Source organism: Schistocerca americana, chromosome 5 (genome assembly GCF_021461395.2).
Source record: "Schistocerca americana isolate TAMUIC-IGC-003095 chromosome 5, iqSchAmer2.1, whole genome shotgun sequence".
Lineage (NCBI taxonomy): Eukaryota > Metazoa > Arthropoda > Insecta > Orthoptera > Acrididae > Schistocerca > Schistocerca americana.
Genome location: NC_060123.1, coordinates 563,042,511 through 563,163,252, shown reverse-complemented (window position 1 = coordinate 563,163,252; position 120,742 = coordinate 563,042,511). Strand labels below are relative to the sequence as shown.

The 120,742-nt window shown below is 38.0% G+C and overlaps 1 protein-coding gene across 1 annotated transcript; it reads left to right on the top strand.

Moving 5' to 3' along the window:
• Nucleotides 1-67,252: 67,252 nt before the first annotated feature.
• On the top strand, nucleotides 67,253-98,254 carry LOC124615996. Its single transcript, XM_047144205.1, has 2 exons — nucleotides 67,253-67,793; nucleotides 97,889-98,254. The coding sequence occupies exons 1-2, from the start codon at nucleotides 67,513-67,515 to the stop codon at nucleotides 98,121-98,123; spliced, it is 516 nt and encodes a 171-aa protein (XP_047000161.1). The 5' UTR covers nucleotides 67,253-67,512; the 3' UTR covers nucleotides 98,124-98,254.
• The last annotated feature ends 22,488 nt before the right edge of the window (nucleotides 98,255-120,742 follow it).

Below are 120,742 nucleotides of genomic sequence, written 5' to 3'. Positions count from 1 at the left end.
GAATCAGATGTTCTGGATTGGAATTAATGCATTCCTTCAAAGGAAACTTTGATACGAGCAACGCGAAGACCCTACTGACAAAAAATATATGGTTGCATGTTCATGTCCTGTTCTCTCAGAGGAAATACAGTACCATATCAAAACTTAGAACCATATTGAGTAATGTATACTGTTTAGATAATAAGACTTAGTGTCACATAGTTTTTCTACTAATACACAAATCTTGCACATGTGCACTCCTATACTATTCACTATCTGCCATTGCCTATGACATGTTTCGAACCAATCGCTCTATTGCTCTTGAGCAATATCATCTCATACTTGGTTGGTTGGTTGTTTTGGTAGAAGAGACCAAACAGGTCTCACTGGATTAGGGAATGATGGGGAAGGAAGTCAGCCGTGCCCTATCAAAGGAACCATCCTGGCATTTTCCTGATGCGATTTAGGGAAATCACGGAAAACCTAAATCAGGATGGCCAGATGCGGGATTGAATCATCGTCCTCCCAAATGTGTCCACTGTCATCCCATAGTTGTTGCCCGATTTGCACACAATGTAATCTACACAAAGCTTCAGCAACTGAACCTGCTTCAATGATGAGCAATGTCCTAAACCGTAAGACCTGACTTTTCCATCATCTAACTTTACACAGCTAAACATGATACTACTTACACTTTCATCTACACTTACACGTATGTCTATATTACTGATCGCCCTGTTCCATTATAAAGTTCATAAGCTTTTTTGGGAGATCGTCCAAGAGATTCTTCTGACATTATGCTACTTTAGACTCCATTACTTTTTACTGTTATCTATGAGTCTGACAGTACCATTATTTGATCCTGTGCTTGGCTACAGCTACACCACCATTTCTAACTCTATTGCAAGATATCCAATTTATGTTAGGATTTGGGCCATCAGTGCCCACCCGGTCCACTTTGCTGACAGAGCACTTTTCTCATAAGACAAAAAAACTTCAGGTGTCACATTACACCTGCATCCACATATGTGCTGACTCATATGATTCGTAAGCATTCAAGGCAACACAATGCCTCCTACTTACTCTACCCCACTCTTGTACTGACTCAGTTTTCTGCCGCCATTTTACAAAAGTAGTTCAACTTGAAATATTCAGTTACTAATCGAATGCTTCACATACCACTCCAGCGTAGTGCAAACATCACCATTCCCACTGGCAACAGCCGGCCGGAGTGGTCGAGCGGTTCTAGGCGCTACATTCTGGAACCGCGCGACCGCTATGGTCCCAGGTTCGAATCCTGCCTCGGGCATGGGTGTGTGTGATGTCCTAAGGTTAGTTAGGTTTAAGTAGTTCTAAGTTCTAGGGGACTGATGACCTCAGAAGTTAAGTCTCATAGTGCCCAGAGCCATTTTTGAACCACTATCCACATAATAACACACAGGTAAATACACTACTGGCCATTAAAATTGCTACACCACGAAGATGACGCGCTATAGACGCGAAATTTAACCGACATGAAGAAGATGCTATGATATGCAAATGATTAGCTTTTCAGAGCATTCTCACGAGGTTGGCGCCGTTGGCAACACCTACAAAGTGCTGACATGAGGAAAGTTTCCAACCGATTTCTCACACACAAACAGCAGGTGACCAGCGTTGCCTGGTGAAATGTTGTTGTAATGCCTCGTGTAAGGAGGAGAAATAGATACCATCACGTTTCCGACTTTGATAAAGGTCGTATTGTAGCCTATCACGATTGCGGTTTATCGTATCGCGACATTGCTGCTCGCGTTGGTCGAGATCCAATGACTGTTAGCAGAGTATGGAATTGGTGGGTTCAGGAGGGTAATACGGAACGCCGTGTTGGATCCCAATGGCCTCGTGTCAATAGCAGTCGAGATGACATACATGTTATCTGCATGGCTGTAACGGATCGTGCAGCCACGTCTTAATCCCTGAGTCAACAGATGGGGATGTGTGCAAGACAACAACCATCTGCACGATCGGTTCGACGACTATTGCAGCAGCATGGACTATCAGCTCGGAGACCATGGCTGCAGTTACCCTTTACGCTGCATTACAGACAGGAGTGCCTGCGATGGTGTACTCAACGACGAACCTGGGTGCACGAATGGCAAAACTCCATTTTTTCGGATGAATCCAGGTTCTGTTTACAGCATCATGATGGTCGCGTCAGTGTTTAGCGACATCGCGGTGAACGCACATTGGAAGCGTGTATTCGTCATCGCATGTTGCAGGTCCTGTACGGGCCTTTCTGGGTACAGAAAATGTTTGACTACTGTCCTAGCCGGCACATAAAACCTGCTTCGTCCATGTCACTAACAGTCGACTATATTTTGTACCACAACCCACTGTAGAGACTCTACTCTGCTATAATCATGCAATTATGTCTGAGACCTATTAGGTCACTTTGGCTAATAGTGGACACTGCCAGACCATCTGCCTATCTAGCATATGCACATAATATTAGTATCAAGTCCTTTGAATTTTAACCACTTGAAACACTCCTTGTGTTGCCACATACAGACAGCCTCCCTGTCTTGCAAAATAACACCATGATTCCTTCGTTGCAGTCTATCAGTGATTTGTTAGTTCAGGAATAAGGGCAAATTACTCTTGACCATGCAAATGCCCATATTGATGACTGGAACACTAAGGATTACCTACACAGAGTAATTACTCCTGGTGTAACGTTTGTTCCTCTAATGCTGATCATTATCTGTTTGTTATACGGGTTATACATCTGTAATGTCACTGTAGATGTTGTGAATCACAACCATAAGCAATACCTGAGCAGCAGTCATCCAGTGAATATCATGGTTAAAACACTTAGTAACATGAATCATTCATGTGACTTGGAATGTTAAAATCTCCACGCTTTCCCAATTGCATGTACAGTTGCTCAGAAACATCAAATATATTTTAATTGTTAGTGAAGATCGCCTGACGCAGTAACTGGTACCTTTCAGGCATGCTTCTCCTTTCTAGTTTTAAGATTTAGAAATTAATTGTTCACTGCAGTTAGTCATTTTTCTTTTAAATGAAATATTTCAATTTATATGTATTCTATGCTGGATAATTGATTTAACTACATACAGGGTGTTACAAAAAGGTATGGCCAAACTTTCAGGAAACATTCCTCACACACAAATAAAGAAAAGATGTTCTACATCTACATCTACATTTATACTCTGCAAGCCACCCAACGGTGTGTGGCGGAGGGCACTTTACGTGCCACTGTCATTACCTCCCTTTCCTGTTCCAGTCGTGTATGGTTCGCAGGAAGAACGACTGTCTGAAAGCCTCCGTGCGCGCTCTAATCTCTCTAATTTTACATTCGTGATCTCCTCAGGAGGTATAAGTAGGGGGAAGCAATATATTCGATACCTCATCCAGAAACGCACCCTCTCGAAACCTGGCGAGCAATCTACACCGCGATGCAGAGCGCCTCTCTTGCAGAGTCTGCCACTTGAGTTTATTAAACATCTCCGTAACGCTATCACGGTTACCAAATAACCCTGTGACGAAACGCGCCATTCTTCTTTGGATCTTCTCTATCTCCTCCGTCAAACCGATCTGGTACGGATCCCACGCTGATGAGCAATACTCAAGTATAGGTCGAACGAGTGTTTTGTAAGCCACCTCCTTTGTTGATGGACTACATTTTCTAAGCACTCTCCCAATGAATCTCAACCTGGTACCTGCCTTACCAACAATTAATTTTATATGATCATTCCACTTCAAATCGTTCCGCACACATACTCCCAGATATTTTACAGAAGTAACTGCTACCAGTGTTTGTTCCGCTATCATATAATCATACAATAAAGGATCCTTCTTTCTATGTATTCGCAATACATTACATTTGTCTATGTTGAGGGACAGTTGCCACTCCCTGCACCAAGTGCCTATCCGCTGCAGATCTTCCTGCATTTCGCTACAATTTTCTAATGCTGCAACTTCTCTGTATACTACAGCATCATCCGCGAAAAGCCGCATGGAACTTCCGACACTATCTACTAGGTCATTTATATATATTGTGAAAAGCAATGGTCCCATAACACTCCCCTGTGGCACGCCAGAGGTTAATTTAACGTTTGTAGACGTCTCTCCATTGATAACAACATGCTGTGTTCTGTTTGCTAAAAACTCTTCAATCCAGCCACACAGCTGGTCTGATATTCCGTAGGCTCTTACTTTGTTTATCAGGCGACAGTGCGGAACTGTATCAAACGCCTTCCGGAAGTCAAGAAAAATAGCATCTACCTGGGAGCCTGTATCTAATATTTTCTGGGTCTCATGAACAAATAAAGCGAGTTGGGTCTCACACGATCGCTGTTTCTGGAATCCATGTTGATTCCTACATAGTAGATTCTGGGTTTCCAAAAACGACATGATACTCGAGCAAAAAACATGTTCTAAAATTCTACAACAGATCGACGTCAGAGATATAGGTCTATAGTTTTGCGCATCTGCTCGACGACCCTTCTTGAAGACTGGGACTACCTGTGCTCTTTTCCAATCATTTGGAACCCTCCGTTCCTCTAGAGACTTGCGGTACACGGCTGTTAGAAGGGGGGCAAGTTCTTTCGCGTACTCTGTGTAGAATCGAATTGGTATCCCGTGAGGTCCAGTGGACTTTCCTCTATTGAGTGATTCCAGTTGCTTTTCTATTCCTTGGACACTTATTTCGATGTCAGCCATTTTTTCGTTTGTGCGAGGATTTAGAGAAGGAACTGCAGTGCGGTCTTCCTCTGTGAAACAGCTTTGGAAAAAGGTGTTTAGTATTTCAGCTTTACGCGTGTCATCCTCTGTTTCAATGCCATCATCATCCCGGAGTGTCTAGATATGCTGTTTCGAGCCACTTACTGATTTAACGTAAGACCAGAACTTCCTAGGATTTTCTGTCAAGTCGGTACATAGAATTTTACTTTCGAATTCACTGAACGCTTCACGCATAGCCCTCCTTACGCTAACTTTGACATCGTTTAGCTTCTGTTTGTCTGAGAGGTTTTGGCTGCGTTTAAACTTGGAGTGAAGCTCTCTTTGCTTTCGCAGTAGTTTCCTAACTTTGTTGTTGTACCACGGTGGGTTTTTCCCGTCCCTCACAGTTTTACTCGGCATGTACCTGTCTAAAACGCATTTTACGATTGCCTTGAACTTTTTCCATAAACACTCAACATGTTATGTGGACATGTGTCCGGAAACGCTTAATTTCCATGTTAGAGCTCATTTTAGTTTCGTCAGTATGTACTGTACTTCCTCGATTCACCATCAGTTGGCCCAATTGAAGGAAGGTAATGTTGTCTTCGGTGCTTGTGTTGACATGTGACTCATTGCTCTACAGTACTAGCATCAAGCACATCAGTACGTAGCATCAACAACTTAGTGTTCATCACGAACGTGGTTTTGCAGTCAGTGCAATGTTTACAAATGCGGAGTTGGCAGATGCCCATTTGATGTATGGATTAGCACGGGGCAATAGGCGTGGCGCGGTACGTTTGTATCGAGACAGATTTCCAGAACGAAGGTATCCCGACAGGAAGACGTTCGAAGCAATTGATCGGCGTCTTAGGGAGCACGGAACATTCCAGCCTATGACTCGCGACTGGGGAAGACCTAGAACGACGAGGACACCTGCAATGGACGAGGCAATTCTTCGTGCAGTTGACGATAACGCTAATGTCAGCGTCAGAGAAGTTGCTGCTGTTCAAGGTAACGTTGACCATGTCACTATGTGGAGAGTGCTACGGGAGAACCAGTTGTTTCCATACCATGTACAGCATGTACAGGCACTAACAGCAGCTGATTGGCCTCCACGGGTACACTTCTGTGAATGGTTCATCCAACAATGTGTCAATCCTCATTTCAGTGCAAATGTTCTCTTTACGGATGAGGCTTCATTCCAACGTGATCAAATTGTAAATTTTCACAATCACCATGTGTGGGCTGACGAGAATCCGCACGCAATTGTACAATCAAGTCATCAACACAGATTTTCTGTGAACGTTTGGGCAGGCATTGTTGGTGATGTCTTCATTGGGCCCCATGTTCTTCCACCTACGCTCAATGGAGCACGTTATCATGATTTCATACGGGATACTCTACCTGTGCTGCTGGAACATGTGCCTTTACAAGTACGACACAACATGTGGTTCATGCACGATGGAGCTCCTGTACTTTTCAGTCGAAGTGTTCGTACGCTTCTCAACAACAGATTCGGTGACTGATGGATTGGTAGAGGCGGACCAATTCCATGGCCTCCACGCTCTCCTGACCTCAACCCTCTTGACTTTCATTTACGGGGGCATTTGAAAGCTCTTGTCTACGCAACCCCGGTACCAAATGTAGAGACTCTTCGTGCTCGTATTGTGGATGGCTGTGATAAAATACACCATTCTCCAGGGCTGCATCAGCGCATCAGGGATTCCATGCAACAGAGGGTGGATGCATGTATCCTCGCTAACGGAGGACATTTTGAACATTTCCTGTAACAAAGTGTTTGAAGTCACGCTGGTACGTTCTGTTGCTGTGTGTTTCCATTCCATGATTAATGTGATTTGAAGAGAAGTAATAAAATGAGCTCTAACATGGAAAGTAAGCGTTTCCGGATACATGTCCACATAACATATTTTCTTTCTTTGTGTGTAAGGAACGTTTCCTGAAAGTTTGGCCGTACCTTTTTGTAACACCCTGTATAATGGGGATGTAATAATATGGGAGTATGCCTCTACACTTGATCAACTCCGAACAGTGTGATGTCCCATATTAGGAGTAGGATTCCATAGGCAACTCTTAATGTTGTATACGATTTAAACGTAGAAGAAAAACGAAGGTTAGTAACCAACTCAGATTTATAAACATTTGTCGTTAAGACGTTGAGAGAAAACTACAAACTACTACCGTAAACAATTTGTGCCACAATTATCTGTAAACCTCTCTATACAGACACCTCACTGCTGGTACAGAGTAGATTATCTAAAGGATATCAAAACTTTTATTCCATTCTATTCTATGATTCTGCTAGTGTGTCTTGCTGGGCATGGGCTGGTGCAGTACCAGATGTTACTAGATTCACACCTACCCATGCTCAGTTCACATAGGTAGCATTCCCACAGCATGTTCTGCTGAGCAGGGGACACTAAAATAAATATAATAAAGGCATTGCTGACAGAGGGAAGCCTTCAGTCTGGCTGTGGCAAAATCATGATGCTGCAGAATACGTGACTTGTACCACTTAACACTAAGATTCTGAGGCGATAAATTCCAGTTGTGACAGCTAGTCATCTGGTTATGGCCTTCATTTTAAGCAGATAGCCATATCCTGCCTCCATCCTGATTCAGCCATGCCTGGATATTCCCTGGATTAAAAATCCAGTGAAAATCAGCTCAGCTTGCTGGTTTTACATATTACGAAAAATGAAATCTCTGAATTATTTTCTCTAGATCTGCCTTCCACAACAAACTAAAGTTTATGAAATATTAAGTGGTTCTGAGAGTGTATAAAATAACGCAGGAATGTCTTAACTGTCTGCAATGCACAAATTAAAGTTTTGATTATCACTGAGCTGAAAGCTGCCAGCACTAAGCAGATTTATATACAGCAATCCCTCCCAAAAGTTTATCAAAGCAATAGAGTGTATACCATGACTGCCTAGTTTTCACAAACATTTTGTACCATACATGTTTATATACCATATTGAAACAAATGAACCATGAACCTCGCCATTGGTAAGGAGGCTTGTGTGCCTCAGCGATACAGATAGACATACCTTAGGTGCTACCACAATAGCTACCAATCTGTTGAGAGGCCAGACAAACGTGTAGTTTCTGAAGAGGGGCAGCAGCCTTTTCAGTAGTTGTAGAGGCAACAGTCTGGAAAATTGACTGATCTGGCCTTGCATTACTAACCAAAACAGCCTTTCTGTGCTGGTGTTGCGAATGGCTGAAAGCAAGGGGAAACTACAGCTATAACTTGTCTCGAGGGCATGCAGCTTTACTGTACGGTTAAATGATGATGGCGTCCTCGTGGATAAAATATTCTGAACATAAAATAGTCCCCTTTCGGATCTCAGGGTGTGGACTACTCATTATCAGGAGAAGGAAAACTGGCGTTCTACGGATCGGAGCATGGGATGTCAGATCCCTTAATTGGGCAGCTCGATTAGAACATTTAAAAAGGGAAATAGATAGGTTAAAGTTAGATATAGTGGGAATTAGTGAAGTTCGGTGGCAGGAGGAACAAGACTTCTGGTCAGTTGAATACAGGGTTATAAATGCAAAATCAAATAGGCGTAATGCAGGAGTAGGTTTAATAATGAATAAAAAAATAGGAGTGCAGGTAATCTACTACAAACAGCATAGTGAACGTATTATAGTGGCCAAGATAGACACAAAGCCCACGCCTACTACAGTGGTACAAGTTTCTATGCCAACTAGCTCTGCAGATGACGAAGAAATTGAAGAAATGTATGATGAGATAAAAGAAATTATTCAGGTAGTGAAGTGAGACGAAAATTTAATAGTCGTGGGTGACTGGAATTCGAGAGTGGGAAAAGGGAGAGAAGGAAACATAGTAGGTGAATATGGATTGGGGGGAAGAAATGAAAGAGGAAGCCGCCTGGTAGAGTTTTGCACAGAGCATAACTTAATCATAGCTAACAATTGGTTCAAGAATCGTAAACGAAGGCTGTATACATGGAAGAATCGTGGAGATGCTGAAAGGTATCAGATAGATTATATAATGGTAAGACAGAGATTTAGGAACCAGGTTTTAAATTGTAAGACATTTCCAGGGGCAGATGTGGACTCTGACCACAATCTATTGGTTATGGACTGTAGATTAAAACTGAAGAAATTGCAAAAAGGTGGAAATTTAAGGAGATGGGACCTGGATAAACTGACCAAACCAGAGGTTGTACAGAGTTTCAGGGAGAGCATAAGAGAGCAATTGACAGGAATGGGGGAAATAAATACAGTAGAAGAAGAATGGGTAGCTCTGAGGCATGAAGTAGTGAAGGCAGCAGAGGACTAAGTAGGTAAAAAGACGAGGGCTAGTAGAAATCCTTGGGTAACAGAAGAAATATTGAATTTAATTGATCAAAGGAGAAAATATAAAAATGCAGTAACTGAAGCAGGTAAAAAGGAATACAAATGTCTCAAAAATAAGATCGACAGGAAGTGCAAAATGGCTAAGCAGGGATGACTAGAGGACAAATGTAAGGATGTAGAGGCGTGTCTCACTAGGGGTAAGATAGATACTGCGTACAGGAAAATTAAAGAGACTTTTACAGAAAAGAGAACCACTTGTATGTGTTGGAATTATATAATACATTTATATCGGATATGAGAAAGTTCCAGAACATCGTTCTAGAATAAGTTATATCGAGTATGTTCGAGAAGTATCGATTGTGGTGACAGCTATGTTTGTGTATATATGCGTGAGTGATGAGGCGCAATAGATAGTCTTCGTGTGTCTTTTGTAAAGTGAACATATGTATATTTTAATAAAGTATTTTATAAGTAAAAGTGTGAACGTGATTCAAAACATGGTAGCAGAGCGTGGTTGTTGAAAAGAAAAGTAGAAGTTAAATATTATATTGTGGCCGTCGCGTGTTATTCAGAAAGTTCGACATGGCTGATATAACTATTCCTGTATTTGATGGCGAGGACTATGGGAACTGGAAGCAGCGGATAATCATGTACCTAAAAATGAAGAAATGCCATACAGTGACTACGATGGCAAAAGTGAGTTCAGACAACGAAACGTGGGATGAAGAGGACTTGAAGGCTATCAACTATATTTATGGTGCAATCACAAATAAGCAACTAGAATTCGTGAGTAACAGAGAAAGTGCTTTCGAGATCATGAAGAAATTTGATGAATTATATTCGAAAGAGTCTACAGCCCTTCAAATATTATGCAGAAACAAGTTGGACAAATTGAGGTTAAGTGATTACAGTGATACGGGGACATTTTTCAGTGCATTTGAAAAAACTGTAAATGAGCTGAAATCTGCAGGCGCTAAAGTAACGGAAAAGGAGAAGTTAAATTATATGCTGCGAAAGTTACCAGAGTCAATGAGCTATATTGGGGACTTAGTGGACGTCTTGAAGGAAGAGGACCAGACAGTTGAATACGTTAAAAGTAAGATTCAATTATTGAATGCAAAAACTGGAAATGAAGAGGTAAAATCAAATGCATTTCACACAGAAAGAAAATTGAATTCTAGAAATCAGGAGCAAGTATGTTATCGATGCAGCAAAACAGATCACCTCAAACGTGATTGTAACCAGGGAAGAACAAGTAACAGAGGCACATGGCATCGCGGAGTACATTTTCAAAGTAGCGACAGAGGTAATGGAAATATGCAGCGTGGAGGCTATAGCAATGTACAGCGTGGAAATTACGGCAACATGCAGCGTGGAGGTTATGGCAGCAGGCAACGTGGTCGAGGAGAGCAGCATGGTTTTAGCAGCGGTCGGCATCACAGCAAGCGAGGTTACCATCAGAGTGATCATGGTATGAGTAGTTTTATAACAGAAGTTAATTCTATGATAGGTCAAAATAGAACAGTAGAGTCAAGTAACAACAATCAAATTCAAATCAATTGGTTATTAGACAGTGGCTGTACTGATCATGTTGTTAATAATGAGGAATATTTTTCTAGGAGTATAACTTTAAAACAACCTATAAATGTAAAAATTGCTGATGGAAAAATTTTGCAAGCTACTAAAGTTGGTAATGAAATTAGTAATTTTCCTGTCTATGATCAAATAGTTCCAATTAATATGCGAGATGTTTTCTTTGTAAAAGACACAAGACAAAAACTTGATCAGTTATGCCAAAATTACAGATAATCACACAATTGTATCGGTAGGGAATAATGCTAAAATTTTTGATAAAGCTAATGGATTGATTGCGATTGCATGGAAAGAGAGTCGGTTGTATAAAATGAATAGTACTATTAATAAAGGAGAAGTTAATGTTAATGTTATGAGTAAAGACAATACTATGACATCAAAGGAAAAATGGCACCGCATTTTGGGACATGTTAATTTCAATTATCTAAATACTTTATGTAAACATCAATTGTTAGATGGGGTTCCTTCAGAACTAGAATCAGAATTTATGAAATGTAAAATCTGTATCGAAAACAAAACGCATAATGTTCCTTTTAAAAATAATAGAACCAAAGCAAAAGAAATCTTAGAAATTGTTCACACAGATCTAAATGGGCCTCACTCAACTACTGGAATGCATGGGGAAAGATATTTTCTTTCTTTCATTGATGATTACAGTAAGGCAGCTCGTGTTTACACCATAAAATCTAAAGATCAAGTATACAATTGTTTTGTAGAGTATATTAATGAAGTTGAGAATCTCACTGGGAAAACTGTTATAAAGATAAGATGTGACAATGGGAAGGAATATTTAAATGAAAATGTCTATGAATTTGTGAGACAAAAAGGAATTGTATTGAATGCTTGTCCACCTTATGTGCATGAGCTTAATGGTACTGCTGAAAGGTATAACAGATCCATCATGGACATGTCTCGGTGTCTGCTAGCCGAAGCGCGAGTAGACACGAGATTTTGGCCTGAAGTGGTTTGTGCAGCAGTGTACCTCAAAAACAGAACTTTAGCTAACACCATTGAAAAGAAAACTCCTTATGAGATATTACTGGGGAAAAGACCTAATGTTAACCATTTGAAGTTGTATGGGAGTAGAGTTTTTGTAAGAGTACCTGAGCAACTGAGGAAGTCGAAATGGGATAGGAAAGCCGATTTGGGGGTTTTAATGGGTTATTGTGAAGTAGGCTACAGAGTGCTAATAAATAATAAGATAGTGTGGACATTGTTGAAAGTGGTGTTAAATGTATTGGGTTTAAAGATTATGATTCAGTAAGTGAATATTCTAGTGATTCTGAACACGAAAGTATAGAAAATGAAACTGAACTAACAGAAAAACAGAAGGAAATTGAGAAAAATGAAAAGCTTTCTGATAATCATGAACCAGAGAAAGTACTTGAGTTGAGGAGATCATCTAGAGAAAGAAAACCAAAAATATTAAATGATTATGCTTACAGCAATTTTATTTATGTAAACTTTTGCAGTGCAAATAGTTCGGAAAGCTTTGAGGAGGCGATTAACAGCGCCGAATCAATTATTGGGAAAAAGCGATGAATAAGGAAATTGATTGTTTGAACAAAAACAAAACGTGGGAATTAATAGATAAACCAGTTGATAAAGAAGCCATTGATGTAAAGTGGGTTTCCACAAAGAAATCAGAAAGTGTTTACAAAGCAAGATTAGTTGTCAGGGGGTTTCAACAAAAAGAAGTCGTTGAGGATATTTATTCTCCAGTAACCAATATGCAAACATTAAAGATTTTGTTGTCATACTGTTGTCAAGAAGGTTTGGTTATAGAACAAATGGACGTGGAGACTGCGTTTCTAAATTGTAAAGTTTTATCTGAAGTTTATGTAAAGCAGCCAAGAGGATATGATGATGGTACGGATAGAGTCTGTAAATTGTATAAAGCATTGTATGGTTTGCGAGAAAGCTCACGAGCTTGGTACAATTGTCTTCACGAGTTTTTAAGAAGTTTAGGTTTTAAAAGGAGTAAATATGATTATTGTCTTTATGTATTGCGAGATGGAAATGTCTTGATTTATTTGATTATTTTTGTCAACGATTTGCTCATTTGCTGTGTGAGAAAAGAAAAAATTGTTAAGATTAAGAACTTATTGTCAAAACGATTTAATATGAAAGATTTAGGTGAGGTAAAAAGATATCTTGGCATTGATATTAATTATGATTGTGAAACAAGAGTTATGAGTTTGAGTCAAGAAAAATATATTGATTCGTTAGCTGCGAAATATAAAATTGAAGATTCGAACTTGTACAAAACTCCAATGGAAGTAAATTTAAAGTTAGAACCAGCGTATGAAGATTGTAATGACGTTAGATATAGAAACATGATAGGTGCACTCTTGTACATAAGTTCGGGTACTAGACAAGATATTAGCTATAGTGTGAATTACTTGAGCAGATTCCAAAGTTGTTACAGTAGTACTCATTTTAAATATGCTTTGAGAATTTTGAAATATTTATATTTAACTAAAGATTTGAAACTAAACTATTGTAGGAATGAAAGTGCTGAGATATTAGATTGTTTTGTGGATTCAGATTGGGCAGGTGATAGTGTGGATAAAAAAGTCAACTTCTGGTTATGTAATTACATTATTTGGTAATGTTGTATTTTGGAAGTCAAGAAAACAAGCGAGTCTTACAAAGGCTTCAACTTTCGCAGAATATGTAGCATTGTCTGAAGCTGTAAGCGAGGTGAAACTTGTACATGATATTTTAGACATGTTTAATGTTAAATTTGAAAAACCTATTGTCATATATGAAGATAATTCAGGAGCATTAAATATAGCGAAGTTTGGTAATTTTACAAAGAATTCAAAATACATAGAAGTGCATTACCATTTTGTGAATGAGTATTAATTACAGGGACTCATTGATATTGTTAAAGTAGATTCAAATGAAAATGTTGCAGATATATTCACAAAGTCATTATGTAAAGAAAAATAATTAAAACTAGGAATATGTTAAACATTGCGATATAAATGTAAGGAGGTGTGTTGGAATTATATAATACATTTATATCGGATATGAGAAAGTTCCAGAACATCGTTCTAGAATAAGTTATATCGAGTATGTTCGAGAAGTATCGATTGTGGTGACAGCTATGTTAGTGTATATATGCGTGAGTGATGAGGCGCAATAGACAGTCTTCGTGTGTCTTTTGTAAAGTGAACATATGTATATTTTAATAAAGTATTTTATAAGTAAAAGTGTGAACGTGATTCAAAGCAGTATGAAAATCAAGATCTCAGATGGAAACCCAGTTCTAAGCAAAGAAGAGAAAGCAGAAAGGTGGTAGGAGTATATAAAGGGTCTATACAAGGGCGACGTACTTGAGGACAATATTATGGAAATGGAAGAGGATGTAGATGAAGACGAAATGGGAGATATGATACTATGTGAAGAGTTTGACAGAGCACTGAAAGACCTAAGCCGAAACAAGGCCCCGGGAGTAGATAACATTCCATTAGAACCACTGATGGCCTCGGGAGAGCCAGACCTGACAAAACTCTACCGTCTGGTGAGCAAGATGTATGAGACAGGCGAAATACCCTCAGACTTCAAGAAGAATATAATAATTCCAATCCCAAAGAAAGCAGGTGTTCACAGATGTGAAAATTACCGAACAATCAATTTAATAAGTCACAGCTGCAAAATATTAACGCGAATTATTTACAGACGAATGGAAAAACTGGTAGAAGCTGACCTCAGGGAAGATCAGTTTGGATTCCGTAGAAATGTTGGAACACGTGAGGCAATACTGACCCTACCACTCATTTTAGAAAACAGATTAAGGAAAGGAAAACCTACGTTTCTAGCATTTGTAAACTTAGAGTAAGTTTTTGACGATGTTGACTGGAATACTCTCTTTAAAATTCTGAAGGTGGCAGGGGTATAATGAAGGGAGCGAAAGGCTATTTACAATTTGTGCAGATACCAGATGACAGTTATAAGGGTCGAGGGGCATGAAAGGGAAGCAGTGATTGGGAAGGGAGTGAGACAGGGTTGTAGCCTCTCCCTGATGTTATTCAATCTGTATATTAATCAAGCAGTAAGGGGAACAAAAGAAAAATTTGGAGTAGGTATTAAAATCCATGGAGAAGAAATAAAAACTTTGAGGTTTGCCGATGACATTGTAATTCTCTCAGAGACAGCAAAGAACTTGGAAGAGGAGTTGAACGGAATGGATAGCATCTTGAAAGGAGGATATAAGATGAACATCAACATAAGCAAAACGAGAATAATGGAATGTAGTCTAATTAAATCATGTGATGCTGCAGGAATTAGATTAGGAAATGAGACGCTTAAAGTAGTAAATGAGCTTTGCTGTTTGGGGAGCAAAATAACTGATGATGGTCGAAGTAGAGAGGATATAAAATGTAGACTGCCAATGGCAAGGACGGCGTTTCTGAAGAAGAGAAATTTATTAACATCGAGTATAGATTTAAGTATCAGGAAGTCGTATCTGAAAGTATTTGTATGGAGTGTAGCCATGTATGGAAGTGAAACATGGACGAAAAATAGTTTAGACAAGAAGAGAATAGAAGTATTTCGAAATGTGGTGCTACAGAAGAATGCTGAAGATTAGATGGGTAGATCACATAACTAATGAGGGGGTATTGAATAGAATTGGGGAGAAGAGGAGTTTGTGGCACACCTTGACTAGAAGAAGAGATCGGTTGGTAGGACATGCTCTGAGGCATCAAGGGATCACCAATTTAGTACTGGAGGGCAGGGTGGAGCGTAAAAATCGTAGTGGGAGACCATAGATGAATACACTAAGCAGACTCAGAAGGATGTAGGTTGCAGTAGGTACTGGGAGATGAAGGAGCTTGCACCGGATAGAGTAGCGTGGAGAGCTGTATCAAACCAGTTTCAGGACTGAAGACCAGAACAACAACAACAACAACATAGTGGGAATTAGTGAAGTTCGGTGGCAGGAGGAAGATGACTTCTGGTCAGATGAATACAGGGTTATAAATAAAAATTCAAATAGGGGTAATGCAGGAGTAGGTTTAATAATGAATAAAAAGTAGGTGTGTGTGTAAACTACTACAAACAGCATAGTGAACGCATTATTGTGGTCAAGATAGACACGAAACCTATGCCTACCACAGTAGTACAAGTTTATATGCCAACTAGCTCCGCAGATGACGAAGAAATTGATGAAATGTATGATGAGAGAAAAGAAATTATTCAGATAGTAAAGGGAGACAAAAATTTAATAACCATGGGAGACTGGAAGTCAGTAGTAGGAAAAGGGAGAGAAGGAAACATAGTAGGCGAATATGGATTGGGGCTAAGAAATGAAAGAGGAAGCTGCCTGGTAGAGTTTTTCACAGAGCATAACTTAATCATAGATAACACTTGGTTCAAGAATCGTAAACGAAGGTTGTATACATGGAAGAAGCCTGGAGATACTGGAAGGCCTCAGATAGATTATATAATGGTTAGACAGAGATTCAGGAACCAGGTTTTAAATTGTAAGACATTTCCAGGGGCAGATGTGGACTCTGACCACAATCTATTGGTTATGAACTGTAGATTAAAACTGAAGAAACTGCAAAAAGGTGGGAATTTAAGGAGATGGGACCTGGATAAACTGAAAGAACCAGAGGTTGTACAAAGTTTCAGGGAGAGCATAAGGGAACTATTGACAGGAATGGGGGAAAAAATACAGTAGAAGACGAATGGGTAGCTTCGAAGAATGAAATAATGAAGGCAGCAGAGGATCAAGTAGGTAAAAAGACGAGGGCTAGTAGAAATCCTTGGGTAACAGAAGAGATACTCAATTTAATTGATGTAAGGAGAAAATACAAAATTGCAGTAAGTGTAGCAGGCAAAAAGGAATACAGACGTCTCAAAAATGAGATCGACGGGAAGTGCAAAATGGCTAAGCAGGGATGGCTAGAGGACAAATGTAAGGATGTGGAGGCTTATCTCACGAGGGGGAAGGTAGATACTGCCTACAGGAAAATTAAAGAGACATTTGGAGAAAAGAGAACCACTTGCATGAATATCAAGAGCTCAGAAGGAAATCCAGTTCTAAGCAAGGAAGGGAAAGCATAAGATGGAAGGAGTATATAGAGGGTCTATACAGGGGCGTTTTTCTTGAGGACAATATTATGGAAATGGAAGAGGAGGTAGATGAAGATGAAATGGGCGATATGATACTACGTGAAGAGTTTGACGGAGCACTGAAAGACCTAAGTCGAAACAAGGCCCCGGGAGTACACAACATTCCATTGGAACTACTGACGGCCTTGGGAGATCCAGTCCTGGCAAAACTCTACCATCTGGTAAGATGTATGAGACAGGCGAAATACCCTCAGACTTCAAGAAGAATATAATAATTCCAATCCCAAAGAAAGCAGGTGTTCACAGATGTGAAAATTACCGAACTATCAGTTTAATAAGCCACAGCTGCAAAGTACTAACACGAATTCTTTACAGACAAATGCAAAATCTGGTAGAAGCTGACCTCAGGGAAGATCAGTTTGGGTTCCGTAGAAATGTTGGAACACGTGAGGCAATACTGACCCTACCACTTATTTTAGAAAACAGATTAAGGAAAGGAAAACCTACGTTTCTAGCATTTGTAAACTTAGAGAAAGTTTTTGACAATGTTGACTGGAATACTCTCTTTAAAATTCTGAAGGTGGCAGGGGTATAATACAGGGAGCGAAAGGTTATTTACAATTTGTGCAGATACCAGATGACAGTTATAAGAGTCGAGGGGCATGAAAGGGAAGCAGTGATTGGGAAGGGAGTGAAACAGGGTTGTAGCCTCTCCCTGATGTTATTCAATCTGTATATTAATCAAGCAGTAAAGGAAACAAAAGAAAAATTTGGAGTAGGTATTAAAATACATGTAGAATAAATAAAAACTTTGAGGTGCGCCGATTACAATGTAATTCTGTCAGAGACAGCAAGGACTTGGAAGAGCAGCTGAACGGAATGGACAGTGTCTTGAAAGGAGGATATAAGATAAACATCAACAAAAGCAAAACGAGAATAATGGAATGTAGTCTAATTAAATCATGTGATGCTGCAGGAATTAGATTAGGAAATGAGACGCTTAAAGTAGTAAATGAGCTTTGCTGTTTGGGGAGCAAAATAATTGATGACAGTCGACGTAGAGAGGATATAAGATGTAGACTGCCAATGGCAAGGACGGCGTTTCTGAAGAAGAGAAATTTATTAACATCGAGTATAGATTTAAGCGTCAGGAACTCGTTTCTGAAAGTATTTGTATGGAGTGTGGCCATGTATGGAAGTGAAACATGGATGATAAATGGTTTGGACAAGAAGAGAATAGAAGCTTTCGAAATGTGGTGCTACAGAAGAATGCTGAGGATTAGATGGGTAGACCACATAATTAATGAGGAGGTATTGAATAGAATTATGGAGAAGAGAAATTTGTGGCACACCTTGAGTAGAAGAAGGGATCGGTTGGTAGGGCATGTTCTGAGGCATCAAGGGATCACCAATTTAGTATTGGAGGGCAGCGAGGAGGGTAAAAATCGTAGAGAGAGACCAAGAGATGAATACACTAAGCAGATTCAGAAGGATGTAGGTTGCATTAGGTACTGGGAGATGAAGATGCTTGCACAGGATAGAGTAGCATGGAGAGCTGCATCAAACCAGTCTCTGAACTGAAGACCACAACGACAACAACATTTAAACAAACAATTCTAACACATTACTTGATGTACATTTCACAAAAACCACCTTTCCTATTTTATTCCACAAAGCCTCTTTCCAAATTGATCTTGAGTATCTGTGTGGCTCATGTCATATTGTTGAGACAGCTGCCTCACTTTTTCAATTAATCTACCACTATTCAATATAAATGCATAAATTTTGACAGGCGAAATAACAAAACTAAGCAATTTATAACAAATGACAAAATTAACAAATAACAAACAACGAATAACAAAGATTTAGATCGACAGCTGGTATCAACCATGAAAAGTACAATGAATCCAACTGTGGAAGATGAGGGCATGACTGAGTATCGGGAGGAAATGAGCTTGGAGTTCATGTGACCAACAATGCACGATTATGTAAGCCATGAAAACTTTTTCCCAAGAAACTTTGACAGTGTTATGACATGATGTGACATATATGATCACCAGTGTGGATGCTGCCATTTCAAATGCATTGTGGAATGCTTCGATGTGACGTTATGGTATGTCAAAACATGTCACAGTTTATTTCCATTGGAGGCTTCTACAGTGGCCATCATGTCACTACACAGTACTGTCAACATCTCTAGGGGAACAAAGTTGTGATGGTTGATGTCATCGTCCACTGTGGATCACGTGACCCCCGAGTTCATTTCCTCCTGATACACCACCATGATCTCATCGTTCATACTTCATTTTATTGTGCTTTGATTGGTTCATATTCTTCGTGGCTGATATAAATTGTTTTTTGTCTCTTTTATTCGTTCTTTATTATTTTTTATTGTTTGTTATAGATTGAAAACAGTTAGTGACAGCTATGCAGGCTGAGATCATGTGACTTGAATTGACTTGACGTTATATGACATGATGGCTAGTTTGAATTCACCCTGCTCTGATGCTACTGTTATGTGTCAGTGCCCTGACGTCCAGCATACAATGGCCCTTGGACTTCATAGTAACCATTTTAGTATTATAGTTTAAATTGCAATTTTGTATTAATTTCCTTGTGCTAATGTTACTGTAATCTTGACGCTGTCTCTACAGCCATTGGTGGTGATCGGCATGAAGTTGGTAATAACTAGGTAATAATAATATATTTAGGCAGTGTTGCTGGGGGAACAGGCTGTTGCATGTAGTTGTCCCCGTATTGCTGAGGTGTTGCTGGTATAGTCCGCCAACAGGGAAGAATTTTTCATTCAGCCTGGCGATATCTGTCCATGTCCTTATCTCTATATTGTCAGTGACGGAACAACACTGCTTAACTGACAAAGTGTTGATTTTGCGTTTTTCAGTCAGTTGACATCTTTGATTCCGCAGCTGCTCTTACTGGCAGAATGCCGAAATTTTAATTATTTATAAAGGAAATAGAGTAATACAAGGCCGCATATGTGGTACAGAGAAAAAAAGAGATGGAACTGTCATTGAGCTGCAAACAGTGTAATACCATAATAGCGTGTTTTTGATATGGTAAACGCAAAAGCGCTTGCAGCTACAACATATGGTTATTGCGTACTGCCTATCTCCCAGTGTTCCTTGGTTGTAGACTCAGTTCATGGAAATGGACAGCATTTTACAAGTCTTTTCTTTTTACTGAGGAAGAAATTGTTTTTTGGCTGAAATTAGCATATGAAAGTCGAAATTCCTTCCTGAGAGTGATTGACAGCAGTAATAAAATTGTTTTGTTATTTACCTCCAATTAACAGCAATACACAAAAACAATAAAAACTTAGTAGTGCCACAACTGATTTATTCTGATGTAAATCAGATCGTCACACTTCAGTCATTCTGTGCTTTGGTTTCTGCCAAAGATTTTTATAAATCCTACTTAATTGTAAATGCAGAACGAACAACAGGTGAAAACAGTAGAAACTGTCAACTTATATGAACAGAAGGAGGATTAATTTCGTATATAGGGTTCTCAGTTGCTTTTCATACACCATCTAATGACAAAAGTAAATTTACTAGTAATTATAATTAATAATAATAATGTTATTGATATCAACATTATTGTAAATATATTAATTTGAGTTTCAGCTTTGGGCCTCTTAAGTTGATTTACAATTTTTTTTGTCTAGGAACTTATCTGGCTGTACTCAAGAGTGCCCAGAACGATAGAGCAGTCACAGTTGCCTCTGGAGACGACACGTTCATTACTATGCGATGGTGCTCATTTTTTACCAAAAAATTCAGACAACTTATCGAAAGATCACGAAATTGGAGGCCAAGAATTTTATGGTGACGCAAGCAGTGACAGGAAAAGGAAATCTACAGCTGCCCTGAAAATTGGAAGGAAAATGCCAATAAAATTCTGAGAATACGTGGAGAAGTGTATACTGGGTATGAGAAAACTCGAAGATGCAAAATTTCTCACAATATTTCAAGAGAGGTACCAAAATAATGTCTGACGTTACTTCGAGGATGTGTCAGAAATCCTCTGAAAGGGAGTGTAATCAATTTTCTGCTGGTGGTAGACAGACAGTATTTAAGGATACAGGGTATTTATAAATGGTGGAAATATCGGAACGTTTTTATGACTTCATTAAATTCTATAGTCTTTCCTGATTACATTGATATATACATTATAGGGTTTCAAATGAAAAATGACCTGTATATAGAAAATTCAAAAGTTACGGACATGTATGCTGCCACGCCCTCTTTATTTCTGTTGCATAAACCTGTATTATTTCGAAAAGAGCTGGAAACAGAAAGTTTATATGTATGATACATTGTATATGTTGGTAACAGTCTGTAAATCATTATCTTTGCTAGGATTTACTGTTGTTTCACCGAAGCAGTTTGTTCACGTGTTACTGAATGTTTATTGCCCAAGTGCTACATATATTTGTGAAAGTACATAACTTTTAGTGTGCAATAAATATGAACTATGCCATGCATCAAGAAATTCAATAATAGGAAATTCCATGGTAACCAGTTCACAAACAAAGCAAGCCACACTGTCGAAAGTAACCTATGTATCTTTGGGGGAAGAAACTCCTACATGGAACGCCCCTTGGTGATTCAAATTTTTGTGTTAACAGTGGCGCTGTTTGTAGTGGATTTGTTGTTGTTGATGTGGGTATCTTATCTTCTTTGATAAAGTAAGTGGCGAAATGTAAACAATGTGATAATTTAGGCTGCCTGGAAATAACTGAACAACAAAGTAGTAGGAAGGGTTTAGTGTCAAAATTAGTTGTTCTGTGAAGATCCTGCAATAAATCTACCTCGAAAATGACTTCAAACATTGTGCATAATTCATATGATGTGAATTTGAAGTTAATGTTTGCAATGCGTACAGTAGGAAAAGGAAAACAGGCTACTCAAACGTTTTGTGGTTTGATATATCTTCCTCCTCCTCCCAGTAGCTTCAGCAAGTACATAAAAATACTTTTAGGTGCCTTGACGGTTGTGTCTAAAGGATCTATGAAATGTGCAGTAGAAGAAACTGTAAATATCAGCGGAACCAGGGACATTGCTGTTGCAATTGATGGGACATAGCAACGTCGAAGGCATCGTTCCTGGAATGGTGTTTTAAGTGCTACTTCTCTGGAGACTGGAACAGATGTTGATCTTGAGTGTTTATCTAAGTACTGCCACACCTGCCATGGTAACACTGAAGGACATATTGAACATCAGTGTTCTAAGAATTATGATGGTTACAGTGGAGGTATGGAGTGTGATGAAGCTCTAAAAATATTTCTGTGGTCAGTGCCCGTTTATAACATTAGATGTACGAAGTACCTAGGCAATGGGGACTCCAAAGTTTTCAATAAAATTAATGAGTTCAATGTTTATGGTGATACCGTGGCAACAAAACTGGAGTGCTGTGGACATGTGCAAAAGAGGATGGATGCTAGACTGAGGAAGCTACAAAATGAAATGAAACGAAAGTTGCTGTCTGATTGACAATCTCTGTCCGGCTGAGGCAGATTGATGGAAACTGAAATAGATCCCCTTCAGAGTTATTATGTACTGGCCATTAGAGGAACTGCACCTCTGAATGATGTTACAGCAATGAGAAAAGCTGTATGGGTCACCTACTTTCATAAGTTGCCCACAGATGACCACCCTGTTCACGGACTTTGCCCTAAAGGAGCAGATTTTTGGTGTGCTTACTAAAAAGCAAAAGAAAGTGGTCAAATGTACCATCGTAAGCAATCTCTTCCTGAGCCTGTTATGAATTAAATAAAACCAGTTTTTAGGGACCTGAGTGACCCTGTTTTGCTTAGTAAATGTCTTCATGGGGGCACTCAGAATAAAAATGGAAGTTTCAACCATTGTGTATGGGAAAGATTACCCAAGAATGTTTTTGTAGGACTAGATACATTAAAATTTGGTGTACTACATGCAGAGAAATGTTTCAGTGAAGGAGTGATAGGAAGGTTGGAAGTCCTGAGAAATTTAGGCATAAAATGTGGCTCTAATATGGAAGATCAGTTTCTTGCATGTGACAAACAACAGGTGCATGACGCTGAGAGATTCGCTCTTTAAGTTACGAAAGAAGCCAGAACTCCTAAAAGTAATGCCAAGAGGAAGCTTGAAGATGAAGAAATGTTGCAGAATGAAGACTATGCTTCAGGAACGTTCTGAGATACAGTTTAATTGGACTCATATCTTCGTTCACAATTTCCAGCAAGTTGTATTTTTCAGAATTCAGATACAAATATTTCCCAAAGTTTATATAGCATTGCTCTATTTTTTTCTGTAACTTCCAACAGTCCATACTTACGTAGTAGACCTGAGCTTTATTGCAGAACCAACCAAATTTTGTTAGGAAAAAAATTATAAAAATTAATATGTAAGATACGATATTTTTTATCCTTGTAGTATACATAATAGGTGGAATTAAATAGGTCTAGTACCTCAGCCATCATGTCATGCATATCTGGTAAAAATTTGGTCTCCTTCAAATGTTTAACATTGGGTTAAATGGTACCTCAATTCGAGGAATCATTTTGGGAAAAAAATTGCATGAATTTCTTTCTAATTTTTTTAATAACGGTAAGTGGGTTCAAAAATATTCAAAATACTTCTAATTTGTTTAGAAAGTGTGCTCCATTACCTGATATCAACAAAAAATCTGTAAAACATATGTATTATAAACAGTGCCTGAATGGAATAGGTGTTGATTTGTACATAAAATTGAGCTGGAAAAGTACCCTGTATCCTTAACACATTCTGTGTAACTATCTCATGGGGTCAGAAGATTATTTGAGTAATCAGTCTTGTGGACATAATCCCAACCAAAGGTCTGGGCAAAATCATTGGCAAATCCAGGATAAGGTGCATGCTGATTTATGATTTGAGAAATGAAGTGGGAAAACATATAGAATGCAAAAAGATGTTTCTCAATATTATTGAGATTGTGAAGCTGGGTACAGCGTAAGTACAATATAAATGAGGCCTGACATGGTACAGTAGGGTTACATTTTATTGGACGAATATACACCAGGTAAAAAATGCATTTCTGTTCACCATGGCCGCTAAGAACGAAGTCAAGTCACAGATATTGCACTCAAAGCATGTCAGCGATACATATCACAGTGGATATTCCACACAGGTCCCCACTGTGCAGAATATTGAAGGGAAGACGAGAGTGGGGCCGGCGACTGCGGAAATGGTAGGTACAGATGTACATGACAGGTTCATGATGAGGCTGGCATTTTCACAAGACACAAATTAGTCGTTTCTTGAAGTTATGCTGTGGACATGCGCACAGCTGTGCTGTGATTGGTAATTTCACAAGATTATTTCCGAAGTTACAGTATATGTGGTGTGAGTGTTGAACAGGTGATATAGCTGTGGCTGACATGGGAAGTGTCCAGTGTGTCCACAAAGGACACTGGTGATGCCACCAAAAAGGTGATCACGGCGTTTAGATGGCAAAGACGTCGGTATGTGGAGGCTAAGCAGGCCAGAGAGACTTTGATCTGATCAAAGTGACAGCATACGTTGAGGGAGCAGAGCGTTCACATGAGCCATTAATTTACTTATGGGAGTGAACTTCAATGAGCACAGCCTGTGCAGTAGAGTTGGGGCAATAGGTAGGCATGTGCATGGGGTGCAACACCATTTTGGTGTCATGGTTGAAGTCAGCATCGACAGAGATACAACTGTAGAGTCCAGCGTTGTTGTGTTGTGCTCGAGTCTGGAAAAGATGTCGAAGTTGACAGTGATGGTTGGAGATGAACTGTGGAACTGACACTGATCGAAAAAGCGTCTTTTTATGATCAGTTCCCCTGACATGTTCTGGATATTGTATTGCAGAACATTGTCAACCTGTGGTGGGTGTATAGTAGCCGAATGTGGAACCTGGTGAATGTAGCAGCTGAGGCTTGTGTCATCATATGGTGATCGGCAGTGGACGGTGGTTGGTCTGCATGGCAGTGAGTCAGACGGAAGAGATGTGGCGACAGTATGCTATCAGAGCCAGAGGGCAAGCATGATGGTACCTGTGATGGGGTAGCAGGGTGGCAAGGTGGGGGCACAGTGTACTAGAATGTATGTGTGCTTGACCAATCAGTGGGGCAAGACCCATGTGCTCCCACTCTCATAATCAAGATGATTATGTGTCAAGGCAGTGAGCTGCTCACACAGCAGGGCAAGGGCAGCAGTGATGTCATTATTATGTTGTGGGAGCAGAGTGTTCTTCGTACAGAGTGAATCCAATGATACACGGCAGTAAGCACAGTGTTGGTATATCACCAAGAGCTCGTCAGCTGAGGAGGCACACTGCATGAATGTGTAGATGGAATTACAGATGCCTTCTCGAGGTTTGTCTTGAATGGTTAATGTACTTTGTAGGGGTGGAGTCGCCAGGGCAAAAGATCCTGGGATGCAAAGTCTGTGTCAAAGTGCAGGAGTGTCACATGTTGTATGACCAAAGAGAGATGGAATTGTCGTAAAATGTCCATCACTAGGTCTGGTTTTATGATCTCCTTAACAGAGAATGTCCATGTGAGGTGGTGAGACTCAGACAATTGTAGGGTCCAGGTCATGAATCTATGCACTACAATCGACAAGCTGACAACTTCGTGCAGCGGCAATGTCATATGTTCATCCATTGTCGATGAGCGGTCAAGTGGTAGAGAGTTGATGCCAGAACTGATATCTGCCGAAATGTGATCCATCCGAGGAGATGAAACAGGCAGTGTGATTAAAAATGCATTATCCGAAATGGGAGCACCAGAGGTGGAAGCCCTATGGAACATTCGTCAGAATCGATGTCGATGAAAAGCTCTCGTTCATGAGGACAACTGGAGATCTGAAGTCCAGAGCAATCATTGTCAGTGGAGTTAGGCAAAATTCGCTGTTGTATGGAACACTGAGGCGACTAGGATATTTCTCTCGAACAGATCAACTTACCATGAGCAATATTGAAAAGTCATAAGTATGGTGATAGTCACGCACAGTGTTGGCGAACTGCTCCCATACAGATGGAGGACATTGCTGTGTGGTGCACAGTCGTTTATTTTGTCTGTGTGATGGTCACTGCAGCGAGCGGTAGCAGTGATGTACGTTGGCTGATGCCAGAAGAAGTGGTTCTGCCTAGGTGCGGCGTAACCGGCCGTTTGTAGCCACCATGCGGGCCTCACACAGATGCTGACATTTTGTCCAGGCATGTGCGCAGTGTGCCCAGTAGCGTTCTGTGGAGGTCTGGGCGAGTTGCAGATAGCTATGTTCTGCACAAGCGTAGGCGGTCAAAGGTCGTTGCTCCAGCTAGATGCAGTGACGTCAGAATAGGGAGCTACTGGGCGAAGTCAGTCAGGTTCAGCCACTATGCGGAAGTAAGTGTGCTAAGAATGTTGTTGCAGCACATTCCATGCAGCATTGTCGTCAATTATGTGAATACCATGCTGGTATTCCAAGGAATGTTTCTTGATGTAATTGTTCATTCGTGATGTCAATCATTACAAATAAGTTATCGAAATACGTGAACCAGGCTTGAGTTTGTCCCGGATAAAATTGAGTATGTTCACAATGCGCCGCGAGTATTCGAAATCCTGGCAATTAGTGGCAGCAAAGGTGGACCAAACAAATTCTCACGTGGTTTGGAAGACGCGGTGAATCTGAGGTACCAGAACACTGCAGTTCAGCTGTTGAATATATTTCTGCAGGGCTGGAATGCCAGTGAGGTCTCACTGTAGATCGTTTGTTGATTTCGATTGTTTGGCACTAACGGCATAAGTCGAAGCACACTATTGAAGCACATCACTTGAATTGATCATTGTAGACGATCGAAGTGCCGATTGAAAAACACTACATTGTCCAAACGTCGGCGTAGTGTACAAATTTTGGCGCATGACGGTTACACACAGATCGCATTGTCATAGTGTCATCACGAATTGTCAGGATCACCAGTGTGAAAGTTGGGTATGGTACAGGTACTGTATAAAAGAGGTATGCCACAGTACAGTAGATTTACACTTTATTGGATGAATATATCTACATGGGTAAAACACACATAACTGTTCACCATGGACGCTAAGAACAAACTGAAGTATCTGGTAAAGTTACAGATATTGCAATCACAGCAAGGCAGCAATGTAAATAGCAGTGGATGTCCCCATAGGATAAAAGAATAGATGGTCAGATATTGGCTGGATAATTCCAGTTAGGGGATGAGATCTGATTCAAAATCGTAACGTTCTCAAATAAATGAAAAGAAGAAAAAGGAGACAGAAACATGGACCACTTTCCAAAACTGCCATCGAATTACCGCAGGAAATCCTCTTCCAAGCTTTACCTTGACCCTGTTGTACAACGCAAACAACAGCTGTATGGACTTTGCAAGGATAAATGTATTATGGGAAAGATTCCATCATTAAGTTGGGCCACCTTTGACGTGATTTTCGAAGATGGTAACCTTAGCTTATTTCTCCCACTTGAGTGAAGACATGTGGAATCATCACATATGATGTAAAGACCAGGCAAGGGTACAAAGAGATATAGATTTGAAAGATGCACAGCAGAAGAAGCTCTGCTCAGTGGACACCATGGACTCACTGGCTATAAAAGTTGTTCTGTTTTACATGCAAGTGTAGTTTCAAATAAAATAACATTAGTTGTTCATAACTTTACAGCGCATAATTTAGAAAGTAGTGATGCAGTATATTACTGGTTCGACAAAATGCAAAGTAGATTGGTTGTATGAAGTTTTGTTTCTTGTGTTGTGGACAACTATTCAAAACAAGTAAGGAAAATGTAAAAAGAGGTGTAAAAATGAGGGTACTGTTAAGGACCTGATGGCGATACAGTGACATCCAAATGATATTATTTACTTCTAGTGCATTTTTTACGAAGTGTGGCGAGAAATACTAAGATACCTGGGAAAATTCCTTGGTAAAATTTACTTCCTAGAAGTAATAAACAAAGACTGAAAATCAAGAAAGCCAAATTGGATCATTTAACAACTGAAAGCCATTCTTCCTCAAGATTGTCATTGCTATTATGAAGACATACCTAATGAACAGACATCATCTTTAAGGTTACTGTTTCAGAACTGACAGTGCATTGTAGTTCTTCTTTGCTGCCAGGCTGACGTTTCGTACTTTTTTCTTGAATAGCTATACAGACCGTGTCAGAACAATGTGAACAGTACGTATATTTGAAGTTGTTTCCGTGAAGTATGTCAATAAAAAAGTAATTAATGCCCCAAACTGGTGTTGTTGCTCGATTTTACAACAACAAAAACAATGTAAAAGAGCTAAGTCGTATAGTAGACTAACAAATACTGCATTAGTAGCATAACGTGCCATATATGCCAAGAGACTATCGCGTATCTGCCGTTTTAAGTTCTCTAAAAATATGTTCTTTGTTTCACTTTTTGAAATGAACCGCAATTTCATTGTAGTGCTACAATGCCAATTTAGCGTCTTGGTGAAACATATCAGACACTCTATATAGTTTTTTGTCTCTCCTGTAAATTTAGTGTTTTCCTACTTGTGTGGTATTGTTTCTTCACCGGCGATATGTATGTATAGCACTCGGATAAAAATGGAAAGCGGTCACGTGATGTCTCTCGCTCGCTAATTTTGAGCCACCATATGGATTCGTCATGTTTCGGTTGTTTCGACATTATAACTTGCATGTTATAACAGTATGCCGTTTTAAGACAAAGGCACAATGCAGATACATCACCCTGGGTGCTATTTATTGTAATTAATTGTCAGTTAATGAAACTTCGCTTCTAAAAGCCAAAGAAAATTTATTATGAACAGTTTTAAAGCAGTATCTGATGTTTGTTTCATGTGGTTATGGGATTACAGATGTGCAGTTATGGAGCGGAATAAAGTAGTTTCGAAACTGGGTACATGCAAATATGTCCTTTTTTTCATCTTAGCGTCTGTGACACTTTAAGGTTCTACAATATTCGATGTTATTTTTATAAAAGAGCATGCTCTATCAGTAATGAGGTCCTTCCATTTTGTAACTTCACTCTGATTAAGCATCGAAAGATGTAATTGTTGCGAGTGAAACAAGCAGCAGAGACATTTATATATCTTCTTGTCACAATATCTGACCGTTTTTCCGGATAAGTCGTGACTTCCGAGGCTGTCGTTAGGGAGGAAGCTAAAGTCGTGTACACAACATCAGATGTTGCTGTTGGGAACGTTGTTTCCTGATGGTTTTCTCAAACGTTTTCGACTATGTTTCTTGTCCAGTTCTGTCTATACTGACAGGAAACTTTTCTCATAGAGCATTCGCATCATCAGCAATGTTATTTGTTTGCCATAATGGGTAGTGATAGGGAAACTGTAATGATGTGTGGTACTGTACTATAGATACTAAAAGGTGAAAACATACTATAAAAGAACTAGAGGGAATAACTTACTACAGGAGCTGAAATTGAAAGACTGCTCTGGTTTCTGTAACTTTACTCAGATGTCACTTACCGAGTTTCAATTTCCGGTAAACATGGAAGCACCATTTGTTTAAAAGAAAGATACAAATTTCAGGAAAGCAATTTCAATCAACCAAAGACTTGTGTTATTCTTTGTTTCTGGGCAATGGGAGATTCATTTCAAGCTTAGCCTATTTGTTTCACATTTTGAAAGAAGCCATATCTCAAACAGTATCTGAAGTTCATTGAACACTGGTGGTAGTACTGAGAGTATTACGTGAAGGTAAGCAAACGAAAAATATCGTTATATATGGATATGCTGTAATTTTTATTCTTTAGGAATATTCTCATATGTATCATCAAAAATAATTTCTTGTACTGTGTCACCAGTGTTGGATTTGCTAATGAATGTGACAAGGGAATCAACATTTCTGGTTGATTCCCCTGACATATTCACACCCACTGATGACTCCAGACTTTCTAAATAATCTTCTTCTTCTTGCATTATTAGATTCATTAGCTGCATCATTACTCTTGGTCACCTCCATTGCGGAGGTTTTCGCAGGATGGCTGCAACATACTCGCCACAGGCATTGCACTTACTGGTCGTCTTATCTTGCAAGAATTATCTTTAATAATTTCATGGCAACATTATGTGCACAGCTGTCCTGCTTCCCAACCAATCGTCTCACTTTTCTAGGTGGAGTAGTCGATGTCGAAGGGTCAGCAATGACCTCTTCATCTCCAGTTCTTTCAACCAAATGTTTTTCTGCCAAAACCTGAAATCAAATTTATTTCTTTCAGATGATGACAACTCAAAACGACTGGCATGAAACAGCAGGAGTGTTCTCACATTTACATTACTTCCTCCATTGTGCAGAAGCAATTGATAGGCAACACATAGTTCTACAGTGCACTTTGCTACTGGGTGCGAATTTTATAATTACAAAATAATGGTCATTCAGCATTTTGGTGATTGCTGTCATTAACGCCTCGAACAACTCTTTGAATATAGATGTTGGCAGCCAGGGAAGAATTTACGGTGTTGATGTTCAAGGACACGATCATAAGTGAATTAACTGACAGAAAGGACCTGAACTTAACATAAGCTGAATGCTTACCTGGAGGGACAAAGCCCTTGTCATATGTTTCTGACAGAATTATGCAATCATACCCAGGACGACATAATGAATGTTCAAAGGAAAGAGTTTTTAATCACAGACTGTCAAGGGCAGAAAAGGTTGTTGAGAACACATTTGGCATTATGGCTTAGATTTTTCATATGTTACTGAAAAAAGGATGAACAGCCACACTTACAACTGCGTGTATCCACAATATTTTAAGACGAAATGATGAGGCAAGGAATCAATATAGCCCACGAGGGACCTTGGATTCTTACGATGTACAGACGGGTGAGGTGATTCCTGGAATATGGAGACAAGATGATACTGCACTGATTTTTACTGTGCCCCGGAATGTACAAGGAATGCGTCTAACACAAACAAAAAATTAGAGACGAGTTTGCATATTATCTTTTAAGTCCGTAAGGAAGTGTACCATCGTAAAATAACTATGGATGAGTGTTACTGTACAAAATAAAAATAAATAAAGACAAGTAAGCATAATTTTTTGACCTCTTTTTTCACAGTGTCTATTGTTTCCTTCAGGAGGTGAACATTGTCAAGGAACTTCAGCAGCCCATATCCAAACCAATTACCTGTGCACATTCAGTGGCACAGCTGTAGGGGAGGGGGGGGGGGGCAGTCCGCCACCCATGAGAGGATGACATCCAAATGCAAGTGAAATTGATCTTTTTTGCTATAACTAATCAACATTATTTCTTTCGTTTGATTAACGTCATGTTCAAGACCACCAGAGTAAGTACATTAGTGACACAGATGTATAAACTGTCTGTCTACAGTGAGCTCACCTCAGTGGAGTTTACATGGAGAGGGGAAAGACTACATCTACTACAAGCCAGTGTTGGCCATGTGGGGGACAGAATCTCATTCAATAATGCCAACAATTTGTGCTGATCATCTGCTGTTGTAAAATGACTCACAGATATAGAACAACTGTGGAAGCGAATTTTAAAATCGCCAACGCTTAAATGCGGTGCTATATGGCAGCAACAACGATACAGACAGTTCATGTGCAATATTTCGTACCACTGTTATTTGAATGAATTGTAGCTAACAATAGATCGCTAGCATTGGCAGCTGTGATAGAAGGCACGAAGTACAGAGACTTCTACGGAATTGAACTTCAGCATTCAAACTCACTTACGATTGGACAGACTGTAATGAATAGCCTGTCTTTTGTTGTCTGTTTCATTTCCCACTTTTTTATCATTATGAACTGTGACTGATGTGAAGTGAATCATTGTTGTTTCAATAGGATGTTATAAAAGAGCAGAAAAGGTATCTTGTAAAAACTAAAACCAAGGTAAGTGAACTGGACAACTTAATAATTTGTAATAAAATAAGTCAGTATTACATACATGATCAGCATCACTTCAGAAACTACTATATAATTCAGGATGATAAATACAGCCACAGTTGTGCTCGAAAAGGAATTTGTTCATGGCTGCCCTTGGTTAGCATAAGCTTTTTCAAAAAGTTACTTGAGAAACATTTATGACATGTCTGTACATGAGCAGCATATGTCACATACAAAAATCATAAGAGAAGTGGTAATAATCACTTGTCAATTAACCATACTGTGCTCACCGGCTCACCTCATGTGCGCTTACAATATCACTTCTTCTAAGGTTTATCTATCTGACTTACACTACCCATGAACAAATGTCATAAATAATCTCATGTAACTTTATAAAATGGATGGCTTATGCTAACCAAAACTGGTTGTAACATTACTGTATTATTTTTGGTATGTAATGTTGTGCTTCATAAACATACAAAGAAAATAATATTGATTGATTGATTTTTATTGCCCAAAACAAAACATTTACAGGGATGTAAAGCTTTTATATGCAACGTCAATAAATGTACAAACAACAATGACAATAAATACACAAATAATTAATCTGTGTTAGAAATTATGCTCACTGAAATCTTCTATTGCATAAAAACAATTTTGAATTAATAAAGTTCTTACAAATATCTTAAATTTTTTCAGCTCCAGACTCTTAACTGACTCTGGTAGTTTATTAAATAGCTTTACATATGTGTGTTTGAAGCTGTCTTCTTACATCATTACAGTGTCATGTGTTAAACTATGTACATCAGAATTCAGATCAAAACTAGACAAGTTCTTTTCAATGCACAAGAGACACTGAAATATATATATACATGGCAAGGTCATAATACTAAGTTTAATAAATAATTCTCTACAGTGAGTTCTAGGTGGTACTTTAGATATCAGTCTGACAGCTTTTTTCTGGGCTGTAAATAAGCATTTTGAGTAGCAATTATTTCCCCACAAGATTTTCCCATACGTCAAATGAAAGTGAATATAACTATAATAGACATAAAGCAAAATTTTCTCATCTACTGTTACTTGTAATTTTCTGAGCATAAATATTCCTTTAGAAATATTTGGTGTTACATAATTCACATGTGTCTGCCAGCCTAAATTATTTTGCAAAACAATGCCAAGAAACTTTACAGGAAGTGTCTCTAAGGTGATTCTATAGTTATAAGAAATGTTTAATTCCTGGTTTTATTTACGTTCATAGACAGGCTATTGGCATTACACCAGTCAGAAAGTATATCTACCTTGAGTGAGGTAGAGTTACTTATGTTATTGTTCGTAGGCACTGTAACACTTAAACTGATATCATCTGCATACAAGTAACAGTTTGTAGTGTCATCTATTACATTGCTAGGTAGGTCATTAATATATAATATGAACAAGAGAGGGCCCAAGATTGACCCTTGAGGAACACCATGGTTAATGGGTAAGAAACTAGAATATTGGTTATTGAAGTAAATAGTTTGAAATCTATTACATAGGTGTGACTGAATAATTTTAACAGCAGAGACTGAGAAACCAACAGTTTTTAATTTAGGCAGCAGAGTGTTGTGGCACACAGTGTCAAACGCTTTTGATAAATCAAAAAACTTTGTACTTACAATAAATTTTTCTTCTTTTGCTTCAAGACAGTTACGTATGTAGCTCATAACAGCATCAAATGTTGATAGATTCTTCCTAAACCCAAACTGGCTATTTGAAAGTAATTGATGAGAATCTAGAAAATTGATTATTTGAATTCTAATCAGTTTTTCAATGACATTGGATAAAAGTGGTTCAAGAGAAACTGGCCTATAATTGCTAGGCAAATTATTGTCACCTATTTTCTGGACTGGGATTACTTTAACTACTTTTAATTTTTCAGGGAAACAACTTTCATCAAAGCAGTAGTTTAGGATGTGACATAGAACCTCTGCTATATTATGACTACTAAGTTTCAATAATTTAGAGCTGATATTGTAAATATCCAGTGAATCACTTTTGCTAAGAGATAGAATGACAGAGTGCAAATCTTCTACATAAATGTGTTCAAAATAAAACACATTTTCCATAGCATTTTGGTTTATATAGGCAATATCCAAATAGTAGCTAGGTTCATGTTTAATATCAGGTATCTGAGTAACCACACTATCTACACTGTTTACAAAATAATTATTAAAACTATCAGCACTAATTTTGGATTTAGATATAAATTCTTTGCTACCTCATGCTAGATACTCATTAATGATTTTCCACATTTCTTTTGGTTTATTAATAGCTTGTGCAACCAATTTGAAATTATATTCTAATTTAGCTGTCTTAATACCGTTTCTGTACTGATATTTGCATTCTTTATATCTTACTTTGGTGTGCAGACAAGATGAATTCTTTGCTAGGTAGTAGAAATTGTTGCATTGATCTTTAAGTTTTCGTAGTTCCTGTGTGTACCACTTATTTTTATTGATAGTCGATACCCTGCTCATTTTAACACATTTGTTCTTCAGTGGCAGGCCAGTGTTAACTGCCCACATGAATAATTCAAGAAAGTTGTTGAACTGGTTTTCTGCTCTGGTGTTACCATACACACAGAACCAATTAATTTCTCTGAGACATTTTAGAAAAACAGATACATTACAGTCACTAATTGTACGTTGTGTCTTATAAATCACAGAAGGCTCGGTGACATTAAAAATCATTGCACCCATATTTACATGAATAATAATTCCACGATGATCAGAAAGAAGAGTTTCAATCACATTTGTATCGTATTTTGAAGAAGGAAAAGTTGTAACAATATTGTCTATACAAGTACCCACGTTTACACTACCAGGTCTGGTGATTACATTCTTCAGCATGATATTCATCCCATAGCTTTTAACTAAGCTATTTACTTCCAAGTTGTCAGAAGTACTGGAGTTGAAATTAATATTAAAATCAGCCATTTGAATTACATTAACTTTCATTAAAAACAATGTGTTTAGTAAGGTGTCCAACCTTTCAAAAATTCTCTCTTATTTTCCAATACTGGATTTTTGTAAATACAGATAAAGGCTGTTCCATAAGTCACAATGTACCAGGCAGATATTTCAAAAGTTTCTTCCACAGATAAATTTGTTACACTAGGTAGTGGCTCAAAAACAAGGTGGTTCTTTATTAAAATGGCAGAGCCATATCGTTTCTTATCTTTACGGCAAAAGTAAGAGGCTACTTTAAAATCTGGACTGCCTGTCAAGTTAATGCCATCAGGGTTCATCCAATGTTCAGCTAAACCAAGGACTTCTACTTGCTTTTCCTCGATCAGAACATGCAATGCAATGCAATTTCAGTCTGTGGAAGTAAGCAGCAGAATGAGCCACCATTCTGCTGGGGTAAGTAAGTGAAATTACCCAAGTCATAGTCATCCTATGATTGAACACAGATAGCTCTCTGGAAAATACATTGACTAGGAATTAGGAAGCAGTAGTGATGCACCGTGCCAATATTTTTCTCAAAACTTGAAAATGTTAAGTAATATCTGTTTATCACTGCCTTGCTGCACATTTGTTTTCAAAAAGCAATTTAAGCAACCTTCACAGAACACACAAATAACTGAGGCATTCAAAGAATGTGACTGCACATATTTATTAGTATGGGTAGCGTACTTAACCATTCAAATTGACCATTTGTTATGAAATGTATTCCTATAAGAGCAGCAGGTAAATGTATGTTCTGGCTCACTTTTATTCAAGTTAGCTCACTTTTTCACTCACTTTTCTTTCTACTATAGTCCAATTTTCAGGTCTAACTCACCTATTTATATTATAAAAACGCCTATATTATTAAAAATTACTTAGAAAATTAAGAAAATTGAATATTATTGTTATCACGTTCACTTATTATAAAAAATTATTTTTTCTCACAAAAGTTGCACATAAAAAAATTAATTTAATATCTTTTGAGAAAAGGTGCACATAATAATATGAACTGAGTATATTCTGAGAAAAGCTGAACATAAGAAACTAAATAAAAGCAGCTTTTATTATTTATATGTTTCTTAAAATTTTACTGGCTCACTATTTCAGTGTATTTTACTACAAAAGGTGAACATAAAAATAAAAGGAAAACCGTTTCTTTGTTCGTTCTATTACCTCACCCCAAACTTTTCTAATTGTTTCTTCTTTAGCAGCCACAAGATTTTTATGAACATTTGCTTGTAAATCTTTCTTGAGACTAGGCTTGTTCACAGTTATACCTTCCTCACATGTTACTTTCTCAGATTTCTTTTCCTTTTTACATATATTTACTAACCCAAAACCATCGAACTGTTCGATATTTATCTTTATAAAATTCATTAACATTCTTTTTATTCAAGTAATAACCAGACTGATTTAGCTGTTTGGCATTGTCCATTTGAAGATATGATATTTGAAGGGAAACAATAAAAATTTTTGAAAATTATTCACAGAGTTAATTCCATATCACGAAATTGAGGATCATTATTTTTAAGTTCCTTCATTTACTTATATCTCAATTTAATAATCTCTTTTTCAAAAAAAAATGAAATTCCTAATTACTATCTACTAGGCAGTACAACTAATTCATTATTGAATTTTAAATGTACTTTTTCTCAATATCTCATGGGTAAATATTCACAACTGATAATGTTATATAATCTGTTTAAAAACCATTCTTCAACCGTATCTCAATTTGAATATTCATATGCACATACTTATTCAACAGGTCAGATTGTTTAAATGTTAAAACTATGTATTTTTGTTAATTTCATTCTTAGAGAGGGACCTACATAATTATGTCTGTTATTCAAAGCAGTCAGTAACTTATCTTCTTTAGCTCCAAGTATTATTTTATTTTCTGAGCGAGTGGTAAATCTTCATGTAAATCACAAAATTTTTTTGGATATTCTAGGTCAACTTCGAAAATATATCCAATTTTAGTAGTGTCTGAAATTTTGCTATCAAATCCAGCATAATACAAATTATTTGCATGTAAATATGTTAAATAATTCAACATCATATTTTTATCACCCCCCCAATGAACCATGGCCTTGCCATTGGTGGGGAGGCTTGCTTGCCTCAACGATACAGGTAGAGGCCAGACAAACGTGTGGTTCCAGAAGAGGGGCAGCAGCCTTTTCAGTAGTTGAAGGGGCAACAGTCTGGATGACTGACTGACCTGGTCTTCTAACACTAACCAAAATGGCCTTGCTGTGCTGGTACTGCAAATGGCTGAAAGCAAGGGGAAACTACAGCCGTAATTTTTCCCGAGGGCATGCAGCTTTACTGTATGATTTAATGATGATGGCCACCTCTTGAGTAAAATATTCCTGAGGTAAAATAGTCCCCCATTCGGATCTCCAGGTGGGGACTACTTAAGAGTATGTCGTTATCAGGAGAAAGAAAACTGGCGTTCTACGGATCGGAGCATGGAACATCGGAACCCTTAACCTGGCAGGTACGGTAGAAAATTTAAAAAAGGAAATGGATAGGTTAAAGTTAGATACAGTGGGAATTAGTGAAGTTCGGTGGCAGGAGGAACAAGACTTTTGGTCAGGTGAATACAGGGTTATAAATACAAAATCAAATAAGGGTAATGCAGGAGTAGGTTTAATAATGATAAAAAAAAGAGGAGTGCGAGTAAGCTACTACAAACAGCATAGTGAACACATTATTGTTTACAAGATAGACACAAAGCCCACACCTACTACAGTAGTACAAGTTTATATGCCAACTAGCTCTGGAGATGATGAAGAAATTGATGAAATGTATGACGAGATAAAAGAAATTATTCAGGTAGTGAAGGGAGATGAAAATTTAATAGTCGTGGGTGACTAGAATTCGACAGTAAGAAAAGGAAGAGAAGGAAACGTAGTAGGTGAATATGGATTGAGGGTAAGAAATGAAAGAGGAAGCTGCCTGGTAGAATTTTGCACAGAGCATAACTTAATCATAGATAACACTTTGCTCAAGAATCATGAAAGAAGGTTGTTTACATGGAAGAACCCTGGAGATACTAGAAGGTCTCAGATAGATTATGTAATGGTAAGACAGAGATTTAGGAACCAGATTTTAAATTGTAAGACATTTCCAGGGACAGATGTGGACTCTGACCACAATCTATTGGTTATGAACTGTAGATTAAAACTGAAGAAACTGCAAAAAGGTGGGAATTTAAGGAGATGGGACCTGGATAAACTGAAAGAACCAGAGGTTGTACAAAGTTTCAGGGAGAGCATAAGGGAACTATTGACAGGAATGGGGGAAAAAATACAGTAGAAGACGAATGGGTAGCTTCGAAGAATGAAATAATGAAGGCAGCAGAGGATCAAGTAGGTAAAAAGACGAGGGCTAGTAGAAATCCTTGGGTAACAGAAGAGATACTCAATTTAATTGATGTAAGGAGAAAATACAAAATTGCAGTAAGTGAAGCAGGCAAAAAGGAATACAGACGTCTCAAAAATGAGATCGACGGGAAGTGCAAAATGGCTAAGCAGGGATGGCTAGAGGACAAATGTAAGGATGTGGAGGCTTATCTCACGAGGGGGAAGGTAGATACTGCCTACAGGAAAATTAAAGAGACATTTGGAGAAAAGAGAACCACTTGCATGAATATCAAGAGCTCAGAAGGAAATCCAGTTCTAAGCATGGAAGGGAAAGCATAAGATGGAAGGAGTATATAGAGGGTCTATACAGGGGCGTTTTTCTTGAGGACAATATTATGGAAATGGAAGAGGAGGTAGATGAAGATGAAATGGGCGATATGATACTACGTGAAGAGTTTGACGGAGCACTGAAAGACCTAAGTCGAAACAAGGCCCCGGGAGTACACAACATTCCATTGGAACTACTGACGGCCTTGGGAGATCCAGTCCTGGCAAAACTCTACCATCTGGTAAGATGTATGAGACAGGCGAAATACCCTCAGACTTCAAGAAGAATATAATAATTCCAATCCCAAAGAAAGCAGATGTTGCCAGATGTGAAAATTACCGAACTAAGTCACAGCAGCAAAATACGCGAATTCTTTACAGACGAATGGAAAAACTGGTAGAAGCCGACCTTGGGGAAGATCAGTTAGGATTCCGTAGAAATGTTCGAACACATGAGGCAACACTGACCCTATGACTTATCTTAGAAGAAAGATTAAGGAAAGGCAAACCTACGTTTGTAGCATTTGTAGACTTAGAGAAAGCGTTTGACAATGCTTACTGGAATACTCTCTTTCAAATTCTGAAGGTGGCAGGTGTAAAATACAGGGAGCGAAAGACTATTTACAATTTGTACAGAAACCAGATGGTAGTTACAAGAGTCGAGGGACATGAAAGGGAAGCAGTGGTTGGCAAGGGAGTGAGACAGGGTTGTAGCCTCTCCCCGATGCTATTCAATCTGTATATTGAGCAGGCAGTAAAGGAAACAAAAGAAAAGTTCGGATAAGATATTAAAATCAATGGCAAAGAAATAAAAACTTTGAGGTTCGCCGATGACATTGTAATTCTATCAGAGACAGCAAATGACTTGGAAGAGCAGTTGAACAGAATGGACAGTGTTTTGAAAGGAGGGTAGAAGATGAACATCCACAAAAGCAAAACAAGGATAATGGAATGAAGTCTAATTAAATCATGTGATGCTGCAGGAATTAGATTTGGAAATGAGACGCTTAAAGTAGTAAAGGAGTTTTGCTATTTAGGGAGCAAAATAACTGATGATGGTCGTAGTAGAGAGGATATAAAATGTACTGGCAATGGCAATTAAAGCGTTTCTGAAGAAGAGAAATTTGTTAACATCGAGTATAGATTTAAGTGTCAGGAAGTTGTTTCTGAAAGTATTTGAATGGAGTGTGGCCATGTATGGAAGTGAAACGTGGACGATAAATACTTTAGACAAGAAGAGAGTAGAAGCCTTCGAAATGTGGTGCTACAGAAGAATGCTGAAGATTAGATGGGTAGATCACATAACTAATGAGGAAGTATTGAATAGGATTGGGGAGAAGAGAAGTTTGTGGCACAACTTGGCCAGAAGTAGGGATCGGTTTGTAGTAGATGTTCTGAGGCATCAAGTGATCACCAATTTAGTACTGCAGGGCAGTGCGAAGGGTAAAAATTGTAGAGGGAGACGAAGAGACGAATACACTAAGCAGATTCAGAAGGATGTAGGTTGCATTAGGTACTGGGAGATGAAGATGCTTGCACAGGATAGAGTAGCATGGAGAGCTGCATCAAACCAGTCTCAGGACTGAAGACCACAACAACAACAACATTTTTATCGATATTTGTGATAAATTTATTATTTGTTTTCAAATATCTTTTACAACACTGAGATCTCCATCTCTTATTCCTTTTTCAACCATTAAAATCATAACATAATCATGTAGGCTAATTAATCTAGTGGTTGTTTAGCTATTTTCAACATTGTGTCCCAAGAAAAATCAGGTGCAGTAAAATGTCAAGAAAGATCTAAATCAATCAGTTTTAAGATATAGGTCATGATACTGACCACGATTTCACATACTACATTTTTCCCAATCTTTTTTCCATGTTTAAAATCTTTATAACTTAATTCGCAGTCATTCGGTTTATTGTAAATTTCTTGTTTTGCTATAAATGTGTCTCATCAAATTTCTTCCAAGAATCCATATAATCATAAGGATAGCCATCTTTGCTGTTCACTAGTTGTATAACTCTTGTGAGAAAAATTTCTTATTTTTTGCCATTTGCTTGTATTTCAAATTTCATTTTCAAATTCTCTGTCCTCTTAACATAACTAATATTTTTGTCTTGATTTTAGGGGTTTAACTTTATGTCTTTTTTATCATTACCAAGTTCTGTCACAAACAGATGTGAATTATATCATGATAAATTATGTAAATAAATATGTACAAAACATTGATTCTTTATATTGCTATTGTTATATATAGCATTTACTTATTTTCCTGTTAAATGATCATGATGGCGAACCTGTTCATTTTCTGTGAGTAAATGTATCTACATAGTACAAAAACTTTAGATTTATTATGTCTTGATTGTTCTTGGGGAGTTAATTGCTCCATTTCTTAAATTTCAGAATAAATTCTTCCAATTTGTTCAACCTCTTTTTTTTACATTCAATAAATTTTTGTGTTAATTTGGTCCTCTATAAACCACTGGATCTTTGTAATGTCAATTAATGTATTTGATGTAACAACAAAAACCATATGTCCTTGCTTTTGATATTTCATTGTGTATGAATTTTCGGGATTTGGTAGACAGTTGTCCATTCTCAATTGTTAACTTTCAAAATCAGCATAAATAAAACATGGAACTTTTTGTGTAATTTGTTAACTTTTAATAAATGTGTATGAAGTTTCTCTGTCATTTCAAATTTCAGTTGTTTCCTAACTAAACGGCTTGATATTTATCTAATTTTTTTCACTAGGGAAATGGAGTAAACATATACCACAAATAAATTTTACTTCTTAGCATTTATTAATTCGACTCTAAACAAGCCTAGGTATTTTTTTATATAACAGCTGTGTGAATTATTTTCTATCTTGAATTACAGTGTGTTTACAGTGTGTTTCGTAATTTTTAATGGATTCACCTGATATTTTACATCAAACGAATACACACTGATAGATACATAAATTATAGCTTCAGTTTTGGGTATTTGATCAACCAGTATAGGAAATTTTTAAAAATTTCAAGTTTTTGATCAATATCAATACCAACTATTTTTATATATTGTCATCGTTCCTGAATTTTATCTAAAGGATATAATACAGATTTTACAGACCACAGACCTTTAATTTTTACATGTATACATACTTCTTCACTATTTATTTTGCCTGGTAATTCAATGTAAGATAGCCCTCTAAATGCAACATATCTATTAAATCACAGCTGTAAACCAATAATTCTATTTAATTTCTGTCATGATCCAAGCACTTGAAATTTACCCATGCTTTATAAATTATCTTACTTACCATCCTTAAATTTATGATCCTGTAGTTTTCTCTTTGGAAAAGTAATTCCAAAATTTCTCTTTTTGTCTGCATTTGGAACTTACAAAAAAGTTTAGAAGTTGCTTGCAATCAATGAAGTGTTTTTAGATTGATTTTAATAAATTTCAGCTTTACTGCAGTTAAAAAACGGCTAGATCCAATTGAGTTGACATCCTTTTTATAATTAATGTTTTTGTAATGTGTTTGGAAGTACATTATCACATAATTAATCATTAAAAGAGTTTTTGTTCCTCAAACATGCTTATAGAACATGAAATTTTTTTCAAAGGTTTACATTCTATAGTTTCGAAAATTTCATCATCAAAATGAAATAATTTTTCCCCAGGACTTTCACCATGTGACAACTGATGTCTATTAATAAATGCAATAAGATTGGCTTTACTTAATTTTCTATATAGTATTAAATATTTCCTTTTAATATAATGATGAAGTTGAACAATCATGAATTTCTCCATTTGAACTTCAAATTTATAGAAAATATATTTACTTGATTTGTAAAAAATTACAGTTCAAAATGCAACACTTCAGAGATATCTTATTTAATAGACATTTAAAAATTTATACTACTCTATATTACTGCCTTATTTTCATGTGTGGTAAAACACATTTTTTTTACATTTATTGTTATGTTTATCTACATATGAAGAATTTAAGTAAAAGCAAATTAAATTCTTTATTTCTTGACAATCATTACAGTTTTTAAATTTTGCGCAGCCCTAAGGCTCCTTCAGGTCTTGGTTTTCATCATTTGTTTAATAATAATATTTTCCAATGTTCTCTACTCAGAATTATGTGTAAAGTATGTTTTATAATAACATATTGAAACTTTTTACATAAACACAGGGAATTCGTCTACTGTTGTAATTTCATCCATGATGTTCATTTTCACACTGTCTACACATTGTTTCAGAAATATCTTAAGTGTATTTCTGCAGAGAAAAATTATCTATCGACTTCTCATTGTTACAATTACTAAATCACTTGATTTTGATTGCTTCTGTTTATTTAGAAAAATATATTAGATTTGTCAAAAAGTTAAATTATTTATCTTTTCTAATGTGCCAATTAATATATTTATTACATTAAGAACTAATGTAAGTTAAATACCAAATAATCATAAATCAACTGTATCAACTCCTAACTACTTCCTTGCGAATTCTTTATATTTATGCAAAGTATCATCCTTGAAAACATTCAACAATCCATTAATGTATCTGAATACAGAATTAAATCTTGTAATTACCCCTGGAAATTTTCTTCTTATAACTCCTTTTGATTTATATATACTATTACATTCACCTAATTCCACAAAGGAAAGTTGTGCAAAGAATAATGGTGAACTAAATATTGACTTTCGATATCCCAAAATTTGAAATGTTTGTAAATTTGTCATGTATATCACAGAGTTAACAATTAATACATCATCACCTCTTGGTCTTAGATGTATTCCATCAGTTTCATGTAAATCCTGTGTTAAAAATACTAACCAATAACTTATTAATTCTGAATTCATATCATCACCTATCTGTACAAACTTCTTATAATTGTATTCCATTTGCAAGTGATAAGTGATCAAATTTATTAATTTTACATAGAGCTTACACGGATGCATTTAGATTAACTATCTGCGCATCTGGTTTATATCTTGGTATAGTCACTTGTTTTTTTTTTACAATATGAGCTTTGAATTGCATCAACATCATTCTAAAACAATTTCAAATGCGAATGGTTGTAGAATGGATACATGATTGATTAATAAAAATCTGAATAATATGAACATAATGAGTGACCTATTTCGTGACGTTAACCTTCAAATAAATTTGTCTGGTAATTTGATGTTATTTATATCAGTTTCCATATACCAAATCTCATCTTCATACATACATATTTCTACAGGATCAGTATTCATATCAGAAAAAAGCCATCATTCAACATTTTGCCTTATCCGTCTAGATCCTGTGAACATCTATCAACAGACATTTCATGTGTATGTATTCGTCTTTTAGTTGTAATTAAGATATTGTTAATATTAACATCGTGAACATACTGAACATCAATATATTTTTGCTATAGTCGAAATGCTGCCTCTGTTACCTCTAAATATTTTTAATGCCTTTTTAAAATTCCATTTTGTATTTTTATTATTCCATTTATACATATTTCTTCTCTAACTACCAAATGAAGTTTGTACACAAATCTAGCTCTGTTCATAAAATCTGAAGCGTCTTTGCTTAATTCAGCAGTTACCTCCAGATTGTGTGTTACCTAAAATAACATTAACGATTCTCTTAATAAATAAACATTCACTTGAGTTATTTCAAATGTTGATGGAATATTCAAATAATCCAAGTCAAACAAAAATTTGCTGCGTAATTTTTATCATCGCTAATCAGTATTTTCACAAACAACTGTAGTAGAATTAACTCCTTGATAGACACTTAAAATACTATGAGTTCTCTAAACAAAAGCATTAACAATATTTATTAATGCACCTGAAAATGTGTGTAGTATATACATACATTTTATTAAGAACAATAAAAATCATATAAAAAGATTTGTAATAAATGGAACCGATCATAGTCCTTGTCAACAACAAGCTTATGTCTAATAATATGTAAGTGTTAATGATTATAAAAGAAAAAAAATTATCTATGGTCAATATCAAAAAGTTTGGAAATACAAGAATGGCAATTAGACATTTTAATGAACCTACATTATGTCCACAAATTATGAAACCAAAAATGAGAATAGGTTAAGATTTTCAATACTGACTTTATGAAGAAGTTTTACTATCAGTTAGAAAACTTGGAGACTATAAAATAACAACTTAACATAAAATAACAACTTCGCATAAAATAGCAACTTGGAATAAAATAACAACTTTTCAACTCTTCAGATATTTGTATATAACAACTAAATTATTGATTGAATAAAACACAGGTTTAACTCAATTGAAAGATGATAGAATTAAAGTTAGAGATGACCATATAGAAAATTGAAGATTATAAAAGGATGGAATGAAGAAATAAATACATTGTAACCATACATTGCACCTAAAACAAATGATGAAAATTTAAGAACAATGTTACTTCTCTTAAAATTATTCGATAATTACTATAACATTACAACACAAATAAAAAATTAGGAATTGAGTAATATAGAATCGAAGATAGATGTTGCAATTGTGAAGAAATTTGAACATTTAATTATATTCCTAACTCAGTTAATTTTTATCTTTAAGAATTCTTTGTTGGCCTAACTATTGTAATACTTTTAATAGTTGAACACAAGAACGACTGATTAATGAAGTAATTACGCTTGAAAAAACTAAGGTTATATTCTTTTTAATAAATTTTCTACACAATGGACATTTAATTATTTCCTTTAACAATGCATCAATTACTCTTTATGAAAAATAATTTTACTGTAACAAACTCCATGTGTAATTATATTATATATATTCTGCATTACAAAATTAGGCAAATTATTCTGCTATTAATAAAATGGTTGATAAAAATGATTTAATATTAGAATTACTTCAGGATTTTTAAATTGAATTGATTGAATCAAATGAGGGATTTAGTGAGTTTTCCTTATTGGATGTATACAAAAATCGTTATATATTTCTCACGACATTTCATTATGAAAAAGTAGTTGGATATCTACTTCTATTGAGAAATAATTAATATGTAATTTTCATTTTATTATTTGTTATTAAGACTTATATACACCAGATTCTAGGCGAATTCCACCTCATTGTCCTTTAACAACACTCCAACACATTGGGCAAAAAGAACTATTTGCTAACCATCGCTCAATATATCCTTTTTCAGGTATATGATTACATTTCGTTATTAAAAATTGATAGTCCAGATAAATTGAACACATAGAACATTCACTAACTTCAGACCACTCCATTATTATATAAGATCTTATAAATTTCTGTGTGACAGATTCTGATTGATGTTGATATTTTACAATGTTCCCCATTTTACCGTATTCTATAGTAAAAGCTCTAGACAAGTTTTTAAGTCAAGCTGCTTCACAATCTAATTTATGTTGATATTCTTTTATAAAATCTAGATTAAAATTTTGATAAATTGATATATGACTCCAATTTAATTTGTCTTCGATACTCTTATAAAATATTCACGCAATTTTTGTATCCTTGATACAGGTCCCCACCTTAGTTTATCTTGTAGTTATCCCATAAATTCTTCAGACAATATTTGATACAACCTTGAGATAATTCTTGTCTTCTTGATACATTATACCAATCAAATACAAAATGTGCTCTTTCTTAATAAAAAGAAAAATTCTATCACTATATTTTTCATTTTTAGATAGAATTAATATAATTGAGATAATTTTAATTTTTGATACACATGATGAATCATTTGAATGTGAGCTTGTTTAGTTGATTTCATTAATTTAATATAATTTTCTTATTTTGAACAGAATTTTATTTGTAAGGGAATTTCGTTTTATTTACTCACCTGTGGCATGAATTATTAACCATTTAACACATAATTTAATATTTATCTTTTTTGAAATTATTGGTTTTTGAAATTATTGGTTGAAACCTTTTCAACTGTATGAACTTCTGGAAACTTTGCTTTTTGTAATTCAAACTTTCAAAATTTCTTTTTGTTTTCTTTTAAAGCTCTAATTTTTTGTTGTTGGATTTGAATCAGTTTTGACTCAATTTCAAAAATCTCCGTTGGTGAATTGGCAGTATACCTTTTTTCAAATTTTGTTTTTAATGTAAATTTTCTAATGTTGCCACCTTTTTTAAATTTCATTTTTTCATTAGATACAGCAGTAGTCGGTTTATTATTACTTTCATTAATTTCCATGGATTTAATTTCTGTTGCTGAAATTTTAGTGTTATTATATTCATCAACTAGTTTTTTTTAACAGAATCGACCCTTCTGTAAATTTCCATAAAGACTGATTTTTGTACACATCTTTTCGTTCAGTGATCTTTTAAATGTTTCAACAATAGATGCAATCATGTCAGTAAAAATGGAATACTGATTAATATTCCAGTTCTCAGCAATTCTTGAAATTTTTTAATAAAACTCACTACCATTATCTGTTTGTAAATTTCTTGGTTTTCCCATGTCAAATACTTTTTCAAAAAAATCAGTTACAGTCTTATCTGTTTTATTTTGAACTAGAATTGCCAAAGCCAATGTTGAAAAAATATCAATAACAGTTAATAAACATAAACATCTTTTATTTATTTTTGTTATTTCTATAAAGATACTGGAATGAATTCTAGCTAAATCAGTTTTCCATAAATCATCACTACAGGGAGATATTATATTTCTTCTTTTTAACCTTCATACATTAATATTTTCTTCACAAATGTTAGTTTGTAGACCAAACCCTCGAATATTTATTAATGAATTCACTCTCTTTAGTTTTACAAACTGTACTAAGACCTTCAATTTTAGTAGTTGCTCTTAGAGAATTATGTGTTTCCATATATTTATTGCACTCCAAAAAGTTAATATGATTATCTGTTCATATAAATAAAAATTTAATAAATTTTTAATTATTTCAGCAACTATAATTATTTGTTTATCTACAGGAACAATTTTAGCTCTGTTTTTTTAATCTCACAGTTAGGAAATTTGATTTATGTAATATTTTTATTGAATGTTTAACATTAGTTACTGCATACAGATTAACATAGGCACTTCACAAAATATCGAAATCATTAAATGATAAACCTATTTCTATGTTTCTGCTGATAACAACTACATTAAGGATAAATACATACACAAAATGATGTTTTTTTTATTCATTCCCAGACATAAACATAATTAATTTCATTTGTCTGTCATATTCATTATTATCAAGTCCGCCCCGGTAGCTGAGTGGTCAGCTTGACAGACTGTCAATCCTAAGGGCCCGGGTTCGATTCCCGGCTGGGTCGGAGATTTTCTCCGCTCAGGGACTGGGTGTTGTGTTGTCGTAATCATCATCATTTCATCCCCATCGACGCGCAGGTCGCCGAAGTGGCGTCAAATCAAAAGACCTGCACCAGGCGAACGGTCTACCCGACGGGAGGCCCTAGCCACACGACATTTCCATTTTTTCCATTATTATCAAGATTACTTAACTTGTTTAAGTATGGAGTTTAATCTGTTTTTGAGAAACAAACTGAAAAACCTTTTTCTACTTCCTTTTTTGTATAGTTATTTGATAGATTAGCTATATTAAGTTGATTAAATCTTTTTATTAAAATAAATCTTATTGGTAAGGTTTTTTTAAAATTTCTTTATTGACATACTTATGAAATTGTGTAAAATACTTTTGTACTCATCTTTTTAACAAGATTTTTTAATTCTTTTATTAGATATCATCTATTCATTACAGCTTTTTATCGATTGGACCACTCACACTTTCTGTTCTTTTACCGTTAAAACTAAGACAATTCTTACTAAAATCAAAATTTTCTTTCAGTTCACTACAACTTCACTGATTATACCATTGATTTTTTGTTCGGGACTGATGAACTTATATTCTAAATCCCATAGTGCTTAGAGCCATTTGAACCACTTGATTTTTGGATTTACTGATGAGTTTAGTTCAGCAATAGATTTAAAACCAATACATAAATATTATTTTTTGCTATAAAAATTGAATGTCATCTGGTTGAATATATTGCATATAATTTAAGTAGTTTCCAAAAATGCCAATTTATTAAACACAAAATGTCGGTAAATTTATAATAAATTGATAACAGTTTTAAAAACAAAAGACACAATGACAAAATTTTGTATTCCCCACTGTTGTAGTTTAGATTATGTTTTCCCAAATAGATGCCTATTTGTTTTGGTATGTTTCCCACAAATGAATCAAAAATAAATTTGATATTTTTGATTTATAGTAGCAAATCCAGTCTGTATCAACATGATAACATTATCCAAATTAATTATGCTCCATTCAAGATTTTTAAGCTTATTGATTAATTCATTGGTCATAAAATCGCCTTAGAATTGTATAATTTTTATTTTTTATTAATTTACATTCCCCTAATTCTTTACCATTTTTTGTTTATCATCAACAGATTTTGGTTTACACCTCTGCCAAATAAATCATCAGGAGCTAATGCTGCAAAAAACTAATGGTAGAAATCCTCCTTCCTGTTTTCTTAATCAAGAATCTTTTTTTCTTTTTTGAAAGATGTTCATACAACTATTTTGCACTGAGTATATTTAACGTAAGAAATAAATTACCAATTTTGGCATCGGTCTGCTTCTTTTGCTTTAGTTTTGCCACTTGGTAGACCTGTATAATCAATGCTGAAGTTATTCATTTATGTAGATAAGAAATTTAAAAGGAGGATATTTTCACATAACATTGCTATGGAAAATATTTTTAGAGACCATTGTTTGACCGCTATTGACATTTTTATAAGCACCTACCATTTTCGTCTAGTTCATACCTAAATTTGCTTTTCCATACATTATTTCTCAAAATGCAGTTGCAGCTATTTCTTTTCCTCACGAAGTGTCAGAAGCATGCATTATTACTTTTGCAGATAATTGAAATTCTTCTTCTGATTCATGTTTTTTTTCCAAATCTTTATTATCCCTATGAGGAATGTCATGTTTTTTAAAAGCCTTGTCTAATGGATTAATTTTTCCACTTTAAATAATTTTCTTCTAATTTTCTTCCACAATCACAGTTGCCCAGCCCAGCCCAGAAGATGCATTTCAATTTGTGAATCAAAGTGTTAACACCTGTGCTATGGCAACTTTTTCATTTTGATAATTTTTATTTCCAGTTAATACTTCACCATGAATTAGTTCAAATTTATTGATTAAATCTTTAACATCATCCATCGAAATATATTTGATGTGTTTTTCTAAATATTTTGTTACTGAACCATCAGCCAATTTCATTTTGGGGCTTGTTAATTTTCTTATTTTCATCCATATCAGATTGAGTTATGAATAAGATTTGTCACCTCTACTTGTTTTAGGTTTATTAGTACTTCAATTACTATTTTGAAAAATAGCATTAGTTGATATTAATATACCTTCATAGTTATCTAAAGAACCCTCATAACATTTTTTTAACATTAATTTTAGTCAAGAGTTTATTCAATCTACTGTTTCTTTGTAATTTTTATCTTTAATTATAATTTTATCATTGTTAAATTGGACTTCAGAATCCGCAATATAATGATTATCATTTTCGAAATGCAAGCCAAAAACCTTATCATTGAGAGCACAAACATACTAGGATGTTGTTTGACCAATGTAGGGAGTTTCAGTTAAAATTTGTATTTCTTTCTCCTTTTCTTCTACCTTTCTCGGCACATCTTCAAGTTCTTCTCGCCTCTGTGGTGATGGACTTCCAGTATGTGACAGTGTTAATGGAATAGGAAGTATACCATCATAAATTGCTTTATGGTGATAGGTAACCATTTGTTTTTATATCTCTGTTTTCTTCAATAACTTTCAGAACATTTTCACCTAAACCTTAGATTACTTGTTTTGCGTGTTCGATAGCGTTGATAACATGTCAAGCATATTTTTTCTATTTTTGTATTCTGTTTAAATCTACAGCTTTCTTTCTATTTCATTTATCTTTTTTAACAAATTTTCGGTCACATTTTTCGACGTTTATTGGAGATAAAATAACATAAATATTAATTTGTAAATGGTTAACCTTTTTGATTAAAATTTATGTTTAATGTTTATTTTGTCAGAAAATCAAGAGTAATGGTTCGTTACCATTGTCTTTTTATGCAATTCTCTATTTTATATCTGAACTGACCTTCATCTAGTTTTGTAGTCATGTCTATCATAAAAAATTCAAACTGAATGTGCCAGCATTTACTACATATTATTTTTAAAAGATTAAATTTTAAATCACCCCCAACAAACTCATGAAAAATCGTATATAAATTTGAGTTTCCTGCCTGAAAAATTTTAAAACTTTGTATTGTCTTTGATTAATTGTTTTGGTATTTTTGAATAAGTTCACAAGTAAAAACAATCTTGTCTACCTCTAGTAAAATGTCTCTAACTACATCCTAATTTCCAATATTGAAATCATCAAATACTACTACCAAATTATCTAGACATTGATCTAATGGAGTAGTTTCATCATTATTTTCAATAAAAGTAGCATTTCTTTCATTATGATTATCTTCAGTTTTTTACAGTTCTATTAATTTTGAGTATTTCTGTTGATCTAAAATTTTGAGTAAAGATACAATGGTTTTATTGCAATTCAGCCATCCTGGTACTAGAACATATTTATCAATCACCAATATCGTTTTCCAACATCCACTTAATCCTATGATTGTATATCGAATAGAACTTGTGAAAGTTTATGATGCTTAGTTTTACTTCTTTTCTGGAATTCTTATTTTTGGTTCCCAATCTCCCAGCTCCAAATACTATAAAGAAAAATAATAAACTACATTGGAACAGAGAGACGATAGAATTTCCTGTTGTAGTATAATTCAAAAAAGTTAGAAAATTTTTTTAATAAAGAAGCCAAATATTCAAATTAATGCTGTTGAAATTTCAAATATTGTTACTATTAAGAGATGTTAAGCTGTGTCTGGATATAAAATAGTTTAATATTGCAACTGTAGTAGAATTTAATAACCAAATTATTGAAACTAATTAAAATAGTGTTGCCAGTGATGTTTCTTAAAATTATTACATTTTAATTAATAAATATAAATTTTAATCTAGGTGATGGAATGTTCGCTAAATATACTAATCATTTTCATTGAGCAACTAATATTACTACTTGATTTGGAAGAGTAATAATTTATGTACCACATCCTTTATATATTCCAGTTTGGGATAAAATTCAAGGCTTAAAAATAGCTATAACTGATGAAAATTACAATTTGATTGACTTTAATGTTGCTTGTGTAACAATTGTTTTGGAAATGACTTAATAAATTTCTTTAATGAGTAATAAAATAATCGATAATTATCAGTTCTTCTCATTCCCTGTGAATTGAAAATGTACAAACGTTTTAAATGTAGCCTGTGAGGATACAAAAATTGAAATAAATATGGATGATGGATGACATTATCCAAAACACGAACTTTAGAATTGTTATAGCTTATCCTGATGGATCAGAATCAGACTATCTAACATATGATGCAAAATTCAGTAAAAAATTAGTAATTACGCAGCAAAACTGTCTGATATTGTAACCAGAAAGAAAGGTAATAATATTTTATCTAGAATTGAATATCCTTTCATGTTAACAACAGCTATATTATATTTGACTGCATGTGTTGCTGATAAAATATGCATGGAAGGTAACATATTTAAAAATAAAAAATGAAGCACTTTATCCGTTAGCAATGATTGGAATATTCTTTTCAAGATTATGAAGTAATTATGTGGCAGGGAGATTTAACTGTAGCCTTTACAAGGTCTTCTAGTTCCGGAGATGCCATTCTTAAATGATCTGATTACAATGATTCAGGAGTTGAAATCAAAGATACAGTTTGTAAGGAACGAAAAGTTACGATAGAACCGATGGTAATTCGTGTAGCAATTGATAAATATGAACATGAACACAACGGAAATTTTCTGAAAAATCTGAAAATTCCAGTACCCTCTTATGAACTTGAAACTGTATAAGTATCAGGATTAAGTGGTAATAAGAATTTTGAGTTTGATATCACTACTTTCTACAACTGCACAGAATTTGGAATGCCGTAATTCGTATGTATTACATTTCAAACAAAAAGATAAAAGTTATCAGTTACTTGTCTCTTCGTTATTCGATCATGTTTAAATAAAGAATATACCTGTTAAATGGAAGAAACTAAATTTTACCGGTGGAAACCTTCTACTTATGTTTCAAATCCAGACTTTAATAATGAAATGGGAAGGCACTGTTAATCAGAACTCAGGGAGAAGATATGATCTAAATGACAATAGATTTATTCATCCTTAACATCACATGACAGCAAAAATGACTAAACATGGGGTCTATGGTGGACAATGTGATCAGCTGGGGATGGAAACACTACAGTAACCGGTACACTAATCGCTTTATCTGACTCCATACACATTAATCTGGGTTATAGCAAAAGAACTACACCTCCATCAAGCATCTATATTCTACTATTGCAAAAAACAAAAAATATGGTTCAAAACAACAGGGTGCTGAGAAACATATATTGGAGCCCTATGACGTAGCAGCGAATATCTTACCCTCCTGCTGGTCAGGACAGCACACTACGATGTGTTTGGCGACTTAAGTCATGGACAGACGCACTCTATCATTAATGGCACACGCCTGAAAAATGCAAGTACACGGTCTCGCGTTTGGTTAATTCGGAACGCAGGTACTTTGCTTTGAGCCTCTGCAACCCTGGTGGATTCCAGTGTGCAGGTGGACCCGTTTGCTCTCTGCCAAACCAATTTGACTCCATGCCATGATTATGCATGTCGAAATATGTCAAATGTTTAGACGGCTGACTAAAGACCAATAAGTACAACCATGCATCACTAGTTGTGTGTATGATACTACAAGCACTACCTCTGACGGTTCAGAAGGAGTCTGGCACAAGCTCCACGTGGCATACAAGCAAAGGACACAATTCTCACCGTTTAGGTAGAGCGAAGTGCCAGTACAAGTATGATCTTCTCCTTCTGTCCGCTTTCCTCCTCAGCTTGGTAGCAAAAGCCCATTAACATCTTAGACTTCCCCCACCTTAGCACAAGCCAATCACGAGCTGGAGCGCTTCGTTCGAAGCTCGGAGAGTGCCCCTTGCTCTGCACACACGGATTTGACCAGTCAGAGACTTTAAAGTTAATTGGGAGAAATGGAAAAACGATTCAGCTTCGCGGCCTCTTTCCCACGCGTTTACGCCGTGTCTTTTGCTGACAACATGACCAGGATAGAACCACACCCCTCCATAAAAAGCTTCTTATCTCCCCTGTTGGATCCATTTCAAAGTTTCCAAGGAATTGCCATATACTCGTTAAAAGCCTCATGCTTTCAAAAATATGTTTTGTAACAGAGTCTGGACGTCTGGGCGCCAGTGACCCACCCCACGGAAATTTGCAAAATGCTCACATTTGTTTTGTCAGCTTCCTGCCTAACAAGGGCCCAACTTCTGCTTTATTGCCAGTCTACAATTCGCTGCAGCGGTGACTACCTGGATGCAGCTACTCCCGACCAGAGCCAACTAACATGTCTGGACAATGAGACTGCAGTACTCAGCAGTCCAGAAATGTTTCCACCCAGATCCCGCAGAACAAACACGCTTCCCTCGGCCCATCGTAGCTATGTTCTTTTAACGCAGTCATTTTAAGTGGCACCCTATTCCTTTGAACACAGGTAAAGGTAACTTTTATTCCTTCCCTAGAGCAAGCAAGTAAGAGAATTAACTACCGCCCACCATTTCATCATCATCCATGAAGTCATATCGAAATAAAGATCATATTACTTAAGAACATGAAGCAGCATAACACTGAATCAGAAGTGAGAGTGCATTGCAGTCTCTCAAGCTTACATTGCATTTCTCGATTCTAAATGAGTCATATTATTGAAAAGTGTTATAGACATTAATCTACATAATTTCGTAACGAATTATCCAATAAATGTAATCAACATGACTTGGAAAAAAATTGCACTTGTAAGTTCACAGAAAACGACTATGAAACTTTATGTGACTTTTAATGATAAAATTCCAAATGACACCCTTGCATATATAGGTATGTATGGAAAGATAAATCTTAACATTACAGAACATTAACTGAGAATTTTTTATTGCATACATGAATAAAAAATGAGAAAGAGTTAGAGAAATGTTAACTTCAAAATTAGATTTCCTTTTACACAGGAAAGATAGAAGAAATTAAAACAGAAAAAATTTAGTATGTCAAATAGAAGATGAATTTTATTCATTAATTTTTTTCTGAAGAGCGCTTTTTATAGATTATGTTACCACGTTGAATTTTTAAAATCGTATAATATGTGGCTGACAAACTGACGAATTTTGAACCTTGTACCTGCAAGTTATGCAACCCAACTTACTTCTGCGTACTGCAGGGAGCAGTTTTTAAGGGGCTATGGTTCTATCGATAAATGGAATGAGAATTCAATGATCTCTAAAAAATAAAAAAGTTGCAACAAAAATATATTCCAGACACCCAGCCATAAAGTTTCAATCATACGTGATGAACGTTTTGTGTGTCAAATAGTAGAGCTGATCAGTCTCATGTGAACCAAACAGAACAGGAGCTGCATTTTCATGTGTTACTCTGTACATACAGTAGTGTCATCTGTGGCAGTGAAATTGGCACATACTTCTGTCATCAGATGGCACTGGTGTAGGTTGCTTTGTAATTCATATGGGTCATAACTTACATTCCACATGATTTGTTCCTTTCTGATTTTAATTTGAGTATTCTTATCCACACTTACATGTAACTTACAATTCATCTCTTTAAGTAAATACAATAAATTGAAGAAAACAATTTATTTTCATCCTCCAAATAAACTGATGGAAACAGCATTTTTAGAATGTCCTTTGTCATTCACATTCCAACTATATGTACAAACCGTGATCGAATATATTTGCTCCTGGAGTGCCCAGGTCAAGAGTTGGGCTGCCAACCAAGCAAAGGGAATCACAGATCATGAAGTCGCTGCTGTCTGACCTCTGCCCCTTCAATCAGATACGACAGGACCAGATGCAAAAAGGCAGTTGCCATCAAGTCGCTGGAAATCGACCGGGCAGAGGACCTGGATTCCATGTTGGATTTCGATAGAACCTATAGGGCGAATTGAAATAAAGAATGTAACATCAAGTGAAAAACCTCCAAGTTTCCTTCAGATGGCGCTGAAGGTTTGGCACTTTTTGAGAATGAATTTTTTATTTACATTCATTATAATTGCCCAGTTAAATAATATTTACGTATCTGTTTCCTTAATTCGATTATTATTTTCTAGCTATTGTAGTCTTTTACAGTAAAATACATGGAACTAGTGAGCCAGTATAATTGTAAGAAATTTTAGGTATGGAGTAAAATATATAAAAAGTAACAATGGTTTTGTTAACTTTCTTACATTCATCTTTTTTCAGCAAATATTCAATTTATTTTCTTAAACAAACCTTTTATCAGAAAATATTAAATGTCTTATCTTATGTGCACCTTCTAGTCTCCCGCTGCTTCCTTCTTCCATCTATTGTCCACATCAAACAATGTCCGGTCCATGTGATTAATAAGCAATGTCTTTTATGAAGATTTGAGAGGAGGGAAGATTACAATAAACTTTTAAGTTTACTTAGCTTGTCATGTTGAGATGGTTCCAATTCTTCTTGTCTAGGGATCTGATTATTGAAGTTGAAAATCTCACATCTGTTATTCACAGTTGGTTTGAATAAATAAATTTGAATATTGTTCTTGCAGCAGTTTTTACATAAATATGTTTACTCACATTTTGGTATATTATACAGTATAATGATTTTTCACATTATCAAAGCCAAAATTACATTTTTTGTACAAAAATACATCCGATCACATCAGAGGCAAGCTCATGATTCTTTCACTCTGCAGATATAACAATATTCCAAAGGTTTTACAATTTTTCTTAACAAATGTCTACTAGCTTTCGTTAAATTATTAATGTTGAATATCATTTTATCAATTAATCCAGAAATAAACGTAATAAAGAGTACAGGATTGTGTAATTAATAATACAAATTTTAAGTACGCATATAATTCGTAATTTCAAACCCATCTAAAAAAATAATTTTAACTGTAGATTCAGAACTAGTGCTTATCGATTATAATATCAACTAAAATATTTTATAAAATAATTTCTTTTCATAAATTTTAGCCTGAAATACAACATACAAAATACTGTATAACATACTGAGCATAAATCATATGAAGGTTTTCAGAAAAGCAACTGAGATAATACTGACTACTCCAAAATTCGACAAATAATACTGGTATTAACAACTACTATTGAGGAAAAGTAATGCTAGAGGAGGATATCCCATTACAATCTTTTGTGAAAAAAAATTACTTTTTGTAATAAGTGAACATGATAAGAAACATTATTCATTTTTCCTTAATTTTCCAAGTAATTTGTAATAAATTAGGTGTTTTTAAGAAAAAATATGTGAGTTAGGCCTGAAAATTGACTATATAGTAGAAATAAGTGTAGATTCTAGGTAACTATTTTACAAGATATGAACTTCTTGACCTAGCTTGGAAAAAGGTTACCTAGAAGCTACATTTATCTTCTATTTATAATCCAGGAAGTAAATTTATTTTGAATATATGAGGACAGTTATTTCAACTGAGAATTACTTCTGTTAGGTACATGTACCAATTATCCAAATATACATACTTCAAGGTGTACATTTTCTAAAATAAACAGTTGATTTCAGCAGAGAAAAGCAAAACAGGCTAAATCTGATGCGCTTCAGGCATGTCTGGCACCATCTTCAAATATGTTACAAAAACTGATGACAGCCAAAGTTCATCAAGAGAAACTGATTCCCACATTGATGAAAAAATGATTCAGGTAATATCAGTTCATCTTCAGAAGAAAACAGATACAATACAGAAATTCTGATAACCCATGAAGACAGCAAATCAGAAGAAAATACTGAAAATGATTGATAATATTGATAGCATGCCCATTACTGACAATGTTTGCATTGTGATCACGAAAAAAGGAAGGGAACATTTCTAGAAGGGGCATTAGACACTGTATCTAGGCACAGATAAAAAAAACTAAAGCTGATTTGTGGTATCTTTCCAAAGAATGGTTTTTTTAGGTGACAATTAATTCTGAAAAAGAAATATGCATTCTTGGATCGTTAACTCTAATATTACTAATAACCTGTGCTGTTTATGCTGTCGTTTGTTTGCAGCCATCAGTATAACTAGTACAAGACCTATAACTAGTACAAGACCTACACTTATGATTGGATTTCAGAAGTTGTGGAAACGGATTCCTAAAGTTTCTGAACATGAAACTACAAATGAACATCTGGAAAATCATGAAAAGTGGAACCCTTGCAAATGAGCCCTAAATTGCATAAAACAATAGATGACGCAGCCCTGCAATTATTGAATACTGAATAACTGGAGTGGAACATCATTTCTCTAGATTATCAGATATAACTTTGTTTCTGACTAAATAAAACCTAGCATTCTGTGGAAATGATGAAGGATGAGGCTTTACAAATACAAGCAAATACTTAGAACTAATGAAACTACTGTCAAAGTATGTTGTAGTGTTGAAAGAACACATCTAGAACTTGAAACATGGTAAATTACAAAAAGTAACATATTTGTCAAAAGAAGAACAGAATTGCAGCAGGCAAGACCACCACTTCTGAGTGTAATGCAGTGTCGTGTAGTGTCACAAGTGCTTGAGTCTAGTTAATGCTTTAGGGATAACACTACTGAAAGGTTAAATTCGACAGATCTTGTTATCCACTGATAAGATCGTCCTTTCTGTACAATTGAATTTTGCATTTCATACATCTGACGCCCTGATAATAACACACATGGTAATTGATTGAATAGTTCTGATTCATGTCTAATTCAAAAGAATGAATTTATGAATGATTTAGCAAAGCACATAAAACCTAAGCTTATCAACAAAATTAAATCTGAAGTGTGTTTAGTAGCACAGCTGACATTTCACATACTGATCAAATGTTTGAAGTGATTTGCTTTGTGAAAGCTGGTAATAGAGAAGTTTGAGTAAAAAGAAGTAGTGCCTGAATTTTTTCTTATTAAAATAAAAAAGACTTTGATCCAAGTGATGAAGTTCTTAAAAAGCTTGAAAATGATTGCTAAGATATGTGACATGTTGTCACCAGGTTATGATAATGCATCTATTATGAATGGCATATAAAGAGAAATACATGCTATTATTTAAGCAAAAACAATAAATTATTTTTCTTGAATAGATTGGTCTTTCAACTAATTACTATGGCCAACACTCATTTGCCAAAATATATCTAGTGTAACACTTTTCGGAACAGTAGAAACCATTTTTACATTTTTTGCTTTCATTAGCTACTGAGGTGTTCTTATTAAACACAGTAAAGCACCTGTGGGAAGACTTTTGACAATTTGTTGGTTTGCTCATTATGCTGCAGTAAAAGAACTGGCCAAAAATTCTGATGGGGTTGTCACTGCAAATTACGAACTAGGTTCTGCGCAGAATGGCTGCTCTGCATAATTTAACATTTCTTTGCTATCTTTACTTTTGGAATGTAGTAAGAGAAGTAAAGTGTACTGACGTTGCATTGTAAAGTAAAGGCTTGAGTCTCGATCAGTTACCTATAACAATACAAGCACTTTGCCTTCATACTGCACAAAGACGAGGTGATATTGTTGAAGAGGCAGTACGTCATGCTGGAAAAAAATCGGAGGACTACGAAGTTCCTATAAAAAGACTAATTCGTCGTAAGAATTGGCCACTGATGCAGGTCTCATACTGACAGCACAACATCAAAATGATATGTTGTAATCTCATGACTCATTCAGTATTGAACACTGAACCAGATCAAAGTCCATTAAAAATGTCGCCTCATTGTTCGAGGTTGTGCAGCTAAATACTTTCCTTTGGCAAACACTGAGGAGTTGAAATTAGCTGTTTCAAAATTTACTGATTTTTACGATGAGGTGTCAAAAGCAGAATGCCTCTTTCTGATTCCTAGGTTGAGAAGACTTTCAAAAGCAGAAAATGTTACAGTTTCTGGTTGGGCATGTGTAGACTTTTTGAAATTAATCATGGAATGGAATTATACAGACTCTCCTACAGGCCTTGTGTTCGCTCTATGTTATTTATGACGTTTTGCATATCAGTTGCTTCATGTGAGAGGTGCTTTACTAAATTAAAGTTATTTAGAAACTACTTACAAAATGAGAACAATGAGGTTAAATAATCTTATCATGTTAACTATAGAACATAAGGCAAAACAAAATATTAATACTGAAGATTTGCTTGCAGAGCTTGCATTTGTTAAAGTTAGAAAGATATTTTAAATGTTTGGATCTCACTTTAGCAGTTAGTCTTGTGAAGAACGTGTAGTGTATACTACTGTATTACACTATATATGAATAAGGCATAATAAAAGAATACTATCATATTATGTATTGTAATTTGATAATTAATGTTAATGACTTTTATTGCATATTTAAAATCATGCTTGACGTATTTCCAGTTTTATCGATTTTTAGAATTTTTATTTGTAACACTGCTGATATCCATCCCCTGTTGCCGTTTACAACTATTACACCACTGTATACAGTGTAGCTACCACTGCCTGATGACTTACTTGCCACAATCTTCCTCTTTTCTCACAAATATGCCATGACAAGGGTCCATAATTTCGTTTTGACAGTCTTTGTCTCTCTGAAAAGTTGCAGCAGTTCTAGCCAGCGTGTCATGTTTTTGTTACTATTTTTGTATTCCTTGTTTCTAATGTTCCACAAACATTCCTCCATCTGGTACAATGAAAAATTACAACAATTTTACAATCTACTCTCTTGTCCTCTCCATTTTTTCCCTGGAAAACTTGATAATGCTGCTATTAAACAACAGAGTACAATAGTTTCATGTGGCAACTCGCCGGTAATATTGTTTCCTTTGACCTGTGTCGACACTTCTACAGATAGATTTATTCATTTATTTGTTTATTTGTCCATATGTAGAACAATATACATTGTATAGATGTCATCAAATGTTTGTACAATATTTCTCATTAAAATAAACATTCCTCTTACAGTATTTACAGTTTCAGTACTTAGTTCTACTTTTCTAATCATATCATAAATTGTTACATAGAATGATGTTCATGAACATTAATTTACTGTCTATAGTCATTATAAATATTCATATACAGTAGTAGCTATTAATTAGTAGGAGAATTTGGTGTTAACTGGACCTTGGAATTAACTAGACCATCACATTAATTAACAATTCAAGAGGAAAAATTACGATTTTGTACCATAAAGTTGGTAGTGCTATTTGAACTTATATGGCAGCTGTGTGTTAGCTAAATTCGTAGAAATATATAAAAAAAATTTGAAATCCAGTGGTAAGAGTAATTTTTTCTCACATCTAACAAATTCAACTAAAATTTTAATTGCTGATTGTAAACAATTTCATTTCCTTGAGTTAAATTAAGCTTTTATTGCTTTAGGATGTTACATGAAATATAAGGTGTGCAAAGAGCCATTTCCCACTATTTTGAATATGTTTGATAAGGTGAAAGTGAGGTTAACTGGAACAATCAAGTTTGGGATTAGGTGGACCAGTTCTGTTAATCCTAGAATGTTGCTGATGAATGAGTATAATGAATAACTCCACACAAGCACCTGCTAGTGTCCTCAGAATTATCATATAAGACATTGCAGCATTGTAGGTGTGGCATAACCTTTGTCTTTTTCTCTCTCCAAGATCTTGAATGTCTTCAGTAGTCGGTAGTATAGAGCCTATCACTTCAAACATATTTACTAACCAAGAATTTTTTGTCATCCTATGCAATGGACCAACCACTACCAACTCAGCAACAAACAGTCGATGACACACTAGCAGAAGATGTTAGCACACCTGCAGATAATAATGTGGAGAATATTGTACATCAGATAAGATCAGCAAACAGAATTAAACATCCTGTGCAAATTTGGTCATTTTCTAAGATTGACGCAAGGAAAACACCAAGAGGTCGAAAGAAATGAAAATCAACTGTCCTTACCAGTACACCAGTTAAACAGCAATCAGATGCAGCAGCAAAGGACAGAACATCAAAGCAGTTGCCAGAAAAGCATACATTCAATGACAAAAAGTCTTCAGTCAAACAGCAAATATTGGGAGAGAGCAGGAGCAACTCTCAAGATGCTGATTATGTCCAGTACATTGATTCCTCTGGTACTGACTTGCACACAAGTAGTCACGAGAACGTTGAAACATTAATGTATTTTGTTTCTGATAAGTGATTTACTGTTGGCCTTCTAGAAATATGCGTGATTTCAACTCTTTGCCAAGGGTTTTCTTAATATGATTTAAACCAATTCTGTGCCATAGCCCTTATTCCTAATGATTCTAATAGCGTAGAAAAATCTGTGGTCAACAACATCAAATGCCTTTTATAGATAAAAAAAGAAAAGAAAAGAAATGCCTGTTGCACTGTCGCCCTTGTCTAGTGCTTTGAGCACAGCTTTAGTAAACTGTTCTAGCACTGAACAAGTATCTCTAGTGAGCCTGAAACTAAATTGTTCATTTCAGAGCTGATTGTGTTTATTTAAATACTTCATTAGTCTGCCTTTTATTATGGCTTCTATTGATTTGGAAATGTAAGATAACAAAGAAATTGGTCTGTAGCATCATAAATTTTCTGCATCGCCATTTTTTAGTATTGGCATTACTTTTACTTGTTTCAGGTATTCAGGACAGCATTCAAATATGAGAGATTTATTAATTATTATTGTTAATGGAGTTTGATGTTGTTCATACATTTCTTAAGGACACTGACCGGGATTTCGTCTAATTCTGTGGATTTTTTAGTGTTTAATTGGTGTATTACATGGCCACCCTTTCATTTTTGCTGGAAACAGCATGACTGAGTGTGGTGGTTGGTTCTGTTGGCATAGAACATGGGTGTCTGGAAATTTGTCTCGCAGTTTCTTAGCAATGCTGCTGAAGTATTGGTTCACAAAGTTTGCTAGTTCCTTTGAGTTGCAGATTTAAACATTTTTGCTTTTAATATGTGTTTCCAGATTTTTTCCAAGATTTGCTGCTTTGCTGTTTGATTATTTTCCAGATTGCTTTGTTTTTGTTGCTATTTGGAATTGTTTGCAGCTATCAATACATTTCTATAAGTTTTCTGTAATTTTTGTAAAATTTTGAAGAAGCTGGTTCAGTCTGGCTATTTGCAATGGATGTGAGATATCTTAAGGTTTCAGATGATTTTTTTATATCTCTGGTCACCTATATGTTTTTGAAGCTCCAATGAAATGCAGTGTTTTGGAAAATGGTTCCACAAATTTTAGTTTAAATATTGCCCTCAACATATTAAACAGTTTGTTTAGATTTGTTTCTTTATACACTTCTCCCACCTTTCATGTTGTAACTGGTATGAGAACTGGCATTGGTTTGATACTGTGAAGATCCTTTCAGATGCATTCAGTTTAGCAGATTTTTCCTCATAAATATTTGCTTTTAATACCTGACAGAGGTGATTCTGATAGGCCTGTATTTTGAACATGTAATTGACAGTGCTTTATTTCTATGTCTGTTGCTACATGGTCTGTTATTGAAGAAGATTCTTTGATTACTCTTGTTATACAGTTTGTGAGTGATGTTATGTCACAGCTACAGATGATATTCAAGTATGTACTACAAAGCCTGCCCGGTTAGCCATGTGGTCTAACGCACTGCTTTCCAGGCAATAATGTGTGCTGGTCCCTGATACAAATCCTCCCGGCAGATTAGTGTCGAGGTTCAGTGTGCTGGACAGTCTGGGGATGGTCACATGGTATGGATAAACTCCTTGACTTCCTGACACATCTAAACTCCATACACCCCATCATCAAATTCACTATGGAGACTGAAATGGAGGGTTAATTACCTTTCCTTGATGTCTTGGTCAAGAGAAGGGCTGACAGCACCCTAGGTCATGGGGTGTATCGGAAGACAACGCACACGGATCTCTATTTGCACGCAGACAGCTGCCACCACCCTTCGCATTCAGGAGGACGACGGTTCAATCCCGTCTCCAGCCATCCTGATTTAGGTTTTCCGTGATTTCCCTAAATCGTTTCAGGCAAATGCCGGGATGGTTCCTTTGCAAGGGCACGACCGATTTCCTTCCCAATCCTTCCCTAACCCGAGCTTGCGCTCCGTCTCTAATGACCTCGTTGTCGACGGGACCTTAAACACCAACCACCACCACCACCACCACCCTTCATAGTGAAATAGGGTACTTAAAACTCTAGTACATAGGGCGTGCACTATCTCTGACGCAGAGAGTCTACCCCAGGAATTGGAACATCTGAGAACTGTATTTCGAAAAAATGGGTACTCAGAGTGGCACATTCAACGTGCTCTCTGCCCAACCACTACAGCACAACCTGTGGAGATGGATGAAATCACGAGGGAGGAGGTAGGCGCTGCGTTTATTCCATATACAGGCGCAGTCTCGGGGAAAATAGTCCGCATTTTGAAGAAACGCCGGGTCGGAACTGTGTTTTGTCCTCCGAATAAAACTCATGGACTGGTGGGGAGCGCCAAAGATGACCTCGGTTTGAGGAAAGCCGGTATGTACCAGATTCCGTGTCAGTGTGGCAAGTCGTATATTGGCCAGACGAGGCGTACCGTCGAGGATCGATGCCGTGAACACGAGAGGCACAATCGACTGATGTATCCGAGCAAGTCGGCGGTTGCTGAACATTGTTTGTCGGAAAATCACGCTATGGTGTATGAACGCACGAGGATTCTGGTACAGCCGTCGAGATACTGGAACAGCGTTGTTAGAGAGGCCATTGAAATTCGCACCAACGACGACCTCATAAACCGTGACTGTGGCTATAATCTTAGCAAGGCTTGGGAACCAGCGATTGGGCTAATCAAGAGTAATTCGCGTATAGTTGTGACGACCACGGCGGACAGAGCCATCACACCGATGTCATCTCAGACGCCGTCGCAATCTGTTCCACCGCGCGACCATGGCGCGGGGCGCGGACGGAGTGCGCCGCGGGCGGAGGGTATTTAAATCGGCCGCCACCGCCACCGAACCCAATTCCCCCTGAGTAGCCATAGCGTGCGGATCTCCGTACCGGCACGTTCACAGGAGCTCAGTCCGTCAGTTCACCTGACGATGGCGACATGTATGATCGCCGAAATATTGTGCCCATTGGACACTGCAGACCGGCAGTACACCCGTGGATATTTTGATTAATAAAGTTTCTATTCTATTGTACTGCACAAATCACTTGCAGTTGAAACTTCCTGGCAGATTAAAACTGTGTGCCCGACCGAGACTCGAACTCGGGACCTTTGCCTTTCGCGGGCAAGTGCTCTACCAACTGAGCTACCGAAGCACGACTCACGCCCGGTACTCACAGCTTTACTTCTGCCAGTACCTCGTCTCCTACCTTCCAAACTTTACAGAAGCTCTCCTGCAAACCTAGCAGAACTGGAAACATCCCCCAGGCTGTGGCTAAGCCATGTCTCCGCAATATCCTTTCTTTCAGGAGTGCTAGTTCTGCTTGGTTCGCAGGAGAGCTTCTGTAAAGTTTGGAAGGTAGGAGACGAGGTACTGGCAGAAGTAAAGCTGTGAGTACCGGGCGTGAGTCGTGCTTCGGTAGCTCAGTTGGTAGAGCACTTGCCCGCGAAAGGCAAAGGTCCTGAGTTCGAGTCTCGGTCGGGCACACAGTTTTAATCTGCCAGGAAGTTTCATATCAGCGCACACTCCGCTGCAGAGTGAAAATCTCATTCTGGCGCTTGCAGTTGATTTCTCTTCTTCTGTCGGTGGCGTTTCTGTACTGATGTTGCTGTGACTGCAGAAGGGCTTGCAGTAGTTTCCTCTTCTTCTGTTGGTGGTGTTTCAGTCTGAGTGTTGTTGTTGAGTGCAGATGGGTATGCAGTGACATGTTTCCTTGTTTTGAAACATTTGAAAACACGTTTCCTAACAGTATCCACATCAAATAGCTAGAAAAATGTTCTGTAACATGTTTCAAGCTCAGTGTCGACGCGTCATAGAGTACAGCTTCAATTGTTGCAGGTAAAACGAGCAGCAGCAATGATATATTCTTGCTTGTCACAATTATTTGGGTGTTAATTTTCGGATACGCCGCGATTCCCGATGGCGTAGTAAGCCATCAACCTAAGCATACAGGTAAACTGCTGTGGGTGGAACATGGGCAATCATATTTATACAGTGATCTATGTGAGTATGGAGATCACTGTGTTCATAGTATTGCTTTTCACCAATACTTTGTAGTTAGTTTGGAATATGTCGCGATTTTCGAGGGTCTAGTCAGGTAGGAACATAAGAACACAACTTAAATAGTGACAAATATTTACCTGCGATCGAAACAATGGTTTCGTAATTTTGTCGGTCACACACGATCGGAGAGACGTCACGTGACCATTATCAGATTTCAGCCAAGTGCCAGGCGTATGTCCGAATTTTAGTCATTCGTCGATATGCGTCCCTCTCTCAATAGGAATGGTATTGCTTCTTTTTTCTCACGCCGCCAGCGCTGCAGATCATCATTCATGTGTGTGTTGTAGAGATGGGCAGACTGAAACACGTAACTGTTTCGAAACAAATGAAACAGTACAATGTAATGTTTCGAAACAGTGAAACAGTTTGTTTTTTGTAATCTAATAAACTTACACGTTTTATCATCTTGAATGTCTACTGTATAAGTATGTCCATATAAACACAAATGAGGTGCGAAAGCGTTAATCATGTCGCAGAAAGTATGAAACTATCACTTAGGCGTCTTGGCAGTTTCGTATTTCCTGCAGCAAATGCGCTGCTTTCGTGTCGTGCGACTTTCATACTTTTCAATTGGCTGAGAACAGCCATAGCTGAAGACAGAAGAACCACCACGAACGAAACTGGAAGTGGGAGCAAACTGCAGAAACAATGGATATGCTACTGGGATTCCCACATTCCGTTAGTATGGGTAATATACCCATCCTGCTAATTTCCATGCACACAAAGGGAATCATTGTGGATAATAGGCACAGTGACTATAGGATCACAAATAACGCCAAATAATTCGAAGAAACAACAAAATATAACGGAAAAAAATTTTGTCTTGTAAGGTGTTTCGAACCGTTACTATAAATTCACCATGCCTCCCAGCCCTTCCCGCTCACCAATACACTATCAGTGATACGTCAAACAGATTGCTTGCAATTATACCTACATCAAATTTATGTATATGTCTAATAACTGTCATTCTACGCCTTTTGTTATTCAAAATGTTGTAGCCTTACTTGTGTTTCTTAATATGATTACTGTACATGAACAGAGAAGCGTATGTTATAAAAAAGTGTAATTTAACTGAATGAGATCACACATTTATTATTTTGAATGTGAATAGTATGCATTGTTTTATTGTTTGGTTAGTGATTATAAAGCAGATGTTACGCCATTTCGGAATAGGACAGTCAGCTAGAAACGAAGCTTTATTTTCGGATATCTTAAGCTTCATGCTATTGCTTGTCAAAAAGATTTCGACACTCTTGAAAGTTGATGTGTTTTCAGTACCTGGGCCGAGCCCGAATCTCGTCCGTCACAGAGCGGAATAAAACATCACTGTTTCGATACAATTAGTCCGTTCCAATCACAGGTGGACTGAAACAGCCTTATTTTGAAACAACGATACAGTTCCTGTGTCTGGCTCGAGATCGAATCTGGTCCGGTTATCCGAGACAGGGGCGGAATGAAACACCACTGTTTCGAAACAATGAACCGCAGCCGTTCCGAAACACTGAAACCACAGTCTAACATGTTAGACTGTGCTGAAACAGTTCCTCATATCGATACACTTTTATCGAAACAAGGAAACAGTGGCCATTGGCCAAGTCTAGTGTGTTGAATGTTTGAAAGTCGGCGCGCAAACATAGTGTCAGACGATTTGTTTTGTTGTGTTAAGGACTGTTGAGTAGCCGAATGAAACAAATACGAATTTTATGAATTTACTAGGCACATCTACTACAATTTTTTTTAAAATATAGAACATTATATACCCAAAGAGGACGTTCTTGCTGTTTCTGTCGTATTCGAAGATCGACGTTAATTTGCAATTAGGATTTGTAATTCAGAAAATTCATTCAAAATCAGTATGGAAACCGTTCTGCCTCACGTTCCAATGACAGTGGAAGTGTTGTCGCTTGTTAATGATCTAGATAATTGGTCTAACGTCAATGTCAGAGTTATTGGACGTTTTGTGAGGACTGTAAATGGACTGTACTGTTTAGAAAGTGTGTTAGAGCCGGATGGGCCGTACAGAATAAACCTGAATGTAGAACTTTTGCCAAAATATCCACTGATAAACGATGTAATTCAAGTTTTTGGTGAATTACGGTCGACGACGCATGTATTCCTGGTTGCGAAGTTCTTCAGGTATATGAACATTGTTGACTTGGAGAAATATATAGATAGTCTACAATGTCAGTCGAACTTCGTGCCACATTTTATAAAAAAGTAATGTCTCATGTTTTGGGTTACTATTAAGGTTTCATCATGCGAAGAGAGTTTTTAAAGTGTAATATTAATGTGAGGAGCTAATGAAGTACAGGCTATACACGAGAGCACTCGCACCTGCCAAAAAATTGCATTTTCTGTTATCCTTAAGTTGTTTCTTGGTAATTTATCTCGTACATGTGTTTTCCTGTCATAATAATGTGAGGAGAGCAGCAATGTATATTAGTCTGATTGTTTCCATAGGATAATAAACTTGAATAAGAAATACACAATAGAGATTCCTGTGAAACCTGTATATGAAAGTAATTTATGCCCCTTAGTATGGATCATAAGTTTATTGATTGATTGTGTGACACTTTTTGTATCCTCTTATCATGTGTGGAAATTCAGTAATACTGTAAGTTAAGATCATTAATCAGTTTCAACAATTTTTCCTGTGCATTTCTCTGTGATGAGTATGTTAGTTACATAGTGAAAAAGGGAGTTAGTTTGTCACGTTGCTTACTAGTTTTCATTCTACCTAACCAGAAGGGGAAAAAATGATTCATTAAGAGACCCAGAGATTTTACTCTGCAGAATGGGGAATAATCACTATGCTAGGTGGATCAAGGTATTCATATTGGGTCCACTCTTTTTCTTATTTATAGATGATCTGCCATCATATATCCAAGAAGCAGGAATAATTCTCTTTGCTGGTGATGCAAGTATTGCAATCAAGCCTAATGGAGAATATTGAGCACTTGAATATTTAAATAAAAATTAGTAAGTGGTTTTCTGCAAATGAACTGTTAATGAACTTGGATAACACACAGAAGGTACTTAAAATTCTGTGGCACACAAGGGCTGATCACACCATTTGAAACAATGTGAGATTAAATCAGTATTCTAAATTCTTAGGTGTTTATCGATAAGAACATGAACTGGAAGTCCCATGTTAATGATCTCAAAGAAGCAGCTCTGTAACTTTTGAATTGGAGATAATATTTGATTTTGGAGGTGAAAATCTTAAAAATTTGACATACTTTTCATATTTTAATTGCCAACATTTTATGACACAATGTTGTGGAGTAACTCATCAATGTGTAAACTGTGTAATGACGCAGGTTGGTAGATTTTGGGGAAAGGGGCCAAACAGCAAGATCATTGGTCCCATCAGATTAAGGAAGGGTTGTGAAGAAAGTTGGCCATGACCTTTCGAAGGAACCATCCCGGCATTTCCCTGAAGTGATTTAGGGAAACAAATCAGGAGGGCATGTAATGAGGATTACATTTATTTCCCTACGAAGTTTTTTTTCAACAATCAACCACAGCTCATAGATATAACACTAGAATGAGAAATGATTTACACTAACCATCAGCCATGTGGCATAGAAAAGAGTGAGATATTCAGCATAAAAATCTTTAACAGCCAACCTAGTCATGTAGATAATTTAGTAGAGGATAAAATTAACATCACACAAACTGAAACCTGTTCTTTTATTTATTCTTCCTGGGATCGTATAATGATATGGGATTTGTCAAAATAATACAATGAAAATAAGTATCTCAAAAATACAGGATGTACTAGGAGGAATTATCAGTATTCATGTATGATCATTTGAAACAAAAAATCTAGTAAACATGCACTCTAAAATGCATACCTTAAGACTGAGCACGCCGTCGTCTTAGTTACTGTGAAACATATCTTCTGCTGCAAGCTCTTTGCTTTACATATTTTGGGAGATGGTAGTACAGACCAAAACAAGACAAAAATGTGTAGTAAACGTGGGCTATGAATGCATGTTCAGTAGAAGAGATATTTTGCAGCAGTGAAGATGAACAAGTGCTCATAGCTCTTAATGGTATTCATTTGAAAGCACATGGTTACTAGACTTTTCTGCTTCAAATCACCATTGTTGCACCGAGTGAGGTAGTGCAGTGGTTAGCATACTGGCCTCGGATACAGGAGGATGACGGTTCAAACCCATGTGTGGGCATCCAGTATTGGTTTTCCATGATTTACCTAAATCTCTTATGGCAAATGCTGGGATGGTGCCCTTGAAATAGCACGACTGATTTCCTTCTCCATCTTTCCCTAATATGAGCTTGCACTCTGTCTCTAATGACCTCGTCAATGGGACATTAAACAATAATCTCCTCCTCTTCGTTGCTGCCAGACCTCTGAATATTGACCATTCCGCCTGGGACACCTCTGTATACATACATACAGAATATTTAGTATATTTTATGAGGAGAGGATAGATGATTGGCTGTAGCCTTGATGAAGGAACCATGCTGGCATTTGCCGGAAATGATTTAGAGAAACCTAAGACAGAACAAGCTCTGTCCTCCCAAATTTTAGGGTAGCATCTAAATAACTGCACTGCCTTACTAAGTTGGTCCATATTATACATTGTTGTTTGATTCTCTTCATCATTACACCTACTGGTGGCTCCCGAACCATGTATTTGCTGACTATGCTCCTTGTACTATCTGCAGTACATTTGGAAAACTGACTTTAGGCATGTGAACATACCAATATTCCCCATGCATGTCCTCCCCTCAGCCCACCAGAAAAACTGAGTCAACATGCTCTCACGATGAGTCAAATATTGTACTCAAAAGGATGACACAACATTACTATCATGCACTATAGATCTTAGCACATTATTTTCTTGTAAACTTATTACAGTATTCATAAAATGTGGTTAGAAGGACAACCACAACTGAGGTTCATAGTAGACCCAGGTAAGTAACTGCTTCTGTTGTAAATAGTTTTATTGGTTCAAAATCATGATCAGTTTTGGACCGTATTCCAGTGTTCAAAGGAAAATGAAGAAACTAGAATAAGATATATTATAATACTTAACACATATTTGTTATAATAGTGGGGGGTTCACTGTTCAACTACAAATATGTGGTTGATATGTTCAGATTAGTCAGAATGAAAATGTGGGTGTCATGCCAGATAGCCAAAAACCTAAAAAAAAAGTGAGTAGTCAAAGAGAGAGCAGTATTAAGAGTATGTCACTGACCAATGTAAGATAACATACACCATGAGGTGTGTGTGGCCACTGCACAATGTGAACACCAGGCTGCGGGCAGGTCATAAGCCGCATGTGAAGCTTTGATATAGGGTCATTCCATATCAAATCACCCAATAAAAAATAAAGTTTACACCCACCTCCTTAGATTTTCATGAAATTTGGCTCAAATGGTTCCAATACCATCCTGACAACACCTGCAATTTTTTTTGCTGTATCTCTTACAGTTTTTTTTATATAAATTTTTAAAGTTTTTATGTTTTGCGTTTTCTGAACCTTCGGAAATGGTCAGTTTAATTTGTATTCAAAACTTTAAATTTGCTTATCTTAAAAACTATTTTAGATAACATCTTGAATTTTTGCAGCAAGTTTATTTATTATACATATTTGAAGATAAAAATGATGCTATCAAAATATATTAATATTTTCTATGAAAAAAAAAATATATATATATATATATGTATTTTTTTTCTTTTTTTTAACGGATGTTTTGTTTTATAAGAATTGCAATATCTCGAGTCTCAGACCTGATAGAATGCTCAAATTTGTTTTAATTTACTCTTAAACATATAGGCTACTTGATAAAAATAATGATAGCTTTTTAACATGTTTCTTAATTATAGTAGATTACATTAGAATTATGTACAAAGATAGTATACTTACGACACTTATGTATAACCCAACTGATTGCTTGAAACATTGAATTTTTTGAGTAATTTTGTCTTTTTAATAAACATTAATGCTGATTCAAACTGTTTTTCCACTTCATCCAAGAGCTTTCAGTTCTTTTGATACAGTCTTTTTTGAAGTAATACATTCTCCCAGTGCTGCTTGATTGAGGTGCGTCTACTACACAGACTATGTGCTCCAAAGGCACTATGCAGGAATCTTCTCTTTCAGGCCAATAAAATGATGCACCGGGTCCTGAAGGATGTAGAAATAGAATTTCTTTATCTTCTTCATCATTGAATATTGTTTTTACCAGTCCAAAGTACCAGTTACCATCATAATTTGCAGCCACATAGCAATTTATGGATGGTTCAACACGAACCCAATCAGAAGAAGAATGGAAAGAAAAGACTAAGGAGGGTTTTACACTATCTGTAGTCCTTCTAATTTCAAGGTTGTTTGTTGGAAGTGGTTTGAAGTTATGAAAACTTCTAGTTCCAGGAATGGTTCGGGTTGCTGAAAAACGTTTTTCTAGTTTTAACCATAGCAAGTCAGCTTCTGTTTTGTCAATAAAGTGAAAATGAATGTTTTCAATATTTTTTTCACAAAACTTATGCACATCGATTGCTGTCATTATTTGTTCTTTGTCTGAAAGCTGTAGACTGGCTTTCCTTAAAATTCTTTTAATAGTTCCTCCTAGGCCATCACAAATTGGCTTCCCATGACTTGTTGCAAAAAAAGAGTGTTGGGCCTTCAAATTAAAGTCTCTCAAGTGTTCAGTCAAATTTTTAAAACTGTTTCTATTTTTGTACTGCCCAGCACAACCATCTGTAAAGTAGTGAACTGAGTCAATGTCAGTATGATGTAATGACAGCCACTTTGTAATTTCTTTTTGTACAAAGTTAACAAAACCAGTGTCATGTTCTTGGTCATCACTAATAAAACAGTGGTTGGAAACAAAAACATCGTTTTCCTCATTTCTTAGAAAAACTCCAACTGGGTGTAGAGTACAACCACCTCTATTCCAGTGGTAACTTTGGATCTCATTTTGTATAACAAAGGAATAATTTTCACTGAAATCCATCACAATAATTGCTGTTTTGGGTGGTGGGTCTTCTTTCAATCTTTTAAAGGCTGCTGATTGGGATTTTGCTATAAACGAGTGTGGGGTGAGCTTTTCCAATGACCTAACCAATAAAGAAATGTAGTCTTCAACACTGATAGACTGTTTGATCATTTCTGCCCTGTCTGTGTTAACCCACTGACTGATTACAATTTCTTCTTCTAAATCATAATCTTCACTTAGTTTTTCAGTTAAGCACTCTGTTAGTGCAGTATTTGCAGGACAGCTGTTGCAATGATGTAGCATGCAGTTTTGGTTTTCTGTGTTGCACACAAGCATCTTAATTAGGTCTTTATAAGATTCTTCAATTTTCACAGCATCCAGTAATAGTGTAACATTCTGGTGGATACTGCATACACATACAGTGTGTGTGCCTGCAGCACCAGCAAGGATACACCATTTAGGTCTCAAGAAACAAAATTTTGAAAATCCTACTTCTACCTCGGGATTCTCCCATTTGAAAGAATAATAGAGTTCTCTCAAGTTACACAAAATGAGTCTTTTTTGCATGTACACATTTTTTTGAACACTTACTTTGTCTTTTGTTCCAGGTAGCACTCTGGAACTTTCATCCTTTTCATAACAATCTGTTACAAGTCTTACTGTATTTTCAGAAGGAGTTTTACCTTTTTTTGGACCAGGAGTTTCCAAAATACCCTTTTCAGATTTTAGCTTTCTAGCTTGTCGCACCATGTACTCACTTACATTAAATTCTTTCATCACTTTATTTCGAGTCCAAGAATCTGGAGCCAAGGTCAGAATCTGAATTTTTCTAGACCTCCCAACAGATGAAATCTTCTCTTTCATAAGAGAAATCATTACATCAAAATCCTTTGCTTTCTCAACCACACTTTTATCTTCTTCGTCATCATCAGAACTTGGTGCATCATATTTTAATGCTTTTGAAACCGCCTTTTTTGCAGTCTTTTCAATACTGCTAACCTTCCTTTTAAAATAAGACCCTTTACTTTGTTCTGACAAGCCATGAAGCTTTATCGGTGTTAAACCTAAATAATCAAGAGCAATGTTTGTTTGTACGAGAGATTCATTTCTGGATTCCAATGATTCTAATTCAACCATGACTTCATCATCTGTTTCACTTTCATTGACTTCAACTCTTAATTTTTCCTCACAAAAGTTACGGCATGTTGAGCAAAGCTTTTGTCCAGGTATTATGCTAATATTTTTTGTCAGTAATTGTTTAGAAAGATCCAAGCCTACACTTCTCAACGATTTTTTGATGGGCTTTTTGTGTTTTTTTAGTGGGTCTACACATGTTGTTTGATACTTTTCAAAAACATTTAAAAAGTAGTAGCTGTGGTGTGAACATATATTCTTAAATTCACACAGATTAATTCCAGATCGTAAGTGGATCAAATCTTTTTCTTCCTCACTCAATTCTGATACCGGTTGTAACTTTTTTGAAGGTGTGTAGGTTGTTTGGAAACAGTCAGATTTTTTAAATAACCCTACACTACAGGTTTGAATATCTGACATACTGATTTCACTTTTGGTCTGATTACTGTTCTGGTTACTTTTATAGGATATTGGAAAAGAATCTCTGTAAACTAAGCAACAGTACTTACTGAGAGTTCGAATAAACTTAATAAAGTACTAGCCAAGCACTATTTAACACTGTAATAATTTTGCACTTCAAAACACAGGAGTAACAATACAAAATCCAAGTGTACATTGTTACTCCAAGAAGACAAAAACTTATTTTCGGTGTCTAAGTCACTTGGCATTTTTTATTTTTAAAATCTAATTATTATTATTTTAAAAATTAGATAACTATTAAACAGGTTAAAAAGCCAACATAATTTTTCTTTTATCTAATAGCCTATACAATTAAGAGTATTTTAAAACAAATTTGAGCTTTCTATCAGGTCTGAGACTCTAGATATTGCAGTTTTTGTAAAACTAAACATCCGTTAGCTAAAAAAAAACTTATAAATTTTTTTTCATTTGGAAGAATTTAATATATCTTTATGGTAATTTTTTTTTAACATTTAGATATAATACACAAACTTATTCCAAAATTTCATACTGATATCTTGAGTATTCTTTAATATACAAATTTTTTTAGTTGTGAGGACATGTTTAAGTTACAATTTCCGACTGCTGAAACAAAGCCAAATCTAAAAACTTTAAAAATTTATATAAAAAAAATATAAGAGATAGAGCAAAAAAAAATTACAAGTGCTTTCAGGATGATAAAAGAAGTAATTGTACCAAGTCTCATCAAAATCTGACATGGTTGGTGTCAAGGCCTGGGTGACTTGACATGGAATGACCCTATAGAATGATGCAATGGTTGCAGGCAGCCGCGGACAAAAGCTAGCAACCGTCATATTGCGAAGGAAAGTGAAGCTGTCTTGAGGCAAACAGTGTTGGTGGTGACTGACTAGCCTGAACATTAACAAACTGTGAAAGTAATATATAAGTAAATAGAAGATGGTTAAATGTACATCATCACAATATTAAAATAAAGTGAAAGTTATGTATTTGGCATAAATAGTTAGTGTGCCCACCTATAAGTTAAAAACAATATAAAAGATAAAATTCAGAAATTTAAAAAAATATAAAAAAGCCACGAGTGAACCATTAGGGGAAAGCTGGATAAAAATTAGATAAACATTGCAACATTAAGTATCCACAAAGGAAAAATGGTATCAATTAGATGACTAAAATTAAAGGGATAAAAAGAGAAATACAAATCGTTTGAGAGGAAAGTCTGAGGGTAATATTGGTGAAGCTTGAGCACTATCTCAAAAAGGAATAATTACTTAAAAGATGTGTGGTTTACTCATTAATTTTAGATGAAGAGTTCTTACTTAAGCATGCATAATTTCTATTTCCTCTAATAAATAAGGACACAGCCTTTATGCTGATGAAGGATACTCAAATTAGTCTGCCACAATATAAGCTTTCGGTCAACAAGGCCTTTGTAAAAAATAGACGAAACACACTCACACAAAAACTGCAGCCTCTGGCAGCTGAAGCCACACTGGAAGCAGCATGCAGTGCATGATGAGAGTGGCAGCTGGGTGGGGGTAAGGAGGAGGCTGGGGTGGGGAGGGAGAGGGATAGAAAAGGATAGGATTGGGTAACTGGAGAGCTACTGGGGAGAGTGCAAGGACAAGCCAGAGGGGGTAGGGCATACAGGTGCAGTTGGGAGGTTGATGGAGGGCGGGGGAGAGGTTGGGGGGGGGGGGGGGTAGCGGAAAAGGAGAGAAGTAAAAAGAGTGGGTACGTTGGTGGAATGGGGGCTGTGTAGTACTGGAATGGGAGCAGGGAAAGGGCTGGATGCGTGTGGAAAATGACTAACGAAGGTTGAAGCCAGGAGGGTTATGGGAATGTAGTGTATATTACAGGGAGAGTTCCCACCTGCACAATTCAGGAAATCTGGTGTTGGTGGAAAGGATCCATATGGCACAGGCTGTGAAGCAGTCATTGAAATGAAGGATGTGTTGGGCAGCATGCTCAGCAACAGGGCTGTACACTTGTTTCTTGGCCACATTTTGTTGGTGCCATTCATGCGGACAGACAGTGTGTTTGTCGTCATGCCTACGTAGAATGCAGCACAGTGGTTGCATCTTAGCTTGTAAATTTCATAACTGGTTTCACAGGTCGTCCTGCCTTTCATTGGATAGGTGATTTTTGTGACCGGACTGAAGTGGGTGGTGGTGGGAGGATGTATGGGACAGGTCTTGCATCTAGGTCTATTACAGGAAAATGAGCCATGAGGTAAGGGGCTGGGAGCCAGGGTTGTGTGGGGATGGATGAGTATATTTTATAGGTTCGGTGGACGGCAAAGTACAACTGTGGGAGGGGTGGGAAGGATAGTGGGCAGGACATTTCTTGTTTTAGGGTGGCGAGAGGTAGTTGGCACCCCAGTGGAGAATGTAATTAAGTTGCTCCAGTCCTGGGTGGTACTGAGTTAATAGGGGAATGTTCCTCTGTGGCCGGATGGTGAGACTTTGGGAGTTTGTGGGAGACTGGAAAGGTATGGCATGGATTTGTTTTTGTACAAGTTTGGAGGGATAATTATGGTCTGTGAAGGCCTCAGTGAGACCCTCGGTATATTTTGAGAGGGACCGCTCATCACTGCAGATTTGACGACCATGGGTGGCTATGCTGTATGGAAGGGACTTCTTGGTATGGAATGAGTGGCAGCTGTCGAAGTGGAGGTATTGCATGTGATTAGTAGGTTTGATATGGACAGAGGTACTGTTGTAGCTATCCTTGATGTGGAGGTCAACATCTAGGAAGATGGTTTATTGGGTTGGGTAGAATCAGGTGAAGCGAATGTGGGAGAAGCTGTTGAAGTTAAGGCCTTGTTGGCCAGAAGCTTATATTACGACAGTCTTTTTGATGTGCCTATCTGCGACTCCGCATCTCTGCTCTGTGGTGAGTAGCAGCTTTCTTTTTCATAATATTGTTACATTCCATCCTCTATTTTCCATTGTATGATACTCAGATTAGTATTTGTGTCACCAATAGAGTGCCCATTAGCTTTCAGATGACTAGGTAAAGTAGATGATGTTCTTTGTATTGGATGTGAAAAGTGTGCCCTGTCTGACTGATGTAGAGGCATTGGCAATCATTACACTTAATTTGATAAATGCCTGAGACCATGTGGCAGTTGTGGATTCTAGCTTAATGGTGCCTATACTGAAGACTAGTTCTTCTTGGTATAAAAAAATGCCATCTTTTGAACCATTAGCCAACCTTATCTGAAATACCAAATATGGTGTTTTATTGTCTGAATTACACAGGATGTCTTCATTGATGAGTGTCAAGGTAATCCCATAGTGGTTACTCTGAAATCCGTTACGTTGCATTTGCTGGATAAGGGTGTCCAGACTTGCATATGATTGGTATGTGCTTAGAATACTTATTGCTACACGTATATGTGGACTGGAATCTAACATGACATTAACTGTCTACATCTTTTCTCAATGCCTTCATTTTCAAATTTTTCTCTTCTTAACACACTGTGATCAAAATTTTTCTCCATGGGAGCTGAAATAGAATTAAGTTTCGAACATATCAAAAACTCCGCTACTTTTTCAAGGTAGGTATTTTGACAAATAGTAACAGTGCGATCCCTTAAATTTTGAACAATATTCATTCCCAAATAAATCCTTCGTTTTAAAGTTATCACTTAATAACAGTTTTAAATTGTTAATTTCACTCTCAGAAGTTGGCGCTATCAGCAGGTCATCAGTGTATACAAGTACTTTTTTTACATACATACAAGGAATGCTCAAAATCACTTCTTGCAAATCCTAAGCCAGTTATTACTGTGTAGAATTCCAATTCCTTTAAACCATACAGTCATTCTAAGGTACAAACTTGACCATTCATTTAATGCAACATCCAGTAGGTAATTTAATATAAAAGTCTCCAACTCTCTCTCCATAGAGAAAATGCCTACAAACATTCAGTTGCTGGATGGGAAAGTTATTCTCATTAAAAAAAAAAAAAGAAAGATTGACCGAAGTTAATTTTGCTATTGGACAGTATGTTTCTGAATAAGTCAACCATCTGCCATGCACCTCACGGTGGTTTGCAGAGTATAGATGTAGATGTTGTAAACCTTTAGCTACAAGACCAGCTTTGCAATAAACAGCATTACTTTCCTCAACTCTTATCTGACTAAAAACCCACTTTGTGTCTGTTTGTAGCTTTCTTATTATGGCATCTTTCCAGTTTTCAGCATCAGTAAAAAAATCACTTTAGTGTAGGTTTTGGAGTTGTCATTCACTGCAGTCAACTGGCCCAACTTGTAATCCTCTTAAGTAATTTGGTCTCAGATTTTATGTCCTCACATCCTTATCATCTACATCTTCCTCTGCATCTTCAAACGAAACTTCTCTGTATTCACTGATTTCTTGTTCTTATTTAAGCTGACTTCTACAGCCTCAATCTTTATTTCTTCTGTCTGCCCATGTAATTATGAAATTTTAGCCACATTCTCTTCATCACAACAAGTAGTATCTGATTCTATTAGGTCAGTTCTCTTCTCCCTTTCAGATGCTGCTTGTGGCAAGAAAACTACATCTTGTTGCACCTCAATTTCCTTTTTGGGAAGTGTACAGATTCTGAACCCTTCACATCATTATCATGACCTATAAATAAACATATCTACTTTTGGGGGTTAATTTTATTATATTTATTCTTTTTTTTAGGACAGACAGATGAAAACATAATATTTTTAAATCTAATAAGGATAATTCCCTGCCATACAAGTACAAGGCTTCAAAAAGAGTTCTACCTCTGACAGGACTTGGACCAGTTCACCTTATTGTGTAAGCCTGTTTGTTAACTGCTTCAACCAGAAATTTTTGGGCGTTCCTGAAATCATTGAACAAGCACCTTCAATCAAGGTGCACTTTCCCTTTCAACTCTTCCAGTTTGCTGTGATGTGTACACAGTGCTTCTTTCATGGCTTATGCCATTCTCACTCAAAAATGTACCTAAGTCAGTATTCATGAACTCCAGTCTATGATCACTCCTTAGAACTTTAATTTTGATACTAGTTTCGCTCTCAGATTTTGCAGTAGAATTCTTGATCAGGCCTTTGACTTCGCCCTTCTGTTTCATAAAGAATACTTTGTGATTACACAAGTAGTTCTCCTTCAAAAACAAAAAATATCTCACTCGTCCAAGAGAATGCGTTTCCATCATCCACAGACACCTGCATGACCCAGTTCAAGTGGGGCGTTAGCTCATGATGAACCAACAGGGAAAGGCAAATGATGATGTTTACCCACCAAACACTCTCCACAAGTGACAAATTAATAAACAAACTCCACTCGTTTACGTGACAAGAACTCTCTCACACGTGTTACGTTGTGATAGCACAATTTTTTATGCCAAACACTCAAGTTTTCAATACGCTGAGACAAATTTACCAGACCACTACCAGTACTGACTGATGAAAGCTGCCTAGTGTCATTACTCTCGCCATAGAGAGGGTTTTATCTGTACACACCAGAGTAACCATTGACAGTTCTGATTTGCATTCTGTTTAGGAAAAACAACATACATGCTATTGAAACTTTTGGATAATGCACGAATTTTATCTTTACTGTTCAAGAATGCACATTGTTCCTTGTTTTACAGTAAACACATACCTTTGTCCAACACAGTTCCTACTGGAAACAGATTGAATTTCAATTCGGTCACAAAAAGCACTCCACTAAGTACTGTTTTGATAAATTTAACCCCTTTCCGTGCATACAGTTTCACAGTACCGCACATCAAGTTTACCGTCACCCACAGGAACTTACATGGAGTTCTGCACACTGTCCACTTTCTTAAACAATTCTCCCTTATTGCACATATGCTCACTAGCACCCGTATCCATGAACCAGTAATCTTCTAGGTCAACTCCTTACCTCATACACATAAAGGCATTTACATTCTGAGCCCTTTTACCTTCCTTGGACTTCAACAACCTGCAATCTGACTCCAGATGACCTCTTTTATGACATCTGCAACTTCTCTTTTCGCTTTATTTTTGCAATCCTTTATAAAATGGCCCTCCTTACAAGAATCATAACAGGTAATTTTTTGCTGCTTGCTTACACTGACCAAAGCTACCTCCAGCTGATCATAATTTCTCTGTTCCTCAATAAGCAATTTGAAGTTAAGTGTTAAATGTTTGCTTCTCAAAGAGGACAGACTTCCATGTTGCATGGAAAGGAAACATTTATATCTCTCTGGCAATGGCATCAACATCTTGGTTATCACCATTTTCTCTGAAAGTGATTCACCTGCTTGCTTCAATTTAGTGTTGACTTCTATTTTTGACATAACTGTAACCACCGACTCATTACCAGACTGGTGCAAGAGCAACTTTTGCTGAAGTAGGTGAATGCTCACTGCAGAGACTTCCTCATACACAGTCTTCAGTTTAGTCCGCATGCCAGCTGACATCATGCATGAAAGTAGATGAGTGAGTGGCACTACCTCCATCTGCGTCACAATAAGTTCGTATGCTTTTGCGTCCTTTTCCATCTATGGTTTTTCTGCAGCTTCTTTCTTTTTCTGAAGATTAATAGTTACGCCACTGACAATATCTAAAAAGCCCTTTCCTCTGAATATCACTTCCATTTGGAATAGCCACACTGTCCAGTTGTCCCTTCAAGACAACTTCAAACACTGATGCATAGACTGTTCCGTTGAGCCATGCCAACACTACCCTGCTAACTTCATATTTGATGTTACTCGTGACATCACCAAAAAACCCTGTCACTACTATGAAAAACAGACCTTTGTATCTGGGCCAATAACCTGTAGTGAGATGCAGTAAATGAAGCTTTATTATAAGTTTGTATGTACAGAGTTCATTTAAATATATAATAGTTTGCACTCAATAGCAGATGACAATAATGCACACAGTGGACAAAAAATAAAAAATTCTTAAAAACAGAAGTTAACACAAACCAAAGGAACATTAATAGTACCTCACATTGATCATGAACGCAATTCAAGATGAATTGAATTTGAATTTCGATGCATTTAGTACAAGTCCTCACTTATCCCTATTCGACAACATGTATCCAAATTTCAGTAATGTTTTAGGAAACAAGAAAGACCATTTTGAAACCAAGCACTATAGTAATATGTTATACAGAAGTGTCTCTCTTCTAAAATCACCCTATGATCTGGGTGCAGTACTTGTTTTTTCAGTAACTTCATGCTATGATAACAATGTACATGACATTAACTGGCTGTGTAACAAGCATGACAAATAGCATAGCAAGACACTGTTGTACCACCTATTGTGTAATTTGGGGACAATAATGAAAATTTCACACGTTTTCATGTTCCACGACATTTTCTCAAACACAAACAGCCGACTGTTCTGATCCGAAATGGAGTTCAAAAAATTTTGTTGTTAAATGATTGTGATATAGAAACTAACTCATGGCCAGTCTAACTACAAGAGAAGAAAGAAATGATTGCTGGTATCAGCCGTACTATTACTTGCATTACAACAACTTGACCATGTTATGGGTAATGCATAAACAAAAAATAACAATCAAACGATATACGATGCTACAGTCCAAACTGCAGCAGACAATGTTACCAATCTACAGCTTGTAATAAATAAGCATCACTAAACGGGCACAGTACAACACATTATAAGCTTTAACTGAGATCAAATGGTGGGGGGAGGGGGGGGGGCGGCAACTCCCTGTTGCAAGCTAGTAAACAGAACCATAATAAACCAGGTAATAATCAGACAGTTCCTGTATTCTTATTAAGGTACAACAAAAACTAGGATCTTTGTGGCAAGTTAAGAGAAGAAAACAAAATGTCATGATCCAAAGAATTAAGTGATACAAGCCACAGCACAAGCTATTGTGGGTGGTGTACCAACCGCAGTTGTTATAGATACAAGAGCAGCAGTATGTACTGTATCATACAATTTGTATAAAAGAATGAAGGAACTAGCCCCTACTCCATATTTTTCCTGTCCAGAAATGCCGAAACATGAGTGCTGTTGGTGTTAGGATGCAGGGTTTGTGACAATTGAGCTGGGTAATGAAGCGATAGAGTGCCTGTTTCTGGTAATCGATCATTTAGTTACTGACTGCCTGATAGCACAGATTTTCTGAGAGAGAAAGATGCAATAATTGATCTCTCCTTAGGAAAATGTTTCTTGAAGCACAATGTCGACAAGATTGAAGTAATTCTGGACACAAAAATAGTTAAATATTGCCAGAGGTAGTATATAATTCTTAGGCAATGACAACAGTTATAATGTCAGTCGCCCCATTCTCAATAATGAAACATCAGACTTAAAGGAACTCATAGGCAATAAAGTGATAGAATCTACAGCAATTACAAAGGAAAAACTACGTAAGTTACATGATCTACTGCTACAATATTTATAGTTATTTACACAAAAACCGGGTGTTATTAAAACCTGCATTTAAAATAGGGAAGTTTGCCCCCATGATATATTTTGCCACATGTATATGATCTCCTGGGCAAAGTGAGCAGCAGTGGGAGAGGAGATCAAGTAGATGTTAGAATGGAAAATAATTGAAACATCTATGTCACCATACTGCAGTTCAGTGTTAGCAGTAACCAAGTCTAATGGAAGTATTTGTCTCATGTTAGATGCATAAGCCATAAATAAAATAATTGCACCTCTATGCGCAAGAGCTGAAAACCTTGATGAGCAGTTATAAAAATTCCATGGTGTCATATACTTTCCAAGTAGTGATTTAAAAAGTTCATACAGGCAGGTTAAATTAACACCAGAAGCATACACTCTTTTGTCATAGTAGAAATTATCAGTTTTGCATGCTACCTTAATGTTAGTTCTGGAGTGTCCATCACATGTGTAGACATAGTACAAGGTCTATAACTGTTAAGATCATGTAACACTGTATATTGACAACATTCTCACAGCAAGAGACTCTTGGAAAGAACACTTACTCATTCTAGAAAGAATGCTAGAGAAGTTTTCACAAGCAGAAGTAACAGTAAATTTACAAAAATCTAAGTTTGCAAGAGAGGAGATCAAATTTTTAGAAGCATAATATCTTCCTAAGGGATACAACCAGATCCCGATAAAATTAGTGCTGTCATATTCAAACAGCAAGAAGCAGTAAAAGGCATTCTCAGAACTCTGCTCTTTCTTTCAGTCTTAAATATGGCTGCAAAAGAGCAACTGTGTAATTCAGAACAGATTGAAAAATCAGCCAACCAGTTGCAAATAAAGGTTTATTATCCCTTGACCATGGGTTCGATGTTTGTAAAAATATCTCCTTCAGAGATATTTGGCTGATTTTTCAATCTATTCTTTCTTTCGTTCTTTCATTCCAAACAAATTGTTAAGTACCACAGCATTACTAGGTTTCCTTAAGAAGAATGCCTTACAGCTTTGAACACAGGAAATGTACCAATGACTTTAATGCAATCAAAGAAGCATTAGTTAATTCAAGTATCTTATGTCATCTTCATGTGAGCAAATAATTTTGTGCCTCTACAGGTACCTCAAACACAGGTTTACGCTCATGTGTGTTTCAAATTGATCAAGAACACGGTAAGTGTGAAGAACACACTGAATCCTCATTCAGCAACAGAATTAGAAACACGAGCAATATTGAGGGCATTCAAATAGTTCTATTACTACACTTATGGTAAAAATGTAAAGGTATATACTGATCACCAAGCTTTGAGTTTTTGATGTGCAAAGTATTACACCTGCATATAGTGTGTTGGGCATTGTTGTTACAATAATACTCATTTGGAGTAATTCAGGTAGCAGAGAAAGCAAACACTGTAGCTGACACATTATCTAAACTGCCACAAGGGTTTATCGAAAATGCAGAAAATCTAAAACAAGTAACAGACTGTAACATATTACTCATGAAAGACAAATGCTACTGAGCATACTATACTGACATGTGCAGAAACAGGAAAGAATTACAAGATGCAAATCGACAGTGGCAGAAGGTGAGTATACGGATAAAACAGAAAACACAGTTAGTATGAAACAATACTACACTTTGCACAGTGATGTACTGTTCTATAGAAGACATCCTAATGCAGACACTTGGTGTGTATACATTCTCTTTGAAAATGTAGATAAACTTATTTTGTGTAGATCATGTCTGCGGAAACTACAGTTCCTGAAAGTGTGCTGTGAAATTATTTTGCTGCTTTCACAATATGTGATGAAAAGTACATTGATTAGTAAGCACTTGGTTCATCTGTCACAAAGCAAAATCCAACAACAAAACTAGTGAGACTGAATTGCACTCAATGTGTCAAGTAAACCACTTGAAATTGTGGCTTTTTATATTACTGATCGACATCCAACAGCCTGTGGAGGTATGAAATATGTTATTGCATTATATTACATTTTTCCAACTTTGTAAAGCTATACACTGCAGTAATTATGAAAAGAATCTTAAATGATTACTTTCTCACAGTATGGAAACCCATGTCACTGCTCATAGACAATGCACCTTACTTCACTGGATAAAAATGGAGATGATTTATGCAAGATAATGGCATACAAATAATTTTAATGTCCTGCTTTAACCCACAAGCAAATCCCCTTAAATGGGTGTTTCATGAATTAAGCAGGTTCATGTGCATTTTCACTTATATCCAACATACACAAAGGATGCAATATCTTGATCTGTTTGCACATGTAGTAAACTATGTTCCTATTTATGACAAACAATAAACTTTCGCAGACTTTATGTTGAATTTCAGAGAAAGCAACTAATGGGTATACCCTCTTCCAAAATTTCCAAGACAAGCAGAATCCTACAAAGGAAGGTAATAACCATGTTCATTGCACTCACACATCGGGCACATCTTACAAAATTGCAGTAAGACAAAAATCTTAATAACACAAAAACATATGAAGTAGGAAATTACATTTCACTCAGGACTCGCTGTAAATCTTCACAGCTCAAATGAAAACAGCAAGTGGGCAACAGTTTATGAAGGACCATATGTCATCACTAGCATTCCTCAAGGTGTGTACCTTCACAAAAATTTGAATAGCTGGGACTGTATTTATCTGTTTGCATATATACACATACATCAATTAGAAGATATGCAGCGGTGCCAACTCACTTTAAGATTTTCTATGTTTGTTATAATGTCTAGTATTTTCGCCTGTATAGATATAAGGTAGTTTCCTCTGAGTGTAAAGGTGCACATCATACTTATACATTGCTGAATACTTTGTATGCTTAATACATTTTAATATTTTGACAGTTCTTTTGTGAAGAACGGAAAAGGTGACTATGAACTGATTAAAAAAACTGCAAAAATAGTAAAATGCAAGAGAATAATAGCTTGTCAATAGATGAAAACATCTATACAGATACACTGCACCGTATGCCACACACGAACTAAACACAACATTATCACACACATGTACATAATGTACTGAGCTATACACAAAGTAAACGTCAGCATTACACTTACACAAAACATGGCTAACCAACACGAAAGAGTGAAATTTTTTAAAGGAACTTTGCAAAAACGTGTGACTCATAATTAGAAAGATATTAATAGATTTCTGTTACAGTAAAAGACAAATTAGTGGTGTGCATCTGATAAACAGTGATAGCTTTGGTGGAGAATTAGTGTGTCATGCATACTCCAGATCCCTGGTGGGGTGCTAAATGAACATTAGGGACAAGTAATAAGCATTCTGCTGGACACTAAGATGTACACTTACTTGGGAAAGAACTGAAGCTGCTTCCTTGAAGAGGGTGTGGTACCAAAAGGGCATTGATAGATTCTCATGCACAGGAATTCACACTGCATCTCCAACACCATTACTCATTGAGAACATTTCACATCATGTAAACGTGGTGTACCATGTCCGATGGTCGCACCTGAACTAAGCCACGGCACACTAGCAGTAAAATTTAATTGCTGCCTGTCGTCTGTGCAGTGCACATTATTAACTATTTGAAATGTACATGTTAATATGTGTACAAGAAAACAAAACTTATAGACACGTTGATATTCATGTAAATTCAACAACCTTTTAACCCTTGTAGATAAGCAATGTGTTATACAAACAAAGAATGAACTTTCAGCTTTGTCTGAATTTTCGTTGTTTCTGTAGTGAACAATGCCCAAGTCTTTACAGTTGACAGACTATGATGAGAAATAAATAGTTTTACATTATAACTGTATGTTGTTATCTATTGTAAAGAACTGAATCTAAAAAATATTTATCTATTATCTATGTATTTCTCTATGTACAGTGTTTTAATTGTATAAACACCATAGAAGTGTGGCCTTCCAACAGACTTATGCCAAAATATGAATGTTTCATAAATCACAGAGCCTCAGCACTGCTGCATGTATACAAGAAGACACTGGGGTGAAAATGAGCAAGACAATACTGTGTACGTGTACCGTGAATGTTCCAAGGAGATAAAAGCAGCTGGCCTGGCACCACCTTGGAATGTCACACAACCCATGTCTGTGCCACAACCAGCATCTGACATCACAGTCTGCATCTATGCCATGTCTCTGATGGACTCGCAGCCAACATTAATTTATGAACAGAAGCTGATGAATGTTTGGAATCTACGCTCGTCCCAGGACACTGTGTCGCTCCTATATCTTGGTGATATAGGACAAATCTGTGCCAAGGACTTAACAATAATTGAACAGAACACTTATTGAATCTGTTCTTATCAAACAAGAAAAAGAAATGTGTGCATATTAACTTTATTACTGTTGTGTGAAGGGCGAATGACTACTCACAAAGAGGCAACGAATTGTATCATAGTCATTCAGGGAGCATTGTAATACCCCTTTCTAAAAAAAAATTTCCACTTGTGTTCATCAATATTTACATTGATATAAATGTCAATGATTTTTTATGTGAGTGCTTGAGCAATAAAAGAAGGTGCAGCCTTCAAATTTTTTAGAGAGCAGCTACGAGAAGCCTGGCTGTTCATACTTGGCTTTCTGTTTTGAATTATGGCAATGTGAGCATTGTGGGCTGTCTGTAAATGATATCATGATATAATATATGATTTTATTTTGAGTTATTTAAGTGTTGCTTTCTTATTAGTACACTAGGTCACATGTTTATTTGATTATTTATTGTATTATGAGTTCTATTTGGGGCATTTCTAGCAAGGAAGACACAACAGTTCAATGTCTCACCGATCCACCATTGGCATGATTTCATTACTAATTTGCTATGTTAATTTTTACTTATTGTGTGTGCATAACCTGCAGTCATACAGAGACGAAGTCAGAGTTTTTCAAGTCAATCATATAGCGTGTCACCACAATTAAAATACTATATCCACATTCGCTGGCTTCATTAACTCACAACTAAATTGTCACTTTGCAACCTAATCTATCTCTTGGGCTCCACTAGAGATCAATCTGTCAGCATAACCTACATTCTATAAGTGAGAGCAAGTCAGTATTCTTTCTCTTCCTGATTGCACATGTATTGCATTACATGCCACAGGACAAACCCGACATCTGGTATTGACAGCTTCAGTTGAGCCTCATTTTCAGTAGTTGCACTCATACATGTAAAAATAAATATAAACTTTAGAGCGAAGATTCAATGTTCATGGCCCAGGAATCACCAGTGGCCATTCATAGTGGCGCTGTGCGAAACTATGTTTTATATTCTAAGATATTAGGTGCAAATTGTGCACAATAAAAAGAATATTATCCACTGAAACACCAAAGAAAATGGTACAGGCATGCGTATTCAAATACAGAGGCAGAATACAGCACTGCTGTCAGCAACGGCTATGCAAGATGATGAGCGTCTCGCATAGCTGTTGGATCGGTCACTGCTGCTACAATTGCAGGCTATCAAGATTTAAGTGAGTTTGAATTTGGTGTTATAATTGGAGCATGAGCGAAGGGACACAGCATTTCCAAGGTAGCGATGAAGTGGGGATTTTCCCGTACGACCATTCCACGAGTGTACTGGGAATATCAGGAATCTGGTAAAACATCAAATATCTGACTTTGCTGCGGCCGGAAAAAAGTCCTGCAAGAACAGGTCCAATAATCACTGAAAAGAATAGTTCCACATGACAGAAGTGCAACCCATCCGCAAATTGCTGCAGATTTCAATACTGGGCCATTAACAAGCGTCAGTGTGCGAACCATTCAATGAAACATCATTGATATGGCCTTTCAGAGCCAAAAGCCCACTTGTTTAGCCTTGATGACTGCATGACACAAAGCTTTACGCCTTACCTGGGCCCATCAACACTGACATTGGACTGTTGATGACTGAAAACATGTTGCATGGTCAGAAGAGTCTTGTTTCAAATTGTATCGAGTGGATGGACATATACAGGTATAGATACAACCTTGTGAATCCATGGACCCTGCATGTCAGCTGCGGAATGTTCAAGCTGGTGGAGGCACTGTAATGGTGTGGGACATGTTCGGTTGGAGTGATATGGTACCCCTGATATGTCTAGATATGACTCTGACAGGTGACACATACATAAGCATCCTGTCTGATCACCTGCATCCATTCACGTCCATTGTGCATTTCGACAGATTTGGGCAATTCCAGTAGGACAATGCGACATGCCACTCATCCAGAATCGCTACATAGTTGCTTCAGGAACATAATATGGCTGAACATAATATTGCATGTAGGACAATGCGACATGCCACTCATCCAGAATTGCTACATAGTTGCTTCAGGAACATAATATGGCTGAACATAATATTGCATTCACAGACCTATAACCAAACTGCCACCTGACAACCTAACATAGACCTCAGGGCACACTACAGATCAGTCTATCACCTCAGCCAGTATTTGGTGGAGGGACGAGGTGCAGGAGGCAGTATCACACTCTAGCCACATTTTATAGACTAAAATAAAGGCAGAAACAGTAGTGCAGATGCCAGAAGCTAACTGGCTCTGCTTGCATAGGTGTTGTTTTTGTGAATAGTGTTTTATTCATCTCTATGACATACATTTGCAATCCATTTGGTTTGCGCACAGGAGAATGTAAAAAATTTATAAAACAGTTGTTGTTGTTGTTGTGGTCTTCAGTCCTGAGACTGGTTTGATGCAGCTCTCCATGCTACTCTATCCTGTGCAAGGTTCTTCATCTCCCAGTACCTACTGCAACCTACATCCTTCTGAATCTGCTTAGTGTATTCATCTCTTGGTCTCCCCCTACGATTTTTACCCTCCACACTGCCCTCCAATACTAAATTGGTGATCCCTTGATGCCTCAGAACATGTCCTACCAACCGATCCCTTCTTCTGGTCAAGTTGTGCCACAAACTTCTCTTCTCCCCAATCCTATTCAATACTTCCTCATTAGTTATGTGATCTACCCATCTAATCTTCAGCATTCTTCTGTAGCACCACATTTGGAAAGCTTCTATTCTCTTCTTGTCCAAACTATTTATCGTCCATGTTTCACTTCCATACATGGCTACACTCCATACAAATACTTTCAGAAAAGACTTCCTGACACTTAAATCTATACTCGATGTTAAGAAATTTCTCTTCTTCAGAAACGCTTTCCTTGCCATTGCCAGTCAACATTTTATATCCTCTCTACTTTGACCATCATCAGTTATTTTGCTCCCCAAATAGCAAAACTCCTTTACTACTTTAAGCGTCTCATTTCCTAATCTAATTCCCTCAGCATCACCCGACTTAATTCTACTACATTCAATTATCCTCGTTTTGCTTTTGTTGATGTTCATCTTATATACTCCTCTCAAGACACTGTCCATTCCATTCAACTGCTCTTCCCAGTCCTTTGCTGTCTCTGACAGAATTACAATGTCATCGGCGAACCTCAAAGTTTTTATTTCTTCTCCATGGATGTTAATACCTACTGCAAATTTTTCTTTTGTTTCCCTTACTGCTTGCTCAATATACAGATTGAATAACATTGGGGAGAGGCTACAACCCTGTCTTACTCCCTTCCCAACCACTGCTTCCCTTCCATGTCCCTCGACTCTTATAACTGCTATCTGGTTTCTGTACAAATTGTAAATAGCCTTTCGCTCCCTGTATTTTACCCCTGCCACCTTTAGAATTTGAAAGAGTGTATTCCAGTCAACATTGTCAAAAGCTTTCTCTAAGTCTACAAATGCTAGAAATGTAGGTTTGCCTTTCCTGAATCTTTCTTCTAAGATAAGTCGTAAGGTCAGTATTGCCTCACGTGTTCCAGTATTTCTACGGAATCCAAACTGATCTTCCCTGAGGTCGGCTTCTACTAATTTTTCCATTCGTCTGTAAAGAATTCGTGTTAGTATTTTGCAGCTGTGGCTTATTAAACTTATTGTTCGGTAATTTTCACATCTGTCAACACCTGCTTTCTTTGGGATTGGAATTATTATATTCTTCTTGAAGTCTGAGGGTATTTCGCCTGTTTCGTACATCTTGCTCACCAGATGGTGGAGTTTTGTCAGGACTGGCTCTCCCAAGGCTGTCAGTAGTTCCAATGGAATGTTGTCTACTCTGGAGGCCTTGTTTCGACTCAGGTCTTTCAGTGCTCTGTCAAACTCTTCACGCAGTATCGTATCTCCCATTTCATCTTCATCTACATCCTCTTCCATTTCCATAATATTGTCCTCAAGTACATCACCGTTGTATAGACCCTCTATATACTCCTTCCACCTTTCTGCTTTCCCTTCTTTGCTTAGAACTGGGTTTCCATATGAGCTCTTGATGTTCATACAAGTGGTTCTCTTATCTCCAAAGGCCTCTTTAATTTTCCTGTAGGCAGTATCTATCTTACCCCTAGTGAGATAAGCCTCTACATCCTTACATTTGTCCTCTAGCCATCCCTGCTTAGCCATTTTGCACTTCCTGTCGATCTCATTTCTGAGACGTTTGTATTCCTTTTTGCCTGCTTCATTTATTGCATTTTTATATTTTTTCCTTTCATCAATTAAATTCAATATTTCTTCTGTTACCCAAGGATTTCTACTAGCCCTCGTCTTTTTACCTACTTGATCCTCTGCTGCCTTCACTACTTCATCCCTCAAAGCTACCCATTCTTCTTCTACTGTATTTCTTTCCCCCATTCCTGTCAATTGTTCCCTTATGCTCTCCCTGAAACTCTGTACAACCTCTGGTTCTTTCAGTTTATCCAGGTCCCATCTCCCTCCCCACCAACGGCAAGGTCCATGGTTCATTGGGGGGGAGGGGGAGGGGGAGGGGGAGGATAAAACAGTTACAATGATTTTTTTCATTAATAAATAATAGTATTACTATAAGAATATTTCTTGGAATATGTAACGCGATGTATCCAGCTCAAATTTCCAGTTTTCCCCGCATGAATTCATCTCCTGAGTAATAACACTTCAGTGTCAGTACCTCATTTAGCTTCCTTTCAAGTGAACCTAAATTCATCTTCATCAACTTGTTCCCTTTTAATTTATTACAAATTTTCACTCCCATGGTCCGCAGCTCGTGGTCAAGCGGTAGCGTTCTTGCTTCCTGCACAGGGGGTCCTGGGTTTGATTCCCGGCGGGGTCAGGGATTTTTTTCCCTGCCTCGAGATGACTGGGTGTTGTGTTGTCTTCATCATCATTCATCCCCATTACGGTCGAAGGAAGGCAATGGCGAACCACCTCCGCTAGGACCTTGCCTAGTCAGCGGTGCGGGTCTCCTGCAGTGTTCCCCACACTCCTCGGAGTATGGGACCTCATCATCATCATCATCATCATCCTCATCACTCCCATGTACTGAGGTCACTGGGCATACAATCTGAGGCATTGGGTGGGAAGCATAAAATTTTCTTTGTTTCTAGTGTCATGTGAATGGACAAAATGGTTTCGCTCAAATAATTCATGCCTGGTGTACAAAAATATAATTTTCTAATATACACTCCTGGAAATGGAAAAAAGAACACATTGACACCGGTGTGTCAGACCCACCATACTTGCTCCGGACACTGTGAGAGGGCTGTACAAGCAATGATCACACGCACGGCACAGCGGACACACCAGGAACCGCGGTGTTGGCCGTCGAATGGCGCTAGCTGCGCAGCATTTGTGCACCGCCGCAGTCAGTGTCAGCCAGTTTGCCTTGGCATACGGAGCTCCATCGCAGTCTTTAACACCGGTAGCATGCCGCGACAGCGTGGACGTGAACCGTATGTGCAGTTGACGGACTTTGAGCGAGGGCGTATAGTGGGCATGTGGGAGGCCGGGTGGACGTACCGCCGAATTGCTCAACACGTGGGGCTTGAGGTCTCCACAGTACATCGATGTTGTCGCCAGTGGTCGGCGGAAGGTGCACGTGCCCGTCGACCTGGGACCGGACCGCAGCGACGCACGGATGCACGCCAAGACCGTAGGATCCTACGCAGTGCCGTAGGGGACCGCACCGCCACTTCCCAGCAAATTAGGTACACTGTTGCTCCTGGGGTATCGGCGAGGACCATTCGCAACCATCTCCATGAAGCTGGGCTACGGTCCCGCACACCGTTAGGCCGTCTTCCACTCACGCCCCAACATCGTGCAGCCCGCCTCCAGTGGTGTCGCGACAGGCGTGAATGGAGGGACGAATGGAGACGTGTCGTCTTCAGCGATGAGAGTCGCTTCTGCCTTGGTGCCAATGATGGTCGTATGCGTGTTTGGCGCCGTGCAGGTGAGCGCCACAATCAGGACTGCATACGACCGAGGCACACAGGGCCAACACCCGGCATCATGGTGTGGGGAGCGATCTCCTACACTGGCCGTACACCACTGGTGATCGTCGAGGGGACACTGAATAGTGCACGGTACATCCAAACCGTCATCGAACCCATCGTTCTACCATTCCTAGACCGGCAAGGGAACGTGCTGTTCCAACAGGACAATGCACGTCCGCATGTATCCCGTGCCACCCAACGTGCTCTAGAAGGTGTAAGTCAACTACCCTGGCCAGCAAGATCTCCGGATCTGTTCCCCATTGAGCATGTTTGGGACTGGATGAAGCGTCGTCTCACGCGGTCTGCACGTCCAGCACGAACGCTGGTCCAACTGAGGCGCCAGGTGGAAATGGCATGGCAAGCCGTTCCACAGGACTACATCCAGCATCTCTACGATCGTCTCCATGAGAGAATAGCAGCCTGCATTGCTGCGAAAGGTGGATATACACTGTACTAGTGCCGACATTGTGCATGCTCTGTTGCCTGTGTCTATGTGCCTGTGGTTCTGTCAGTGTGATCATGTGATGTATCTGACCCCAGGAATGTGTCAATAAAGTTTCCCCTTCCTGGGACAATGAATTCACGGTGTTCTTATTTCAATTTCCAGGAGTGTATTTTTAAGGATGGCAGAGGTAATATTTTAAGTTTTCTAAATAATGGTTGACATGGTTCTTTGTGATTTGCAGTGCACGTATTTCAAATGATTTTTTTCTGTATTTTCAGTATCCGCACTATGTTTGTAGAGCTATCCCAAAAACAATACTGTACCTAATAATGGATTCGAAGTAGCTCGTATATGCTTTGTTTGTGTTTCCATGTCAGTTGCAGTTGATAATATTTGCACTGCAAATGCAAAGCTGTTCAGTTTGTTTGCTAGGTATTCAATGTGTGCCTGCCAGCTCAGATTTTTATCTACATTTAAACGTAAGAAGTTGACTGAGTCAACTTATTCTATATCTTGGTTGTTGTGTAAAATCTTAATTTGCCAACATTTTGACTGTTTGGTTTTGAACTGGATCATGTGAGCCTTAGATATGTTTAGATTCAACCCTTTTACCGTATTTACTCGAATCTAAGCCGCACTCAAATCTAAGCCGCACCTGAAAAATGAGACTCGAAATCGAGGAAAAAAAATTTCCCGAATCTAAGCCGCACCTGAAATTTGAGACTTGAAATTCAAGGGGAGACAAAAGTTTTAGGCCACATCTCCAAATCGAAACAAAGTTGGTCCATTGTAATATGAGACACAATTTAGATCGAATGAATGACGATACAGCTACAGTAGTTTGGTTCGAGTCGTAAGATTAGCAGTTACGCTTTGCCAGGTAGCCATTGCTATGCGTCAGGCGCTCCGTCCTTATTTATACGGGTACGATTCCTTTTTCACGTGCTTTGTCTGGTTTGAATTGATTGCTTATTTTTCTTTGATCTGATAAGTGCCATTTTCTTTGTTATAGGTGTTTACGTCACTCTAAGCTGAAAATGCATTACTGTACTGTGTCATGCATTGTTTGTTGCATTCTGATAGTGCGTGTTTACGGCCTGTCGCCGCTCGCGGCATGGCTTCCTTTTGTGTGTGCTACCGTCGCTTATAATTTTAAAAAAAAAAAGAGGAATCGTCTCATTAGCGAATCAATGGCAAGAGACTGGTATTTGTTGTTACTTTCACTGCTACTTTCTTTGCTAATGATTAACAAGAACCAAATAATAGACTGCATATGATAGATGTTCTGAACGACAGTTTAGCGAAAATTTTTCTCCGTTTGAAAATCTTTGCAGGTGCCTCTTTAGTACGTTACATTCTGCACAGAAATTAGAGTCATCTTAGATTTAAAAATGTAGTCAATTGCCATGCTTCATTTCTGACTGTATCACTATTAGGCATAAGAATAATACGAATATAAAGATGGCATGATATGTATATTCTTCCGCGTTTGCTGCGTTGTCTCACTCTAGTTTCGTAGTTTATTAGGCAGACAGGATTTAAATGAGGTAGCAGCAAACACGAAAGAATACATGGCGAAATGTTTATATTCGTACGGTATTATTCTTATGGTGAAAAGAATACTGCATGCGATTCACAATTCATAAAAGTTCTTATTAGCAACGATCTCTTGTCACAGGTAGGAAAAAATTCAGAACGTAGAGTTGGCCATATTGACAAACATCCCAAACAGTCTTGCCAGTCGGATTTTCGTAGTACATTGAAATGCTGCTGCTACATTCGAAGATGAACAATACGGAATTTGTATTTACTTCAGTGGATAATGTACGAAAATGCAGTGGTCGAAACTCTGGGCGGAGAAAAAAGCTCGTCTTCCACCTTTTTGTTTTAATTTTGTTTACTGACGCAGCGGTTTTGGTGCCAGTATTTATTTTTGTGCCTACAAAGCATGCCTATGTAGCGCTACATATATTCGACGGCAGAAGTTAGTTGTGGCGGCACCCACGAACATTTTTCAGAACTTCCGCTTGCTTTGCACACGATTCTAAGCCGCAGGCGGTTTTTTGGATTACAAAAACTGGAAAAAAAGTGCGGCTTAGATACGAGTAAATACGGTAGCTGAAAACAAGTTTCTAAGCTATTGAGCGTACTGATCACAGATTTGGGAATTTTTTCCAAATCCTGATCTTCAACTAAGACAGAAGTATCATCTGCAAACAGAATTGATGGGGAGCTGATATTTAATGGTAAGTCATTAACATAGAAGAGAAAAAGGACAGGGACTAATTTGGATCCTTGTGGAACACCCTGAGATATTTTTTTTCCAGTCAGAAATTGGTGACAGTCTTCCGTGCTGTAAATTGTTTTTCTTTCTCAGTTGTAAACTGGTGTGGTATTGACATGCCCCCTCACCATCCTCCCCACCCACTCCCCCCCCCCCCCCCCCCCAAATAAACACACAAATCGTTCAGGAACAGTTGTGGTTCTCATTACAGTGAAAAGGCTGTGTGCTGTGTTATGAAGTGCAATTAGGTTGATTTTAGTTCAGGATTAAGTGCATTTTCTTGAGTAAAGAAATTTGTAAAATTCTTAAATGACTGTTAATTTATCATAATTGACACATGTATAGAGTTGCGAGCAGAAATCAGGATGCTGCAAAAGGTAGAACATAATACTTGTGTGATCATCACAGATGGCAATGCATGCTCTGCAATGTGCTCCCAGGCTGGTCACAAGGTTGGTAAGGAGTTCTTGTGGTAGGGCATTCCATTCCTACACCAGCACAGTTGATAACTGCAGGATGGTCGTTGGTCTGTGTAGATGTGCTGCAATATGCCCCCCCCCCCCCACACACACACACACATGCTAGATGGAAAATAACACACACAGTACTGATGGGGGGAGGGGGGGGGGCTACTTTATGCTCACCGTCTAAAAATACTGTAATCTAGCCAGTTACTTTACACTTTAAAATTATGAAAAAATATTTATTGTTGCATTCTTCTACCAAATTCCATGTATGTTTTCAATTTTTCAGTTACACTTAAACACAAAAATTTAAATCTTAGTAGACGTCACTTTCTCAATGAATACTGTATTCAATAATTCTAGGTTCATGGGTTTACCTATACATCAGTACCTCTGTAAAGGGTATGTTGAGAGTAAAAGTCAACAACAATGAACCAAACTTGGAGTTTTTCAATTTTTTTTTTCTTTTCCAAAGTCATTTGTGCACATTATTGATATTGCTAATAGTGTGCTAAAGGATACTTTCATGTTCTGGACTCCACTCACACGTCAGCATGTCTCTAAAAAGGTATAAATTGTTAATATAATTCAAAAACAATTAATGAATTTTTAAGGGTGGGTGGAAAGTACTCCCCCCCCCCCCCCCCCCTTCCTCCTCCTCCTACTAATGTACGTTGTGGAAAATGTCTTGGTATTGCTAGGATTAGGGCAGGGGGATGGGCAGTACAGTCTATTCGCCAAATACCTTCTCGTTCCAAGCGCTCCTGTACCTGTGCTGATTGATGAAGTTCTGCATTGTCATCCACAAGAATGAAGTCGGGACCAAACATGCTCCTGAAAAGACAAATGTTGGGAAGGGGTAGAATGTCACAAGGATGTTGACTAACGAGTATACTGTATTCAGAGATTTGAAATCAGTACACCCATGCAATATTATTTCTCCCCACACCATGACACCTGGAACACCAAAATGATCATGTCTGACAATGCTCCTGGGTGCACTATGTGCGGTCTCATACGGCAAGAGGTGGGAACATGTAATGCAGCCAAGAACATTTTTCAACATGATCGTTTTGGTGGGCCAGGTGTTAAGGTTTGGGGGAGGGGTGTTGTGTGAGCTTGCTGTTTCCAAATCTTTTAACACAGTACATTCACTAGTTGTCAGCATCATCGTGACACTCTACTCCTTCCTGACATTTGTCTTTATAGAAGTGAATTAAGCTTGACTTCATTTTATGGATGAGTGTGCATGCCTGCAACAAATTTTGAAGGTGCAAGAGCTCTAAGGACAAGAGGATATTTGGCAGATGGCCTGGCCTGCCCATTTCCTCGACTTACTACCAGTTTTATGACAGCATGTCCACATGTACCAGCAACTGTCCAGCTGTCGTCAACTGCACTGGTGGAGGAATGGAAGGCCCTAGGAAAAGACCTCCTTACCAATCTTGTGACCAACATGGGGGTACATTGCAGAGCATGCATTGCCGTCTGTGGTGATCATACACCCTATTAGGAACCATGTCCTGCTTTTTGTAATGTCCAGGGACCATCATAAATCATAAATGATTGTCCGTGAATGGAAGCATCATTTCTGTTCATCTCATTGTGTATTTCTTTCAGTTATTTATCTCCTATATTATACTGTAGTAATTTTTATGTATGGTCGTTAAGTTTGATTGAGCTATGTTAATCGTCAGTGACACATTATAAAAAAGTTGCTTTCACACCAGTTTAGTATGAATGTGTGGGCCTGTGAATGCTTCTGGGACCTCATTGTTATTTACTGTAGCATGTAACTAATGTGTGTTGTACAGTCTGTTGCATGTACACCACCACCATCACAAGATCCCGAAGAGTATGCAGACCTCCATTTCTATCGCCATATTTGTGCTGTCAGCAACTTGTTGCTGTTACCAAGTCAATGCTGTAATTGACAACCTAAAGCTGTCTTCAAGACATTGTATTGCACCGGAAATCAGACGCAAGCAAGATCCCAGAAGTCACCCTCCTGATTTTTTAAGGGGATGCTTTCCGAACAACCTGTGGTAGAATGCCAGGTCAAAGTAGTGTAAAGGTTTGACCCCTCACACCAATAAAAGCCAACTCAAAAGTAATTCCTGGCTTTCTCCAAGAAAACTTTTGTATGAACACCTAAGGTGTTAACTGCAGTTTTTTTATCAAATCACTCCATTATGAACATACTATGTGAAGTATTAATGTGTTAAAAAAAAAGTAAATAAAAAAGTTCCTGTAGATCCTTTCATTTCTGATTTTCTCCCAGCACCAAAATATAGGTGATTACACTTGTCACGAACATTCTTAATGTTTGTACTATCATGTTTCATGTTTTAATAATTCAATTGGTAGAAGCAAGGCAATGTTTCATGTAGAAATAAAGTAATAACTGTATTTATTAAATACTGGATCAAGTAATGTTGATACTTCTGAACTGAGTGTACGTTTCATCAGTCTTGTTAAAATTAAATATTTTAATGCAACTGTTATTGGTGCAAAAACTGTGTTAAGTCTTGTAAAGAGTGTGAAAATCAGTTTTGTTGTTTAATAAAGCTTTGCTGTTAGTGATCTGTTCTATTTGTGCTAAATAAACATTAGTGCCGGAACAAGAGAGCTCCACAATGAGTTAAAATCAAACCGAAATCCGGATTTTGTTACTTAATGTCAAATAGTATAAAGTTGTAATGGCAGCTAAAAAAATGGCAAATAAGTTCATACAAGAACACAGAAATAAGACAAAAGCAGTGTGGTCAGTTGTTCAGTCTGAATTAAAGAGACAAAGTAAAAATTCATGAGATTTTGAAAATGAGATGTGAAAATGAAATTATAGTAAACCCTGTTCAGATGTCAAGTTGTTTCATTGAATTATTCCTAAATGTAGTAAGATCAGATGTGGATATGACATTCTATCAAGGCATCACAAATTTGGAAAACGGCCAGAACACATCTTTTAAACAATTTGAAAAAATCACCCAAAGGGATTTGGAAAAGGAAATATTGTCTCTAAAAAACAAAACCTCACATGGGTGGGATGAAATACACACATCTGTAATCAAGTGTGTGTACGATATTATTTCTCAGCCACTGTCAATTATTATAAAACAATCTTTTGAACAGAGATGCTTCCCAAATGTATTGAAATATGCTGAGATCAAATCCGTATTCCAAAAAGGATCGACAGAAGATATGGGGAATTACCACCACATCTCTCTTTTGCTAGTCTTCTCTAAAGTGTTTGAAAAGATTGCAGCAAAACAAATTAATAAATTTCTTACTGTAAATGCTATAATTTTTAAAAACCAGTTTGGATTCCAACAGGGTAAAACCACTGTGAATGTTATATATGAGTTTATCCAAAAAATATGCTCCACATTAGATAAGGATAGAAAGGTCACAGGAATGTTCTGTGATCCTACTAAAGCCTTCAATTCAGTTTTATTTATTTATTTCGTGTGCCATAGATCCATATGGGAACATATCCCTGGATATAGAACGAGTCAAGGTTTTTACAGATTATTGTTTTGTGCACAGATATATTGATCTTATCATTAGATTAAAGAAACTGTGAAGTTTAGCATATACCCTTATATATTAGTTAAGATACAGGACATCTGAAAGAATATACAGTCATACATAAATTTGGGTATTGTTCTTAAGTTATACAGGCGTCATATACAGACATACATAAAAATTTGGGTATTATATTAAGTTACACTGTACTTACAGAGTATGATTAGTCAATTGCAGCGGTCACAAAGTAAGGTTTAAGCACAAACAAGAGATTCTATGCATTTTTGCTAAGAAATTCATCAATATTGTAACAAGATTCATCTAAAAGGAACTGCTTCAGATTTTGTTTAAACTTTGGCATGTTTCCAACCAGTTCTTTAATGTGCGGTGGGAGGGCATTAAAAATCTTGGTGCCACTGTATAAAACCCCCTTCTGGACCATGCTTTTCGTTTTCAGCTCATGATGGATATCCAGTTTCCTTCGGGTGTTATAACTGTGGTATGAGCTATTGATTTTGAATAAGTTGCTATTTTTTGAAACAAAGCACATCAGGGAAAAATATGTTGGGCAGGTGTTGTAAGGATTTGTAGAGCTCTAAACAGATCACTGCACAAGTGCCTAGGATGTACTCCACACATAATTCTTATTGCTCGCTTCTGTTCACGGAACTCTTTTTTTGCTATTGGTTGATTTCCCCAAAATATTATACCATAGGCCATAAGTTGGTGAAAATAGCCAAAATATGCAGTTTTTATTGTGCTCATTTCCCTAGTGTCTGAAATTATTCTTAAGGCAAACATTGCCGAGCTTGGCCTTTTGCACAGATCTTGAATGGTGGTGCCACTTCATTTTGCTATCTACACTTCTGGAAATTGAAATAAGAACACCGTGAATTCATTGTCCCAGGAAGGGGAAACTTTATTGACACATTCCTGGGGTCAGATACATCACATGATCACACTGACAGAACCACAGGCACATAGAAACAGGCAAGAGAGCATGCACAATGTCGGCACTAGTACAGTGTATATCCACCTTTCGCAGCAATGCAAGCTGCTATTCTCCCATGGAGACGATCGTAGAGATGCTGGATGTAGTCCTGTGGAACGGCTTGCCATGCCATTTCCACCTGGCGCCTCAGTTGGACCAGCGTTCGTGCTGGACGTGCAGACCGCGTGAGACGACGCTTCATCCAGTCCCAAACATGCTCAATGGGGGTCAGATCCGGAGATCTTGCTGGCCAGGGTAGTTGACTTACACCTTCTAGAGCACGTTGGGTGGCACGGGATACATGCGGACGTGCATTGTCCTGTTGGAACAGCAATTTCCCTTGCCGGTCTAGGAATGGTAGAACGATGGGTTCGGTGACGGTTTGGATATACCGTGCACTATTCAGTGTCCCCTCGACGATCACCAGTGGTGTACGGCCAGTGTAGGAGATCGCTCCCCACACCATGATGCCGGGTGTTGGCCCTGTGTGCCTCGGTCGTATGCAGTCCTGATTGTGGCGCTCACCTGCGCGGCGCCAAACACGCATATGACCATCATTGGCACCAAGGCAGAAGCGACTCTCATCGCTGAAGACGACACGTCTCCATTCGTCCCTCCATTCACGCCTGTCGCGACACCACTGGAGGCGGGCTGCACGATGTTGGGGCGTGAGCGGAAGACGGCCTAATGGTGTGCGGGACCGTAGCCTAGCTTCATGGAGACGGTTGCGAATGGTCCTCGCCGATACCCCAGGAGCAACAGTGTCCCTAATTTGCTGGGAAGTGGCGGTGCGATCCCCTACGGCACTGCGTAGGATCCTACGGTCTTGGCGTGCATCCGTGCGTCGCTGCGGTCCGGTCCCAGGTCGACGGGCACGTGCACCTTCCGCCGACCACTGGCGACAACATCGATGTACTGTGGAGACCTCACGCCCCACGTGTTGAGCAATTCGGCGGTACGTCCACCCGGCCTCCCGCATGCCCACTATACGCCCTCGCTCAAAGTCCGTCAACTGCACATACGGTTCACGCCCACGCTGTCGCGGCATGCTACCAGTGTTAAAGACTGCGATGGAGCTCCGTATGCCACGGCAAACTGGCTGACACTGACGGCGGCGGTGCACAAATGCTGCGCAGCTAGCGCCATTCGACGGCCAACACCGCGGTTCCTGGTGTGTCCGCTGTGCCGTGCGTGTGATCATTGCTTGTACAGCCCTCTCGCAGTGTCCGGAGCAAGTATGGTGGGTCTGACACACCGGTGTCAATGTGTTCTTTTTTCAATTTCCAGGAGTGTATATGCTGCCCAAGAATTTGGAGGACTCAACCTCCAAAATCTCGTACTCACCCATTTTTAGGTTCATTTCCTTAGTAACATTTGTGTTAGAAGAGAAATGAATGTAATTTGTCTTTTTTAGGTTGACTGTAAGGCAATTAGTTTCAAACCAGTTTGTCAAATCTGCAACAGCTTTATTTGCAGCCTCATTTGACACATTCCCTGAGAGATTATTAACTGATAAAGTGGTGTCATCAGCAAACATGAGTATTTTCCCATATTCTGTACATAGTGCTAAATCATTTTTAAATATTAGAAAGAGCAGTGAGCCCAATACTGAGCCTTGAGGTACTCCTGCAGAAATGGAGCCCTATTATGATGATACCTGGCCACCATGCAGTCCTTCCACGATTACTTTCTGTTTTCTACCACACAGACAGGATTCAAGTCACGTGCCTACGGTTCCACCCATTCCTAGGGTCTTGGCTTTACTCAAGAGAATATGGTGACTTACACTGTCAAAAGATTTTGTCAGGTCACAAAATATTCCAACCATCATCATACTATTATTTATGACTTCCATAACATTGTCAACAAAGGCATGTATTGCATCCACGGTTGATACCCCTTTCCGAAAGCCAAACTGGCTACTGCTGAGGATGTTATATTTACTAAGATGCTCAACCATTCTGCTATGCATCAATTTCTCTAGTACCTTGGAGAAAAATGAGAGTAATGAAATTGGTCGATAGTTTGTAGCCTCAGTCTTTTCTCCCTTTTTATAAATTGGTCGTATAAGCCCATATTTTAGCCTGTCGTGGAAAAATACCTTCTTCCAATGACGTATTACTAATATGGCAGAGGACTGTACTTATTTCTTTACAACAGTATTTCAGTAACTTGCTCGAAATGTTGTCAACTCCAGCAGAATTTTTACATTTTAAAGACATAATTATTTTTTCTAATTCTATCACTGTAGTTTTTCGAAGATGCATCATATCTATTTTGTTAGTTAAGGTGTTATGCAAGTATTCTGTAGCTTTCTTTACAGAACCGTGGCATCCCATTTGGTTGGTGACTGTTAGGAAATGATTGTTAATGATATTAGCCACCATTTCAGGAGCATCCACCGAAAGGCTCCCAGTTCTTAAGGTAATCACTTCTTTGGCAGATAGGCCTTTCCCCGTCTCACTTTTAACATATTTCCACGTGGTTTTCATTTTGTTATTTGATTTGTCAATTTCATTTTTTGAATACATACTTTTAGATTTCTGGATCACCTTCCTTAATATCTTAGAGTACACTTTATATTGCCCCATCACTGCAGTATTGTTAGACTGTCTGGCTGAGGCAGACAATTCTCTTTTTGTTTTACATGAAATTTTGATGCCCTGGGTAAGCCATGGCTTAAATGCAGGGTTATATGGATTTTCTCTGACTCTTTTATTTGGAAACACCTCCTCAAAAAGATTTTATGTTAAATTAATAAATACATTAAATTTTGTGTTGACATCTGCTGAGTTGAATACTTCAGACTAGTCAATTAACTGTAGCTTCTGCCTGTATGTCTCCACTGTTTCTTCTTTTATTGGACTCCCATTTTTCCATATAGCTTTTGGCTTTCTGTTAACATTTAAATGTGGGATTTTCAGAAGTATCGCATCATGGTCTGACAGCCCATTTAGGACTTGACTGACTGTCAAGCTACTGTGCCTAGACTTATCAACAAACACATTATCAATTAGAGTACTGGAGTGGTCAGTTACCCTAGTGGGAAATTCAACTACTTGCATTAGATTGTAACAGCTCATTAGTTGCTCCAGCTCCATTCTGTCATAACTTTCATTCAGGAAATTTACATTAAAGTCGCCTAGTATTATGACTGAAATGTTTTTTTCTGTACAATTTTGATAACATTGCTTCAATCTGTTTGAGAAAGATTCCAAGATTCCCTGCAGGTGCTCTATAAATTGATAATATGACTACTGATACACTACTTGTTGCCAGTTCTATACCACACACTTCAAAGTGCTGCTCAATACAAAATTTGCTTACATCAAGAGTTCTAAATACCACATTATTTCTAACATAAATCACTGTTCCGCCCCTCTCCAGGTTGGATCTGCAATACTGAGATGCTAAACTGAATCTGTCTAAGCACAACATCTGAATACCACAAGTGACATGATGTACAGTGAAGCATAGTAAATCTGGTTGCTTTTCTCTTTCAATATCATTTATGTTTATTAGTAGCTGGTCTAGTGAATTTTTAAGTCCTCTTAGGCCAATGTTCTGATAGAAAATTGTGAGTGGTTTAGTCTTTCTTAAATCTGCACCATTTTTACAATTAGGCTTACTTAGTAACAGGGTACATTCATTGTGGACATGTAGGCCTACTGTTGGTTTGAGCTTTGGAACTTCTGCTATATCCTCTTCCTCTGCATTGAAGGATTCCAATGATTCTGTCTGGCTGGTGTGTTGAACACTCTATATGTTACTGGCACAGGATACAGTATTTAAGTGAGTGGGCAAATCAGTTGAGAACGAACTGTTCTCGTAAATCAGGGTACTTAGTTCGATCTTTTCTGTTTTTTCCGGCGAACACAATACCATTTACAAAGTTAGATACATGTTTTGCACATCCTTTCCGCTTCTCGAGATTCTCTACAGCTCCAGTTTGCAATTTACTTACAGTTTTATCATTAGGAACACAACACATCTTCTGCAGCTCGGTATTTTCATTTCTTAGTTGCGAAATTCCACGTCTTAGGACTTCCACGATTTTTTGTATACTTGAAATGCATTCGTTTAATTTCGCTATTTCACTGTCACGCTTCCCACAGTTTCCTTTTTTTTTTTTTTTTTTGCGGCAAAACTGTAACTTTTTTCCCTTGATCACTATGAACAACCACACTAGACGCCATCGTCTCATGCATTACTCCTCCACAAATTACAGATGTATGGAGTCAGGGACACTGCTTTAAAATGGTCAGATAGGAAACAAAGAGTAATTTTAACTTCAAATGGAACCAATTATTCCTCAGACTGGAAAACAGTTCCCCAAGGATCCCACAAGGTTCGATATTGGGCCCTATCGGTTTCTTTTTTACGTAAATGACCTATCACTTGCTATTGATGTTCATTCAGTCTTATTTGCTGATGATACATCAGTTCTAATTGAAAACAATGTATCTGAAAGTATCCCAGAAAAAGCCAAAAATACTTTAGAAAAACTCAAATCTTGGTTCTATCAAAACGGACTAAAATTAAATGTAACTAAAACCAAAGTGATGCAATTTGAAGCTAAATCAGTAGAAAGGACTGAAATAAAGATAACTTGCAATGATCAGGATATCACAGAAGCAAACCATGTGAAGTTCTTTGGCCTAAATCTTGATAAAAATTTAATTGGAAGGTACACATAGATTACTTAGCAAATAAACTGAAAAACTTAGCATTTGCAATGTGTATTTTCTCAGGCGCCACAAGCATGGATACCAGAAAGATAGTTTATCACTGCTACTTTGAGTCGGTTATTCATTATGGCATAATGTTCCAGGGAAATTCAGCAAATGTCACTTGGCTCCTAGTATTAGAAAAGAAAGTAATTAGAAACATGTTTGTTGCAAAAAAAAAAGGAATCCTGTCGACCACTGTTAAAAATTTAAAAATACTATCTGTCCCCTCACTTTACATGTATGAGGTGGTGGTGTTCTTATATAAAAATCAACATACACTAGACATTAGACAACTACAGCACTGACCACAGAGATAATTTCAAACTTCCAACACATCATTTAAAACTTTATGCACAAACACCAGAGTATAGGGGTTAAAAACTTTCAATAAAATAAAAGGCAGTAATATATTTAAGATGGAGCTTGGTTCACTGAAAAGATTCCTCTTTACTCTTCTGGTGGAAAAGTGTTGTTATTCTGTCCAAGAATTCATTAAGGACAGCTTCACAGTCTGAACACAGAGATTGTATCACATGTATTATTTTATGTACTTGTCCCAGCTAGCACTCAAGCTTATTTCAAGGTGGATATTGAGTTTAGGTTCAGTTGAAAATTCAAGATTGAAAAATCAACCTGTTACACAGCTTATTTCAAGGTGGATATTGAGTTTAGGTTCAGTTGAAAATTCAAGACTGAAAAATCAACCTGTTACACAGTTTACATCAAGCTGTAAAAATTTAGCTTGAATTAAAATAATTTTCCCAAGCTTGAAATAAACTGTAATTTTCCTGGAAGGCTGTACAGCAGATGCGCGCGCAGCATAGCTTTCATAGAGGTCCACGGGAAGCGCCACAAGCGTTTATAAGCCTTGCAGTTGCATTGACTCTGCTAGGTTTACGGCCATTTTACTTTTGTGACATGCGTTAATGATTGTTGACTGTTGTGAAGTTTGTTTTATACTGGAAAATAGTTCGGAAAGTGTGTGGCGTCCCCCTGTCTTACTGCTACACCGGGTCTGAAGAAGATATATAGTGTATTACAGGTACGCTGGTGCATTTTTTCTCTAGTGGTACGTTAATATTACAAACGTTAAATATTATTACGTAACGTAAAGAAATATCATATTCTTTTACATAGAAAAATTGAACCTGGATGAAAGTGAAATGGATTACCAGCTAAGAAAACATATTACAAGTTGTTCAGTAAAAAGAGGTCATTTTAAACTAGCTCTCTAGTACGTGCACCAATAAATTAAAACTTAATGTTATTTTACGTTTTTAAATTCTCACCTTTTTATATATATCACCCTATTACATTTGTTTACTTATAAATACTCGCATGTGTCACACCATGAATGAATAATCGTGAAGTGTGAAAAGTTTCTTTGCTAATACAAATAGTAATGACATGGTGAACGGGAAAAGTGCATCAAGAACCAGTCACTACATAGGTGTCAGTCTTTTTTATTTACGTAGCTTTGACTGGTCTTCAATTGCTCTTAATTTTGTCGTTCCCTAGGTGAAATAATACTGCAAGGCCTACTGGTACTTCTTACTTTTATTGTTATTTGAAATGTGGCTGAAATCTAATAAAAGGCAATATTAAAATATGACAAGGAGAACATTTTTTGTTCTTTTACATTACATTTCCACTGAACTGGTAATTTCTTAAATTCATTTCAATTTCATCTTTTATTTCATTTTGATTCAGTTTTACTCACTAAAATATAATTGTGGATAGAATAAAACGTCTACATTTTTCTAAACGGTAGTCTCCTTATAAGCTTCCAATATGAGGTGTATATGATTTCAAGTAATTGTTTCTTTATAATTCAGATTAAATGGCCCTGAAATTTTAGAAATAGTGATGTGTGGCTTCTTCATGAAGTCATCGCAAAATTACCCAAATGTCATCTTTACTTTCAAAATTTCAAACAAAAAGTTATTTCAAATTACTTTAAAAACTCTTTGGAATGAAGTCGCAAGAAGCAGCTGCTTACTCAGTGACGTTTATACTAGTTAATTATTCTTACTAGGGTGAAGTGGGGTAAGTGTAACCACGTTTTGGCATAGTTCAACTTTGACACCAAATTGCCAACTTGTTATTGAAGATATGATTTTGAAATTTCTCATGCTTAAAGTTTGACTTCTTGACTTTTAAACAATACACATTTTGTTTTTGAAAAAAAAACTATATGGTCAAATAATTGTTTTCAAAATTTTGTGTTGTGAGGTTACACTTGCCCCATGGCAAGTGTAACCTCGCATTGTTGTACCCATACAGAGCATTGTAAAAGAGACTTGGGGTAAATGACCTGATTACCCAATTTTTTGTGAATTTGAGGGTTTTTAAATTATTAAAATATCTTATATTTTACTCAAGATATGAACTTCTTTGCACACGCCTCTTTGTGTATTATGAAATACACAGCAAATGTTAGTTAAACTAAAAAATAAGTGTTAGCCTAAACCATAAAACACTGAAACTGAATGCATCGTAGATGATTTATTTTTGTTGTAGGCCAGTAATTTATTAGTTTAAATCCTACAAAAGTAACACTGTTTTCTTTAATAGGCAATTTAACAAAAATAATAAAATATCTTATCTCAAGAGAAAAGAAAAATTCAGTTTATAAGTTCACTTTCTATTATTTTTCATGGTGAAACTTCCTGGCAGATTAAAACTGTGTGCCCGACCGAGACTCGAACTCGGGACCTTTGCCTTTCACGGGCAAGTGCTCTACCAACTGAGCTACTGAAGCACGACTCACGCCCGGTACTCACAGCTTTACTTCTGCCAGTACCTCGTCTCCTACCTTTGCCTCGAAAGGCAAAGGTCCCGAGTTCGAGTCTCGGTCGGGCACACAGTTTTAATCTGCCAGGAAGTTTCATATCAGCGCACACTCCGCTGCAGAGTGAAAATCTCATTCTGGATTTTTAATGGTAATTGAACTAAATTTGTTGGCAATTTGTGTTTAATGCTAAACTGCCCTAATTCAACGTATTATATTCACACTTTAGTCACTGAATGTTGTATGAATCAAATGTAACACCAAATGTCAGGTCTCCCTTGTGACCCAAAGTAGGCTCAGGCAGCACTGAAATGACATCAGAGAATGGAACTTCCGTCTCATCTCTTCTATCAGGCCAGTAGAATGTGGTGCCATGCTTTGTCTTATTTTTGCATCTGGGGAAAATCACTTCTGGATCTCCTAAATCACTAATTTTGGTAACTTGGCCGATAAAATGAACTTTCTTACATTTTGTTGCAAAAGCTACCAGAACAGTTTCCAACTGTAATTTTATCTTTGGCTACAAAAAAGTTTGCCTATTTTTCTTCTTCTTCTTCTTCTTCACAGTTTATAATTTCTTTCCTGAGATCGTCCAGTGTTACTATGTCCCATTTTCTTCATCACTACTTATTAAAGATAGGCCTCCCTCAGTTTCACTTTCTTCACTTGTTGATTCAACTTCCAGTCTTTTTTTCTTGTTACCCAAATCAGGGATTTTTTTCCCACAACATTCTGAGATGCCATTTCGGATAAAGCAACAGCGCTTTGTTTGGAAGATTTACTGTTCATTACCAGCCCTTTTTTTATGCCAATAATGCTTTTTTGTTTTGCTTTCTCAAAAATGGTTCAAATGGCTCTGAGCACTACGGAACTCAACTGCTGAGGTCATTAGTCCCCTAGAACTTAGAACTAGTTAAACCTAACTAACCTAAGAACATCACAAACATCCATGCCCGAAGCAGGATTCGAACCTGCGACCGTAGCGGTCTTGCGGTTCCAGACTGCAGCGCCTTTAACCGCACGGCCACTTCGGCCGCCTTTTGCTTTCTCCTTATTATTCTTGTTTCCTTTAAAATATTTTTCTTTATAGATGCCATCTTGAAAAGTGATAACTTCAGCTCCTGGTGCATTCCTTTTCTTCTTTGTTTTACAAGTGGGACTATATTGTCTGACTGTTTCCAATAATAAGCTTTCAAATGACAAATCAGATGTTCCAGAACATAATGAAAGAACTCTGATACTGGGAGAACTGCAGGGTTCAGTAGATGTAGGCCTATAAAATTCTGGAGGTTGTTCAGCTGGAAGCTTCCCAAAAAATCTGAGTACTTTCTGTTAGAGACATAGCTTCCACACAGTTTGGCTGCATTATCGTGAGCTGGCAATGGATTTGTTTCTGCCAAAGATTTGGTATGAGCTACATATCTTTTATATGCCTCCGGATCATATTTAGTTTTATCAATGACTTCTCTACTGTAAGGGAATATTCCTGCTTTTTGAAAACCATTTTTCAACAATTCAGGTGGTGTTTCATTCCATACAGCAGTGAGGAGATTGGAAAATTCACATTTGCTAATTTTTACCCCTTGATGATGTCTCTGGTGACGAGTTAACTTTTGGTCCCAAGTAGATTTCACACTCTTAAACACTGCTACATTCATTGGCTGCAGAATGAATTATCATGCTCAACATTGTTGTCAGTCAAACAATGCTTCACATACTGTACTGTAATTGAAATGGTGGCATTATTTACAGTTCTGTGTCATATTTTATAAAAGGAAATGTAGTTTAAAAATATAGTTGACTTAAATAAAAAATAAAATACATCTCACACAAACTCAGTAGGCCTACAAATCCAGCACATCAGGTATTCTGGTATCCATATGCACAGAAAGGCCAGTTTAGTTGATCTAATGTGATGGCAAAAACAAGGTTACGGCTTAAATAAATATGTTCCGGTAAGTTTGTTTGGGGCAAGTGTAACCCCCCCTGGTTACACTTGCCCCACATGGGAAAAAGTTGGGGTATGTGTAACCATGCATGGCATATCAAGAGCTTTATCAGTAGAGTAAAACGAATCTCATATTTGAAATTATCATGCAAAAGTTAGTTTGTAACCAAAAAATTGTTCAATTATCTTTAAAACTGCAAAAATGACAGACCACCAAATTCTGAGCAGGTCACTCTCTCGCAGAGTGAAAATGTAGACGTCAATTCAAGTCCAAAAATTGATTACCAATTTATGTCAGATTTGACATCTTATGGTTAAATATAACAGAGAGAGGAGTAAATTAACATGTGTGATAGGTCAGAGGTAAAAATACAGCTTCTTTAAGGCACCATAAGCCGTGGTTACACTAACCCCATGGTTACACTTACCCCACTTCACCCTACATCAAATTTGAAGTTATTTTGCTAATCTGGGGCATAAATTATATTTAGGTTGATCAGTTTCAACTTTTTACATTTTTTATGTTTGGGTATGGCTAACATTTTCTTTTACCTGTTACAGGATCATTATACCAGCAGAAGTCAGCGATATTTGATCCTGCTCTGGTCTGTGTACTGGGGCTGGAGGGGCTTCAGAATAATTAAATTTTAAAATAAAACAATTTTAAACACTTTGAAAATAAAATTTTTTAAACATACATGCCTTGATAATTTTTTTCACACCATTTCCATTCTGATATTTATTTAATTAATTAGGTTCAATAAATTCAGATTAATAATTATGTAGCTTAAAACAAGCTGTAAATACCAGGCTGTATTCCACGTGTGTAGATACAGCTGGAGCCAAACTTGATAAGTCAAGCTTGAAATATATCTTGAACTCTCCCCACTTTGATATTTGTTTCAAGCTTGAATCCAACTAACAGGGCTGAATATTCCAGCTTTGATCAAGCTTATATACTTGAACTTTACATCTGGAAACAAGTTTGAAACCGGCTTACTGTGCTATCTGGGGTGTAGCTATACCTTAGAAATGTAAAATATAATGTAAACTTTTGTATTTCTCTTAAAACAGAGAAAAAAGTTTCTTTTGTAAACCTTGACCTGTCTCCTGTACATCAAATCAAATGATTTGAAAATTGTATGTAATGAGATGAATAAATCACATATCATCCTATAGCTAGAGTTGATTTGGGTGTTGTAGTAAACAAGCGGAATAATGTTGCCCTGACAACATGCATCCAATGGAAACATTTCGCAACAAAGAATGTTGATCCATTTGTAATACTGAATGGTGCTTATCAGTCTTCATATGCTTGCAGTACACTGAAACATAAACCCGATAATGCCATTAAGTCCTAAAGAAGCATTAGTGACACCTTATCAGTGTTGTTTAAAGTCTTATTAGGTTTCAGTATAGAACAAGTTAATGAAAGGTGCACATATACACCAATTAAAAAAGGCATCCACTTCTACTTACTCACCAACTGAAAGCAGTACATTACTTGAATTGGAGGCTGTGACTGAACAAACATATATCATAAAATGTCTACAAGTATGGTTACATAATCATTTAGGATGAGAGAAACATAAACTACAAAATAAACTGTTGAGTAACCGTTACGTATAAAGAATGTTTCAGAATGGTGAACCATTTAAACAGCAGTAAGTGTTTACTAGACAGTGTGTGTTACTATATGACAAACTGTTTGGGAGAAATCAAAGATTCACTAAACAATCAATGACGAGAATGAGATGTTACAAACATGGAATCACACAATGTTTATATAATTTGAGATTATGATTTTTCCACTCTTGGAAATATTGGTAACCTGAAATCACACATTTAATTTTGCACATTAAACAGCATAGTTCACAATTATTAACCTAAAACTAAATTATAATGCAGAAGTACATAAGAATGCTGTATTGAAGTAAAATTCTCTTCATTCCGTAGCCTGTACAAATGAACACCAAAACATAAGGTATATGTAGCATTGCAAAACTGGTAATATACACTGAAGAGCCAAAGAACTTGTACACCTGCCTACTGCTGTGTAGGGGCCCTGAGAGCACGCAGAAGTACCGCAACACAATGTGGCATTGACTCAACTAACGTCTGAGGTAGTGCTGGAGGGAATTGACATCATGAATCCTGTAGGGCTGTCCATAAATCCGTACGAGTACGAGGGGGTGGAGATGTCTACTGAACAGCACTTTGCAAGACATCACAGATATGCTCAACAATGTTCATGTCTGGGGAGTTTGGTGGCCAGTGGAAGTGTTTAAACCCAAAAGGAGGCACTCTGTAGCAATTCTGGATGTGCAGGGTGTTGCTTTGTCCTGCTGGAATTGCCAAAGTCCATTAGGACACACAATGGACATGAATGGAAGCAGGTGATCAGAAGAATGCTCAAGTACATGTCACCTGTCAGAATCACATCTAGACGTTATCATGGGTCCCATATCACTCCAACTGCACATGCCCCACACCATTACAGTGCCGCCACCAGCTTGAACAGTCCCCTGCTGACGTGCAGGGTCCTTGGATTCATAAGGTTGTCTCCATACCCATTTGAAATGAGACTCGTTCGACCAGACAACATGTTTCCAGTCACCAACAGTCCAATGTCAATGTTGACAGGCCTAGGTGAGATGTACAGCTTTGTGTTGTGCAGTCAACAAGGGTACACAAATGGGCCATCGGTTCCGAAAGCCCATACCAATGATGTTTTGTTGAATGGTTTGCACTCAGACATTTGTTGATGGCCCAGCATTGAAATCTGCAGCAATTTGTGGAAGGGTTGCACTTCTGTCACATTGAATGTTTCTCTTCAGTCATCATTGGTCGCATTCTTGCAGGATCTTTTCCATGGTACACTCATGAAATGGTGGTACGGGAAAATCCCCACTTCATCACTACCTTGGAGGTGCTATGTCCCATCACTCGTGTGTTGACTATAATACCACATTCAAACTCACTTAAATCTTGATAAGTTGCCATTGTAGCAGCAGTAACCAATCTAACAATTGTGGCAGACACGTGTTGTCTTATATAGGTGTTGCCGACCACATGCCTACACCAATTTCTTTGACACTTGAATATATAACACTTTTTTAGAACTGAGGAATGATGTGCTCACATAAGCATAAGTGAGCTAGTTTGTTAAATAATAACTGTGCCATATTTATCTCTTTTGTATGAAGTATTTTTCTGCTGCTCCTTTCCTCTTTCAACAGTTTCAGTGCATTGAGGAATAATAATTATTTGCAAAACCTGGATGTAATTGATACCAAGATCTTGGTAACAAATGAAATATTTCATAAAATCTGATTGACTGCATATAAAACACCCAAGTGGTACCAGAACAAATGTTCTAAGCACACATTTGCATGTACAATACCATGAAGTATCTAACACTTCCTTTTGAGATGTTTCAGTGAACTATTGTGGCTCCAGTTGTCATTGGCAGTGGACACTATTGTTCACTTAGTCAGGGGCTTAATGCAAAGTGAGGGAAAAAAAGTTATTTTATACTGCTGTGGGAGATAATATCTAAGACTATCAAGACTTGAGTTTTCTGCCAACTATGTTTAGAGCAAATCATGATCTCAGGTTTATGTGAGAGAGCATTACAGTATGTCATTTACAATTAGAGCTATGTAATGAGGACAAATTGTGTCTGCATAAATTGCAACTAGTTTGATCCCACAACACAGACATATTACAGCAAGTGTATTATAAGTGTGGCGCCGATGAGGTCGACACCAGAATCGATCTTAGTATCGTCTTTGAACTAAGTTAAACATTATCTTTGTGCAGTTCTGCCATCCAGTTCTTTGTAAGCCTTGCTTGTGTAAAGAGATGAATAAATGAACTCCTGATAATAAGGTGTTGTTTGGTGTAACTGATCCGAGCATCAACCTCACTGGTGCCCCGAGTTGTAACATCTTCCATTTTCGCTGTTTTACTGTGTCCGCGGCCTCCACGTCGGTTATTTCCGTGTGTATTACATCAACATAACATTTGAACAATGGCTTCAGCCCAACACCTAACGCCGGATTTTGCGATCAACATGCATCGTGTTGCGGGCGATGTACACCCGCCAGGACTGCAACATGATGCTTCTCACTCGACGATTATGCCAATTTCGCCGGACATTTTCGAGCCTGCAACAATAAGTGAGGTTAGGAGTGTGCATGACTTCGGCTATCAGACACCTTTGTTCCCACCACATGTGCCCTCCCTCATCGACAGTGCAGTTACCTCTTACGGATCTCCGTGCAGTGCGGGACCAATGCCGATTTCTGCGAATGCTTTGTTGGGCAACCTACCACTGCCAGGACAACAATTTGCCACGCCGCAATCCGTGCAGTGCCACAGAGATTCCTGCCATGTGGCCGGAACTGCTTTGTTCACAGGTCAACCTCCTCAGCATCCGACCACGCCTGCACCTGCCTCAGTTCAGCATCAGCACATGCCTTCCTGCTTCAATACCTTGGCCTGCAACAGGAACAATAGCTTGTTATCTTTGCCTGACCTCTATCTCCGTCCTACTGCTACACCTCAGTGTTTTGTGCCACGACATTCACCTTATCCGCACACCATTTTGAGTGGAGTGACTATGAACAGTCAACATTCACACATTCCATCCGACGTTCGACATCATTTTCCTCACTGTGCTTCTGGACAACCCGCACCTCCGCAGCCTCCCTGCAACACAGTACACAGACGTACGTCAACCTTTCCGCAGACTAGCATGCGTTTTCAAACTTTGAACTTTTTCTCACCTGTCGCCCGCGCCGGCTCCAGTCAAACTTCTGCTACCGTTCCCAGCACATCTTGGTGCCTCATCCGCGTCGGTCTTCCATGACACATCAATCCGAACACACTCGCAATGTGTTGAGCTTCCACAACCACAATCGGCACATTACGGTGTCTCACCTGTGTCGGCCTTCCGCATCACGCTGGATCGCGCTCAACTACAACACGTCACCTTCACGCTGCCACCCGACCAGCCGTCGTCACCACATACCCTGGAGACGCACTCTCCTGGAATACTGCAGCAACAGCAGCTCGTTTCAGGCAGTGCCCCATCGAATTCAACTCAACCTGTTCTTCTGAACATTCGACAACGCTTACCGACACTGCCGCCATTCAATCCCGACAGGGCAACAACCTGGTTCAAAATTGTGGATGAAGTGTTCGACCATTTCAAACTGGACGAGTCAACCTGATTTCTGTGCCTTATTACCCACCTGCACGACCAGGAGGACTTGATTGTTGACCTGATTGACGCCCCGGACTTAGCTACCTGGTACACACTAGCCAAAAAGACTGTTCTATGTCGGCTCGCGTGCTCAACTGAGACAGCAATATGGCAAGTGCTCCACGTCAAGCAATTAGGCAACGACAAACCTTCCCAACTCTGGAGATGGCTACAGGCCCTGGTCAGCGACGATCTACACTGACACAGCTGTCCTCGCCATCTGGTCAGATAAACTACCTCCTCACATCCGCTTTGCTCTGGCTCAAAGGTCTCCTGAACTTGTTGAGCAAAGAATGACAATTGCTGACAAGCTACTCGAGGTATCACTGCTCTATTTCGACAGCCACAGCCTACCTGACAAGTCTCAGATTCGGGCTCTTCGTCACGGGGCCAAGGCCATACTGTACCCACTGTTCCGCTTGCTCCGGGAAGCAGTAAACAAGCAGCTGGGACGTCACTGGCTCTGCCCACGGTTACGCCCCCTCCTGCAACTGAACCTGCTGCGGCCACTGAACCTCAGCCATCGCTTCTGGCAACGAACTTTCTGCAGGAAATGCAACCGCACTACCCATACTGTTACTTCCACACACAGTTTGGTGAGGCGGCATGGAACTGCAGACCAACCTGCTGCTTCCCAAAGGCCAATCACAGATAGGTCCGGGTGTCGTCTCCTGCGCACAACATGACAGGTACCTCCCAGTGCTCCATTCTGTCCGGGAACAATCGGATAATTATGGACGACTTTATATTAAAGACATTTCGTCGGGATACTTCTTCCTAGTGGACACAGGCACCAATGTTTCACTGCTGCCTACGTCCTTAGTGTCGATGAACATCTGCCCTCATCATACATCACTGCAAGCCATGAATTCAACTAAACTACAATGCTCGGGTTCAACCTCCCATGTCGTCTCACTCTCTGCAAACTGTAAACTCGAGTGAACTTATTTAATTTGCAATATTGAGGAACCTATACTAGGCATTGACTTCTTGCGACACCACAAACTTTCACCGGACCTAGTGCAAAACACCGTGTTTCATCACCCATCCAAAATTCACTTCCCCTGTGCTCCATCGAGCAAACCCCCCCGTGACACATCGGTCTGGGCTCATCTCATCCGTACATGCTCATCTCTGTCGACGACGTTACAAGAATCAATGCATAAGTGTTTTGTCGAGCTTGAAGACGTCGCTCACCTATGCAAGGAAAACTTCAAGCTCTCCCTCCAGCTCCACGAAACTCAGCTCCAGCCCTCCGACGCAGCAAAGGAATTACAGACACTGCAGCAAGGACAAAGCAAGTTCAGTAAGTGCGCCGAATCTGCTTGTAGTCCCAGCAATCGAGCCTTTGTGTGCTTACCTCCCGCTACCCCTTGCAACTATGCTATCAAGTCTACCATAATGTGTATTGGCAGTTCCACAGGACCACACCCCCCTAACATGGCAGCATTTGACACTCGGCCAGACACGAGTGTGCATGCGCGACGAGCGTCACATGTTCCCGAACTGACAGCTCCTACCCCTTCCCTCGCGGACAGCACCTCAAACTATGCAACTTCGGCTCCTGATCGCCGTCGTGCGACCGCCACTGACAACACAAACAGTGCACTGGCGCCTGGTGCTTTGCCTGCGACCGTGCTGCCACAGGCCGCACCCTCGGACAATGGACTCACTAACACTTCTTGAGCACTACCGAGTTCACCCGACCATGGTGCCACTGCTTCGGGCCGACGGCCATATTGTGACGTTGACACTTCGCCACCTTGGCTACCTTTGGATCTGCCGAGTGGCTCCAAACACCACGGCCACGCCCCGCCTGCCCCACCCACCACACATTGTAAACAAACCGCCTCCCATGCCATCGGCAACATTTCCGTCATCACCAACGGCACGATTCACAAGCTTCGCCTCACGCCAGGCCCCCCGATCTCCAGTAAACCATGTCAACTTTGTCCCGAGCACCTCTCCAACCTTAAAAAGCAGATTTCTGAACTTCTAAACTCCGGCGTCATTGAACCCTCTGCCAGTAGCTGGTCTATGCCCATTCATATGACACCCAAGAAATACGGGTCCTGGCGCATGTGCGGAGACTACCGTCTACTAAACACATGAACAATAATGGACACCTACCCCATACCCAACATTGCCAACTTTACCAGTTCCCTCGCAGGTGCGACCACATTCTCGGTCACTGATTGCAAATGGACCTACCACCAGATCCCCATGGCACCTGAAGACATCGAGAAGACAGCAATCACTACCCCAATCAGGTTATTTCAGTTTTGTTCAAGCCCTTCGTTCTGAAAAACGCAACCCAGACCTGGCAACGCTTCATCAACGAAGTGCTATTCGACCTAAAATTCTGCTTTGCATACCTTGGTGACATTCTTGTGTTCTGCTCCTCCGTTGAGTTCAACATTTGACATGTGCAAACTTTTATGAACACTCATGGCAGCAGGCATCGAGACCAACCAGGACAAACTGCAGCTACATTAACCCGCTGTCACTTTTCTTGGTTTTCGGTTCTCTAACCAACGGCATTTTAACGCCCCCTGGAAGGTACAAACAATACTAAACCTACCCAGACCTGTGTCATTCAAAGAGCTCTGGCGCTTTCTGGGGACAGTTAATTATTATCGCCGAAATCTACCTCGGGCGGCGAAGATTCAGGCTCCACTGACGGACGCCTTGGCAGGCACCCACAGTTCTGGATCTCGGACCGTTCCATGGACCCCTGCTATGACTTACTCTTTCACCGCCCTCAAAAGTCTTCTTGCCGAGGCCTGCACCATCGCGCATCCTCATCCCAATGCACAGCTTTTCATCACCACAGACGCGGGCGATACTGCCATCAGCGCTGTCCTTAGCCAGACAATAGACGGTCAGACTTCACCTTTGCAGTTCTTCTCATGCAAGCTCACCAACGCACAATGGAAATATTCCACGTTTGACAGGATCAAGCATTTTAAGACTGACGTTGAGGGATGCCCTTTCTATGTTTTAACGGACCACAAACCCCTGGCTGCGGGCATTACAAACCCGCCAGTGGACCCACCTCCTTGCCCGCTTCAGATACATGGACTTCATATCTCAGTTCAGCACTGATGTCAGACACATAAAGGGTGCTGACAATATAGTTGCTGATATCCTTTCACGAGTCGACGCCATTCATTTGCTGTTAGACCACTCTAAACTGCCTAACCTTCAACCCAACCGACAAGGACACACAAGATCTGATTTCAGACTCTACCTCTACACTACACTTCCTCCGCACCACCTTCCCTGGCATTTCTGGTGAGATCTGGTGTGATGTCAGTATGGGCACGTTACACCCCCTCATGCCAACCACACTCCATCAAGCTGTCTTTAATGCACTGCATAATGTAGCCCACCCCAGAGTTCGTGCATCCGCCCGCCACATTGTGGAGCAATTTGTGTGGAGAAATGTCAACAAGGACTCTCAGCAATTGCACGTTCCTGAGTCGAGTGCCAACACTGCAAAGCACACAACCACACTTCACCTCCGCTCGGAGCCTTTTCGATCCCTTCTGGGCGTTTACAGCATATTCATATTGACATTGTCGGCCCTCTCCCCCCCTCTAACGGCTTTCGTTATGTCCTCTCGTCTATCGACTGAACAACTTGCTGGGTCGAGGCTGTCCCCCTCCCCAATATTACGGCAGAAACTGTTGCTCGAGCTTTCGACAAATCATGGGTATCGCGTTTCGGATGTCCAGCTATCATCACAACTGACCAGGGCAGACAATTTGAGTCAGCCCTGTTTAACGAGATTTGTAACATCTGCGGCATCCGGTGCATCCATACCACAGCATATCACTCGCAAAGTAACGGGCTAGTTGAGTGCTGGCACCACACTTCAAGGCGGCTCTTCGATGCCACGACTCTCTATGGACGGAGGCCCTTCCCCTTGTCCTACTCAGCATTCATGCAATCCATAAGGAAGACTTCAAGGACACAACAGCTGAGTTCGTATATGGCCAGAACATTGTTCTCCCTGGCGAACTTGTGAGCCCTTCTGCTTCTCTCCATCAACACTTACCTTCCTTTGTGGACCGTGTCAGATGCCACTTCATCAACCTCCATCTCCCTCTGCCTGCCAGCCACTCCCACCCTAAGGTTCACGTCCCGAAATCTCTGGACAATTGCGAATACATCATGCTCCAAGATGACACTGTCCGTGCTCCCCTCCAACCTCCATATACCGGCCCGTACCGAGTTCTCCGACGCTCAGCCAACACCTATGACATCCAGATAAAAGATACAGCTGTCACAGTCTCTATCAACAGACTTAAGCCTGCTCATGTTGAGTCTCCATCTACCCCCCTCAGGCCATGACCACGCCACTCACTGTCATGGCTCACAATGCTCCGACCACTCCCTCCAGGTCAGACTTACACACTCAATCGAGTGACCTCCAGCTCCATTCGTCGAGCTCTTCCCCGACCCCACTCTCTACTCTGGTCTCATGCACTCTGTTGAGTGACCCCATGCTCCCCACATCGAGCTTACCTACAATCATGCCCTCGCCGCTGGGCCCTTCGCCGGTCCCTTCGACCTCTCCCCCTTTGCCTGCCTTGCCCTGTCAAGGTTTCTCATGCTCCCCCATCTTGAACGTGCCCTCGCTCGAGGTGTTTGTGCCTGTTCCCCAGACATAATCCACAACATCTTTATAATACTCCGCAATGATACACTGTTCGTTGTGTGTTTCCCTTCATCCGGTGGTCAGGACACAACCTCTGCCATTCCCTGCCACCTAGTGAAATGTGTTCCCCTCTCGCCCAACATCGACGTGGACATGCTTCATGTGTTCGCCACGCCCACCAGAGACGTCATCATCGTCACTCCGTTCCTCCTGCAAACTGCCGACCTACCCGTCGCCGCTCGACCTGCACGCCCAGTACGACGCCCAGTGCACTTCAACGACTTCCAGGTTCGGTGGCTGGACCTTCCGTCACGACACCTACCCACTCAGCTCCCCGACGACGCTGTCGAGCTGACCCCTGCCGACGCCTTAGTCACCCCCCCCCTCTCCCGGCCTCTCAAGAGTACTCCGTACTGCGGGGGGGGGGGGGGGGGGGGGTCTATGCGGCGCCGATGAGGTCGACACCAGTATTGATCTGAGTATCATCTTTGAACTAAGCTAAACATTATTTTTGTGCAGTTCTGCCATCCAGTTCTTTGTAAGCCTTGGTTGTGTAAAGAGGTGAATAAATGAACTCCTGATAACAAGGTGTTGTTTGGTGGAACTGACCCGAGCATCCACCTCATAAGCAAAACCATAAAACAGAATCTATAAAGAATTTAACTAGTAGGGGTACTTTCAAAATAAGTATGTGACCCTACTAAACTTCAAGTATGGTATGAGTTTATCCTTTATGGTCTAATATAACACC

What these genes read in the sequence shown, in the direction of transcription:
- LOC124615996 (XM_047144205.1), top strand. Translation starts at nt 67,513, where the DNA reads ATGGAAACCGTTCTGCCTCACGTTCCAATGACAGTGGAAGTGTTGTCG. An exon ending in CTGGTTGCGAAGTTCTTCAG is followed by an intron (nt 67,794 to 97,888) that starts GTATATGAACAT and finishes TGTGTTGTACAG; the next exon opens with TCTGTTGCATGTACACCACC.